Source organism: Passer domesticus, chromosome 4 (assembly GCF_036417665.1).
Source record: "Passer domesticus isolate bPasDom1 chromosome 4, bPasDom1.hap1, whole genome shotgun sequence".
In the NCBI taxonomy this organism is placed as follows: Eukaryota; Metazoa; Chordata; class Aves; order Passeriformes; family Passeridae; genus Passer; species Passer domesticus.
In genome coordinates, this window is record NC_087477.1 from 48,980,812 (window position 1) to 49,102,707 (window position 121,896).

Genomic DNA, 121,896 nt, shown 5'->3' on the forward strand with positions numbered 1-121,896 from the left:
GCTTTAACAGGGACATTCATTTGTTGAGGATAAATTTGTTTCCCCATGAAATTTGTTCTAAAATTAATATTTATCCTTACAAAGAAATACATGTGAGCAAAGCTATTTAATAAAATACAGGACTTACAGTCTCAGAGACCAAAATATTCTCTATTAACCACAGGAGAGTGATGCATGCTAAGTATCATTTTTCTGGGCAATTGAGAAGAAAAAGTATTTAGACCCTTTGAAAAACCTGGCTCTAATAATCCCTTTTCTGGCCTACATGGTATTTCTGTCTTGAGTAACTCAACATGCAGAACCATGGGATATTCATGCAAGTCTCTTGGGGTTTTTGTTTCGTTTTGTTTTTAAATAATTCCTAAAGTAGATGTACCCAAACCATCCCTTTCAAATATGGGAAGCTCAGCAGTGTCAAATCAAAGAGCGACAGAAATTATCTTCCCTGGGGCTAACATTTATCTGACCAAACTCCACTTTACACAGGGAAGGAAAGAGTCCACAGCAGCTTGTGGATAGAACCTTTTTTTGGGGATAAATTTCTCCCTGCAGAGTACCTGAAAATCTGGATGATGCTTAGACTTCTGCAGGGCAAAGATGTTCCAGTTTTCTACTAGTCACCATCCCTGTTGGTGTGCCAGCAGAAACACTTACCTGTCTCCATCACTGCCAATAACTGTTAAACACAGACGTAACTCTGTGATGTGTTGCGATCCTCTGCAGACACCTGAAAGAACAAGAAACTATAGCTGAAAATCACAAAATTCAGAAACTGCTGCAGTTCCTCCCTTGTAGAAAATACAAGTTAGAAGAATTCATGTGGGACAGAAAGAGCTGTTAAAGACTCTGTGTGCTTTGGATTTGTTCTTTCAAATTGATATCTACCCAAAAGGGAGGCAGTGCTGAACTGTGAGACATAAATTGGCTTGCTGCTTAACAATATATATGGGGTTTTTGTGCAACACAAATAAAATGTTGGTATATTTAAAGAGAAAGCCTGTATAAGCACCTCCTTTCTTGCTGAGATGAAATTTACTATAGTTTGATCCTTTTTGGTTTATAAACTAAGATGTGCTCTTCAGAAAATCAGCTACATAAATACTTCTGGTAACCCAGAAGTGAAAATTTTAAAAATGCACTGGATCTTGATGATGGAAAAGACTCTATAAACTGTTGCTCTTGACTATTATAGGACATACAGTACAGATATATTCTGCCCTAAGATATGCTACATCAACTGAAGGTGAGTTGCAATCATGGTAATGTTCAATAAGTACTTAAAATCAATGCATACATATTACAATTTAAGTAATTGCATTAATGTAGGATTACAAGTTGCATATATAATTTTAAATTTATTTTTATATATATTTCCAGTTGTAGTTGAAATCATCTTACTTTAGGTCCTGTGGGGGAAAAAAATAGTTAACTATTTAGAAATATTAAATAAGCATATAATTTCAGTGTCTCCTGTTTTTAACTACATCACTTAACTGTATGATGCATTGGGTTAAAAATTGCCATTCTCTCTTCCAAGGTGTGAACATTGAGCCCCACATCTCCCGTGCTGATTGAGTCATGTTGATTCAATGTTTTATCTGCTTGTGCTCAATGCAGAAACGCTGCTGCTGAGGGAAACAGTCCTGCTGAGGCATAAAATAATGCTGTGCAAAGGAAAAGGGGGTGATCTGAGGAGGAGAGAGGCACTGAGAAGGATGTCTACATCAAACAATTTTTTGAATCTGTTTTGTAACACATTAGTAGTATTTATACTATTAACAAATAGTAAGCTGTGATGAACATGCAAAATTGAGTATCTAGGGCTGAAATCCTCTTAAACTGAAAATTTTCATTTAACTGCAGCCCTTTCTCCTGCAAAAACCTGCACCAACCTATAATGTTTTTCTTGTTTCTTAAAAGCACAATAAGCACAAGTTTAGATTGAGCACAGAAGAGTTTATAGAGGTCAAGATCCATGCAGCCTACCTCAGGAAAAATCAGCTTAGGCTGCCAACAAACAGAGAAATCGCTGGAATAAACCAAATATGCTCAGACTTTGAAGTGAATCACTTATGACTGATATGCTGTGCTGTGGGAAGCTCCTCTACTCCCTTGGCTTGTGCTGCTTCTGCCATTATGACACAAGCTCTCATCAAGAGCACACAAAAAGCTCCATAAGAGCTAGTTAACTGAGAAGAAAACACATTGTGGAACTGTATTTTAAATAATTTTCCTTAGTGGTAACTTTTCTTCAGGTTAGTTGGCACAGCTAAAGATCTCTCTTAAGCATTTAAATTACTTTACATGCACATAAGTAATGTAGTATTGTTATTGATATTTCAAAGTATTAGCTACTGTATACAATCTAAAAATCAGTATCCTCTGCAATATTCAAATTGCTTTCAGATCAGTTGCTACTGAGCTGTTCCAAATGATACTGTAGTAATAGGAATCTTTCCCAATTTTTCTTTTGATTAATATGTTAAAAATATAGCAATTATGGCTCCTCCTACCTGGCACTTCCTGAATTATGAAATTCTGCTCTTAGAAAATATTTTACTCTCTTAGTCCTAAGATATATAATTTCTGACACTAAATGCTGATTAGCAGACATATTTAAAGCAATCTGTGCAATAGCAAGGTCTGTAGGAGAAACAAGTTTCTTCCATTTCTGGTTACAGTGACCTGTCCAGTATAGGCAAAGAAAAACTACACAAAGAATTAACAAGAACACAAAGTACACAAGTGTGTTTATTACATTTTGCAAGCACTTTGTTCTACATTTCAAAAACGCCACCATCAAGCTGTTGGCACATTTATGTACAAAACAGATTAATTGTAATGCCTGCTACAAAGCATTCTTTGTGAAAATACAAACTCTAATACCAGAGAAGAGCCAAAAGCATTAACATCATTACATGAGTTTAAAAGACATAGTTTTAAAAATCAGCACAAACATTTTAAGACACAAAACTGAAACACTACAATATAGAATCCAAAAAGAGGTTCCTAATACTTTTTGCAGAACTGTAATACCGGTACTGCACATTATCAGAAAACTGTTGACCCCGTAGGACAGCATAAGTGTAAAAAAAAATCAAAACCAAAACCAAAACCCCAAATCAAAAACACAACTAAAAAAAAAAAAAAAAGAAAAAAAAAAGAAAAACCCAAAACAAGCAAAAGAAAAGAAAAATAACCAACTAATACTACTTAATGCATTATCATGCCACAAGTAACTATAGTATTACCTTCTACTTACTACAAGAATTGTTAAAAATTACTGATGATGCATGACTAGTAATAGTACAAAGAAGAGTTTTACTCAAGAAGTTTTATTAGAAATGCACTTACACTGAGAGAGAATTCACAATGGTCCAATAAGTGCACAAAAACTACCTAAGATTTTTAACACTGACAAAAATGTCTTGTCAGGCTACATCACTTTAAAAGACACTTTACAGCATTCTTGTAGCATTAGAAATAGGCAAAATAAAAAAGAAAATCCACCAAATTTGGTCCAATAATACCAACTTTTCTTAAATAGGGTTTTTTGTTCTGTTTTTGATACAGGTAATTCTTTCAAATTAAGATGACCTATCATTCTGATAACATTTTCATATCAAAATAAAGGTTCAAATATATTACTACACTTTGAAATAATAAGCTCTGTAGTGGTCTTTCACCTTACTTCAACGTAATACAGGTAAACCATTATGTGTAGGAAAGCTAGAAGCCAAGCTATAACATTTATGGAAGTCTCCTTTAATATATCTTTTACAGTTCAGACAGGTGCAATCCATTTAAATTTTTAAAGCAGGTAAAAAGACATCTGACTTCTATTGTCACTGCATTTTTGATATATTACTTTCATAAATGTAGCTAAGCAGTAATTTCTTACATCATCACATGGACAGCTCCAATTTAGCATAACCATCATTGAATTAAAGAGAGATTATTCTGTAGAAAACTATGAATAACTATATCACTTAATTAACAGTTGTCTATATACCATAACTCGTTAACAGGTAGCCGTGGTATTGAATTCCTTCAAAAGGCAAGTGGCCATGCATTGTTAGCACCACGGACTGCATGCTCACAATACAAACAGGAATTATCACCCATGGAACTTGAAACAAGAGAATATTCTTTAAAAACATCAATAATACAATGTTAACAAAGATAAGAAGCACTTTTTTCTTTTTTTTATTTTTTTTTCATTTTTCGCTTTTTTTTTTTATTTTTTACCCACTATTACAAATTTAGAAATTGCACCTTTGATTGTTTAAAACGTTCTTAGGACCTTCATTCAAGTTGATCAGGGTCCCTCTGGCAGATTTTCCATATATAAAGGAAAGTCATCAGAATGTTTTCTTTATATATTGTACATCATGTACAATGGTCCCTTTGAAGTATACCTGTAGTTAAAGTAGTTACTGAACTCAAAACTAAAAAGTATAAAAAGCTACTTTTTTCCAAAAACATATAAGAAACAATGCAAAAGGTGTTATGCATAACACATACAAAGTGATTAAAAAAATCAAACACATAGTTGTATTTGACAATAGTTTAGTATCCTTGACCTATCAGAACTAATTAGCCTAAAGGGATTCAGGAAAGGCTATTTGGGAGCTTTGTGGTATAGAATGATCACACAAAGTAAGAACTAATTAAGAAACCAAGTGCTAGACAACCAAGAATTGTATGTAGGTGATATGTAAGTCACCCAAACTATCTTTTGTGAGAAGCACTTTCAATTGTTTTTAAAATGGTAGGATGGCCTTCAGTTAAACAACAAAGCATTCACATGTTAGGAAGTAAGACAAGGTTTCTTTTATGTATAAGCATTGAGCCGCTCTTTAGAGCGAGTAGAATGAATATCATGCAGCTCTTGTTCCTCCTTTGATTTAATATCCTCATATTTTTGCATTCTGCAAGCATCTTTCACATAGGCCCAGTTGGCAGACAAGACCATGAGATAATGAACCTGTAAGAGAGGTAACACAGCGTTAAGAAACAATAGAGGTAGTCAGAATAGAGAACGCGTAAAATGGGAGGCTGTAGGTTCTCATCAGCAGGAGCTAGGCATTCTTGTGTGAAGAAGTAGTGTAGAAACATGATGGCAAATTCAGGCTTCATTAACCTTCAGATTACTCATCTCACAGCCGTTACTGTCACTATAACTAGTAGTTGATAGCAACAGATATAAGGAAAAAAACCCCTAAAACCTGAAAAATCCAATTCCAAAAATTCCCTGCATTATTTTTCAGCTAGTTTGCAAGGGTGCATGTAAAAATACCTTCTGTTATGTATTTATTGCACAATTTTCACCACTGAAGAAGTTTTTGTTAAAGTAGCTCGTAAGACTGAAATATGCCATAGACACATCTTATGACTGCATATCTAATACAATTAAGGAAAATTTTGCTTCTTAATTTTTGTTAAAGTTAGCATTTTCTTTCCATTTAGCCATGACTTCTTTCAACTACAATTCTAGCTTTATATTTAACTTGCCAATCTGGAGGAAATTTGTCAATAACTGTCAATAAGTTCAGTTAGGCAAAATGTGACAAAATATAGTTGAAAAAAAATTGGATGTTCTGTTTCTTCTATATTCAGTCAGAAAATAAAAATGTTCCACAAGGATATTCAACCAGTTTATGCTGGGACTTTCTGGACATCTATTCCTTCCCTAGCAGGCTTTCAGACACTTTCTGATGAGAGCTTCTCTTTATGTTAATCCACTTCCTCAGAAGCAATGGACAATTTTGTGAGATTTAAAATATCTCATCCCTCTCTAAGAAATCAAGAAATTTTACTGGGATTCAGTTAATAGAAAATGGAATAATAATACAATAAATAATTAAAAAACCCTTGAGATTATGCAAATTCTCTTGTTCATGTTGTACTGTTGTAGACATTAGTATCTTAGATTCATACTAAATTAACAGATCCATTCTAATATGTTTAGGTTTTTTTTGGTTTTGGAATATTTGGACATTTTTTCACAAATGTTTGTTTGCAATTGTTGCTGGTTAGTACAGGCAGAAGTACATTTCTTTATCTGGATAAATAAGATCAAGGTAAGCATTCTGAAGCCCTTAAAAACCCCCAGATATTTTTGCTACTTTTTTTATCCTTATGTTTTATGTCAAGTTTTCAATTAACCCTTGTTTGAGGAAAACTATCTGACTTGAGGGGTCATAAAATAGAAAGAAGTTGTTCAGAGAATCTGTCCTCTAGGAAAAAAATCTAGAGAGTAGTACTTCTACATATCTTTAGGATTTTCATGATATCTAGAGAAAAACACTGGCAAAGCAATCTGTAAATATAGATATTGGAGATGGCAGCATGTTGTGTGTCTGTCTGGAACAGTCTCTAGTCATAATTTAGTACACAGGAAAAAGAAACACCTTCTATCCTAACTCAGCTCTTCCAAAAACTTTCACCTTGGGCAGTTTCTGGATCAGGCATTTCTAGATCAAATGAGAGCCCCTATTCCTTGAACCCCATAAAGAGGCTGGTAATCCTAACAATTTTTTCATCTCAATTGCAATTTGCACCCAATGAAAATAAGAATACTGGTTCATTGAGTCTGAAATTTTAGTTAAAAACACAGTCTGAACCTCAAACAGATTGCAGACGTGAGAATCCTGAAAGTGGGGACTATCTGAGCAGTGTACTCACATCTTCATGACCTTTTAAAACATATTTGCCACAAATCCTTGCAACTGAAGAATATGTGATGAAAATGGAGTGATGTAGGCACTTTTTCTTACCCTCACAAAATATTTGGTAATGACCCAGTAAAAGAAAAATTTAAACTTAATGTCTTGCAATTTCACTCAGCATTTTTCTTCATTAAAAAATAGATTACTTTGAAAGTGTATTGGTAACAGTCTGACCTTCACTACACCCATTCTATGCCCATCCCTTCCTTATGAAGTTAGTGAATCAATCTACTGTAATAACTGTTGAAAACTCTTGGAGTTCATATTCAATGTAAGTAGGAAGACTTGCCAGGAAACCCCTACTTTATCTAATATAATCCCAAATATATATCCATGTTTCTAATGACATCTACATTGAACAGTACCACCACCTTTGTTTTTTATTTTAACACCAAGTTCCTAGATAACATTGCCACACTAAGGAGGTCATTTCTAAGTGGCTGTCTAATTGCATTTCATAATTCCATGACCTGAATAGCCTGAAGCCAGTGGGGCCCTCGTCAAGGCTCATTTAAATTGAAGCCAGGCAGCTTCCACAGTCTGCCTCAGGAGGTTTTAATTACAGACATATGCAAGGCAGTGCAGGGTCTTTCCATACCTATTCCTGCTTAGATTTCTTAATAAGGTGAAAGTATGCTTCAGTGTTTAGAAATTGTGGAGTTTACTATTTAGTTTTGTTTTGTTTTGTTTTTCCATGCAGGACATGTCCCTAGTTCCCCAGGGCCCAAGTTTAAATAACTTCAATTCCTCCTTTTACATGCGTCTCACATCCAGCAGAAGACCATGTTCATACTGGGAACAAGAACAGAGCACTTTACACTTCCTTTGTTCCTATTTCAGGAGACCTGACTGCATCTCCACCTTACAGGACATAATTTCTGTGGAAGTTAAGGCAAAAGGGTTACCAGCTCACATGGTAACTTTTGAGAAAGGAAATTTTGCATCTCATAATTAATTTCTATGGAAGTTAAGGCAAAAGATTTATCAGCTCACATGATAACTTTTGAGAAAGGAAATTTTGCATCTCATAATTAAGTTTTTCTACAGTATTTTTGGGGAAACATCTCAGGTAAAATGTATACTGGCTTTACAATCAACTCTTGAATGCTAGAACTTACATTTAAAAACTTAATGTCTTCTGTTTCTATCTAACACAACACTGACAACAGTAAAATTAATATGTATTATTGTAATGATCTATTCCACATGCATTTGTTATCCATTCAGACCTAAGAAAGAACAGTACTGCTCAGAATAATATATGGTACAAATTAAATATGATTCAAAAGCCTAGCTACTTTTTTTCCATGATAAAGACTCTCAAAAAGCATTTACAACATAAATAATTCTATCAGGTTTTGCTTTTGGTTCTTTTTCCCCCATCTTGCATTGACATAAGAATGATAAATTTTCAAAATAAACTCTTTGACAGTGTTCTTTGTTGCAAAATGAAACTTTCCCTAACATATACTGTAAAATATATGAGGTTTTAGATATATTAGTCCTAATATGTAGGACAATTCTCCATTTGAAACCCAAACCCAACATTCTCCTTTGCAGACTAAAGAGGTATCTAGTGATTTGGGAAAAAATTCTAACATTCATAAGCAAATCTGAAACCAAGAGATATGGGGAAATTGTGATTTGTGATCACAAATGGTTTTGCAAGTTTTAACAAGTGTTTTTTACTGGTTTTGAAATAAATGACTACTTTTTAAAAATGTCTTTTTAATATACAGTTTTATGAAAAGTATCCTGGGGGCAGATGGACTTAGCATTTGTGAATAAGCTGATTCTTTTATGAATTTTGTAGAATCATATTGACATTAGAAAGTTTAAGAAATCTTCAGCAATTAAATAGTTTGGCACTTGCAAATGTTTACAAATTCAAAAGTGGGGATATAGTGGAGGATATTCATGTCATAACTTAAAATGCCATTTCGGAAAGCAGATTTTACCAATTCTGTAATTTAGCACTGATGTTGTACTACTGTTACTGGCTGCCCATAAATACAACATACTTACAACTTTACTCAGATGGACTATTCTGGCTTAAAGTAATTGTTTGCAAGAAATGTTTTAAGAGTTCATTATATTAATAAGCTTTTTCTTTTGTAAAAGACTGGTATTTTAATCTAATTTTCCTGTTGAATTTCAGAAACATGTTATGGATATGCACAAAGACAAATGTCATAATTTCATAATTGTGATTATTCTTGAAGCAGGACATGTAGTGAAGGGCACTGGTCTTCCAATGACTGAAATGATTTCTGCACACTGTTTCTCACTGCTGATGCATTACCTCTGTCTACCAATTTGAATGTAAGATCTGGAGAATAAAGATATCTTCTTCCTGGATGAGATAATTAAGACCCCAAATTAACTTTTCCTCCCTTAAATTACTTTTACCTTGGGAAAGTAAGCTTTTCTGAAAGGAGAACCTTTTAATGTCTGCGTGTCCAACCACAAAATTCTGAATTTTCCTTCATTTCCCTTGTGTTTGGGGTACTATGTCAAGTGTGAAGCACATGTCTTAGCCTACAGATGGGGTCTGGTATGCTGCTTTTAGAAATTACACTATCAAAGAGTGGAATGTGCTAGTCTTTGGGTACCTAACAGATTAGAGTGGTAGGTTAAAAACAGAGGGCATAGTTAGAAACTTAAAAAACTGTTGCAAACATTTAATGAAACATACATCTACCAGCACTGGGACCATATGCAATTTACTAGCACTTAGAACATTAATGTATATTTTTGTTGGAACAGTGTTATCATGTCTGCTCTCTGCATTATAGAATTCAACAGAGAGCATGCTTGGAAATGGGTAATCCTTCAAAAATATGTGAATAAATGTGCACCATCAAAGTGAATTCAAAGGGTATTTGTGCCTAGTGTAATGCATTTTATATCTTTTATATATTGAGCTTTGAAGGGTCTTTTTAAAAACTTCATTGGAAGTATTATGTATTTAAACTATGTGGCACAATATACTTACTTAATTTACTTTCACTGAAGATATGTCGTTTTTCATTAAATATCTTTTGGTGGCTATTTGGATTTAAAACTCTTATTTGAAATGCAGAATTCTCATCTGAACAAAATAGCATTTTATGACATCTACTTAATATACTTCAAAATAATCATACAGTGGAAAACTAATGATCTCTTAGATTTAGTTTCATAACACTAATGATATATTATCATAATTGCTATAGGGTCACCATTTTTGGAACTATAAGCAGAAAAATTTCTGTTCGAAAAAACAATTAAATTATTATTATGAATTGTATTATACTATTACATTTATTATTTGTGGCCTTGAAAGAAAAAACTATATTGAAAATATATATTTTTCATTTAGCTATCTTTGCTATTTGCAGGAGGTTACATAACAATGAAAAAAATGGCTGATAAAAAAATCATTGATGTAAGAGGAGTACTAACTTCATAGAATGTTTTCTGAATGTAATTTTTTATAAACACAACTATAAGGATAAAAAAAAAATCATGACCCTCTGATCCATAAAAATTACTAGTATAAGCAGTATATAGGAATCACCACCACTAACACTTATGAATGCATCAGAGCCAAGTAACAGTCACTTTTCATTTCCCATTTCAGCATGCATAATGCAAACCTACACCAGTAGAGAATTGTGAGTCTAAAAATATCTTTATGCTTAAGCAAATACAGCAGACAAAAGACAGGAGAGCGGGGCACTAGCTCACATACTTTTTTCTCAGTGGAACCTTCTCATTGACAAAATGTCAAAATTTAAAGTAATCTTCATTATAAAGGAGCAGAAAAATTAGTCCTGACAGAAAAATCAACACATTCATATATATTCACAGAACTGACAAAATGATTCTGCTCCTAAAATAGCAGTGTGGCAAGCCTATGAATACCCAGAAAGGCAGAGATCATAAAAGTATAATACTATGGTTACAACATAGACATGTGAATTCAGACACTTGTCTGAATACAGCAAGAGAACAGTAAAAAATTCTTAGCATGCACTTAATGGTGTTTTTTTCAATTCAAAAAAGTAATCATGGTATTCTACTTAAAAGGGAATCCATGGATATATTAAAAAAAAGAAAAAGAAAAAAAAGGGAGAATATTGAATTACAGAACTATATTTTAATAATAACTTTGAGTGACAGTATGGAAATTGAACAGCTGATTCTAAATCAGATCCAGAAGGTATCAGCAATTCAGATGAGGTGTAGAGTGTTGGGTATCTTACCATAGCAATGACTGCTGCTCCAGCTCCAGCAAGTGCCACAATGAACAAGTGGAATGTCATGTTTAGCTGCAAAGGGAGGCAAAAAAAAGGACTTTCATGGTTGTACAGCAAACAGAAGATGAACAAAAATTCAGACTAACATAGAACAAATAATTACCTTCCTGGTGCCACCCTTCCACATAAGTAATGAATAGGAATATTTTTTTCCAAGAGATTGATATCAATACATGTCATTGTGCTTGTGCTTGTTTTGTTACAATGTTCATGTCAGGGAAAAAGAATAACTCTCTTTAAATATACAGCATTTACATAATAAAATATTAAGAAAATTAAAATAAACACTCCAGCACATTTTGAGCATTTTGTTTGGGGTTTTTTAGGCTATTATACTACAATACTAGCTTGCAAGAGTTATGCTTGTGATGGCTTCTCCAGTGGCAGAGACAGCCTAAGAAACCCCATTTCCCCTTCACTAACTGTAGCTTTCCATCCTCATGTATTGATCCACTTTCCTCTCAAATTTGTTCATAATGATATAATATAAACCAGGTTACTTACATAATTCAAATTAACCACCATCCTCACCTCACCCTAAACCAAATGATTACATTTGCTTTTAATGTCAGTGACCTGGTTTCTGCAGCAGCCACAGAGAGTCAACTGCACCTCAAGACCTGCATTTTCTTAGATGGTTTTGGTATAAGGGAGGATTGTGTACCTTCCCTCTAAGATTGATTCAACAACATTAAGACCCAGTAAAGCACTTAGCAAATGTTGATCCTTCTGGCTTCAGAGGGATCAACATTTTAGCCTCTCTTTGTTTTAGGCAGATGTAATTTTGTTTGTCCAGTCTTCATCCTTTATCATTTGAAAACAAAACCAGAACCCTCAGCTGCACTGAAACAGGTGGCATTTGCCCAAGGGAAAAACTACAAAGAAAAATGTACTAAGAGCTACTATCCTAATGCTCAGAAAGGTTTGGCCAAATCTATTTGAAATCTTTACTCTCCTGTCACAACAGTAGTCATAGGGCCTTCAATCAGTGATTCATTATATGGACCTATTCATTGTGCAGCAGAGGCATTAGCTTATAAAAACATCCCAGTAACAAAGAACAAGATACTGGAATTATTAAAAAAAAAAAAAAAAAAAAACAAAACAAACAAACCACAAGCATATTTAGGAAACAAATGGTTGGAGAAATTATACTGACTAAATTTGGTAAAAGACTAGGAAAACTACTTGCTTGACTGTATTTTTCACTGTGATTTAATTCATCACCATGGCTAGAATTAGACCGTCAACAGTAAGAAAACATATATCAGCTACTTCCTACTACAACATAGTAGGAATTAGCTGATATTACCGATTTGCCAAAAATGTTATGATATTTATTTACCTCATTAGAGTCACACATCTTGATGAAACTTTCTGATGAGGTGCAAACCTTCTTTTCCTCTCCAATAGTTACAATACCTGGAGAAGAATAAATACTCACATTATTTGGAATTCCTGGTACAGATCAACTTCCTTTATATGAGAAAAGCTATTTAACAATGATATCTGGGGTTTGTTGACAACCAGGAGTCTGGAGCAACTCTCCTGTGAAGACAAGCTGAGGCAGTTGGAATTGCACAGCCTGGAGAAGAGAAGGTTTTGGGGAGACCTTATAGCAGCCTTCCACTAACTAAAAGTGTCCCTCAAGAGAGCTGGAGAAGGACTTTATACAAGGGCATGCTGCAGCAGAACAAGGGGTAATGGCTTGAACTGAAAGAGGATAAGTTTGGGTTAGATATAAGGAAGATATTCCTTGTTGTGAGGGTGTTGAGGCACTGGAACATGCTTCCCTGAGAAAAGGTGGACATTCCACCCCTGAAAGTGTTGAAGAACAGGTTGGATGGGGTCCTGAGCAATCTGATCTAGAAGAATGTCTCCCTGCCCCATGACAAGGGGTTGGAACTTGTCTTTAAGGTGCCTTTCAAGTAAAACCATTCTAGGACTCTATTCTATTTCAGCCAGCACAAAACACATTATCTATTTATTAAAAGCCCTAGTAAGAAACATGTAGGTAACAATTTTTCTGCCATTTTTGAAAATATCTTTATTCCCTATTTTGATCAGCACAACAATTAAAAAACCAGAAATTATTTGAAGTCAGTTTATACACTTAAAATGTTCACAAACCTTCTCTATCTTCATGTGGAAAACTGTACTGTATATTGGTTTAAAACATATTGATCTGGTATAAAGCTCTTCCACAAGTTATAAAAAAAGCATTACACAAACTTATACTTTATTGTTTCTCTTTTCAGCAATAATAAGTAGAATCTTCCATCCTGCTTCCTTTAGCTAGTGTGCAGATACTAAATCAAAGACTAGCTTGAAAAAAAAACTTCAATTAACTCAGTTACCATGAAAAATGGTTTTTTACTAACACCAACCAGTGTTTTTTGCACTGAATCTACAGGAAACAGGTACATTCACAGAATACACACTGTATATGTTAGTGTTCTATGAACATTCTAAATAGAATTAGTAAAAAAATTCATGAATATTAAGAGAATAAAAGGTCATAGAAAGAAAAATAATACACTTGATGGGACCTCTACAGATAACTGCTTTTTACACTCACCTGTCATGCTGTGTAGGGAAAAAACCAAACAATAAGAAACCCAACTTTTCTTCCCTCTCATGAAAAGAAAATGTCAAATATTTTATTTCAGGTTAATTGAAATGTTTACAATTATTGAAACCATTTCCTTGCCAAGAAATGCACCATTTTCAATATCTTTACATAACAATTGAAAAATAAACTGTGATTTTATTTTAGTCCAAAGAAACAAAAGAAATATAAGAATCTGTCAGTTGAGATTATGATTGCCCAAAGCTCTGTGGGTTGAGAAATCACTAAGACCATAACATGTAGAATCAAACCAGTCTTGTAGAAGGAAGGAATTGAATAACCATCACCAACATAAGAATTCTCAGACAGTTTAAGAGGACAAATTCCTTTCTACCCAAATTTCACATCCTCTCAAAACACACATAGGTGCCTATCCCCACATTATTCTAACCTCCAGCATTCCGGCTTTAGCCCCATTCCCTCTCTATCTCTCTTTCCACCACTTTCTTAGTGTTACTATCAGTATTGCTGGACCCCATCAAGGTTTTTGAAAGCAATGAATGCTGTGTCCCAATTCACCTCTGCAGAGACAGCTGATACCCTAGGATATCACATCTCCAAGTCAGTGTCCTACCCCAAGATTAAAAGTAATTTTCCAGATTGATGACTAATTAAGGATTTTAGACAAGTTCCAGCAATTTCTGAGAAGACTAAGGCAAAATCCCATGCCAGATTTTCATTACTCTGGGAAGATGGACAAGGTTGACTCAATTTTTGTTAGGACAGGCAATGCAGTTTGCATTATCTTTTATACACTGCCTAGACTGGTGGATAAACAGGCAGGGAGAGACACTTAACAAGTGCTTCAGAAACACTGGACAGTTCATTTTAGATACATGGAAGTAAAGCAATGGAATGCTTTCTTTTGTGAAATGTTACTTTTTATTTAGTGCTTTTGATTTACATACCATACTGGCGAAGATCCAAGCAGAGATTAGCTCCATCCACTACGGTGGCATTTCGGCAAATGGTCCACAGATTGAAGTACATGTAAACAGGCAGAGAAGTGAAAGCTGTAACTCCAAGCCAGGCCAACATAAAGATGTATGTCAGCATAATGAACTGCAGTAAAAGAAGAAAAACAAAACTAGTGGTAAGTCAGAACTGAACTGATTCACCATTGGAAAAAAGGAACGATAGAGAAGTAACAAATGTATCTATGATTGGCTTTGTCTGCTTCTATCCTTATTTAATTTATGGTTTGGAAGGATAATCCATTAATGATCAGGTCAAAATTATGCCAGAGCACTAATAAGATGTTTCTGAAGAGCAAGAATTATGCTTCCAGAAGTGCAAGCTAGCCTCCATGTTTCTCTCACTCTTGTGCTCATGATGGATGCAAAGCAGCGCACCTCAAGTCCAGACAGCTGTAGGCTCTGTGAAACACATCTGTCCCTCTCTCTCATCACCACTACTCCAGAGTTAGGACAAGAGACCCTATGGTTGTATCTTTCACTATCAATGATGAAATAAAAAATTAAATACTGTAGGCTTTGCTTCTCTTGTTTTCAAAATTGGGCTCTTAATAAAAATGAGCTTTTATCTATGACTGCCACAAAATCTCACTGACAAATCCACTTGGCATTGAACCAGTGAGACTATATTTTTGTCATTCTGTTATTGCATTCATACATATTTGGGTTGTACAAGCAAATTCATCTTTCAGAAAACAAGTAAGCAAATGTCCAATAAATATGTAAACATGCTACCTTGCTGCTCCTTTGCTAGCCTGACACCACTGGGAAACACATTTATTAATAACAAACCATCTTTTCATTTTATGCTGTGGAAAGGATATGAAGAGGTTACATGGTAAAATGGGGAAATTAGTTTCTAAATATAGAATCCAAATAGCCAGTGTTTGGTGGCTTCAGGAATGCTGATGAATCTAAACACATTACAGGAAACAAAAAAAATTCATCACACTAGCATCACACTAACATTTTTTTAGCTGCTTATCTCAGAAAAATATTGGCTCTGAGAGTAAGAAATAAGAAATATTTTTGAAAGCTAAATAAGTTGATCAAAAATCTGCTAAAAATTAAACCTTAAAGAGTAAATAAGGGGAAAAGGGATGATATTTTGTTTTTCAGTTTGTTTTGGTTTGTTTTGGTTTTTTTTAATGCAGGATCTCTCAATTCAGGTAATAGAGGAAAAAGCCTAATATATGTACAGATTTTAGTTATGGAAATCAATTAAGTCAGAATCTAAATGGTTGTAAATGGTACTACAAATTGTAGCAGGGTGGCTTATCCTCATTGATCTGATCAGGAAAAGCAATCCAAAACAACAAAAGGCTGAATTTTAAATAAGGTACCTTTATTGCTTTGAAGTTATAAGGATGGATGTTCTCAAGCGATATTAAAGAGACCTTAATTTGATTTACTTTAACTCACTTCCAAATATTATTAAATAAAAGTAATTTTAATTCTGAGAAAGTGTATTAACATAGGGATTTAATGCAGTTTAATTAATCTAGTTTAAAATTTATTTCAGATTAATTTTTCTGATTGTCTCTAGGTAAATGAGACTTGTAGTACTAGTTTGAAAAGCGGTTTAATACTCTTGATATCAGCTTTCTATCCTTTTCTTGAGTTAGTCCTCCATGCTTCAATACTCATACTTTACCTCCACGCTTACCAGTTTGAGGGTTGCAAACTGTTTTAACATTTTCTTCAACATCCAACTAGTTTAAAAGAAAAACTGATGTGCCTAATTTACACGTAATGGTTTCTAAAAATGCATTAATGCAGGTAACAGCTGTTTTCCTTACCAAACTTTCCCAATAACCCACTTACTAGAAACCCAGCTGGTAAATAGAGACAATGATAGCAAAGTCCAAAATAAATATGCACCCTTGAATATAGCTGTAGACATTTCCATGAGTCAGTTGCTTTGTATGTTGGAAATTCTATCCCATTTATTGCAGAGCAAATAGTTAAAATAAGCAAGTACTGCTTCTTTTTCTGTTGTTATTGTTGTTATTGTTCTTTTACTGTTTTCTTTTTTTTTCCTTTCCATATTGCAGTGTTAACATTAATGAAGAAATATCTGTCTGCACCCCAGTCACACACTTACAAATAATTACTTGGAAAATTACATAGAAATGTAGATTCAGGGACATGAATTCCCAACTAAATTTCTATGTCCATTCTTAATTTATTATCAAGCTAAAAAGTTGCACTCATTTTTTTTCTAAGGCAGGAATACTAAATAAGAAAGAAGACAGTCTTTGTATAGACTTTAAATTGTCATTTATTCTAGAAGTGTTTTAAAAGTAAACCAGGCTTCTAGAGTATATTTTTAGCTTGTCAAAAACAAGTAAGTCTCAAGTTTTCCTTGTGATCTTTCTGGAATTTGTGGAATAAACAATACTTCATGAATTTAGCACATGTCTCAGTGTAGCACATCCATATAATTTAATGAAGTACTAAATTTTTTATATTAGTTACATCACTGAAATGTAATAACTGTTTTTATGACCAGGCTTCATATCAGTTTGAGAATCTTCCTATTTTGTGATTAGCACCAAATGGAGAAAAAAGATAGGCCTTACCATAAGCATTACAAATTCTTTTTAATATATATCTATTTTCTGATCTGTAGATGATAAAGAAGCCTACTCAAAAATTTCGACTGAGATAATACAAAGCACTAGTATAGCAAAGAGGGGGGAAACAGAGCTTATTAGCTTCTAAAAATCAGCCTTGGGCATAAAATGGTAGTAGAAAACAGTCATATGATAGCTGTTGTGAGTCACAAGAGCTGCCTTCTCAGAGAGAATTGTCTGCTTGTTATGGAACAGATTCTCATTAAAAACGTTAATCTGATTGGTTGAGTATCTCAGAAAAATTGCTTAAATTATTATTTAATTTTAAAAACATATTTTAGAAAAGAAAACTTTAGTTTTCTTCTGTCAGTTGCTTTCAGCTGAAGAGCCAATGGCCAATGACATGCCTAATTTCATGTCATAACACCAAGAACACCAAGAAGACAGAAAAAATACAGAAGTTTCCTTTGTTTATGTAAGAATAACTAAAATACAAAACCTCAAGTTAAACCATGTGGTAATTATGGGTTATGCCTGGAAGATGCTATCACTGATATCAGTGAAGCAAACCACAGAAATGTGATCTGGGCAGTAATATACTTCCTGCTGTAAGGGCAGTAAAAAAAGTTTAACCTTGTACAACTAATTATTATTTTCTAGCAACAGCAGGTGATAGCTTCTTTTTTATAATTGAAGGGAATTATGAATTTAAAAAAGTATAGGGAATAATAAAGTCTTTTTTTAGATAACTTTCTCTCTTATTACAACCTTCCCTCTTTGCTCTTACAAGGAATATTTAAGGAGCCTGTTCACTCCAGGAATTAAATTCAGAACCCAATCTCCTGAGATTCAAAGGGATCTTTCTCCTTTGAAGTAGCATTCTGCTATGTGACAAGCTGAAGATTTCTGAAATAGCAGTATAGCATCTTAAAGAGGTATCACGGTTTGTCCTTTAGCAGCTTATCTATTGTGTTTATAGTGAGAATTGCTTTCTCTGATCAGTTCGATTTTCACTCTAAGAAGCCAAACACATAAACTCAAAACAAACTAGAAGTGGTAGTGAAATTCATCTACCAAATCATGAAGATGAAAGATCACTAATTTAAATTCAGCTCACATTTGCAAAGAATAGTTGAAATGAATAATTATTTGAACAAAGTAATCTTTAACCTTTTTAGTGTTTTGGGGTTTTTTATATCATCACTGTGGCTGGCAAAATTCTCTTTCCAGATTTTGTAAGATTTTCAGTGCCTTTAATGGCTTTTCTGAGTTATAAATTATCAAAGCAGGCAAATCATCAACCTTGTGGAATGATTTTGTAAATCAAAACAGACCAACATCAGGAAGCAGGTATTTCAAAATTGTTTTTGCGGAGCACAACTTCCCTGGTGGTCACAGCTGGATGAAATCCTTTTTCCACTGAAAACATTACTCAAATCCTATCTATTTTAATAAGATCAAGATTTCTGTTACTGGTTGGTTTGGAGGGTTTTTCCCCTCCGTCTTTCCTAATTTATGGGTACTTGTTCCATGAAAAGCACATTCATTAAATTTCAAACACTCTTCTTGTTTTAGTTTTGTTATAAATAATTTAGTACCCCTGAAGAAATATTGTATGATGGCTTCAATGACCCTTGGGACAGAGACAGTGAAATCTTATCTAGAAGGTACAGTTTCTACAAACAGAAATGGAATGAAAAGGAAACAAATTAAACCTAATTCATTTCATTTTATGAGGACACTGCTGCTTACAACATGAAAAATAATACAGAAACATAGCAACAAATTAAGTGCCCAAATAAAACTTAACTCCAGAAAACTCATGTTGCCATGTAATTTTATCTTTACTCCAAACCACTCAGTACTTACTTTTGCACTTTCTTTCAATCTCATAATATATTTATTTTATATGAACTCTGTTATGTGAGTTCACAGAGAGCTGCAAAAAGATGTGCACCTTGCTGTGTTTCCATCACATTTAGATTTATTATCCTGTGACACACACACAAAAAATGTTTACTTTCAGCTACATGAACTAAGAGGTTCTTTCCAAACCTCTTCACAGCTTCAGAAATTCTGCTAAACAGTTTTTGCCAGAGATCAAAACCATACCTACAGAGATCATGCACATCCATCCTGCTCAAAGCCTCAAAGCCATGCTTCGTTATGAAACCCTGGCAGTACTGGACAGCACCCAGAATAACCCAGGGTTAGCCTTGGCTGTCTCTTATGGGAATACTGGGAAGCAGCTGGCCTCTGCAGTGCACTGCAGTCCTGGTTTGGGTGCATTATTCAAACCAGAAATGCCAGAACAAGGTGCTGTGTTGGATTTTTTGGCCACAGAGAAGCATTAAGATTTCTTCCTGAATTGTCCTGTCTCTCAAACGTCTCATTCACTTTCATTTGTCCATATTCAATTTCAATACTAATAAAAACTTATTTAGTTTTAGCACTTTTCTCAGCTTCCAATTCATAACTGACCTTTGCCTTTCAGGCCTTTTGCTTCATCTTGTTCATTTTAACCAGAAAATAATTCCTCTGAGTTATTGCTACGGTCTCTTTACTCTGCACACATTCTGCATAAATGCATTTACATACTCTTTTTTAATTATTCATTGCAGCTGACACATATTTTCTCAAATGCTGAAATTTTTCTTGATGCAGTTGTGCTGGGAGAGTATTGATAGAGTGCAGAGTTCCCCTTCAGGTTACAAGAAGCCAGATTTAAAGTACTACATGTGTTCATTCCCACTTCAGGCCTGTTGTTTATTTGCATACAATTTACTATAATGAAGAGTTCAAACTACACCTTGCATCAACAGTCCAGACTCAATAAGAGCTCTTTATTAATAAACTTTTATGACAGCGTAGTTTAATGAGTAGATATTTGTTCCTGTGCATCACCTGTATTATTACCCCACAGGAGTTTATTTCTTCTTTTCAGAATTTCAGATTTAATCCAGCAGATTTTTGCAATTTTTTTTTTATTTTTAAAGAAGACTCTCTCCATAAACACCTCCACTCTTCCCAATGGATATTTTGTGAGAGCATTTTACATGTATAATTCCCCATATGCAAATATGAAAGAGAGCAAGTAGAAAACTTGCTGAGTTCTTGAAAACATTTTAACAATGCAGAAGCTCAAACAGCCTCAGCTGCTTATTTTAAAATGTTGTCTAGAACCAAAAATTCTATTATTTATTTAAATGTAAATAAATGACAAAATGAAAAACAAAAGAAATCCAGATGTCTTTAGACATAAACATGTTAAAGAAGGACTGTTGAGTAGATTCCAAGGAAATGGTCTCTAATATTTTCATTTCTGTACAAACTAGCATCTTCAAATTCATGCCTCATTCATGGAGAGAAATAAAAAATGAAGCAAAAATATTTCAACTTGTTCATTTTGTATACCATACTTCTGGAAGAGGCTGTTGTTCTGATATTATCACTAAATGCACTGTAAACCACAGAAAATATACACATGCAAAGTCTTTTCTATAACATCACTTCCATTGCTAACAATCACTTGTAGGACATTTATAATTGCCTCTACAAAACATGCTCATCCTATCTCTCTCTAACATATTATACTCCCAGGCACAGCTCCAAAAGTCTTGTTGAAACATGGATAGATTTTGTGGTATGCTATTACTGTCATGCGGTTGATATTCCTTGGCTTGCATTCAAGTCAACTGTTTTGAGAGGGGGAAAAAAAAACCAATATTGGTCCAAATTTCTCTCCTTAGAAGGACAGACTTCTCAGGTTTGCCTAATTGAAATTCATTCATAAACTGAATACTACCTACTGACCTAATGAGAATTTATTTGATTATTAAAATATATTAACATAAAAATATAAAAACCCAGAAAATTGAAATTATATTTTAGAACAATTTTTTTGGCTTTTTAAAATATTTTTCTTCTACAGAGAGTTTACATGGAAGAAAAAATGCTTTTGTCAAAATTAGGATCAATGCTCACTGTTGCTGTCTGCTTTCCATATGGACATATATTTTTCTAAATGTGTATTTCAAGGTTAAAATATTCCATGCACTATTTCTATTGCTTTGGAAACCATTTAAATGCATGTAAAAAACTGGCTTACTTTCTGATTTATGCTGTTGATTTGTTGGTAGCAGTGTAGGAGGAGATTTCCGCAGTCATGTCAGAATTCTTCTCTAACAAATGGATTCATTTTTTGAAATATTGCTTAGTTAACAAACTGATGAAATATCAGTTTGAAGAAGATGGCTTTGCATTGATGCAAGACAAAGTTTTATCCTAAGATTATATAATTTTTCTCTTTGGTACTTCCTTAGAAACCAAATATTATAACTTATTTTTTATTTCTGAATTTTCTTCAGAATGTTGATGGGTTTGTAGCATTGTGTTGCCTAAAGTTATCATTAGTTGTTTTATATCCTTCAGGAAAGACTATAATTTTTGTAGTCTGACAGGCTTCTGAAGCCCTGTAGCATTGGATCTTTACTGCTGCTTGGTAAAAGCAGAATTTCCTATGTAATTTTTTTTACAATCTTTCAAACAGGAATTATTTTTTTCTCAAAATGCATATGCTTATATTTTCACATTCACAAAGTTATACTTATCCTCTTGTTTTTCTTTCTGGTGGTATTTTTCTAATGCTAGGAAGAACTGTCTGGGAATATAGTTTAGATACTTGCTATGCATTTAAATGGGATTGAAGATAAATAATTTGGTTTTAAAAATGGCTTTTAAAATATGGATTAGTAGCTTTTAAAATATGGATATCTTCATTAAATAACCTTTTTCATGTGCTCTCCTTCCTATGTTCATGCCACATATCTATTCAGTTTGAAGACATTAAGTACAACAAACAATCAGTTCCATCATTACATTTTCCCTGACAATGTAGGCTGGTTCTAGTAGTAAATTTACTAGGTTATGCTACCAAACAGCTGATAAATTTTTTAGAAACCATACTCTAATGGTTTTCAGTGATAGCAAGTTTTCTATACACAGATGAAGACGTACCACTTAGCTGGGAAAGGACTGAACAATACAGATTTTTTATGTTTTTCACATTTCCAAAATTTGGAATGCAACATTTTTTTCAGGAAGTTTCCATGGGTAGGTGGATACAAGGCATTGAAGCTTAAACTAGAAAGCAGAAATAATAGTTGCAAGTCTAAACAAATGTGTCACTCAAGGTTAATCCTTGGCTGTCAAAAAAAAAAAAGTGTTTTCTTTCCTGATATATTCTTAATGGGCTTTGAGAAGCCTGTGCGAAAATGAAGGGGTAGGGACCTTCCTTGCTTGATTCCTGTCTTGCCAAGCATTCAAAGTCAATAACTTTGAAGCTTTTATTGTGACCTTAAATAAATTTAAAAGTTTTCTTCCTTCCTATGCAAGCAATGACCAAAAATATTTACAAAACTAATTATGAATTCATAAGACATCAACAGGAAGATGCAGTTCATAAGAAGAACAAAGGTATATGGTTTCTGTGGATTTTCTGTCACCATAAAAATAATGAATTTGTGATAATGGCACTGATATTCAAAGGATTAAATAACTATAAAAAAGATGTCCAGATACAGTTAATAAATTATCCAGGTGAGAACAAGGCTCAGGGAAAACTGTCATCATCTGATGAAACATTCAAGTTAAAACTGAGATGGATTATCTGAACATAGGGGAAATAAAGCTATCATCTTGAGCATTTTATGACGATCCATAAAAGAAAGTTAAAGCCCGTGGAGAAAGTGCAACCACTCCCAAAGTCAGGCATAGTTTGGAAATGTATGACAGAAGTTTAATTAAAAAAAATACTTACTGAGCTCACATGCCAAGAAAAAAAAATCTGTCATCAATGTGCAAGATACAAACCACAATGTGAAGCAAAAACATCCAGTTTATCACCACCAACAACAACGTTGCTGTCAGCGAGCAGCAAGACCAAGAGATGATGAGAAGGTACTGGCAAGGCACATTACAACGTCTGTTAAAGGAACTAATGAATACCACAGCCAAAAAAAGGGCTGCATATACAACACATGGGGATTTATGGGAGAAAAGGAATATCAAATGAAAGTATGATTTTATATGTGCAATATTTCTAAGTGAGAAAATCTGGAACTATATAATAAGAAAAACAAAAAGGTTTTGACAGATTACAGAAATAAGACACACAAAAAAATAGGCTCAGCACATAGGTATGCATAACAAAATTTCTGAGCTCATTGCAAAATATTTCTAAAAATATAACAAATAGTGAAAAAAAAGCTTGCTTTCTTCTTTCTTTTCAAGACCACATATGTATACGAACAATGCAGTTGGGAGAGAGTGACATAATGACTCAACATTTCAATTGAGCTTTGAACTGCTGCTAGGGCTTGTTCTTCCTATTTCAATATCAAGAGCAGAAAACTGCAAGGAACACAGTTCTCTAAAGAAATTCCAACACTGGTTTAATATCCAGGGATAAGATGAGTTCTAATAACCTATAAAATTGCTAATATGTTTTCTTTCATCTACTAAGTGCAGCAGTGTTTAGATAACAAATGTTATTCACCTAATTTCCAGCTAAAAGGGCCAGGCAGGATACATCCAACTAAATGTGTATAGTTGATTGAAGAGCTTAATATAAAACACATAACTTAAAAGACTTGAGGGTTATTCTCTTTGCAGGAAATAGGACAGTAAAAAAAAAATCAATTCACCTGATAAAGTTTGCCTAAGCTGCCCTTTCCTTTAACCACTGAAGGAGCATAGGCCTTTTTCTTGATAACCTTAATTAGGTGGGGTATATCTGTGCTATAATATAATCCCTCTGAAGTTAACTACTCCATTAGCTTCTAGGTAATTTGTGGAAAAAAATCATGTTTCTGGTTTTCAGTTGAGCAATCTGAAAGGTCAGAGCACTATGAATCTCACCTTCCCATATCATGTTGTGAAACTATATACAGCATACACAACTAAATATGTATAAGGAAAAGAGATTTTTAGATACTTTCCCTAGTTAAGATTGGTTTGAAGGATTCTGAACCCATAAGGATATCTGCTGTCTTGGAGAGAAGGTCCTTTATTTCTCACAAATATGGTATGAAGCATACTACATTCCTCAGATGGAGCAGAATTTAATAAGAAGCAAGGCCTCTGTTGTCTGTCAGATCAGCAGTTTTACCCCAGAATATCCAGACATGGTATCTAATTTTCAGAAATTAGAGCTTCATTTCCAACATTCAGAAATAATACATCTGTTCTGGATGGGAAAGCCAGCTGAGCCTGCACTGAACTCTCTTCCTCCTGTTACACAAAGAATCAAATGTCAATGTGATGCAGTTTCACTGCCTCTGAATAACTGGTCTGGTAAGGAAAAGATGAAGTGACAAGTTCACAGATGGTTTTTCAAAACATTTGTGCAGCTTACATGTTTTTTATATAAAATAAAATGTGATAATATTTTGGGAAGTTCATGTTTTAGTTTAGGCACTCAAGAAACATGTATGAAATAACCCATAGGTAATCAGGTATCCAGAATTATTTTCCAAGGCAGAAAAATCCTTATCAGTAATTAAATTAAATATTCTAAAGAACTAAAACTAAAGATACAAAAGGTATATGTAAGTGCAATTTAGAATATAAAACTTATTTCTCTAGAGCCTTAACATGGTTCTTTTGAAAAGCAAGGTACAAAGAAATAGAAATACAACTACCACAATGAAGTCTTCATATATTTTTTTCTGATGAAATAAAACAAAAATCAAACCTCTATTTATAGCATAACATGGGGGGGAAAGTGTCATTGCATTTCTATTGGCTCTGTGGGCAGATATTCTAAAACAAGGTGTAAATGAGGCTTTCCATGGCCAAGGGAACTAAATATAAATAGGAAGGGTAATAAATTGCAAACATGAAAACAGTATTACAGTTGGCTTCAGGCCTGTCTCCCATTCTCTACTAATCATGCTTCAGCACAGCTATATATGAATGTTTATTTAATACTCTAAAAGCATGTTCAGGCATGGAAAAATGAAACCTAGAATGACAGCCATCCCTCCTCGAATGTGACTGGCATTGTTTTACTGCTTTTGTTTTTCTTTCCACAGTAAATTAAGTCTGCAAACGTTGCCAGTGGGAGACTTCACTGTCACTTTCACAAGGCCTCTCTCAGATGTGAGAGGCTCTACCCCATGGCAGCACTGATATGACTTGGATGCTAAGCCTCTGAATGCTCATATCAACTGATAAGTCAACTATACATTCACTGGAAAGGTTAGGCTGAGCTATTTCTTTTGTATTACTTCAAGCAAAAAAAACAAAAAATTCCTTTTGCCCATTCAGAGTTAGAAAGGGAGCTATTTGCAGCTAAGGAGGGAGGTCAGGAAGAGCACATGAAAAGTTCCTTCAGATGGTGGCTATCAGTGTTCTCAAAAGTCTGCTTTTCAAAAATATTTCTTAAGAAAGAGAAAAAGGTGTTACTGTTCATATTTCCATATATAGAAATACAGCTGAACCATACAAAGTTAAAATAAATTTTTCTTTCTTGAAATTTTTTTTTGATTTTTTTCCCACATTTTCATCATAGGTTTAGTCACAGACATAACAAATTTGGTCCTGCAAAATATTAATGAAAAACAACTTGTGGCAACAGCAAAACTGAAGGACTTCATTTTCAGACTTGAACTGAAATGTTAAATGTTAAACTTCTATTTAGAAAGACATCAGCAAATTTGATGTGAAATCATAGTCACACCTGGAGTTTTTACAAAGGTGTTTTTGACGTGGAGCCATTTTTATAATTTTAAGTTTTCAAAATGATAAATATCTTGTGTGTACATTTCTGTTAGTATTAAGGCACTACTAAAAGAAACTGACTGCTTAATCTTTCACAGTTTTAAATTTTTAATATTTACAAAATTATAAGGTCAATACTGTATACAAGGAAGATTTCTTGCAGCTTGTAATATCTGCCAACCCTTTTCAATAGCATTATCTCATTTTGGCAACTGTACAGAACAAAATTTATTACAGCACTATTTTAGCAATTGAACTATCTGGCCTTGACACACAATACTGATTTGGTTTCATTTACCTCTCCACTATTCTTTTTGCTGTTATTAGGACTTATTTCTTTATATAACTGTATGTGTTAAGCAACTGAATGAATTCTAAACACATCTGTCTTGGATTGAAACATTTTGTCATTCCAAATATATACCTTTTTTAAACATAAGATGTTATTTTTCCCTTATGAATTTAAAGTATGAGACAATGAAAATCAACCTAGTCAAAAGGATATCAAGTTTTAATTGACATATACTCTCTAGATCATAGACACTAAAGCCAGAGTAATTATCCAAATTAACTCCAGACATTTGTATAGCAATCTTACTGACACATCATCAAAATGAGACAAGCAATCAAACAGCAGGTTTGTGGTTTTTTTCACCAAGAAAAAGAAAAAACTTCCACCGACTTAAAGAACAATGACAACAAGGTATTTAACTCAAACTTATTGATGGGTTATTGTAATTGTGGTCATAAAGAGTATACACCATTAACCTTAGCTGCACAGTGTGTCTCAACCCAATGCTTCTCAAAGTAAAACACAAGCATTGCAAATTACTGATGAGGAAAGTGAAGTATTGAAGGAAATAATGTCACAAATCACTAATAATAACAGTGATATTAACCATGGAATATCTGCTTAACTGTTCCTTTCTTCTAGAAACGTACTATAGAATTACAGTTATCAAAACTGTGGGAGAATGTAGCACTGCTCTGTTGCAATGCTGAGGACAGGCATTCATGGAAGCTGTGAAGAAAAATGTTCTGAAAATCTTGCTACTCTGTACAGAATTGGAACTTAGTATGTCCTCAGTGAATACAGATTAGAGACTTCTTTCCAGAAGATGAAAGCAGTGTTGGCATAAGCAATGACTGCTCTTAATTTAAAATGTTCCCAGTCTTTTTTTATATATTTATTTAAAGGTTTTAAAGCAATCTTAGTCAAAGTGCCAAAATCGTACAATGATGACAAGAATGAAAGAAGAGGCGGAAAAACACCAGATTACTGTAGAACAGGTTACATCTACATAGAGATGACACACAGACTGCATTCCCCAATTTGCAAGATGCAGATTATCTGTGTTAAGTTTAACCTTAAACCTCAGGATATCCAAAATACTAGTTTTGATAGTCTTTGTGTGATTGGAAGTATCTATTGCTTAGACTGTATTTCACTAAATTAAGTGCTGAGAGTTGTAGCAGAGTACAGTGAGAAACTCAACCCAGCATACTAATTTATATGTTATTTATCATTAATATAGCATAAAAATAAGTGTACTTTAACACCCAGATCTATTTGCTTGTATTTATTCATTTAATATTGATCACAAAATATGAGGTTTTCATGCAGACTGTATTTTCAGAAATATCCAACTCCAACAGCTACCAAGTACACAGGTCTCTTAGTTTAGATGCAGAACAGTCAAGTACCAAAAAAATTAGTTACTGACCTGACACTGTTCAGAAAGGTTAAAATAATCCCAGCTGAAACAGTCCGCAATTTTAGTATGATAAACTTCCATTTAAGTCCTAGCACAAATCAGAATTTTTGAATCCAAGTTTTCCAGGGTCATAAGTAAGTGGTCTCTCCAAACCAGAGATTAACACAGGAGTAAATAATGGCCTGTTTGCCATTTAGAAACAGAATAGAACCTGATGACAGGTCTCAGCTTGTTCCAAAGAGGAACAGGCAAGATTCCTAAAATAACTGAAAATATTAGTAAGGGAAATATTTCATTCCCAGTAGAGCTGGAGGCCTTACAGTTTCAGTCCTGCTCAGTACAGCTCATGTTGCTGAGGTAACAAGATTTCTCACTCAGCTAGTGGAATTCATTGCTCCTGAGTAGCAAGAATTACTTAGAATTTAACCAATACCGAGAATCTATACAACACTCTTTTCTCCTTTGCTGTAATTTTTAAACACTGAAGTATCACAGAATATTAAAGAAAAACAAAACCAAAAAATAAACATCACAGGACACAAAAAATATATAGAGAGCATATTGAATTTGTCATAAGTACAAAAGCTTTCTTAGCCACTTACCCAGGCACTCACACATCTGCCACAAGTGGTGATTTTGAAATCTCCATAGAGATCCTTGATGGCACCAGTTGTAAAGAATCCCTCCACCATCAGCAGAATGCCATATACAAAGAATGCAGCTGCTACACCATATATCACGTACTTGAAGATGTCAATCCTGTATAGGAACAGAAAAAATTGATTATCTGCATAAATATTTAAAGCTGACTTTGAAATTTCAGGGTGAGATAATCAGACCCCCTGAGTCTCAAACTTTATGACTGACTGGAAGTGTAAGTGCTGATATGCCACAATGACAGGTGAAGCTGAGGACAGGAATGAACTCTGAAATAAAATAGTGTTGATATAAGAAATTCTGGGTTATTGAATGTAATTAAATGTAAAAATTGATCTGTTTAGGTAAGACAGTAAAAATTTTCACGTCAATTTAAAAGTCAGTTACTTTTCAGGTTTTTTTTCCTCTAAATTAAGTGGAAAAGAAAAAAAAATAAATGGAAAAGGAAGAAAAACCTGACACATCTCCTAAGTCATACATTCTATCCAGCACTTAGGTTATAGAAGATAATTAGTTACAATCTTCAATAAAACACATACACATACAAGTCTGTAGTGTCAGTCTGTGCTACCTTCTCATTATTATTCTCCCACTTATTCTCCAGTGGACAAAGTGTTTAACACAGAATTATAAAGTCATCAAGAGAAATTCCTTACTTCAAACCAGAAACATATTATTCCAGAAGTAACGAGGTCAGATCACCCGGAATTCTTCTATAATGAGGATTTAAAATATAATTTCACAGGCACACAGCTGGAGCAATGGAGGGATGGCTTGCAGTGTGACATGCAGGGTCCTAGGAGGCTCAGTTCACTACAGAAAACATTACCTGGGTTGTGTGGCTGTTCTGCCCCGCACTGCCTGTAAGTTCAACCTTGGCTCAAGGAGACTGCGCCTCCTAAATGTTTTCTCATGACCAGCACTGGGGACAAGATTTTTGATAGCACCTCTCTGCTCTTTTGTCTATACTTGGAAATATTCCTACTGGCCATGGCTTAGATCAGCAGATTTCAAAGTTTTCTGCTTGAACTTCTCTAAAAAAACTAGCCACAGTAAACTGTCAGATTGTTGATGTGACGGGGAAGGAGCTGTACAACTATAAAATTGCTATATTCGGATTTAAAATGGTACTTAATTCCAATTGTATTCTCCAGGTCAAGATAGTGACACCTCCTAACAGAGAAAGAAAAAAAAAAATAAAGCTGAGAACCATTAGGATCTGCCAAATGAATTTTGACACGCCATTACCCACACTGGATGTTTTCTCAAGACAATGATTAATATTTTTATTGTTATGTAAGAAAATATTTAATTATAATAGTGTGTTCTTTAGGAGCACACTTTCCATCATCACTCAAAAGACAACTCATAATACACATTTTACATGTATAATACAATGAAAAAAAGCTCAAAATCCTGTTAAAATATCTTGAGCTTGAATGATTTTCAAAAGATTCAAAGTCAGGTTCAGGTCCGGATTAAAAATTGCCATCAAAATTCAGTTAAACTTCTGACATAACTGGGGATGGGAGAAGTAATAGAAATTAATGCTTCTGGAAATGAGACAGGTTATGTTTTGCCCTAACATTCTAATACCAAAGCATTTCCAGCCTTTTTTTTTTTTTTGTAACACAGCTTTTTGTTTCATACTCAAATGAAAACTAGAGTAAGCCAATTTCTGCATGGAATAGATACTTGAACGATTCAAAGGGGTGAAAATATTCTACACTCTAAATGGTATGAGATGATGCAGATTAAATTGATTTTAATATACATAATACATTGCAAAAAATCCCATTTCCCTGATTTGACAGTAATTCAGGCATTGTAACACTTCTTTTTAAATATCAAAACTGTGTTTTAAGCCTACCTTGCCTATAAGTGATTTTAAAAAAGGTTACAAAACAAATAGACAGCAACTTTGTGACTATTCCATAAAAAACTCTTCCAATTCTTAGATATATATACTTTAAACAATTGTGACCTTCACCAGTGGTTGAAGTCTGGGAGTTCTGCCAGCAGCAGCTCCCCTCAGACCTCAATGTGCTCAGTTACAAGCTCTCGTTGCCCTAAAGAGATTAGGACTTTGGAGAAGTCCAGAGACTATTTCAGTCCTTACAACAGCCCTTTAAACCATCTGTGCTGAGTCTCCCACTGAGCTGCTTGTGTCAAAAAGTGTGCTAAGAGATCTCTGCTTTTTCCTCAGCCTTATGTGCATCTACAGGAATAACTTTCACTTAAGCCTTCCTTTCACAAAAGGAAAAAATATATCTAGCCCAACAGTAGCCAAATATAGAAATCGATTTCCTCCTCATCCACTCATTAGAGAGGTCGTAAAATCTCTATTCGTCAGACTACATGGGATGAAACAGCCAGCCTTATTCCAAGGGAAAAGGATGTCCTATAAAGCAAAAAGTAAAAAGATAAATGAAAACTGTGAGATAATCACTCAGCTCCCTCTTTAAAAGCCAGAATTGTATTGAGTATAGCTACATTTAGCATCTGCTGTATTTAAAGAAAATGTATTACAACAATAACTTAATATATATTGTTTTATACACACACACATATATAGTTTTAAGGATAGCATTGCTAGTAAGTTGTTCTGCAGCATCTAAGACAAATCATATAAGCTTTTATTTTCTCATTAAGTTATAATAGATAAAAGATAGACCTTATAAAATGGAGATTGCCTTTCTTTAAAATAAAATGTGATTCTTTGTGGATGAACTCAAGGAGATTAATTGCCATCTGTGCTTCAGCAAATTCTCAGATGCTGCAGACAGAGCCTGAGAGCAACCAGGGAGGTAGAAGGGAATGGCAGAAGGAGTGGTGAACGTGAGCCAATGGGCAAGATGGGTAAAGACAAAGAAAATTAACAAGAAGGGCTTACATTTGTGTAAACTGGAGTAGAAGGAAAGAGGTGGGTAATGAGCAAAGGAAGGAGACAAAATAATAAAGATAAAATTGTGTTCTTCTGACAGGATTGGAAAAATATACACTACTTTACAAAACAAAAATTATTTTATATTGGAAAAATGTACATTATTTTTAAAACTACTCTGACCTAGGCTGCTGAGTAGAATAAGCTGAATGATTATCTAAACATAAAATAACTGCGAAAAGCATTTTGAAGTTAGTGAAAGCTTTTTTTAAAAAAATATAGAATAATCTAAACCATATATTTATCTTAAGCTGATAGATTCTCCATGAATTCTGGATCTGCCTTTCCTCACAACACTATGTTCAGAAATGTTAAAAACATTACTGTTTTTAAATTGTTATTTAAATCAAGTGATCCTTCAATTTTGTAGTTCTTTCCCTGCTGCTAGGTCATTAATTATTGTACATTAACTAGACTTCCCTTATTCATTAGTCTGAATCTGGATTCTATCCAACAAGAAGCATATTCAAAATATCTCTAGAGAAGACACTTTCTTCTTCTGGCAGAAGGTATTCAGGGAAGCCATCAATGCTAACTTCTCAATGAACAGGTTGAAACTGAAAACCGAGTAGACTATCCCAGCAGAAACAAGTCAGAGGTGAGTAAAAATATTCTTAGTGAGTCAGACCAGTGTTGCAGATTTCCTACTGTGTATTTTCATGGTGTTTTGGCAAATTTAAGCATTAAAAATTATAATAAATCAGCAAGAAATAAAATAATGTGTTAAACACATTTGTCTATGTTCAGCAGGTTTTTGTGAAAAGCGTCTTGATATAGTTTTGGAGCAATCTACATACTTGCTAGGGATATATTTTGTTAAATTTGGTTAATATAGGAATGCAGTACAGACATTTAGTTGTAATTAACAGCTAAAGTTCATGCTAATTTGCCCTGTGACACAATTCTTATTCTGCCCACAAAACCATTCTATTCTAAAAAATTATGTGTGCACTGCAGCCTAAAAAAGTGATAAAAGCCTAATATTCCAAAGGTTTTCATTGGTCAACCCACCAGAATACCAGATATTACTGTGGGACTGGTTTTTCTGAATTTATAATTCTGTCTTTTGTTTCTATTCCAGAATTTATAACATAACCCAATATATACAATGATATTAAGATATTACAGATGTTGAGTAGAATATGATTACCAGTGAATTGTACTTATACTTTCTGAATGAAAAAGGTTTCAGGCAATATCATCTATTTCCAAGATAAAAACCCCAAACATAATAAGAAAAATAAAATACCAAAGCAATCAAAGTACTGAAATGTTAATAAGATTACCATAGTATAATATCTAATGAAAAACTGACTTTTTTTTTTCAGCCTGCATAGAAAATTTAGAAGGATGAGGAATACCTGCAAATGTTACTATTGGGGTAGAAGGGTAGAAAATCCTGTTTTGGAGGATTTTTGTTTTGTTTTGTTTTGGTTTTTTTTTTCTCTTTCAATGACAAGGAATTTTGAATACTTGATGTTTACATCTAGAACACACAATAACCTCTGTTACTCTGTGAACCAGAAATGCTGGCCTCCATGCTGATCCTCTTTCCCCCCAAGGGACTGATGCTAGGAGGGTGTTAAGACACTGAGATAGCATCCTCCCCCCTCATACTGTCTCAACCTTGTAGAAATAGTTTTGCAACTGTGTTTTTAGAAGACAGACAAGATATAAGGGGATGTTTACAAGCAAAAAGGTCTGTTTAGGCTATGCAGAAACCAAGCCCCCTGGAACTTTTTGAAAAGATGTGCTCAGGCTCTCCTGCAAAAGAGCTGGGGACAATTTCTTGGTGTCAGTTCACGATGCTATTCACTTAGATTGAGCAAAGAAGATAGCTGCTACCATGAAACAGAGAGAAATTGTTAGGAAAACGAGGAGGCAAAGACAAACTTCAGGAGGAAAACAAATAGGGAGAAAGAAGATTTTATTTATAGTCATATACTACCTGCAAAGTAAGAGAAAACCTCTCAAGTAAAAGCCCAAATGAGATAAAAAAACCTGAAATATTCTCATTATGAAGGGGAAAAAATGAAAATAATAAAAAAAAATTCAGCATAAGTCCATGAGGATTTTTTTCTTGATTAGGTTAATAAGGAGTCTAACTTTTAAATTTCAGGTGGGAGGAAAAGAAAACTGGAGTACAGAATGCTTAACTAAAGTGCATCAAGAGAAGGCCAAAAAAGCTGAAAATGTAATTTTTATTAAAGTAGAAAAAAAATACAATAGAAAGAAAACAGATGTTGATTATGTTAATTATGTATTTCTGAAATAAATTTTGTTTGTAATCATACAAAACATTTGATCAAAATTAAGCCAGATTGTTAGTATTATATAAAGAAGACAGCATCCTACTACAATATGCAAGTTACATTCATATTCTGCAAGGGTCAGATTTTCGTGCTCTGATCTGAAACAAAGCTGATCTGACACAAGTACCCATTGGTTTTAATTTGTGATTTACAACTCTCTACAGCCATGCAGAATAGAAACCTAGATCATCATCCTCTACAAGGTTGTGGTTGCCTTCCTAGGAATGGAACAGTTGAATACAGATTTATTGCAGAAGATCTAAAAAGTGATACAGAATCCTCAAACTAGAAGAGGATTTGCTCTGCTTTGCAAGAAAAGCAAAAGCAGCACAAACCACATCTCTGTTCTGTGAATCTTGTAACTTTCTTGAAACAGGGAAAGATCCAGCATAATTTTAGTAATCATGAAAACTTGGAGTCCAAACCACTGAATTTTTACTACAACTGAGGGACAAGGCTTGTCCTCAACCTTGTTTGGGGGTTTTTTATAACCTAATTTTTTTTCTGTCTAAAACTACTTAGAAACTTTTTTAGAGATACTAATTACAGAAAAGATCAGAAGCATTCTGAAGAAGGCAAAAGCACCACTGGAACTAAGGCAGAGTATTGTGCTGACTTCTGGTGGAACTACATGATGGTTGTTGTACAATATGGATACTGAATTTCCAGGCATAAATTGTAAAAGAGGTTGCAAAAGCATATCACAGGATTTGTGTTTCATTAGTACAGCTATAAACTTGGAGACATACAAATACATACTGACAGTGTAAGACTGACAGCTTATTACTGTATGTCCACATTGGGATCATAATAGTGAATTTACCCTTTTCAGATATCCTGTGGAACATGGAGTTAGTTTTACATGGTACATAAAGCATATTTAGCAATGTGGATATTACATATAAAGATACACTTTCCACTTTATCTGTTTATAAAGTGAGTGAAATAAAGGCAGTTAAAAAGAAAAAGATATTTCTGTGGAGATGAACCACCTATTGAGAAAGGGAAAATCACAAGACATGAAGTGATTATAGCTAATCTAAGATTCCAGTCAACCAGGAAGGAGAGCTACTTAACACAGTACTAAATAATACAGATGTCTGCCCTAAAGTAGGAGGCTGTATTTGCACAGAAGAAGTCCAATAAATTCTTTATGTAAGATCACTCTGCTGGTATTCACATGCACTGCTATGAATTTTCCTGATTATTCCACTGGTATTCTCATGTGATGCTCTGAATTGCCTTACTCAATTTCATAAAATGGGGACCATGTCTTTGCAGGTAATTGCCAAATCCTAAATTTTACTTACATAAGTTCTCACTGGTATTTCCTTTAACAGAATACAGAAGACTGGACTACATAATACAGCTGAGTAGGTGATAAATGTGACTTTTCAGCACTGTATAATCTTGTAAAGGTCATGTTCTCAGGTGCTGTTATTTTTTGCCAGATTTGCTGCCTCTGCCAATGATACCAGATCTAAAATCCTATATTCTGCATCTAATATTTAATATGCTGTATTTGTCCAGTGCTGCTGTCTATATGCGACTCAATTATTCCAATGGCATAAAAACTGTTCTCCTTAAGTAACCTTACTCTTCAATGACACTGTGCTCTCTCTGGTGCTTCCTGCCAAATTATAATACCCAAAGAAGACACGTGGATCAAAGCTGGGTATTCCATGCAGAGAAAACTTTGTTCTTCTGCACAATCTCAGTTGCTGTTTCCAAACATGCTATGGGACAGGCTAGCCTAAGTCAGCAATTATTTGATACAGAGCATTATAAGTTTTGCTTTCCATAACACAAATAGTATTTTAAACATAATATATGTTCAAATTTAAAGAATGCTTTTGTAAGAGATCAAAAATATATAGGGAAAACCACATTACTACTATTATGTATTAAGTAGATGTCTTAAACAGAATAATCACACAGTCTAATGCAAATGTTTATAAATATCACATTTAATATCAGCTGTCCTTTATTATATGGGGCACAGTGTAATAACTTTCACAGCGTTTCACTAATATAAGTGTAGAAAGATTGATGATAACATAATATTTTAGTGCTACCAGCATTTAACTTGTGATAGCAGCAATGTCAACAACAAAAAAAGACAGCAAATCATAACATCCATTTATCTACCTCTCAAAACATTGGTTTTTTTCCCTAAGAGGGGAGATATGAAATGCTCTACACCTTTTTTTTTTGTTTCTTTTACTCAAAAGAAAACAGTTGTACGTATATAGTATTACAAAACTAAAAAACCATGACTACCGCTAACAGAAAAGTGATCAGCAAGCACCAACCCTGGCCACAGCAGTATGTGAAACAAGTTTCATATCCTGAAAGGAAGGAAATTTCTAGACCTAGGAAGGTGGCACCAAGACAGTGTCTATGCAACTTCCTGTGGAGAACACAGTGACAACAGAATTACAGATTGCAACTTCATTTAGTTTACTATTTGGTTTCGCACCTTTAAAGGAAGTGAATTTACAACAACCTGAATTAGCTTTGACTGTAGTAGGACAATGGGTTTAATGCTACTATCAGGGAGGTTTCTTCATTTTCCTCTCTAAGAGCATGATTCCCTTGTTCCATGGCCTATATATCACAAATATGTGACAGATGGCACTGACTGGCTTTGCATACTAAAGAGAAAGAACTGAAAAAGGATGCTGTTGGGAAATACACAAAACGTACCTTTTGCTGCTGATTTTCTAAAATCTTCTTTTGGAATTTGTTCCAAACACCAGAAAAATATAAAAATCCAGCTCATGCAATATGTGCTTGATAACCATATGTCTCTGCTGACTTTGTAATGTTCTCAAAATCAGTGATTAAGTAAGAAAATCTAGTTATACCTGGCACTTTGCAGATAGTGTTCACTGCATTTTATTAAGTTATTAGGAGAATGACTGAAAACTACATCCACCTCCAGCAGATGGCTCAGTTTTAGTGAAATCTACAGAGCTCTTAAACTGACAAAGTCAGCAACATAAGCCATTCACCTCTTGCAGTTAAATATTATAAAAGCAGTTTTCAGGATAATTTAAAGAATCATATGTATTTTCTTAAGCTTCCTTTGAATCACAAGGAAATAAAATAACTTCTCTACAGCCCCTGAAAGAATCCACATCCCAAAAAAAGGCCTATGACTTCTGCAAATTCCCAAACAAGCATTCCTTCAGTTGGTGGGGGAGTGGGTGGAGGGAAACAGCTACCATTAGAGCAGTGATATGGTTGATACTGAAAATCTGGAACTGTAGGGAATGAAGCTTCCCAAAAGTCCTTCAGAAGGCAATATAATTAGAGGTTAATACCAATGAAATAGTCACACATTGATAATTCCAAATGTCTTTGTAGCCATCCAATTTATTAAAGGTTTATGGATTTAAAAACTACTGTCTAAAGAAAGAAGAATCTACCATTCAGCTATCTGATTTTTGCAGATATGTTCTCTTCATAAGGAATACCTGTCTATACAGCATTTGTTCTCATGAATTTGAACACATTGGATTTATATTAGTTTTCAAGTGTTTAGAGTAACTTTTGCATTTATCCTCTGAAGAAATTAAATTCAAGCTATAATCCAGTGCATTGAGACAAAATCCCTTTAAAAAAATTATCTTTTTTTAGAAATTTTTGGGTTTTGCACTTTTTACAGGCTGAATTTTGGGTTGTATTTTCCCCCTACAAACAAGCAAGCAAAAAAGCACTCTCTCTACCCTACCCAGCACCTCTCTAGGTTGCCTCCATAACTTTAGAATTATTGATCATGATCATTCTGTATTGTAACTTTAAAAGAAAATCATAAATTTGATAAAATTTATATAACTGGCTGGCATTTATGGAATTTAAATGGCAGCTACAAACTTTTTTATAGTTTTTAAGTTGCAAATATTTACTGCTTGTCAATATTTCCACAGCAGATATGATGTGCAGCTGTTATAGACTCCTTGAGTTCAGACAGTAATTCTTCCAGGCGGATGGGATGAGGGACCACTCTGCAGGATCAGCACTCAGATCACCTCTTTTATTCCACAGGGCTGTTGCTCTTGGCTGAATTCCCAAGGGCTGAATGCTCAAAGAGAACTTTGCTGCCTATTGCAGGTTCTTCATTAATTAATCTCTCCCCAGGTGTCAAGGCATCGTGTGGAGTGTGGGCAGCCCAGAACAGCCCCCACCCTGTGGCCAGGAGAGTCTGAGGTGAGGGTCTTTACCCTCTGTCTTCACTGATATGTGGTCCTGGACCATGGGAAGGCTGGGGAGATGCCCTGGGAGAGGCCAGGCAGGGACAGTCAGGGATGTTGATGCCCTCAGGAATACTGATATGGACATTTCTGAATTGCATTGTTGGATCTAGGTATTTTGGCTTTTATTTTAGGCATTAAGAGAGTGTTTTAGGTTTTGTTTATGCCCTCATCATGCCCTACTTTCTCTACAGGGGTCTGCTGCTTCTTCTAAATTATAGCCAGTAGCTGCCCTGACAGAGATGAAAGATACAGGGTGGCTTGTGAGTTGTGTTATTTGCATTCAGAACACAATGCAAAAAGTTAAAACAGCCTTTTTCTCTTGCCAGACACATAAATAGCTCTCCGATTGGGATTGATTTTTATGCTGAATGACATTTAAAAATATAGACAGAAACCATAAGCATGATTAAACAGAATCTAACACACTTCACTGCAGCATCTGCCTGGCACATTTATCACAGAAAGATAGAGTACAGGCCAGCCTGAGACACTTCACAGCACTAGAAGAATTAAGAGCCCAAATGTGTTAAATAACCTTTAAAAAGTACACTTGACTAGGGCACACTGCTAGATTTTTTGAAGTTCTTATAATTTTTAATCAGAAAAAATAAAATACTAGGTTTTATTTCCATTTCAATATGTATTGTTTTAAGGATGTAGCACTACAGAGTTTCTTTCTACTTGCACATTATTCTTTCTGGATTTTGGTCTTTCAAAAGTATAATTACTACTTGCTTTTTTTACTGCCAAAAGTTAATCGATATTTGTGATAAAATATCAAGGATTTTTTCTCCCTAAAAAAATATTTTAAAAGCAGTGTAATATCTACTTAAAGAGGTAGAAAATTAGTGTGTTCAAATTTCTTTGAGAGTCACAGTTTAGTCAGTTCAAAGCAATTGCTTATCTGCTTTTAATCAATATATTTTCTCCTCCTGCCTTTAAGACATAAGTTTAGATACACCTTTCACAACTGAATAAAATCAAATTTCATTTTACAATAGGCCTGCTGAAGAAAGAACTGGGTCTAATATCTCTTTAAGTAAACAAAGAAAACAAACAGATCCAAAAACTGCTAGCTAAGTAAAACAAATGCCAGGGGAAAAAAATTACAAGTCCTTATCTTTTACAGTGAATTATAAGCATTTGGACTATATTCCCTGACTGATACTTTCACTTTAGGATGTGACAGAGAGAAGCTGAAAAACGTGCTATGAAGAGAAAGCATTGATTTGTGGCTGTTCTGCACTAATAGCTTCCTAGGGACTAATAAAATAAGTTAGAGCCTAATAAAATGACTGATCTTTCATTCAGGATAACAATGAACCTTAGCCACCAAGTCAAGCCAGACTCATCATTCTAAATGACAATCCCAAAAGGCAAAGCAGAAGATACATCTTCCCCTTAACCCAACTTATTATTATACAGGGATATAAAAATTCCTTGATCCAAAGTAGAAATTTTAATTTGGTGTAGCAGTGACATACTTATTTGGTTCACACTCCCTTCTGGCTACTAATCCCAGTTTTCTTGACAATCCAGGTCAATCCCACAGTGAGTACACCTGAAATTTGCAGAGAAGCTTTGGAAAGGATGTTGATAACATATCCCAGGAGAAGTTAAGAACTTCCAGATTCCATTTCTAGCTCTCATCCAAACGGTGGCACCCAGTCAGATCAAATATACATATATCTTGTTCATTTTTGTATGCCAAACAATGAATAAAAGGAAAAAGTAAGAGCAGGCAAGTCAACAGGATAACCTGTAACACTAGCCTAGCCTTTGTGGCATCCTGAGCTGCATAAATTTGTCATTACAAACCATCGATGGATTTGTTTTTCATGACTGTCCAGTCTTCCCTTGAAGCCATAAAATCTTCTGGCAACCATAATACACAAATAGGTTTACAGTTTTGCTATGAAAAAATTTAAGAATCTGCTCTTGCTGAATCTGATGCCTAATACTTTTCTCTGGTACCTCAAACTTTTTGTACTGGAATAGAAAGACAATCCAATCTTGCATGTCTTATTCATAATACTATGAATTTACAGACCACTCATGCAACAGTTCTTAATTACCCTGAAGAATTCTTCTATACTCAGTTTTTAATCATGTATCTCCTGTTCTGTAATTATTCTTTCTTTGGGTTCTTTGAGGAACCAACGTTGTATGCAGTATTTATGATACGAATTAAAGACAGACTCATATAATGGCATAAATATGTCCTCTGTTTCACTTTGATTTTTCCACTTTGGTACTTGGTTTGTTTTTTGGCCACTGCTAAGCCCTGAGATGTTTGTTGTGGAACTATCTATCAGAAGAGGTCAATGGTTTTGATGATCAAATCACTTCACTTTTATGAAAAATATTAATGAAAGAAAATAATTACAAATTTAAGAATAGGCTTCTTCAGCTTTAGTTACAACCATTAGCAGCTAGGAAAGAATTTGAATTTCAAATATCTAAGAAAATCATGTTTTAAAGAGATAATTTTAAAAATACAAGAAAACATTTTATTTAATTCCAGCAAACAATCAACTATTTTTAAATGTAATAAATTTAACAAAGGGAAGTTGATGCTCAGCAAAATAAAGGTCTTCCATAAATAGATTTTCAGGAATAACAAAGCATGAAACCTTCAAAACAGCTTAATTCAAGAAAAAACAGAGGCAACAGAATCTTGACATTTCAAGTCTCAGTGTTCTGCACAATTCCTTGGTTACCTCTTTACTGTGCTTATTCTCAGAACTGATACTTGTTGCACAAGTCTGCTTCATCTATTTATAGTTTTGTGGCCACAGGATTTGTTTGTTTGTTTGCTTGCTTGTTTTTTAAATGCAAGGATGCATGGAACAGATTTATCAATATTATATGAAATAAATTTTAGTAATAAATTAATTAAAGCTTTGGGATATTTAATAGTATTACAAATTGCTTATAAATACAAAAAATATCAGCTTGGTCAAAACTTCATCTGCTAAGCTTATCCAAACCATTTTATGATTTGGACTAAAAAACACCATTTTCTTGAGTCAAATTTATATCTCTTGTGGAATTTTTCAACAGTTTTAAAAGAAAACAAGTAAAAAGAACTTACAGGGTGAAGGCATCAATAACATCTCCTGCAGATCTTGTCATCTCAAAGTAGGTTTGCAGAATGTTGACGGTTCCTGAAAGTGCTTCATGTCCACAGCCACAGAACAGTGCAACTCCAGCGTAGAGCAGGATGGTAGCAATCAAAGATGCATAGGGAATCCCTCCCAGGCATTTGATGCAACACTCGAAGCATCCTACAAGAAAGAAAAAAAAAATGTTATATGCTACTAAATTATGTTAAAAAAGCAAAAAGGGTGTTTTATTCATGAGAAACACTTCTGAAATTTAAAGACTGTAGGCCAAAGAGAGTTTAGGTCAAGTATAACAACTCAGACTGTCAGAAAACCTGTGAAAGGTTAATCCAGCTTCTGAATTTTCTCAGTTGCTACTTGACCTATTAAATGTAGACATGCCATCTGATTAACATGAAAGGTTAAACAGTTAGTTCCTTGCAGAACTTCATGTTTTTATATTTTTATAGAGCAGGTTACAATGCCAGTCCTAGGTTATATCCATATTCACAATTTCTGCTGGTCACCTATCAGATTACTGAGAAGGACTCTCAATAACAGGAAAATCACTAAAAAAAATAAAAAAGCTTTTCAGTCCAACACCTTCCATCATCATAGGTTTATTCAAAATTTTTGGACATACACCTGACAACAGAATTGCTCCTGCCCGTAACACCAATTCCTTCTGCATCTCTCAAATACCTCACATGAATAAATAAATACATCCACCAAAGAGCACAGAATTAGAAAAAAAATATAGTTAAATTTTCTCTCAATGTATTTTACTCTGTGAGATATTTCTAAAATCAAGGTAATTGCTCTTGAGTTCTAAAAGACCATCTTCTTGTCCTGCCATCACAGTGTCTAAAACAATGCCCAGTTCCACAAAAAAACCCATTTCTTCAGTAAGTGTGGTCAAGTTTCTGGCACTACCCTGCCTAGTTGAATGAATGCAGCATCTCTGACTCTTCCAAATCACATCAATCCCATAACACCTCTTACACCCCAGGGAACTCTTCCTATTGCCTTCTGAAGGGACACAGAAGATAGGAACCACTGGCTGAGAGAAGACAAACAGGCACTGACTCAGTAATCAGAAGTTATGTTTTCTCCTAAACACTACCAGTTTATAGCAAAATGGACGTGGATAGAAAACAAAGTGAGGCATATAGTTTTTAAGAAAAAGACCAATTAAAAATTAAGTATAAGATGTTCAACAGGTATGATTCAATATATTTTAACTTGTTTCAAAGGTTTTATGCTATGCTGAATCATAGTGCCAAAGATGTATCAAAAGAAAAAAGTCATTCTTTAAAGACAGTATGTCTACTTTCATTATGTCTAATTCGCAAATGTAGCTTCTCTATGTAATTTTATGTTTTGTCCTTTAATTTGGTATATTTCTATTTCCTTTAGCCTAGATAAGCCAAGTAATAATTTCCTCTGTCTGTTAAAACCTTCATTTTCTGCATTTAATGAACAAATATTAAATATTCATACATATATATTTGTTTAGCACTTATATACATTTATATGGAAGATTCCCTGCAGAGAAGAGTTAAGGCCATTTTCAAATATGTACACGTTTTACCCATATAGAAACCCCTTGCTATTTTTTAAAATATATGTAATATTATGGGAAGGCAGCATTCAAATGGCTGGATAGCTCCTTGTAAAAAATATAGTGTACTAAACATTGAATATATTAAAAACATAAAAGACAAAATAATACCCAAGTATGTATGCTAGTTGTACAAAAAGAGAAAGTTATAGTTTGAGACTGCTTTTGTTTAATGCCAACTTACTGTATCAGAGTCAGGTGTGAAATACCAGAGGTAAAATGTGCAAATCCATACATTGAAACTGCTGCCAATGTCTTGCTGAGTAACCTGTAGCACAAGTCACCACCTGGAGCATTCACCACACACTGCCAGGGGTGTAACACCTTCCAGGCTTTTAGGTGAGAGCCTTCCATCTCCCCTGCTCCCCCCAACTCTGAGCCCGTCCATTACTGGGTGAAGAGCAGATTGTCCTTACAATTCCTGCCGTTCCACTGCACTGGCACCAGGCAGCTCTCCTCTCCAGCAGCACAAGGCTTTGGATGTCCAGGGATGGATGAGCCTTTCTTTAGTGACAAACTGTAGGTTTTATACCCAGGGACTCTGGGATTTTCATCAGTGCAAGATCTTAGGAACAGGCTAGACAAAGGTACAAATGCTTTTGGAGTAACTAATTCTGCATGCAGATAACTGCAGGAATCTCTTAAAATTTCTTAGGTTCTGTTTTTTAAGACTACCCTTAATAATAACAACTGTGATTAATTCAGCAATGTTTAAAAGACTTTACAAATACTAGAAAAGAATCATTCACTGGAAAATCTTTGTCTTAAAGGCAAAAATCCTAAGAAATATATATTTGAAATAAATTCATTGAACAAGAACTACAAGACAATACATAGTTACCTGACATCAGAGTTTGTCAGAGTTGTCAGCATAGCATAACAACAGAAAAAGCCTCAGAAAACTAGTACCACTGTACATCTATTGACATTATATGAGAAAGCAAAAAAGAAGGGGAAAGATGGCAATAGCAGGAATGATGTATGAGGGCTTATAGGCCCAGCTGAAAAAATAAGGTAGACCTAAATATTTTCAGGGACACATGGACTTTAGGTAGTGTTGATATTGCAATAGTTTAGGGCAGAGAAAAAGAAGAGATTTTGTAAAGATTTATTTTTCCCCTTCTGAGAAAGATGAAGTGGAAGAAAGTTGTGTGCACTGTTGTCTGGGAACAGCTGGCTGTGCATTACCTCCTGAAGCTGCTGCACCTTGCTCTCTAGGTCCTGTGAGGGTTGAGCACACACTCAGCTGTCACAAATTCAGATGTCACCCACAGCCAGAGATATTACTTGGGCTTTATTATAGTGAAACAGTGTAAAAGGGTAGTGAAATAGCATAACAAAGTAAAAACAGTATAAATTATAGATATAATAATGTACAATCCAAGGAAAAATTTAATCCAAAAAGAAATAATTTTTTTTCCTCCATCACTTCAAAATTTGTAAAATAACTGAAACAAATATATAGTTTGTGAAGAAGGGCTTCTATTCATCTCTCACATTTAAACTGTTCATCTTTATAGGCCTTTGAGGGAAGATTTTATTGGTATATTTCACCGACTCAATATATTTTCATTCATAAAAATACTACGAAAAAATTAATTCAACCACATGAAATTTTCAAATAATCATATATTGCCAAAGCATTGCTCATTTACTTCATTCTTCTATAGCCCTAACACCTTTCTCACTGCTTACTTCATGAGTAACTCCAGAGTTTTCAATGCTGTCAAAGCAACTCAAAACTAAAGCAAACCAGTGAATCAGCACTAAGATTTTTAAATAGATTTTACACATCATTCATACACTACACATGGTAATGTGCTATAGGTAATATCTGCTCCAATTCTTTTCTTTCAGCTGTTCAGAATGTGCAGGGTTTTTTTTTAATACCAGAACAATAGAAATGCTATTTTAACCTGCACAGTGATATTGAATCACCAGCACAGAGTGTGACTCAGCTGTGAGATATGTGTGTATGTCTGTGCGAGACAGGGAGTCATTCACCTCTCCCAACACCCTCTTCACAAGGCACTTAGCACATACAGTCACAGAAATAATTACTAGGAAAGATGAAAAAGATTCTATGCTCCTTTGATGTTTGTTCTCATCTTCAAATACAGTTTTCAGTACTTTTCAAACTGTTCACTCTGCACAATAAGCTTATGCTATATAATTCAGCATCTACTGTTCTTATTTTGCTTATGTGTACCAATATTTTTCCTTCAGGTAAAAATTCAAATCTTCTGGGGCCACATGTCTTTACCAAAACTGCAGGAAGTAATTGAAAATACTATCATTTTTTGTAGTTTTGAACATGAAAGTCTGTTCTTTTTTCTCTATTTTATTAAAATCATTCCATAGAGAAAATTTAATCATGAAATACACAGAAGATGACAAGAAATTTTATTTTATGCAGATAAATAAAACTCCAAATACTGGCTATAATCAGCTGTCAATACACAGCACATTAATGTTGCACTATATTCATCTTTTTCCATTCAACAAACATCTCATTGACAACTACCTCTTTGTTCCTCTTAGTACAATTATTACTGTCTACACCAGAAATATTCTTGATATAGATCTCTAAACTTCCTTATACAGGAAAATCTGTGCAAATCTCTTCTAGTTTCAGGGGTTTGGGTATAAATATTCTATTATGTCTTCAATTGCATCAGCTAAAAATAAGTTGACTTTCTGTTTATACAATCTCTACATTAAAAAGGCAAAAAAATTAGATATTGAGCAAAAGAAAAAATTTTCCCTGTGATTTAAATGCAATTATGCACACAAATTGCATCTCCACAATAATTTCTTTGTTCTTGTGTTAATGATATGTGACCTCTTTCTCCTCATTGTAGATCAGAACATATAACTAACAAATAAAATACTCAATCCATTTCTGATCAGTATATTTAAAAGAAAAAAAAAAGATTCAGGAGTTACATCTCGTGCCACTTCTGTCTGTGAAAGGTAAATCAATGATATCAGAACCAGTTTCAGAAGGCTGTTATGCTACTGCCTTTGACATAAACAGTCAAAAAACCCCATTCACCCATGATATTAACATGAAGAAAATCAATATTAAAAATATAAAAAGGAAACATAGAAAATACAGAAGGATATTCTCTTTTTATTTTTTATCCTTTCCAACTCATTTGCAGCTGGAACACCTAAATGATTAATCAGAGAGAACTACATGTCCAAAGAATTACTGATTAATCACAGATAATTACTTCTCCAATGGGAACAAGTATCTCTGAAGAACATACAACATTTTAATAACACTTTTTCTTAAATTACTTTTCTTAAAGAGTTTTCTATCTAATATTAGAAGACAGGACAACAGAATCCAAGTAAAATGCCAGAGAACTACATAAACTTGAAACGGAAAACAAAATAACCAAATCTTCTGTGTCTTCCATGCCTGGATAGGCAGGCATTTTCTTCATATCTAAATTTGTACCACTTGTCACACAGCTTTCATGGCAAATCAACTCAAATACAGTTTCACAGCCCCATCATGAAACATGCAGATTTACTTCTGAATTCTCTTAAGCTAGACTTAACCTAAAGTCAAGCTACTGTTATGTAATATTTTAATTGATAAACACAGCCATCAAAACAAAATGTATTGAACAAAAAACAACACTTTTTTATTCTATCTCATTCTCTCAAATTACTCAACATGCAGCATGATTTCCTGATCTAAAACTGGATGCCAGGACTGCACAGTACAGGAGAAGGTAGAAGCAATCCACCTCACTCAATACTATCCCAAGGACAGAGAAAGGACAAGACCTTCACAATGTGGTTTTATAAAGCTTCAAATGAGGTGAAGCAATATTTGGGAATGAATCATCACAGATCATCCCTGTACTTTGACTTGGAAAACCTGCTCAAGTGCTGCATGCACATTCCCCGTGTGATTTTGTCCCAGGCTCATCAATGGAATACATCCCCACTCTGCTCCACCCTCTCCCATTATACAAGATCTACTGGAAACTAGACCAGTAATGCTAACAACTAAAGTTGTTTCTTAGTCTTGTTCAGGAGATGATTTCTCAATTAGTTCAACCTTCAATAAGAATGTTTACAATTGCAGAATTACCTATCAAGCAACAAAAAGTAATTTTACTACAAAACTAATTCTGATATCCTGAGTGCTATGATTACAGTGGAAAACTTAGTTAGATATGGAACACCTGTAAGAAACATGATATGTAGAAAAGCAAGAATAATGCCCCAAAAAACACAAAGGGATTTCAGGAAATAGGCAACAAATTGCATGAAAATAAAAAAAAAACAAATATGAAGGTATCATTTTACACATTAAATTGTGTATTATTACTGGATCTACTTTGACTTATCTCCACAGTGTGACTGGATATTAGCTAATCAGATATCAGCTAATACTGAAAATGAAAATGTTAGTCCTGAGGCTTTTACAGTCATTCTGCAGTTAATAGTTGCTTCTGTTACTGTACCCAGCATGGGACCAAGGCTAAGAGAAATCATAAAGACCTTTTCTTATTTAGATGCAAAATGCCTCAAACTAAATTGACATACTTAACACTGTGCATTGTCAAAAACACTATGTGTCTTCATGAGAATCCCACTGGCCAAGATGACTGCTTTGAGCAGTGGAGATATAGTCTGGTTATGCTGGATTTTGGATGCAGCTCCCACAAACCAAGCCCTTCTCCAGATCACTGTCCTCATATTGCCTTACATTAAAAAAAAAAAAAATCCTAGAAACCACCTTTGTGGACTGGTTAGGATAACACTGCTGCCCAGGGGAATATATGGAGGATAAACATGTGCAACTTGAAGCCAGAAACTGCTCTATAATATCTCACACAATTCCTCCTTTAACTAAAAAGCAACAAAACATTAATTTTGCAACATCCATCTCACCTACGCTCTGATTCTCTAACTTATAGAAATGTTCAGTCATAAAAAGAATATGACTTCAGGTATTTGAATGATAATGGGATTATGTCACCATGGACATGTCAAGCACACATATATCCCCAGTGGCCCAAGGCCAACAACAAAAATGATCACTTTTGCAGCATAAAACCCCACAATTTTCCATCTTATTCACTACTACAATTTGTCTATAAGTTGATACAACGACTTTCACTAACATAAAAAACCCCAATGAAATCCTTCAAAGAGGTTTCAAAACAAAAATTAAAAGAAAAATTTCATACTTACAATGAAGTTGTCTGAAAATGCAGCTTTAAGAGCTGAATGTACATGTCAGGAATTCTCCAGTGGAAAAAAAAAATTTACATCTTTATTGACAGCTTTTAGAGGTAATGGTTTCTTATGTGGCTAAATGCTCAAATACTTAAAATTGAAGCAATAAAGGTAAAATATTTGATCCTTCAGCATATTTTGAAATGCAGAAAATATTCAAAATCTTCTCTGAATCATTAAAACAAAAGGAATAGAATGGTCACAGTCTAAGGAACATAACTAAGCTCAGCTCAGTTTTATGTACCATTTTTGAAAAAAAATTTAAATAGTCAACTGCTCGTGTATCCTATGACAACACAAGATTGCTCAGTACTTGCACTAGGAAAAGACATTGTTGTAAAAAATTTTCTAAACTGAACTTTATTATTTGAGAAGTTTTATTTAGAGATTTTAGAATTCCAATACCGGCCTAGGTCAGCAATCAAATGTAAATTCAAGTGTTTAATGGGATGTAAGCAGTTTTTTATTTTTAAGTTTGTAAAACCTCCTTGTAGCAGCACCAATATTTTGAGAAGAGAAAACTGTGCAGCAAAATATTTATTTAAAAAAGGAAATTACTAAGACTTTCAAAGATTTAATTTATTAATTAATTTATTAATAGCTTTTTTTATCCTTATAAAAAAAGTGTATTAATAGCTTTTTTTATCCTTATAAAAAAAGTGCATATGCAAATTTTAAAGTTCTTTCTTTTATGGTTGTTTTCAATTGAAACATGGGGAGCTGGAGATTACATGGTTTTTTAATATAATACAGTACATTATGCAAAATCCCTGCCTCCCTTTCTCATATGGATGATGTCTTGATCTGAGTAACAGATAACAATTAAACCTGAATAAGGGTAATAGAATTAGTACATTTTTTGTACTCTGTTGAATATTAGGTATGATTTCATCCAGAACTGTCCCTTGTTCTTGTCCCTTGTTCCTTGTTAAGCACTTCATACTCCAGTTCAATTTGTAGTGTTTAACAAATTGCTCTCACTACAGGAAAAAAAGTAATTCAACAAGCTCACTAATAATCATGGTACCTCTTACATCAGAAATATAACTTAGATTTGCATTTTCGTCATATGCATTGCATGCATTACTTCCCTTATATTCACAGGAATTAAATCTCAAATGTATTGCTTATATAGATACCTAATAATTCACTGTCCTAATGTAGAGTAAAATTAAACATGCTACTTTGCCAATGAGAAGAAATATGTTTTCAAGAAGCCTTCATCTATAACACTTAGCTATTCAAATAACTACATTTTGGAAATACACCTTTCCAAGTGACCTATAATATCTGTTTTACCATCAAACTGATATAACAAACTTACAAAGCCAAATCAAAGATGTATTTTGTATTTGAGCTAAATGATGTTAAAAATAAGTGTTCAGCTAAGTTTGAAGATACAGGTAATATAAAGAAACATGATTTTTATTCTCATTGAAGTCCAAAGCAAACAGCTTTGACTCTTTGCCAAAACAACAAAAACAACAGCAAGAAAGAAGAGATCCTCTCTTTCTCCTAGTTTGGGAGTCACACAGTGTGTACTAATCCCAACATAACAAACAAGCTTCCCTTGTTCCATCCATCTTAACTGCTCTGAAACCTGGAGGGAAAAAAACCCAAACAGGCTGCCTACAGCCTCTTTTTCTGAATAACTGAAACACAGCTTAGGATAGCTGAATATGGATAAATAGACATATATATTTATATACACACGTACAAAAATCCATTTTCCATAACAGCGGACTGTACTTTTTTTATCCATAACCAAATAGCTTGTAGACTTCCCCTGTTGCACCAAAGTATTCTGCCAAAGTATTTGTTGAACTTGGATAACTCTCTAATGAATGATGAGAATCACTGGATATCACACATTAATAAAAGAGCACTGTGAAACAATACACCTGATTAATAGCTTTTGGCAAAATACAGATCTAAGTTGTAGTGACACCAGAGGAACAGTGGCTTGGCAGTAAAGTCTCATAATGAGTCATGATCAAAGGTTTAGATTTCATGTAGTGAAGGTACATTCCAAGCTTTAGCAGAGACTGCACAACATCCTGAAAAGCTACTCTGTATTTCTTTCCAACTCCATAACTCTCAACAACAAAGGGAAGCTACCTAGGATTGACTGGAAATACTTTTTTAAAGCAAAATGCCTCGTTTGCTTTGCCAGTCAGGCAGGAAACGAACCTTTTCATCACTCTAGGGTTGTTTTTCTTTTCTTCTTTGATGGACAGGTAAATGATCATCCTGCATGCTGCATGCTTCCTTTAAGGTACCAGTGCCACTTTCCCAGCCCTGTCAATTGTAATTCTAACAAAGAACTAACTTAAGCAAAAGCTCCTGGCTGCACAACCCACAGCTTGTCAAAGAAATTGGCTCAGCTACTATTTACTTACACAAGGATCCATTTAGTAAGGTATTGAGAATGTGCTTGGCTGAAAACCTGTGGCTTGTCCAATTGACTTAAAATCAAACTAACACCTTAACTAATAAAATATACAGAATATGACATAAGTATCCACAACTAGATGATACTACACCAGTTGATTTGACTCTTTAATTGTTCCACATTCATAAAAAATATTGCGTATGAAATATTTCTGAATGTCCATGGTTTTCTTTATCTGTGCCCAACGGGGTAATGCTTCTGGTGAGAAAGAAACACATTATTAAGAAAAAATATTGGAAAAGGCACCTTTATATGCTTGGGAAGACTGATTTTATCAGTATTGGAATTGCTTGCAATGTAAACCAATGCAAATATTTTCAGAAAATGTATTAATTAAAATAATTTAATTATATGCATGCAAAAATGTATACCGTCATACCTTGGACAGAAACAAATACTCATATTTTGGACATTGATGATTACAATAATATACAGAAAACTGTGTTGTGATTAGCTGTTATAGAGTCTTCAGTACATTAGGTTCATTGCTGTTTAATGAGACAGATCTCAATCTAGCAGTTAATAAGTATTAAACTTACTGACACAGAGCAGTCACTGCCTAAAATACAAATCATTCAGGCATAACACAGTCAATCTTCATAATCTTAAAAAAACTTTCTGGCTGATTTAACACAGACAACATTTGTCAGCTTCAAAATTGCTCTAAAGCTAAAGAGACAGAAATAAAACAAACTAGCTTCACAAACATGATAAAAATATTGAAGATGTGGGTCAGTTAATTCAAAGACTTTATCCATTACATGTACTCCAAAGATCATGTATCCAAGATATGTATATTAAATAAATTAACAATTTATTATTATTAATAAATGGGTTATAAGCATATTATATATATCAATAATGCATAGATTATTATTGAAACAATTATAAGTTTTTATTGTTTGATTCAATTGAAAATAATAATTTGTAGCACTAATTCCATGCAACACTTACTACTCTAATTATAAGTGAATGACAATGCCATGGATCGTAAAACCAGAAAATAGGAACCCTTTTCATCTCTCTCATCTAGAGTTCATGGAATCCATGAAAAGTCTCAATTCTTTTCCTCAGCCTTGAACAGAACTATTTCTCCCAAAGGAAAAACTACTATGAAGTATGTACTGAAATATAATTCTGCACTATTTTTTTCTCATTCACAAATAGGTTGAGTTATACTAGGCTTTAAGCTATATATTTTTCTTTTTTTTTTAAGTGCATTATTCAAATCTTGAAAACTCCAAAAACATTGCTTCATGATTTTTCCATGCACTTATTTGTTTAAACAGAATGTTCTACAAACCTCTCAACAGGTATTTGTGGGTTTTGCACGCCTTCATTTTAGAGAAGGTAGCATCCTCCTTTTTTTCAGGTGTCGGAACAGACAAACAAACAGGTCATTTGGCAAGGGATTTTCAGTTTGGTAGCCAGAATAATATTAATATGATTTCTCAGAATAGTTACATTGATACAATCAAAGCACATATTCCTGTTGTCATTTCCAGTTCTTGGTGTTTAAAACTCAGAAATAACAAAAATGCAAGTAGAGGTGAGATGCAAATACTTTGATCTCATTAAATTTTCCAGCAGCTGCCCAGGCCATAGTGGTCAAAAGCATATGAATAAAATATGAAATATTCAGCATCTTTAAATGATCTTTTTTACCTCACAAGTCTTTTCACTGCTGAAAAGGATAGGGTGTGCATTTTGTACAGCTGTTAGCTGAGTGGATTTCTAGAACTTAAAAAGCCCAGACTTTTGGAAATTATACCAATTAAACCTTTAACTTAATAGGAAATATATAGCTCTTTATTTTACATCATGTGCAAGTTTTGATTCTAATGTCCTCATGTTTTTACATCACTTTTATCTCAAAAGCCTCTTTTTGCTTCATCTGCTCCCTTTACCCTCAGGCTGTCTTCATCTTGGCTACTCCTCTTCCCTTGAACACCTATTTGCCTGAGAAACAATCAGAGCTGATAATCTTGCTAGCTCTCTTCAAAGCTGGGAGGCAGAAAACTCATCTGCTCTGGGGAATGAGCAGCAGGAACTTCCATTGCTTCCCTCTCCTCTCCCCATCCTTGTCCACCACCCCCCTCCAAGGCACTGAGATATTCCTCAATGAAACAGACATGCACAGGTTGTCATGTTTACTATCCAAAAGGGGAGAATATCTCCAACTAAAGTAGTAGAAAAAGGAATTATAAAAAGCTTCAGTATGAAAGTTTGAATATTCTGAATATTTCTGTCTGGAAAGAAACCCATAATCCTTTAATGGAAGTATTTTATGACTGTCATTTTAACACCTCAGAAAGGAAAAAAAATGTAGGAAATAAATCATGATAGGGAAGATAACTGCTATCCTTCAAGACATGACTACTTACGAAGACTGCTCCATGAAACAAACTAATGCCATTGTACATATTTTAAAATATTTAAATACCATATTTAAAAATATATGTATGTATAACACTTTGAAATATGCTACTTGAACCCTTCTATATGGTAATTAACAGCTTAATCTGATTTAAAAATACAAACTAATGAATCTATCAATAAGCAGGTTTACAAACATAAATAAAACACAAACATAGTTATTTGTTAATTAACTAGGAATATGCAATGTAGGAATCATTTAGTCAATACAAATTTACACATCCATTTATTTTGTAGATAATAACTTGAAAGATACAGGTCATAAGCAAAGTCTCTGTGGACCAGTATGTTAGAAGATTTCTCAAGTCTACTACTAAAAATCTTAGTGATATAAAACTTAAGGGTTTTTTTTGGAACAGAATCATTAAGTTTCCCTCTGCCAAGACCTCAGATTAAGTTATGTATTTCTTCTGAACAGAAACATCTGCAACTGACTTCTACTGGCTTCCAAAAGCCAGTAGAATAAAAATAAAAAAATAAATAAAAAAATAAATAAAACCTAAGCTATCTCCCACTGGAGTTAGACAACCCTTATTAGTGACTACCACAGGAACAGAACTCAACAAGCATTAAATGTAAAAAGAAGTTTTAAAGTAAAGGAATGAATAACTGTATTGAGGAAAATGGCTCTAAACCAAACAAAATAGAATCTAGTGCAAGATCAATCTGCAGCAAGCATGCATTTCATTTTCACTCTCAATGTAGAGTGGAAAAGGCATTTATACTTGTACATTAAAATACTAGAAGACATTTAAAAATAGTATATGGGACATAGACAGGAAAACTGAAATCATGTTTCATATTAATTTATCTCACCTGCTGCTTTGCCATGAAAGAATACCTTCTTGTTTCACAAAAGTTCATTTGTAAGATACTTAGATAGAATTATTTTTTTCTCATAGAAATCTAGAATGAGGGCACCATTTTTAGATGTTCATATGAAAGCAAGGAAAGATCTGTAAAAGACCAATGTGGCCACATTTCTCTTCACAGAGAAATGCAGAAAAGCAAGGCACAGGCCAAAGGCAATACAAGGTGGGAAACATGCTGAAAACAAGAAGTAGAGTTGCCACATAACATTTTTATCCTGATAATGGCAGACATCTACTAACAGTTTTTTTAACCATTGGTTCCATTGATTATGAAACCAAGCCAGAGCAACTTAATCCTTACACAAAATTGCATTAAGACCATAACAGAGTTTTCTTTTTAAAATTTCTTTAAAAAGAAATAAATTTCAAATAATGCAGAATGAAACTTATCTAAGTGCAACTTGCACAAAATTTAAACTACAAGACTGCATGAAATTCAGCACTACCCTAGCAGCTCCAATAGATAGTTTCACCTATATAGATATATATGTTTGATATCTTTATACCAGTTCACACTTCCTATGCCTTAAATTTAAAATAGGCAATGCCTGCAGCCATTGAGTACAGTTTATGTTGGCTTTAGACTGTTTTGTTATTATAAATTTTGTTCTTCCTAAATTCCAAATAAGAAGGAAAGGAAAGCTTTTACATGAAAGAGAAAAAGCCAGGCCAATCCTGAATTAAGGAAGCGCTGTTCAGCAGCCAGGATCCATGATGACTGGCTCTTTTCTTATGCCTCTCCTTTTTCGTTAGCTTGCTCTACAGCTGGAGATCCCTGTAGTTCTTCACAGCTACACCACTGTGATGGAGTGCTTGCTAATCTCACATATCACAGCCAGAAATATCTACTTTCCAGTAAATTATTTCACTGAAGTAGTTCCAGAGAGAGAAATCAAACAAAGCAAAAATCAAGATGATGTATCACATTTGCATAGAAAGAATAGATGCAATAAAACAAATTCAAAAAAATATTTTACAGAAGTATTAGTACTTTGGCAGTGAAACAAAGTCTTTCCAAAATTACTTGTAGTATATAAGATCTATGTTGGATTTTCCTTATTTAAAAGATATATAGTTATTTTATTATAAAATAATAGAAAATTGAAAATTTTCAAGTAGTGTGTTTGTCTTTGAGATGCAAATTCTTTCTCTCATAATATCAAAAGGTTTGAACTTGAAATCTTCCTAATATAATATATTGTAATATAATGTAATATGACATAATATATAAAGTATCTTATGAAATTTGCTGGTCATTTAAAGCAAGATCACTGTAGAAAGATAGCAACAGATATTTCAGGAACACATAGTTATTACTATACAAATAAAAGTATTTGTCTCCTTTACACAAGTGATTTTTTCCCCAAAGATTACTGATATAAGTCCTGTGTCTACTGTGGTCACATTTAGTGAATAAATTTATTTTAATTTTATTATCTTCAATTTAAAAGTCTTCCTATTCATTCAATAAATATAAACAAAATAACTTTAAGACGTCTTTGAAAAAGCAGTTTAACATTATAGCTAACTTTTTTGAAAAACCTTTTAGAGAAAATGAAAATATGCATTTTTTGCACCAAAATTAAAGACACAATCATTGTAAAACACTAAATTTTTAAACTTTCAACTGTCAAAATTAATCCATTGCAGCTTTTCTGCACTAATTAAATTAGCTTAGCACATCTATCTCCAGAGGTAAGTCATTTAGTGTTAAAAAAGGTCATAGTCTCAGGAAGTCTTGCTGAGCTCCTATACAGTCTCTTCATTGTAACACTATGCTAAGAGCAATATATTTTACTCCTGGGAAATAAAAGAGTGCAGAAGTGAAAAGGTCAACAGACAGAGAGGTTTAAGGCAAAAAAAAAAAAAAAAGGAATAAAACAAATGCATTTGAGGAAAAATAATTTGCTAATGTAAAAGATATGCATATATGTGTGACCATACACTTATGTGTAAGTATTTATACAACATAAATTAAGTTAAACTCTAGGTTTTCTTTGGAAAACAATTGGAGAATATGTCTTTTTTACTGTATCAATTTTTATGTCCATGGCAATTAAGTGTAGACTATTCTGCCTGGGAATTCTAGTAAGCTTTACAATGCCATTATTCCAGGCACACACCTTCACCTACATTTACATGGGGAAAATCATCACTCCCATGAGAGAACAAAGCTCTGTTCTACTCAACAGCTGCTGCAGTGTGATAACAGGCCACAGTCACAGTACTCACTATGGGAACATAGAGAAATTTTTTAAAAAGGAAGTAGATTCCTTGTGATCTGATATCATCCATACAAGCAGCAAGTAGATAATTAATTTATTTTGACTGTCACTTCTTTTTGCAGTAGTGAAGAGGCTGCACAGAGCTCTACAGCCAGGAAAGGGTTTTGACTACTTTAACAGGTATTCTGAAAAATGTTTTCCACCCAAACATTCCAAAAAATGTTCTTTTAAACCAATGTGTTAGAAGGGACATTACAATTTTCACAGATATTTTAAAATTGGGGGGGGGGTCTATTTGTTTTTAAATTATTTTAGCATTTTCAATCAGATGTATAAATTTAAGCTACCTTTCTTTCTTTGCCTGTTTTTATATAAAGGATTATAATAAAGCCAGGATTAAAACACATGTTTTTTCATAAAACCAAGTGATTTCTCTGAATTAACAACTAATAAAATAACAGATCTTACAATTTTAGCTGTTTCAGAATAGAGACATAGTTTACAGAGTGGACAAGTGATGCTCCTTCTATTTTTAGACTCTGAAGAAACAAGACAGGGCAGGCTTTGTTTCATCATATAATTTTCATTTCTTTTTTTTTTCTTAATGAATTCTAAATAAAGATTAGACAGCTTTCTTACTTTGCTTCTTGCATTACCTGTTCTACCTGGGGGTATTTGAAGAGTAATGAACTTTTCATTTGCAATTATTCATATTATCTGCACTCTAGGCAAGCTTATTCTGATTCACTCTCCAGGTACCTGGACTATGCCTTCTCTTTACATGCAACACATGAAATGAAACTGAGAGCAGTAAACATCATATAGGGATATCCAAGGATTTGGAAGAAAGCTGTTTTGCAGACCAAACCCTCAATGCACATGGAATGAAGGAGAACGAAATACTGAATTTTAAGTGAACTCCACTGATTCTGATTAGTTGTCAACAGCATGAAGAGCCTACCAAGAAGATGAAGATTAACTGATTAACTATGCATAAGAGAAATGTGCAAGTTATTGGCATTTACATTTTGATGAGTGTTTACAATTAGATGTCATACATGACAGCAGAAACCAGGACACTGGTTTACTATTTAATTTACTGAACAACCTTGATTTGGAATTTCCATTCTATGAACAGGATATAATCTAACATGGAAAGCTGCAATATTCTCTGTTTGCTAAGGCGCAAAAAACATGAGCAAACTGCAAACAACTCATGCATATAATGTTATAAAAGTATTGAGATTATACATACTTTGCTGTTAACATTGCAACTCTCTTGTTATGGATTTACAACATGGTTTTCTTAGTTTACTGAAAACAATTCCTTTAGTCTTTTTCATCACAAATCTAACAGTGCCTGAGAGCAGACGAATGCATGAAAATTCTTGCCATAATGAATGATCATGTCCCCACGTGAAGATTTCAGAGCTCTGTATGGTGCGGGCAAACATCACTAGGGAGCACTATGAAAAGCATCCTAACTTCTATTGTAACAACTATAATTGACTCTAATTCCACACGCAGCAGATAAATATCATGGGAAATTTCCAAAATTATGCTCAGATCACTGTTAATCAATCCACTGCATTCTTAGAAAAAAATAGAATCTGACATTCTTTTCCATTTTAATGCAAGGAGCATATCAGTGTGTTACATGGGCTTTGACAATCAGCTTTTGAAAATGGGATAACAGTAACCAGGCTAGGTTACAGACACCAGCACAGGGAAAAAGAATTCAGTTGCCTCCAGGGATTTCATCTGCATCCTGGCCTAGTAGAAATCTTCAAAAGAGATGATGGAAAAAAAATCAATTTACCGTAAATTATTCCCTTGCGTAGCTAACAAAATTCACTGGGTACTATGAGTACAGTAGCTTTTTGAATAGCTAAATTCCTGGTGAGCAAATCTCAGCATGGATGAAGGATGCATAGTCAGGGTGGCAGATGTGTACTTACTGAGTATATTGAAGGGTAAATATTTAGAGCTCCAGCAATGCTACAAAATTACCTTACATATAACCTTCAAAGACTCCAAACAGACATTATTGACTAGGTTCTGTATAGTAGCACGTGCAGGCACTATATACAGGCACAGGCAACATCTTTCTTTTCCAGTTACCTACTTGCTTATGTGCCTTTCCCTATCCCTATTCAGCTTTACATAGTAATGAGGTTTTACATAGCAAAATATAGACATTGGGAAAAAGAAATTGTTTGCTTTTCTGTATTGGAAACACTACAAAACTATTTATCCAACTTGGTAGACTGAAAATTCAGGCCACTTCCAGTGGTCTCAGCTTTACAGACTATTGAAGAGTCTGAGTGAAGTAAAATTCTCACACTGTTTACACAGACCTTTGAATAGAGTTTCAATAACCAAATCAGAAATTGAAGGAGTCCTTGAGTGAGCCAAGAGACCAGTTAATACAAGATACAAGGTAATGGAGAAGAAATGGACACTACTTTTTTCTTTTTTATCATTTGTTAGTAATATTTGAGAGCACAAATGCTTCTCCTACAACACAATAAACTCTATAAACCAATGGCTTTCTGGATAAACTATAGTAAACATTACCTGCAATCACATACAGTGGCCTACAGAAACCCATCTTTAGAATCAGAAAACTCACAACTAGATTTTTTTTTAAGTTTTCTTGGGCTCTGAGCCATGAAAGAATGACACATATACAGACAAAGCAATTTGCTTGATATGAGTAAATGTACAGTTTTATGCAAATAAATTTACATTGAAGGGCAGTTCTTCTTGGAGAGAAAAACAAAGAAAAAAGCTACAATTTCCATAAATTGCCAAATATAACAACTGGAAACTTGTATTTGCTGCCAGTATAGAAGATGCATGCTTTTCTGTAAACATTTGGTTACAAAGGTAGCAGACAGTTTGATCTTGTATTTGCAAATAAACCTGACTTTCATACATATTAAATTTTGACAAGAGAGGGCCAGCAAAACAGGGCCAAACCAGCATGATTGTTTTTAATGAGTGAGACCCTCACCCAAACTCATCTTTCCTATAGGTTAGGATAGCACAAATACATAAAGGTTGCATTTTGCCAATTAATTCTTGTAAGCTCAGTAAAAAAAATCCTAATGAATCTTCAAGTATATGTCCTCTAATGACAGAAAACTGCTCATTTCCACAAAGCACAAATGGCAATATGTTTATGTGAGCTCATCTAAATGACCTTAAAAGACTTTCTTCTGTTTTCTCAAACAGTACCTTCTGAGGAAAATCACTGTAAAGAGACACGAAAAGGTCAACAAAATGCTTAAGAGGATGATGATAAAGAACCTAAGAAGCCTTTTAAAACTTGGCCATGCCTTCAGACAGAAAGTGTACATTTCATATCCACTCACCTAATATTTAATAAAGAAGTCAAATACTTCAGAAAGTATCTAATATGGTGGGGCAAATACAACAGAGGAAAACTGCAAAACACACAGCAGGGTGCACCTTCATCCAAACACACTGCATTCTAGTAAAAATCCTTTCTTTTGGAGAGCAGATGGTATTTCAGCATGGAACAATTTGCAGCTCTGCTGATGAAAGGTTTTTTGTAGGTTTTTTTTTTTTCCTTTGGCCTTTTTTATTTTAAATCTTACTACAGCTTGAAAGACTCCTACCAACAAGCTTTTGAAGAGCTATGCTGGCTGAATGGGCTCCAAAATTGCACTAAAAAAAGAAGACACTTCATTTTCTAGATGATTCCTACTCCCACACACCTAAAGTTAGGATGGTTAAGTATCACCAAAGTGTTTGTTCATGTTCTGCTCCATGAGCAGCTCTATATCAGAGTAAACACCCAGTACAATGCCTGGGAGTCTGGTGCAATGTGTATTTCTCGTGCAGTGTTAAGATACACTGTCACACATCCAGTTTCCCAGCCTTCCTGGGAAAGCTATTCCTGGCCATTATACTGGTGTCCAATGCCAGATGGGCCTCAAGAATCACTGACTATGTTCCAGTTAATTTTTTTAGATAAAAAAATCTGCTCACATACTTTCTTGAAAATAAGAGGTTCATAATTACTGGTTAGAAACATACCTTTTTGTGAAGACAAAAAAGAATTCTAATTTCTCATTAGAAACACATACAAAAGTTTTATTTCCTTGGTCACATACATGCACAAAATTGACTAATAAATGTTACTGGTTTCTGTTCTCAAGACCTCTAGGAATGTCTTCTCTGAGGGATAAAAAAATCTCCACTTGACTACTATCCAGAAAAGCCTGGACCTTTTAAAGGTCAGCAGCAGCACATTACAGGTCCTCCTGAGACGAATATTTCTGCAGACATCAGTGCAGTAGTATTACAAAGACAAGACAAATACAAATGCAGAAGTTTGTAAAAATAGGATCAGTACAAAATAACAACTGAGCAAATAGAAAGCTAACCTGCATTAAGTGCAACTAGAATATTGTTGATATTTCAGAACCATTATTAATACTGTTATTTAAAATAAGATTTCAAAGTAAATTATTTCAAAATAATATCTTTCAAAGGTTCCAGGGGAACCAGGGGAAAGTTCCCCGAGGTTTCAGAGCTACAAGGGGAAATTAATGTGCTGTGAGTTCGTTACATAGGAAACTTACAACAATTTTAAGAATCTTCTAGCAAAAAACATACATTTTTTTCTCAGTAAATGAGAAACAAACTTACAATAACATTAGCAACAATATATGAACTTACTGCTTGTCAAAATCTGTTGAAATGTTAGAACCTACTTCTATTGTGCATTGTTTGCATTTCCAAACCTATAGTCTTTTCACTACACTGCGTTTTAGCTGTAGGCATTTGTGTGACAGCTGTAGGTAAGACAGAGACGTACTGTATCAAAAGTCTCTAAGAACTACATAATCTAGAAGACTAGTTTTTAAATCTCCAGGAACAGTTTTATTCTACTACTTTTTACACCCATAGGAACACAGTTTCTGATAAGATTCCCTTAAAAAAGATCCTAAAAGCAAAACACAGGCTCAATGACTAATCACAATTTTCTCTATTAAAATGCAAATATATGCATGTTGTATTGATTTATGCTATGAAAAATATATTTCACCCAACCCAGGATTATATGTCACTATTTCCCCTGCCTGCAGAACAAGAAAGAGAGCAAAACTGCTTTTTTTGACCAATCATGGGCAGCTGTCAGAGTATAGGTACTCTGCATTTTACCTTCTCCTAACCCCAGATGTTTTTCACCTGGGATCCTTTCTTTCCTCTCTGGAGTCCTCATAAGTAGATTTACAATGTCCAGTTTCTCCAATAGGCATGGCTGCCTTCCCTAGAGTCAGAAGCATTTTCTATGGATTATGTATGTCCAGAACAAATGTACTACAGAATGAAAGTAAACAGGATGTGAAGGCAGCCAGAGACAGGGCAAAAAACAACTGCACTTGCAAGAGAGGGTTATTCAGTGGACAAAGCCAAGACAATGTAAGTTAAATTTTATAAAACTTAGGCCAGTTTTTTCATTAAAATCTGTGCTTAAGACCTCATGATGTTGTTTATGTTGCTTTAGACTCCCTTTTAGGAAAGAAAAAAGTCTTAACAAGAAGACAGAACACAGGGGAAAAAAAGGAAAGGAAGGAAAAACTTGTAACTGATATTCCCAATACCAAAGAATGCATATATGTTTTATTTGCACTGTACAAATTTTTTTTTAGAAAATTTCAAAATCAATTTCATGTTATTTGAAAACTTTTTGTTCCAAGGCCACTACTGAAATTCAATTAGGTTGAGAGGTCAAATAGAGATCCTTTTGTTCTTTATTATTTCAAAATATAATTTTTAATATTATGAGTACTTAATATGAATTATTTTTTTCTGAATATTCCTTCCCCTTCATCACCCCATATACACCTTCACACTGTGATATCAAAGTGTTTTGGCAGGTCTTTTTTTCAATTATGTAAAATTAACCTACAGCATTCTATATCAAATTAAGTCTGCCCAAAACACATAATAACATAATGCCTTTTTCCACTGCTTTGCAGATCAAGAGAAAGGATTCCAGAATGTAGAAGAAAAAGTATGCCACTATGAAGTCAATGTTAGCATGATGTTGAGACCTGACACATTTCTGTCTCAAACCACTAAAGAAAATCTTACAATCTTGCTGATAATCTGAAAAAAGTGGATTTTTTTTTCTTATAAAGAGTTGGGCTGCTCAGGAATTTTTTGCTTAAAAAATCATTGGAAAGAGGTAAGTTCAATGGGAAAAAAAAATATTTCACAGGAGCATATTGTTTGGATGAATTTTGTCATTCCTAGACTGGAATGTCTGTTTAAAAACACAGCAGAACACAAAGAATTGACTAGTGGTTACATTCAAAGGAGAGATGCAAATTTATTTTAGAAAGTCGATATTATTTCTCATAAAACTATGGCTAATTTTTCATGATTTGATGAATTTAACTTTTATTTTGAGACAGTAAATTTCTGTGATTCTAAATCATACAGACATGCACAGCAGTAGGCTCAGGTATCTCCATCAGAGCAGTTGTGCCGTGACAGAGCAACATGAGCTCCATAATCCACCTGAGAAACCCACTTGGTTGTTGGACTATATCCTCTCCAGTGTACACTGATGAGAATATCTAAGCTGGTTTTTTATGCATGAAGCAATATCAGAAATGTCCCCAAGAGCTGCAGTCATATTTTAGCTTGTTTCTTCCTCCCTTTAAATGCACTATCATTTTACAATAGGTCCTCTGAAAGCACACAGCTCATTCTTGTATCATTGTGATAAAATTCTGACTCATCACGGAAAGTCTTCAGTCCACAGAGTGGATCAGCTAGGTTGCTGTAATTGAATTTTTTATATGCATACTCTATAGCTTTTATAGTAACCTTATTTTCTCTCAGCAGACTTAATAACCCACAATTGTTCATTTTTCTGATGTAAGTCTGTTGAACATCTTTCAAACATTTACACTGACCATGGGACAAATAAAGACATGCATAAGATAAAAGTTTTCTGTAGCTAGTTTACTTGAGATTATTTATGCAAGGGTGAAGAAATAATTTAAAGATAAAATTCATTTACTATTTTCTAAACAAAGGAGCAGAGGTGGTGGCAATGAAACTAAATTAAAATAGAATTTACTACAGTGTGGAACTCATCAAATATTTACCTCCCTCAAATGTAAAATATCCATAGAATTACACAAGCTGACAATATTTTCCTTATTATTTTGGGGGCTTCTAGCACATATTCAGTTCTCAAGCACAGTTTTGTTATCAGATCCCATGCATGTGTTTTACACTAAGGATGGATTTTGATTGTTTACATTATGTGTCATTAAAGCAACATTGATAAATTCAAGATATTAAAAGTGAAAGAAAATAAGAGAGGTAATGAGGCTTATTTTAACTAAGAATAAAACTGTTGCTATTAGACACAACTATTTCGCAAATAAATTTTTGTTATTACTGTAAGATTACTGTCCAGACAAACCATCATCGTATTCTATTGAAAAGTACATAATCCAGACATTTTATATGGTAGTATGTCCAAGTATAGGTCACCATTTTTTTTTAAACCAAACCAGCTTCTTCACCACTTCACACTCTGCCTCTTTCTGGATTTTCTACTTCAAGCTCCAAGTGTTAAGATTTATTTCTATAGAGCTGGATCAATGAGCTCTTTTGCACTAGTTCTGAATTTTATCTCATCTGCCAAGGTTGCAGAATGATGTGGAATAAATGAACACCTGCTCTTGAAAAGGAAGCTATCTGAAACACCAGGCTTTGGCAAGATTATTACAAAATATGCATGTCACCCAGAAAATCTGTTACAATGGCCAGCTGCCAAGGCATTTGCTCCCAGGGAAGCACAGGTTAAAACTGCTGTCAATAATTTGTCTTAAGAAGACAAAGAACCCAGTCAAAGTGGGAAAAAACACTGATGTACATAAAAAATACATTTGAATACATTTTTCAAATAAAAATATTTGATTTCATTTTTTTTCCACTACTTCTAAAGAGCTAGAAGTATGTTCCTGATACATTGAGCAATGTTTCAGTCAGAATTGAGTCATAAGTTCATTGTTCTCCTCAGGGACAAAAAAATTGCTGAACATTCTTTGTAGCAAACTGAATTTGATGACATAAATCTGGTACAAAACCTCCCTTAAGCCTCTGTTTTTTTCATCAGGTTAAAAATATTGAAATATATATCCAAAGCAGTTTTGACTATTTAATTTTTTTCTTTTGTGTTCTGATAATAAGACGTACAGGAAAAAAAAAAAGTGAAAGAAGAAAAGTGAACTTCAATATCAGAAGGAAATAGAGATGAAGTTCAGAGACAGTAGACTATAATTATATTTCCTGTCTTAAAATGTTTAAATACAAAATAAGCCTGATACTTTTTTAAATATTGAGTCTTCTCTGTCAGCATCTTTCAGAAATGCAATTGTCTTGGGATTTTGCAAAGAATATAAACTTCTGGGACCTACTTGACATTCATAAATGTGATAGAGTCTTAAATTTTGTTTTGCACACATCAAAAACATAGACATTGTTCTTTTCTGTTTACAAAGGGCAGTATTAACAGTAGCTTTCTTCTAAAGACAGTATCAAATTTTGTTCTTCCTTAGTTGAACATGGAAGACTCTTAAGGGCTGTCTTCTTTCCTCATGACAGCATTTCGCACATTCAAGACTAAAGCATGAGCTTTCTTATCTGAGCAATATTTTGTCTTCAACCAGTGGTCAGATACTAAAGTTTTAGCAAAATTTCATCACGTATTCTCTTTGTCTTTACATTATCTCTGTGTATTGGTTGGAGTATGACACAGATTCTTACAAGATTTCCTTTGATTTCTTCAACAAAACATCTGTGTTCTCAATGACCCCAAAGTCAGGTCATTGCAGAGTTCAATTCAGTGTAAGATGCAACACTGGCATGTAAATCTGGAACAAGACTTTTAAAGAGAACACAAAGTCTTGTACAAATAATTAAGAAAGTAATATGGATGTTTACTTCCATAGGTTTAGGGTAGGGTTTTTTCTCCTACAAATAAAGAGGTTAACAAGAATTTTAGTTCTTGATAAGACTTGTTTGCCTTATTGATTATTGAGATATTTGCCTTATTTGAATGTCAAAAGTCAAAGCCCTGAGGTGAAGTTAAAAGTGGGACTGATTCCCCAGCCAAGGAGAAAGCTCTCAGGGACACTGGGATGCTTCACAGAATATCCTGCTGTGATCTCAGTATTTGATGGTTCTGAAAAACAGCAAAGGGTTTGACAGAGATTTATTTGTATTCTTGACAAATTTGCCAAGGAAATGCCAGAGGGTTTATTGACCTTAAGTAAAGGCTTCCTCTAGTCTGGTTAAACCATTATTTGCTTTTGGGCAATTAACTACACATGTTCTTCACTACAGAAGTAGAACACTAAATTTCTCAGTAACCATGTAGGGCAGATGTCGATTTTAAAGATAATGGCCTAAAGATATTTCAGGGTTTACAACTGAGCAATTAGCTCAAATTTCAACTTGTATGGATTTCTAGTTGCAGCAACTTTGTCCCTGCCTCATAAAGCTGATTTCATATTAGTACCATTTTATGAAACTGAAGATTTGAATACTTTTTTCCTTTGATTTTCTGCTTTCCCCAAAGGATTTAACACCTTACTGCTCAGAGCAGTTCTGTTGGTCATAACATGGCCAGCTACACAGCTGTAGCTCCCAAAACTTCATAACCTGTTACAAGTAGATTTTATGCTAACCTTTTTCTTCTTTTCATGAAATTAAAAAATCACAACATAGTGACCCAAGCTGGCATACTCTATGGGTTATGTCCAGTCCTAGCTCCCTGATGACACTGAGTTGTAGTGTTCTGCTAGATGACATGAAGCGGTATGGGAGTAAATATATGCTGAATTCTCCCTTCTCCCCCTTTATTCTTTTGTTTGCTTGTTTTAACCCAGAATGGAACAGTAGATTTGTCTAGAACTTCTATATAAATAACGGTATACAGTATTTAAGATGTGCAGATTTTAATTTCTATCCTATGATATAAAATGAGAAAGAAGAGGCCTCCAAAATCTATTTAGGCCATTTGCTACTATCAGAGAGAAACCAGTCATGCCCAATACACTTATATCAGCTTTCTGGTTTCCTGATAAGGAAATCCCTTGCCAAAAGATATTCTATACCTTCGCTTTAAACAGATTTAAGTGGACTAGCTTTTCCATACATCTAACACCCATAATTTGCATCTACTTATGAAAGAGTTAACAAAGGTATGTCCTCTTCTTATTTCCAATTCAAGAAGATAAAAGAAAAAAGAAAAGAATCTTTCAAGGTTTTAAGAATTAACAAGGAATAGTTGTGGCCAAAAGATCTTCAAGTTAAAAAAAAAAAGTTGAGAGAACTGGAGACCCAAGCATTACATTTGTTCCTAAGTATACTATAGGTAAATCACCATATTACAAATAATGTGTTATTTATTATAATTCCTAATTTCTGTTAAAATACAAAAATTACTGAAATATATTGATATTTATGTAATTTCATGAGTTGTATGAAATTTAAGACATATCTGACATACTAGGTAGTAAGAAATTGAAATATGAAATTCATATAGTGTTAAAACACAAAGGAAGACAAAAGCAAAGTTAGGGAGAAAACACATAACTTGTTCACACATTTCATATGGCATCATTTCAACACTAGGCATTTAGGAAGTATAAATGAGTCACTAAACAAGTTTTCAGATTTAAGATATTACTTTAGGCAGGCAAATATTTTCAGTTCCCAGTATTTCTACACCCACTAATTGAGGACTTTACCAGGGTATAAAAAAATGGTTATCCAAGATATTGTATTTGATTAACTAAATACAATATTTAGGGTAACTACCTTAATAAAAAACATACTCCTTGAAATTTGATGAGATATTTTTGATTTTAATAATCTATATGTATATGGATACTTATAGTCACACAGCCTAAGCGGTTAAACAGCTAATTCTACAACACAGATGAACATAACAGCAATACATCCTCCTTGATTTAAAAATGATGAAGAATGTTCTGGAAAAAAGTTATTTTCAGTTAAGCAAGAAATAGGGTATTGTTTGAGAGATCATTGCTCTTCTGTTATTCTTTGCTCATAAGTCATTGCTACAATAAAACAAAACAAAATATAGTTTGCTCAAATTTTTCCCTACAATTACTGCAGAATGGTATTTGTGGTGCCAAAATATTCTTTCACATGGCTGGTGCAAAATCTATTAAAACCTTGAAATTATTTTGAAAAGAACCAAAGAGTGGAAAGCTCTTTTCCACAGCTTAAGTTTCCTAAATAAACAGCTTCCTGACACCTGTTTCTTGATGTGTCAAATCTCCCTTTCTACCTTAACCTAAAAGAATATGAGAAGTATAGACTAAAAGAGACAAGAAATTATCCATCTTTGCTTCCAAATGGTGTACTGCTAGTTTCTGTAAGCATTTACACCAGCATTCATCTACTGTATTAAGTGAGGTAATACAAATAAAAAACATGTTGTTTTTCTTTTTTGTCTTATTGGTAAATTTAGTTTATTCTAATCTACAAATATTATTAATAGCTTGGCCTATCAAAATAATATCTTGGCCTAAAAGAGATCCTCATAATAACCTTCAAAGGGGATAGATCTAGTGTAAAGAAAATGAAAAAATGTTACCATTATTTTATTGTCCCAAGGCAGGCATTTTCTAATAGAGGATATCAAAGGTGGTATAGCTTCTACTGCCTCCTGAAAGATCTAGGAAGTGACAACTGAAACTTTAGTAGTTGCTTTTTTATTGGAAAATCACACTAAATTCAAGGTGAGATCTGGAACAAACAATCAGTTCCAAAGGAATTTCTAGAAGGTATTAGAGTGCAGACAGTTTCACTTGTACAGTCCAAGGTGATGCTCTCATGGAAGAGCTACTTTATTAAACTCTATCTATAGCTGCAACCTAGAAAAAGGCTTCCCTACAAAGGATAGTTTTTTTCAGCTGTAGTCCCATTGTTATTAATCTACTGGCAGTGTAATGGCAAATTGTGATGAAAAATGATGAATGAAGAGAAAGCCTTATGATCTATTGTTTGAAAAGAAGACAAAGAACTAGAATCCTTCAAGAGAAAGGAAAAGCATGAGCTGGGTTTTTGAAGTGGGTAGTACACACAAGTGAGGAATCTACTGAAATCCCTAGTATGACCAGAACTGTCAACAACCACAACAGAACATAAACAGTATGGATTTGTACAGGCTGATTTGCACTTCGGGATATGAAAAACCCATTCTTTAGCAGGAGGAATACATGACAGAAGTAAGTTATCACATGTAAATTTCTTGAGGCTGAAGATTTCAGGCTTCACTCTGTAAAATTTAATAGACCACAATGCTACCTGCTCTACAAAAAATACGCAGCAGCACTTAAGATAACAGCTCCTGAAAAATTAGAAAAACTTCTACATAATTCCTCAGCTGTAGCAATACTAATATTTTGGACTATTTTTGTCTGGAGATTTTCAGGTAATTTTTTGCTCCAAAACTCATCCAGTTAGTGTCAAACTCCTTCATTTCTTGCCACGTTCATTTCTTTATGAACTCACATCATACAGAGAGGCGCTGCAACAGCCAATTTTGCCTGAATCTTTTCATACTCATTAAATGTCTGATGAAGGCCAAAATATCCCTTCCATTATTCAAAATCATAACTATGGGAAAGAACCCCTTATTTAACACTTATGATGCAAGGCCATTTTCTTCTAGGAATTTTCAGGCTGAAAAGAAACCTCAGGGAAACCATAGAATTAAACTGTCTCCAAATATTGAGGAAGAGAGAATAGGGTCCAATGAAAACAATATGCTACTTGATGTCAGTTGCTTCAGCTTCATTCACTCCATCAAATCTTCATATATTTGTCATAATTGTACTTCTGCAACAAGCCTTTTTTAATGAAAATGCCACTTTAAAATAAGCTTCAGAGAATATCAGGTTACAATCCCAGACACTGCCAACACTACAAGTTTCCCTGATTTTGCTTCTTGCCTGCTTGAGCCTTTATAACATGTGGCATTACCATGCAACAAAATATGTAATTCAAAACAAGAGAAAATATCTCACAACAAAATAAACCTACCTGAGTTTAGAGGCATTTGTTTTAGGACCAATATAAATTGCATTTGGGGATATGGTTTAGGTGAGGTCATAGTTGATGGACTGTGAAGGCCTTTTTCAACATTAATGATTTTGTGAATCTGAGATAATGGTGGCAATGAAGAGGAACAAAATTGTAATCAGCAAACATGGGGATTAGTTTGGGCTTTATTTTGCATTCAGGAATTTGTCCAGTAATGTAGCTGCTTTATTGTCCCACGTAAACAGGTGTGAATGATCATAATGTTCATAGAAATTACTCATGGTCATATTCATTTAATTTCAATAGTCAAATGGCAAGTTATGATGTAAATCACAAACATATAAAATTTGTTTTATGTTTAGCGTTAGTGAAAAGAAAGAAACATCAGAATCATATTTATTACTATAGTGATTTAGCAATTAGTGTATTAAATAGAAATTCCATGTAAAAATATTTAATATTTTTAGTCATATCAATAAAGGTGGAACACTATATAAATTAAACATCAATATTTCAGTCAGTGAACACCAGCATAGGTATAATGGACAAATTCTGGATCATTTTTAACAGAAATAAACTTTAACTCATTTTTTAGTGCTTATTTATTCAAATAGATTTTCCTCCAATGCTTGATATATAAAAATTCAGAAGTAGCAGTTACTACCATTTTTCTACAATTTTTTAATGACTAAATCTGTAGACAAGCTGCAACTAGCACAGTTCTAAAATAATTTGACTGAGTTCATTTCAGCTGTCACTGGGGATACGGCCAGAATGCAAATTCCCTTTAACACAAACTACTTGTATGAGCTTTTCCTATAAAACATTCCTTCATTTACTTTATTGAAATTTAGAATTCAGGATGTGTGGTAATACAGGGGTTTAAAGAAAAAAACCAAACCCCACTTATGAATAAATAAGAGATTTCCAATGAAATACTGACTGCCAAAAATACTGGCAAAGAAATTATACACTCGATGTCACTGGGCTCTTCTGTATATTTCTTTAGACATCAGAGATCTCTCAAATCCACTAAAGTATCTATAGAGGCTCTTTATAAATGCACATTGTAAAGCATAAAAGCACGTGCAGTTATAAAAGTCACAAAGGATGGCTGTACCATATAAAGACTGTGTCTGAGATAAATGAAGATTTCTAAATCTAAGACAATGAAAACCATTGAAATGTAAACAGTGTTTCATTAATTTTTCTATTTACCATATAATATGAAAAGCAAAATCCTGACCTTTTAACTAAGCACTTTTTATATTTATAAGAAACGAGAAAAAATAAGTTTCAGGCATTTTGATTATTCTTGCAAAATATGAAATTTTTTTCTTGTTTCATCAGCTTTGGCTTAACACAGCAAAAAAGAAAAAAAAAATCAAATTATAGCTTGATAATAATATGAATTATCTTCACTGTACTTTCCAGACCAGAGGTGTGTGAATGCTTGTATTTCCTCCTTAAAATTCTTCAAGAACATCAAGACCGTAAAACAACTTATTATCACTGAGTATTGATGAGAGTTAATTTCTGCCTAATCCCATAATGAAGGCAAAAATGTTCATAATCATTCATATGCAGTTGTTAAAAGTCTGATATCATCACCTACCTTTAAAACACTACTACACCTTTAGGGTGGAGCTCAAAGGTACTTTGGAAAGTCTTGTCCCTTCTACTGACCCCACTCACAACCCCATTCTAGGGAAGAACAGAGGTGCAGCAAACAGTATGAGACTGGGTCAGTCTTCAGGATATCCAACTGCAGATATTTTAGGGGTATCAGCATCTGCTATAAAAAAATTCTTCCACCTTAAACTGAGAACAGTAACAGGTGGCAGATAATTGGGTGCATGCGTGTAGGAGGACTGCATTTCAAAAACTCAGGGTTTGAACTTTCCAGTAGAAGTTTTCTATTTGCCAGCTGCATGTGCATTCTGACTGTAAATCTTTCTAACATCTGGTATAAAAATGGTGTCTCCCAAATATTCCAATTTTTAAACAGATAAGACAAAACGACAAATTAGAATGCTGGCCACATACTGTGCTTAAATTGGGGAGACTGGGGCCTTGGGGTTGCAGAAAGAAAAGGACAGACATAAAAGGACCTGAAGAAAAGGTGGAAAAGGTCTTGGCTGGAGGAAATGTCCTGGAAGTGATCCTTCTGGATTCAGGAGATCAGGTAGATGGATGGAGATAATTGTTATGGTCACCCAAGGTCCTTGGCTAACAGTGCCCAACATGACTAAGAACAAACAGCAAAGGAACAGTAGAGCCTTCTGCCCAACCCTCCTGGAAGAGCAGTAATCTCTGTGCAAGGGAAGTGTGAAAATATCCCTGAAAATATCCCTGTTGGGGATCTCTGTTGAGGACACAGAGATGAATGGGGCAATGTGAGTGAGATAAACAAGTCAGGGAAAATCTGGTCTAGTTGGTTCTTAAGCAAATCAGCTATGGGTTATTTATAGAATCTCACAGGTGCAAGCACTTAAAAACTTAGGCATCATATATATTTTATAATTACGGTATCAGTACCATATCAGCATATCACTTTCAAGTAAAATTCATCTGTCTTTTTTAAATGCAAGTAATTTCAACCACGCAAAGCATATAGTCTGATGTGAAATACAAATGGACATAGCCAGAATTTTTAAATTATGGATAAAAAATAAACCACTGAGACTTTTCTGCCTTACAAACCAGAGAATTCTACTAAAATATATATTGAATAACATTTTAGTCTCATACTGCAGTAGCCATTTTCTACTTACCTAATTTTTCCTCTATGTACACATTTCAACATGAAACAAGGCAGCAACAACAGAACTTTAGGGGAAAAATCAGTTCTGAGAATTATCATGATTCTGCTCAAGTACAATGATTGTTGGTATGTCCTCCTGCTCATGATTTGCAGATTTTCACAGCTGTAGGATCTTAAAAGTGCATAGGAATCTGCAGTGTATTACCAGAATATATTGAGAGCCTTCTGGAAAGAACTGGCACAGGTTTCCTGAGATCATGGTTTAAAAAGATATTTTTATTTCCAGTGTTTCTGGTTACTTGGAGAGGAGGACTGTCCACTTTCTTCTATAACAATTAAGTCATTACTTCCAAGCCTGTCAATTATGGGAATTCAAAAAATCTCTGCCTAAATGACTCATGCTCCTGCACAATCTTCAGGCAGTGACACCTGCACCTCAGATCTGCACTTTCTCTTGCTGCTGCATCCCTGCAGACACTCCAGAAACTCTCCAAAGAGAAGTAACAGAGAAACTCATACTAATTTATTTCCTTTGGGGAATATTTTAACTGGATGAGCCTGGGGAGGAATGATGCACCAGGTAAGAGTCCTGGTAGATATCAGTCTGCTCATTTCACCTTTATTCTAATGAGTTACCATGCCCTCACTCCACTCAACCATTAGCAAATTTAAAAGGGAGGCGTGACCACAGACCCATCAGGTGTTGTGAAGGATGCTGCTCAACTCCATGTGCAAAGGCTATCTGCCCACCTGTAGATGCTTGTGTAATTAGGTGTTGTATTCCTTCAAAATAAAGAGTTCTTTGAAAAACAGAACAAATATTACATCCAAAACCATCAAGAGAAACAAATCTTGCTCAAATACAAAAATTAAACAATGACAAAAGATTTAAATACAGTTCCAAAGTTGCAACATGAATAATACTGTATAAGCTTTCAGTCATAAGAACCTAATTTAAGTCCTAAAAGAGGTTTTCACTTTCATCGCATATCACAATTTGTGAAATCCAGGTTATAATGAATTTGTAATATAATTTGAGTGATCCGTTCACTGCAATTAAAGGAATTTTTCATAGCTTTTAGAGATAAGATTAATTATCTTTTCAAAGTCAGATATTCCAGAAAGGCAGCTACTTTGTCCTTAAGGCTTCCCTGATGGTGTCTCTGCATGACAGGTGTATGCCAGCTAAGGGAGAGTGTTGATGCATCCAGAAGAAATCACACTGTGCTGCAACTCCATGAGCTTGACAGATGACCACCACATAATTCAGAGAGCCAACAGTGATGCATCATGTGGTTAGGATAAACTGGAAATTCATTCTGACATCCATAAACTTTTAAAAATGTAAATTACCTTTCAGGTGTTGTTTTGTTTTGTTTTCTGGACAATCCATTAGCAGTCTTCAGTAGCATTTCAGTATTTCAAGAAAATTTTAAGGTATTAGGTGTAGCCCACCTAAGTCAAATCCACCTCAGGTTTCCTGCAGGATGCATATACAGATAACTTGAACCTCTGTTTGTACCTATCAAGTTACTTCATGACAACTCCTTGAAATCAGATGGAAATTCAGTTGATCTCTAAGGCCAGCAGTATGTCACACACAGAACATTAGTGGAGTGTCAGGAATATGCAAGCATCTTGACTCCAACATTCGGTAATTATCCTCTCTCAAACACAAATTGTTTTCTATAAACTACCAAGAAAATTTACAACAGAAGGAGCAAATAAAAAGGACAAACATTCATGAAGTATCCCATAAGCTTTGTAGAGCTACAAGATAAGCAAGAAAGTAAGGCAGACCCATTGCTGAGTATCAATTATAAATATTTGTTTAGTCTTCATTTCCCTGACTATTCTGTAACCCAGAAAACAACAATAGAGATTTGTGGCATTTTTATTTCTAGTACCTAAGTTTCTTCTGCTGACACTTTTAATCAATACAATTAGCAATCTATCATGCACACAAAATGAATACTCCTTTACATATCTGGGGGGGCAATAATTAGCTTTGTGAAAGGGATGCAATTACTGATGCTTTTATTAAACTGAGCACCACTACAAAGACTCATGCCAAAAATTCTTCTAGAAGCTGAAATACATACCAGAAAGGAAGTTAACAAAGCTACAAAAGCTACCTTCTATATCCCTAGCTGACCAGAAAGATAAGGTTCTCTGACACAGGAAAATTTGGTCCATTAAGGGGAGGAAAGGGATAACATGTACATGAGGTAGTGGTGTAAAGACCATAAGCAGGATGTCTCGCTGAGTACTAAAGATCTTTCCAAATGAATATTAATATGTTTAATCCACCATGTGTCATCTTGTATTACATATTCCACATTTTACAATTATTGTTTTATTAATACTAGCATTAAAAATGTATGTGTTCATATTATCCATCTGTGCCTAAAGCCAAAATCTTACCTACCACACAGTGTAAGGTACAGCCATGTGCTCAGGCACCAGGACTTTTTCCTATTCAGCAGGTCCATGGACCAATGATTTTGGGCTCTCAGCCAGCCATGCCCAACATGCACACATGGCTTGTTTGCCCACAGCCATCTAAAGACTGCTGGTGCTTTGTGGGGACATACCAAAACAGGGAAGGTGAACAACACAATAAAATACATATGAGGGACTTTGAATGTTCCCTACTATGATGATGCTACTGGCAGTAAGAATTTCACCAAATGTGGGTGGTTTTCACCAAAGGAAGAATTTGGGGAAAGTCACCCAAGCTTGTTGGCATGCTGATTGACAATGACAATTTTCTCCCACTGTATGAAACAAATGAAGGAATTTCAGGAAAAAAGATTAAACCTGAGAAGACCTGAAAGAACAGATACACAATCAAATCTAAACACAAATGAAAGGGCATGAAAAAATGCTGAAATTATCATTATCATTTGGTCAAGAATGAAACAAAGTCGGATGAAGAAAAAAAGAGGAAGAGCTTTATCATGATACTACTACATTCATATCTAAGAGCATTTTTTGTTACCATTCATGACCTAAGCATCTTATAATAATTTGGAACCCTACTGCCTAATTTAACTGTATAATAATTGTGTATACCTACATTTTTCATCAATTTAGTTCAAATAAAATATTATTTCAGAGAATCGATAATGGCACAGAATTAATCACAAAAAGAGCATGGAAAGTTTATAGTTTTTAAAGCTATGGGAGCCTTTAATTATATCCCCAACATTGTATCAAGCAGGTAACAAAGTGGGACTTCACGAAGCTGCACAGGTCAGATAAAAGCTGATACAGCAGGGGTCAGGAGAAGCAAAAGTGGCTTGAGGAAGGTTTGGGACCCTGGAGCCCCATAAATACTGGAAATCTTCACCAAAAGCACTATGGAGACAAAATGCAGGAAGTGAAATGAAACAGTAAAGAGTCCACAAACCACCGGCCAGAGTTAAACCACACAGAGTGACTACAGCTATTAGAGAACATGTGTTTATTCTTTTGGAAGTCTGCACGTCATATTCAGATTGAGAGACACAATACCATGAATTAATTGTAAAACCATCATCAATGAGAAGACTAACTTCATGCAAATTGTATATCTAGAGCACCTTCCCCTTTTCAGTTTCTACTGGTTTCCAGTGATTTAGAAATGAAGAGTGAATGCTTGCATATAAAGAGAAATCATGACGATTTCTCAAATTCGTGACAAACAAAAAACAAATAAATAAAATCCACCATAGGAAGGTAAGGCAAGGTATCACACACGACCTAAGAAAATCTGATCCTGAACTCTTGCATGGCATCAAACTTTTACATCCATTTGCCCAAACAGCATCTCAGGAAACAAGCAGTAGAAGATTCAATCTATCCTCTGTCACAATAAAACCAAGAAAGCAAATCTTTTCCCTCACAGGTGAAAGCATTTTTTTTCTTTCTTTTTTAAAAATTCTTATGAACTGTGGAGTTCCTGTGGGAGTTGGCGGAGAAAAGAGAGAAAGAGGAAAATCAAGCCTTACTTCTGTAAAAATTTCTAAAAGAAAAATATAATAAAAAAATTTAAGTGATGTAAACCTTACAATTTGGGACTCAGTTCTTAAAAAGAACCCCAAAAAACAACAAATCAAACAAAAAACCAAACTCATTCCTTTTACTTACCTTTCCTAATATTGGTTCTATTTTCTCTTTATCTCATTATACTGTTCCCCAAACTTTTAATAAATCCTCTAGCCCTTTTATGAAAATGAATTAATTTTCCATTTATGCTTTTCTTATTTTCTTCCTTTCCAGATTAACTAATGCTGACACATTGCTTCATTGCTTTCCTTTTCTTTTGGGAGCTATGTTTTTTTCTCAGCCTTACATCTTTAACTGTATCATGAAGGCACAGGGCTTTTTTCCTGTTTCTTTCTTTCTGTTCACTTGGAGATGTGATCAGTCATGCCTTAACCAGTGTGTTTTTAAAGACTGTTCAGCTGTGTTCCATTTTGACAGAATTTTCTTACTCATTTTTCACATACTAACTAAATTTCTCAGTGCATTTCAAATTTGCTCTCCCGAATTTGAAAACTCCTGTGTGGTTATATGCAGTCTGAGCTATTCCTTCTAGGCTGAATACAAGAAATCTACTAACTCTGACATTAAATGACCTAATGTCATACAATTTCAGTTAACTAATAATAGATTATTTTCTGACAATTTTCAACAACCTTTCTGTCATTTACATGTTTTTGTAATCAAACTTTCCTATGGCATTTAGACCTCACAAAGTACTGTACCTCATGAAAACAAATGCTCAGTCGTACTACAGACTCAACCATACCACAAAAGTTGAAAACATGATATTAAAAAATAAATTTGTGCAAATGTATTATGACAAAAATATCCATTAAGTAAGTATGCAAATAAAGGAGAACATTATATACACACACACACACACGCATACATATATATATATACACACATATATACGTAAAAACTGCACAAATGGTAATTTACTTTCTAGCTTATAAATTATTTTTTGCAACGTTTTTGTGTTATTATACAGATAGCACCATTATTATGCTTGGCACTTTACAGATGTCTCCAAAAATGAGGTCACTGCCTTGAAGAGCTTATAATTAACCCTCCTGTGAATTATATACTGAGTAATTGAGGATATTTATCTGCCTGTGAGCTATACAAACAACCTTATTCAGGGTTATATATTACATATTTGTATTACTTTGGGTTCCAGTTTGTATGTTAACTAACACAAAAATAAAAACAAGCGAGTGGTGGAAGATTTAAGAAAAAAATTCAAGCCAGATAACTGTTTTCCCATTTGCTTTTTCATAGATTGAAGCAAAGTGAATGGGTTACCAAGACAACCATTTCATAAAATCAGATTGTCAAAATCTGTTAGGAAACAAGTAGTCTATAATATGAGCCTTTGGCTAAATGAAATCATCTGATATGATGGAACTCTAAAATTACCTTATAATTTTAATTAAAACAAGTTGCACACATTCAGTCTTGAATGTTGACCATTATCATAGTCTGTAATTGTCATTCTTCAAATAAATAGTCAAAGTTTAGGGAGCAGATCTACTAATCCTTTTCCATCCCTGTTCTTCAATAATAATTTTCTTTGTGCTGACCACCATAGCTGAAAGAACACTCTTGCAAAGCTAGCAGAAAAAGGTTTACATCTTGCCAGCCAAAAAGCTGTACTGAAGAGATTGTTTAGTATTCACAGTATCACTTGTATCCTTCTTTGCCCTGTCTAGGCAACTAGGGAGTTAGATCCTGTGTATATAAACCAAAGAGAAGGGTGTGAGAAGAATAAAGGCTTTGAAATTTACATTTCTTTTTGTCAGTCTATTTTTGCTTCTCTTTTTCAAGTTCTCTGGTGTAAAAGCAGCATAGATTATCCACTTGCCAGTACTGCAAACTTGCAGTCAGTATTAATATGAAATTAATGATGTAGTGAGAACATCACAATCTCCCAGGGAATGAATGCCATTTTTGTGACACTACTACTGTATATTAACCTCTCTACAAATGGAAGGAAAAAAAAAGCTACAGTTTATTTCTATCTGTTTATATATGGAATATATGCATTTTGCATGCATGTGAAGAGCATTTTTTTATATTAAAACATAGAAATATACACATGGGTCTTTAAAATTATGTGCTGCTTGTTCCACAATCCCTTCCCAAAAAAAGATATACAAGCTTAACTATAGCTTGTGAAATGTTCTGATTTTTCTCTTGGTAGGTTTCTAGAATCTCTGGAAAACACTAAGAGCTCCAGATGGAAGAATTTTTTGAAAAGCTTGATTCAAGAGACTTCTGAATTTTGGCAGATAAATGCTGCATATGTTGTGTGGAGGTGATCTCCTGTGGGGGACAGGAAGATGATCTCTTAATGCACATTCACCAACTGTCACAAGGCTGAAAAGAGTATGCACGTATTGTGCAAAGATACTTATCAAAATTTCAAATCCCTGTTTTTTCAGTGCAAAAGCTAAAATAAATCTTAAAAGTGAACTGTCATGTTCTTCAGGGGATGAATTAAACATGCTGTTAAGTGTATACTCCATTGGAAAAAAAAGTGGTCCTTTTTAACCCATATTTATATAACTCTTTTTAAAAAAACAGATTTCCAACATGCATGTTTTATTGAGGGGAAAAAAACCTCCCAACTCTGAACATGCCAGCATCACATCCAGCAATCCAGCTGTTATTTTCAGACTAAGTGAAGGTACAATTCTAAACTAAAATAACCAGAATAAAGTAAATAATTAACTAGGACAAAAAGTTAATTCTGTTTAAACAGTGGCAGTACAGTAACCTTTCCACTTAAAATGTTTACTGATTTAGGTGCTTTAAGAAGATTTTCAGATCTGTGGCCTAAATATGTGGGGAAAAAAATAAATAAACTGAAAGAAAATGAATTCATCATTTCCCACGGGAGTTTTCTACTGCAAAAAACCACAGAGTTTCCACTGGGATAAAAATAGGTTTAGAACAATTCAGTTGTGCCACTTGTTGTTGACCATATAAATAAAGTTCCCTCTTTATCCAACAGGTAAAATCTTTATACCAGGCAGCAGGGGTATAGCCCATAGGACTGTTTTGGATAATATTAATAAATGTGGCTTTCCTTAGAAACTAATGAAGTCAGTTTGAGGATGTGGGACAAGTAGAGTCCCTATTGCAAATGGTGATCTCAGCACTCCAGAGATCTAACTCTCACTACTCTCTTGTAAACTCTTTTATTGCATATTAGATAAAATCTAATCTGCTAAATTCTGGCAAAAGTTTATTTTTTAATAATGATCACATTTTAGTTCAGAAAGAAATTGTTCTACATGAGTTAAAAATGCAGCCTTCATTAGGCAATTCTCTCAGCCTTAGGCGCCTGGTGTGTTATCTAGCAATGATATTTTCTTTCTTTCTTTTTTTTTTAACTTAGAAGATTATGGTTTAGTGATATAAGACTATAGAATGGCCTGGGTTGGAAGATCACCTTAAATATAATTGAGTTCCAGATCCTCTGCCATTGGCAGTGACATCTTCCACCAGACCTGATTGCTCAAAGCCCCACCCAACTTGGCATTCAACACTTCTAGGGATGGGGCATCCACAACTGCTCTTGGCAGACCTGTTCCAGTGTCTCACCACTATCACAGTAAAGAATTTCTTATGAACATCCAATATAAACCTACTTCCAGTTTGAATCCATTCCCTCTTCTCCTGTCACTATGTGCGGGTATAACAAGTCCCTCTCTGGCTCTCCTGTAGGTTCCTTTCAGGATCTGAAAGGCCACATTTAGGTCACCTCAAAGTCTTCTATTCTACAGCTCAAACAATATCAGCTCTCTCAGCCTTTCCTCACAGAAGAGGTGCTCCATGTCTCTAATTATCTTGGTGGCCTCCTCTAAGCTTGCTCCAACAGGTCCATGTCCTTCCTGGGGCTCCAGGGATGGATACAGCACTACAGGTGGGATCTCACCAGTGCAGAGCAGAGGGGCAGAATCCTCTCCTCTCCGTCTCCCTGTTGGCCACACTGCTTTTGGTGCAGCCCAGGACCAGACTGGCTTTCTGGGCTGGGAGTGCACTTGTCAGCTCATGTCCAGCCTCTCATCCATCACCATCCCCAAGTCCTTCTCAGCAGGGCTGCTCTCTGATCCCCCAGTCTGTGTTGATACCAGGGCTTGTCCCATCCCAGGTGCAGCACATTCCCTGTACTCCATGTGCCTTGGCATAACTTCTAGAGGATCTGTTCCAGCATCTTCCCAGGCACAGAGGTGGGGCTGACAGTTTAATAATTCCCGGGGTGTCCCTTTCTACGCTTTTTAGAGATAAGTAAATTTTCCTTTTTCCAGTCACCTGGGACTTCACTTGACTGATGTGACTATTCAAATGACATGAAGAGTGACTTGGCAACTGTATCAGCCAATTCTCTCAGGACTCTGGGATGCATCTTATCAGATCCTATAGACAGATACACTAAAGTTCCTCAGGTGGTCATAAACCCGATCTTACAGTGGGAAACTCTTTGCCCCCATAGTCCTCAGAGAGACAGCGATGTCTTCTGATATCCCAAAGAGCACTAAAAGTCTGAACCACCTACCATTGTCCATTTAAGTAACAATTTACAAACTTATAAAAACAAAGGTTCTCATTCAAGAGGGCATATTTAAGTTTCAATAAAGCACTGAAGAGTTTCCCTCGCAAAATTCAAACTTAAAATAATTAAAAAACTACCCTAAAAGCAGCAAGAAGTCCACTTAGGTCTTTGTTTCAAAAGATTAAAATAATTAAAGGTTATATGACAGTCTTGGAACAGAATTGTAAATCTGGGCATCATTGTGTATAACTTCTGTATGTACCTAAAGTACACAATCTATTGTCTAAAGACTTTTTACTTTCCATGGCCAAATATTTAGTTGTCTTAAGTAATACCACAAGATTTTTAATTTTTTTTTTTAATTATCCATATCCTATTGTGCAAGCTGACATATAAAAGAAGTGAGAAAATTGTGTCACAACTTTTCAATGTAGCTCATACAAGCTAGGTATTTAACATTTGGCATGAAAAACAGTGACTCGTCTGGTTAGGAATACCAAGGAGGTGAATCCAGATGGGGAAAAAATTGAATGATTTGGTAATTAGCACAGTTCACAAAACTTAACCAATTTGGATGGGCTCCAAAAAAAGACAGATGTGAAAAATGTCTCTGCAATGCCTTCGTTTAGTTTGTTTATTGGTTACTCAGGTACACATGCTGGAAATATTACAAGAACAAAGTTTAAAAAAATAATAAAAACTGTCTTTTAATGAATTATCTTCTCTGTTATAGTAGAGCCAGACTTTCCTTCAAGGCTAAAGAATTAAGTTACCTTTTCTTCCTCATGCATTTCACTCTGAAAAGCTTTAAAATGGACATCTTACTTCTAGAAGAGTATGATTAGATGAGGAGCACTACCATCCAGTTGCAATTTGCTATTTTCACATTTAGATAAGAATTACACCCACTGTAACACCTAGAGTCCTAGTATGGTACAGACACCACAGCTGAATTACCTACTGCAATGCACAGATGTTATTTGGAAAGTCAAATGTAGACTTTTATTCTCCTTACAATATATTTATACTTGTGTATTCCACATAGAGGTAATTAATGTCAGGGGCAGAGACTTTATCACACACTTCATTCTAGTCACTCAGTTACCACTGCCACACCACTCAACAAGGATACAAGTGCTCTTTTTTAGTAAATTATTTTTAAAATTATAGAACCATATAAAAAAAAGTTGATTCTAGCAAAAAACTGCTGATGAGTACTGTAGTTTTAAGAAGTAACACCCAGAGTAGCAAAAACGCGACTTTAGAAAAATGTTTTCTAATATGTCTAAAAGAGCTGTCCAAGCATAGAACAGAAAAATAGCCAAGATGGATTTGTATAGCACCAGTAGTAGTTCTATGGTAGTACTTGCAGAGACAAGTAATCTTGCTGGGTTTCAGAACAATTACTGTAAGGATTATTGGCACGGAGAGAATGTGAAGAGGTAGTTCTTAAAGTATAAGCCATAAATGCAAATTGGTTTTGTCTTGAATGTGCTGCTGCCCATATGAAGCTGAAATATATGCAAAATAGTAGCTTTATCACATGCTAATGCAGACAGAATACCAGACATCCTAATGCACGAGACCTGCCAGTATTTGACTTTACAGTTCAAATAAAATAGACGGGATTTAAGTGGATTATATCCCAAGTACCTTGTGCACACGGAATAACTTCAAAACCTTCCTAGCATGAAGCCACTTTTAGGCAAAAAAATATTCCATTTTACTAGTAAGCCCTGAAAAGTCAATCCATATAAATATCTTCAATAATTTATCATGCCAGACATTTCAAATGCCAACAAATTTAGCATGCACACACTGAGAAGCTTTCTGTTAGTTCTGAATGTTTTAATAAGGGCAAAGTCACATACCTACAGATGCAATATAAAGCATTTGACATTGTTAAGTAAATCACTGTGTATTATAAATAACTACTACATGTACTTAACCAAAACTAATATAAAAACCAAAACATCAGTGCTCAACCAATATGTTGATAACCAACTGCCTCCCAGTCAGAAGATGAAATACATATCTAACAATAGTATGCATACATTCACTGATTGTGTGATAATTGTGATTTAAAAGGCATCCTGATAGGCTCACTATCAAATGTTTCACAATGTTGTTTTGCCTAGAATATTTCCATGGGGAAGGCAGTGAATAAACAGAAGTTAATAGGGAAAGAAGAAGGTTAGGTACCTGTAACAGCAACATTTTCATAAACATTATTTTGCACCTTTGAATCTCCTCTGCCTCACATCCAGCATATATGTGTTCTTCTTCTTCATTATCAAATTATTTCCTCCAACTTATTTGTAGGACAAACTCTTATATTTTTCTGTGACCATAACACTTGATACACCTGCTGTGCACAGGAGGGATGCCTGGCTACATACAACACAGCATGGTACAGTCAAGGCTATCATGGTCTCTGTGTTTGAGAGCTCAAGGCTCAGAGGTCTATATTCTACTTCAGAATATACAAATTGCCAAATGAAAATAAGATTGACAGATTTTTCAAATCTTGCTTACTTAGCTTTTACTTTAACTTTCACATTTAAAATTATGGCAAAATATGACTCTCCAGGAAGGAGGAATGCATAGAAAGGTGTACAAGAGTCTCAGATGACAGTATTCTTTACCTGAGTACACTGAAGACTTCAGAAGTTCTCCCTAATCTACCCAGTCATGGGGAGTCGCTAACCACATCACACCATTTCAGCAGATATACATCCCTAGAAAACAAAGTACCTCCTTTTGTTGGCCAGTTTGAATCAGCACAACTTTGTTTCCAAGAGAAACAAATTCAACAATTATATTAATAGAATTAAATACACAAGTGAAACTTTGAAAATTCATCAAAAATCCAAGGATTAAAATTTTAATGGGTTTCATATTCTATGCCATGATTGAATAGGATTTTCATGTTAACAATGTTTTTAGGTGTCCCAAAAAAGGTGGGTATAGAAAGCTGAAAAATAGTTCAATACAATACAGACTTCAAGTAAAAACATAATATTATGAAAGCAAGTCTTAATCCTCCACAAATATGTTTCTGCCACAGAACAAAAGGAGCATGCTCACTCTAAATGTGGCTTAAGAAACTTAAGTAAAATGTAAATAGTCATGTGTTTTACTGAAAAAAGGCCATGACTTTAAAACAATAGCAGTTTGGAATCTAGAAGGAGCCACTAGTAGTTTAAATTATTGTTCAGCCATGATGCAAAAGTATGGTATAGAATACTCTTAGTGGAGAAAACTGTATGAAGAGACAAAGCAGCTTAAACAACTGCAGTTGATTCTTTCTCTGTGTAAGTACAAATCACCAGAGTCACCATCTCATGAAGCAATTTTATATTAGTACAGACAAGAAAGCTTATCAGTTTAAAAAAAAATAAAAACAACAAAAAACAACCTCATTAGGAAAAAATTAAAACCTGGAAGTTAGTATAGCATCTCTCTATCAATCACCATGCAACTGTGCCCACTTAGGTGTCAATACATCTATCAAAATTCTGTGCTGTACATGCATTTACATAAATTTAAATTTGATCATATTCAATGAGAAGAACAGAAAAACAAATATTAAAATAAATATAAATCATTACCGATAAAGAATAAATCAGGGAACAACAAGTTTGAGCAAAGTATTTTTGAGTAGAAAACCAGCTTTTACTATATCCTGCTATACAGGCCAAATAAGAAGTTGATGGACTTGTCTTGGACCTTGCATAGCTTTTGTGTAGCCAAAAATGAATGGAAACAAAATGCTTTTTTGCTCATTTTTGTTACACAATTAAAAAAAAAGGGCAAAATACTTAAACCACAGATTTTTTTTTATTTTGTCTCTTCCAAAAAATAAATTACCAATATCTCTATTAGCCTGCTGCAGAGTGATTTAAGCCTATGTCTGCAGCTTTGTAATGTAGCAAAGATTAAGGTTTTTTGGCTGCTGGCTTTTTAAATCAATAAAGACAGACAAATCAAGGCCCCCTCATGGCACGATTCTCATCAGACTAATAGACTGGGTTAAGGAACAGGTTTGAGGCTTCGATGCTCTGATGGAGCAGAGATTAAATCAATTAGGAAAGTGCTAGGATGGGCACGGCAGGAAGTGTTTTTCTGCATTAGCTTCTCCTATCAGTTAACACAGGCAAGCAAGCACACTGAACTGAGTATAAAAGCAGTGCTATGCTGCAATAACCAAGGGCAAGAAAATAAAACTGAAATTCATTTCAAATTAACAAAAGAAACCTCCACCAGAAAACTCCAAGTTTTCCTCACTGTTCTAAGCACTAAGTTCCCAGGAAACCTCTTTCTCTCAGTTCTGCTCAATAAAAAGAGAGTAAGCAAAACATCATTGTGATGCTAAAGCTATAATGCTAAAGCCATAATACTAAAGCTGCAGAAAAAATCTATTAGTACAAAAGTTAAAATTGAAAATTGCTTATCAGTTTCTGAAAAACAATGATATATTACCATAATTTCTTGTTATCATTAGTAGTTTTTTGCTTGCTTAAAAGGATGATTTTTCACCAGACTTTATTGAACCCTTTTGTATGTACATAGAGGAACTCCTAATAGCAGCATCATATACACAAAAGAAAAACAAGGAAATACATATATAGTAAATTCATACCGTTCTTTTTGAATGGGTAAAAAGAATTTAGTCTTTTTTATTACCACAAAATTTCTATCTTTTATTTTTCTACATCAAAACCATACTATAAATATTATAAAGATGATGTAATAATGTAAACCCAAACCAGTTTGAAAATGTGTGAAGATTCCAAAGATGTAAATAAGAAATATTAGAGGACAACCAGTTTTTATTTCCAACAACTGGAGGAAGTCTACAACACACAAACCATTCTTGTGGCATGCTTGCATCAGAAAATTCAGATAATGTAAGAACAAAGACAATAGTATAGCCCAATGAAGAATTGCATAAAATAGCAATGCAATTACCAAAACTAACAAAAGTTATCCAAAAATACAGGTAAGTCTCAACTATTGTTATTATGCAGCTTCATATGAAACACTGTCTTTGCACATCTGACTTGGAAATTCCCAATTTTTTGCCATACAGCCCAGCAGCCAAAAAGGAGGCACAATCCCATTCAAGCATATGCTACATAGTTATGATTCAACATAGACAATTAAATGTTAGGTAGACTGAGAATTAATAACCAGTTTGATTTAATATTGTTCTTGCTGGGTTAGGCCAAAAAAAAAATAATTAAATAATCCTAGAGTGGCTTGGGTTGGAAAGGACCATCTAAAGATCATCTAGGTCCAAGCCTACTACCATGGGCAGGGTCGTCTTTCACTAGATCAGGTCACTCAAAGCCCCATCCAGCCTGGCCTTTAACACTCCCAGAGATGAGGCATCCTCAGCCTCTCTGGGCAACCTGTTCCTGTGCCTCACCACCGTCATAGTAAAGAATTTTTTGCCTAATATTTAATCTAAACTTACTCTTTTCCAGCTTAAAGCCATTCCTCCTAGTACAGACACTACATGCCCTTGTAAAACCTATCTCCAGCTTTCTTGTAGGCTCCCTGCAGGTTCTGGAAGGCTGCTATATGATCTCCCCAAAGCCTTCTCTTCTTCAGGTTGAACTATCCCAGACTTGCCTCATAGGAAAGTAGCTCCAGCCCTTTGATCAACTTTGTAGCCATCATCTGGAGTTGTTCCAACAGGTCAACATTTTTCTTGTGTTGCGGGTCCCAGAGCTGGACAGTTTTTCAGGTGGGCTCTCATGACAGCAGAGTGGAGGGCCAGACTCAACTCCCTTGACTTGCTGGCCAAACTCCTTTTGATGCATACCAGGATGTAGTTTGCTTTCTGGGCTATAGGTGCACATTGCTGAGACATATTGAAATTCTCACCCATGAGACATCTGTCTTCAACACATTAAATAAGTCATTCTACTCTGGGAAAAACTTCTGCACCATTTTAATAATGTATTTTTTTAACTAGAAAACTAAAAACATAAGCAACTTCAGTTCAATTAACTTAAGGTGCTTTTTTTTTGACACAGAGTAAAATGAAGGTATATTTTAAATATTAGTAGATTAAATAATATTTAACTTGATCCTTGCATGTCAACTACTCTAGACAGGCAGAGAATTGGTTCTGACCACCTGGGACAGGGCAACCCTAGATGTAGCTACGGACTGGGGAACAAGAGACTGGAGAACAGAACTGTGGAAAGGGTCCTGGGTGTTCTAGCTGAGAGAAAGTTGGATATGAGTCAGCAGTGCCCTGGCAGCCAGGAGGGCCAACTGTGTCCTGGGCTGAATTAAGCAAAATATCACCAGTCAGTCAAAGGAAGGGATTGTCCTGTTTTGCTCTGCATTGGGGCACCTCATCTTGAATAGTGCAATTTTGAGGGCAGACCTCAACACAATCTACAGCTTCCAAACGAGCGGAAATGGAGGGGCAGGTACTGATCTCTTCCCTCTGGTGTCTACAGATAGGACCTGCATGAAGCTGTGTCAGGGAAGGTTTAGGCTGGTATTAGAAAAAGGTTCTTCACCCAGAGGGTGGTTGGGCACTGGAACAGGCTCCCCAGGGAAGTGGTCACAGCACCAAGCCTGAGAGAGATCAATAAGTGTTTGTGCAATGCTCTCAGACACATGGTGTGACCCTTGGGGCTGTCCTGTGCAGGCCAGGAGCTGGACTTCAATGATCCTTGTGGGTCACTTCCACCTCAGGATATTCTATGATCTCATGAAAAATCAGCCACAGTGGTATGAACTTGTGTGACAAGAATTATACTAGAATAATATATGTAAACAAGTAAACATCTCTTCCATCAGAAAACTATTAAATGTAGTTGCAGTTATACAGATTAGACATTTAAGATATTCCTCTTTTTTCATGTTGGTTTACTTCTTTTGTAGGCTCAGTATGAGTTATGATGGTTGTAACATGAGCCATTTTCATTCAGGATTTTTTTCCTGTCCTTTTTAATACTGGTTAGCAGAAATGTATTACAAAGTGATCTGGAATGTACTCATAAAGAAAACAAACTAGCTAGACATTGAGACAACAGACAAGAAAAATTTAAAAATCGGTATAACTTTGTTACTTTATCATATTTCATAGGCCAATTCAAGCATTTTTATGAATACATCATTTACTGATGACATATAAATACGAAAACTTCAAACATGGAAGATATCAGAACAAAGAATTTCACTGCTTCCATGGCGATGTCTCACTCATTATATAAGCTTCATTTTCCCCTCAGCAGATTCTTCCTAAACTGTCTTCCATCAACTGCTATGAGTTAGCACTTTTTCTTTCAAATAGCTCAATGGAAAAAAAAAAAAAATAAAATTCTAAAATACCTTATATTTGCAAAAAAATTCGTCAGCTATATGCTTTATCTACATCTTTCACACTTCATTTTCAACAATATTTAATATTTAAGCTGCTTAGGGAAAACGCTCCTTTTATTCATAGATTCTAAGTGCTTTGTTTATATATACAAAATGTATACCATTAAGATCTTGAATTTGATGTCCCATGTATCCTAACGTTATACAAATGGCAGAAAACAAGTGTGTGTGCTAAATTGAAGCACTCGTTGAAGACTCCATAGGACCATTGACCCAAGAATCTCAGCAACTGGGAGTATCAGCTGAACTTTTAGAAATATTTTTATATTTCTATATTGCATTTCCAGCTCTGGGGCTCCCAGAATCAGAACAGGTACTTGTTGGAGCAAGTCCAGAGGAGAGCCTGAAGATGAGGTAGTTGTCTCCTGTGGAATCAGGCTGAGATAGTTTTTCAGCCTGGAGAAGGCTCTGGGGAGGCTTTTAGCAGCCTTCCAGTACCTAAAAAGGGCTTTACAAGACAGCTGGAGAGGGGCTTTTTACAGGGACAAGTAGTGGTGAACAAGGGAGAACAATTTAAAGGGCTTTAAATTGTCAGAGGGTAGGTTCATACTAGATGTAAGAAAGAAATTTTTTACTTTGGGAGTGCTGAGTCACATACAATCTGTTCCAAAGAGATTTCCCAGAAAAGTCATGGATGTCCTGTCCCTGGAGATGTTGAAAGCCAGTCTGGATGAAGTTTTAAGCAATCTGATCTAAAGGGAAGTGTCCCTGCCCATGCTGGGTGTGGCATGGTTGGAACTACATCATCTTTAAAGGTTGCTTCCAAATCAAACAATTATATGATTAAAAAAAAAAAAAAAAAAAAAAAAAAAAGAAAAATAAGGACACCCTTATTATGATACAAAGTGGCTGCTACTCCTATATTAAGACTGGAGGGGTTTTTTTTTCATTCAGGTGTCTAGAATTACACATATTAAGTGAGAAGTCCAACATTACCTTGGCTTCATATCTCTTTTGCAGAACATGAAATTTTCTTGTAAGATGCACAATTTTCCTAGCTGAGGCAAGGGCAAGAATTTCAAGTGGAAGGACAAGAATTACAAGAAAGGCAACTGTGATAGTACCACACAATAATCAAACCTTCAAATTCTTATTTCAATAATTTATTTAGTGACAGCCTATTTAAAATATGCATGTAAGCATTAGACTTCCTCATCATGTTCTCTTTTTTCCCCTTTCCTCTCTCTTTTCTACGCAATCTATAATTATTTTCAGTTATATTCAACAGTTTCAGCAGAGACAGAATGGCCCCATTTTAACCCGACATACAGATCAATTGTCAGAATATACTCAGGGATATAGTAAATGTAGGTGAGAAGGGACTTGATCCCAAGCATATGCTGGAACCATTAACATAGCACTCTTCCTCTCTCATGCATTTTCAGATCACACTTCTCAAGATGAAACCTGGAAGTCAGCACAGGCAAAACAACACTCTACAGACACATAGATGAACTGCACCAAGATGTGAAACTCACTAAGCCAGTTACTGGCAGCTCCACTTCCAGCATGTCTCTAATGCAATTTAAGATGTTTTGGTACATACACATTTTAGAAGCCACCAGGATTAGGCAAAACGTCATGAGGTTTAGGGAGGATCAGATTAAAAAGCACATACCTAAACTCTAACTCCCTTTTTGGATGAGTCCTAAGTCTTCCACTCCTTTTATACAGACAACTGCAAGAGATTCAGGCTGGGAACTTGAAAATATAGCTACTGTCCATCACAGCCTACATGAAACTACTGCCACAGGAAACCTCCCTGCCAATCCAATCCAATCCAATCCAATCCAATCCAATCCAATCCAATCCAATCCAATCCAATCCAATCCAAAACTGAGTTGTAGGAGGTTCTCTGGGGACAAGCACCTAAGAAACTTTGAAGGAGGGGGATGGGAAAGAATGAAAGCCCACAAAAAAATAAACCACAAACCCAAACACCATGATGAGAAGATTTTAGACCTTCCTGTTGGTATTAGAGAGTTTTTATTCCCACAATTTCTTTTGCAAGAAGTAGAGCATTTTTCTTTATTTTAAAGCACAGATATGCTTTAAGACAAGCTTCCTTAGAAGTTCATAATGTAGTCACTTGATGCAAACCCTTGATGCAAACCCTGGATGCAAACCCTAGTTTGCTCAGTTGAATGATTGCTGAATATTTTGTGGCAGTAAATGTCAAAATGTACAGCTTATGCATCTGTGCACATATGTTGCATACATGTTGAAATAAAGGCATTCATATTTTGTTCTGCATATGAACTGTGATAAAGTTATGATCAGGTCCCAGCATTTCTACTGCAGAAATATATCACAATAAGAATTTTGCTCCATTCCATTCCATTCCATTCCATTCCATTCCATTCCATTCCATTCCATTCCATTCCATTCCATTCCATTCCATTCCTATGTTTATTGACTTCAGCTTTTCTTCCATCCCATTACTGAAGAGAAATGAAGGGGAGGAAGAGACCTTGAAGTCCCCAAATATTTTTTAAAATAAGAGCGCAGTGAGATACGTTACAATAACTTTGTATACTATGCAAATAGGAAACATGGAGAGAGATGCTTTAGTGGCATTCTATTAACTCTGCAAGACCTTAAAGTGCAGAAAATTGTAAATATTCTCTGTGATGTTTCAATCCATTTGGTTATGTTTTATGTCCCTAAGAATGAAGTAAAAGTCATATCTATCACTTTCAAAGCCACCAATCAAACAAATATTTTTGTTTGATTGGACAATATACTAATAGAAGACCCACCTAGTTGGATCCCAGCAAAAGGATCTTCTCCACATCTCTGTACACTAAATTACATATATGTTTTACCTTTCACTTCTAATAGGCTACTCAAAAGACATGACAGCTGGGCCAGGAAAGAGGCGCACCTTCATTTTGAGTTACAAGTAAGATATCTAATCAAAATAATTTCAAAATGAAAATGTATTTCTTCTCTTTCTGGAAAATTATATGTCATTTCAATTATGCAGTAAATCACTTTTCAAGAATCCAAGTGATAGGATTTTTAGGCTTATTTCATTGGGGGATTTGGGGATTTTTGATGCAGGGGGAAGTTATTTTTCCTTAACATCTTAAAGATATTCTCAACCCTGACACGCTTTGCTGTCTGAAAGTTGGCACCAGCTTCCTGTATTCTCACTGCAGTCCATCTGTTGAAAGAGATCCAGTAAGTGTTTAAGATATACTTTGCTGCAGGTACTAGCTGTCTCCATATACACAGTCTAGAGGAGAAAAGGGCATCACTAAAGATGAACAAACTTAATTCTCATGTTTTTGACATGAAAGTTCATTTTGGAAAATACAGAACACATTGAAAATAATAGTGCTACCAATGGGAAATAAAAGCAGAGAAAGCCGTGAGATTTAAGACTGCACCATATGTCCTCTACTGTCTTGTGCACCCACTTGAAAACAAACTCCTTAAGCACAACCTCTAGAAATCTGAGTCCCCAGTGCCAGTGACTGGCGTTATGGCCATTTTATTTACTGTCTCCGGCTTTTTTTGCAGCTCTGTCTCTCACATCCTTTAACACTTTCCAATGAAATATGAAGTATTTATTCGTGAACTTGAAGAGATTTAAAGCCCTGCAGAGGGAGATAATTTAAGATCTGGTTATACATCAGTGGGGTTTCTACAGTTTTATCAATTTCTGTAAAAGCAGCACAGAGAGTTATAATCACAGGACTACTTGGGTCAAACTGAACAGCAATACATCCAGCTATTTTGCTCAGAAGATAAACAAACAGCAGGAAAGTATTAAAGAAAGAGACTACAAGAAACTGGAAACTTCCTAAAGGAAAGAAGAAGAGACAATTCTTTTATAAAAGTAGTCCTAAAAGGCTGAAAAAATTTTTGCACACTATTTCCCATTTATCAAGGAACAAACAATGTTTTCAAAAGCCATGGAGTTTTTCCAAACTTGAACTGAAATGAATGAAAAGGAAAATTTTCTCAGCTCTTTTCAGCAAGAACAAAATATAGAATTTCTACTAGATTGTCAGCCTTTAAAATTGATTTTGTACTGTTGCTTTTACTTAATTTTCTTATTTAAAACACGCATTCAATTGCCCACATAATAATTTGGCAATAAAGTCGAAAGGTTAAAATGGTCAACTACTTCAGAAACTGTAAGACAATTTTTAAAAAAAAAATATTTTTATTTTAAAACCTTCTGTCTTTCTCCCTTTTTTAAAAATTAGTAGTAGTATGATAATCAATTTTTTTTTTATTCTTCTATTCAAAGTTTGGTTTAGTTAAACTACGCAGGGAAATAATTTAGTCACACAAGGATGGTTTGAAAGAAAAGGATAAAAGAGAAAGATGAGCTACAAGGGACATTGGGAGAACTAAGACCTGTTAGCTCCACATTTTTTTCCTTTTTGCTTAAAATCTATAGAGAGCATTAGAAGGCATTGCACATGACTAACTCAGTGTTCATCTAGCCTCAGTTTTAACCTTGAATAACTTCTATAACTAATTTGCCCACCTTTTACTTTCAGCTGTTTTGAGTTGGAGCTTGCCTACTTCCTATCTGTCCAGGGTGTCATTTTTTATTACACCATTTACTTAGAAATACTTTCAAAACCCATTCTGAGGTTCCCAAGCAGTTTGAATTTTTGTTTGTGTATAATATGGTTTCAAAACTGTATTTTTTCTGGTACCTGCAGGCCCAAAACATGAAATATGAAATATTTACCATGTAAGTATACTCTCCAGAAGCAGTAATTGCTGTTGATCGGCCAAGGATGGGAAGCATACAAGTTGTGAAGGTGACAAAACCTACTTGCTATTTCAAGTCCACACGTGCAGCAGTATAACACTGGCATTCTTAGGGATGTTTTTCAGCTAAAAACCTCTGTGAAAGATACAGTGAAGCCTCGCTCCCTACATTAGCTTAGCATGAATGGCAAAACAGAACTGGCTGTTGGTACTGTTCCCACTTCGATAGCTGCTTTCAGGAGAAAACTACTTGTAGGAATTCCTACCTGAATATAGAATATATTTTTTAGAAAAAGAAGCTTTGTAGCTACAGAACCTTACATGCTCTCAGCTCTGTACAACACTTTTATTTTACAGAAATAAATGGTTTTGCCAAAGTCCATACCTCTTCTAGTCATCAGCTGCTCGACTGAAGCAAATGAACACATAGCCCATGGCATTGTCAGTAATAAATCTGTTTCCTCCAGATGCAGGACTTTCATTGATGCTGTGATGTGGTCAGTGGGAAAGATTTGAATCTCTCTGCAATTACAAAATTCCTGCCTTTTCCCTTCATATGCCTTCTCTTCCAATTTTAGTGGTAACATACTGGTGGTCAGTGTCAACTGTAAGAATCCGTTCATTAGATCAACAATTACTATGAACTTTGGATGTTCAGATTCAAGTTTTCTCTGTGATCAGACTACTTTTCAAAAAACTGTTATAAATTTAATTTTGCAGATTTTTTTTTTAATGTTAGCATGCGTGAGGATTACAACACATGAAATTTTGCTTCTTTATAGATTCATGGAGAAAAACACTTTGTCAGGTTTTTTTCTTGTTTTTGGGATCTGTGGAAGCACAGAGGAGAGAATGGCAAACCACAGCAAGATCTAAAGCAGTTATGAAATATTTATCTTTCTTGTGTTGTACATTAGAACAACTAGGTCTGACTGATGTATAATGTATTCAATCCCACCAAACTAAAATAATATCCAAAGACTTTAGAACAAAGCAACATAGAACACAGAACATAAAGTGAAGTGCTGTGCATTGCTTCATTTCGTTTGTAAGTTTGCATTTCTGACCCTCCCACTACCAAAGACAATAGACACATTAAAAAAGGGGGGAAGAATCCACTGCCAGTTTCAGCATCCAAGGGCTTTTTCCTCCCTGCCCTCCAGCAAGACCCCGTGAGAGCAGCAGGCTGGGAGCCTGCTCTGCGCATGATTCCTGGACCACTGCCGTTGCCTTGCCAACGCAAGGAGAGAACTCAGGGCTTACATCGGGCATTTCAATGCAGTGACCCACTTACTGTCTGTCAACAAATTCACTGGGACAATAGTGAGTGTAACACATTACAGAGATTAAATCCCAGGGACTGAACTACAAAGATGTCTGGAAAACAATCTTTGTCCGTTTGAAAAGCCAGAACACTATAAACAGAGTTAACAGTAATATGTTTATTCCTCCCATGTATTTGTTGCTTTACAGGAGAAATTTCTACCGTGATAATCTGTATTCATTATTTGTGTATTTATTTTTTTAACTAGGTTCACAAAACTCAGTAAATATTGCCATAAAAGTAATGAGAATGAAATAGCTTTTGTGTACTGCATTCTTGGCTAGAGCTGAGCAGTATTAAGACCTGAAAACCTTCTTTCAAGCTATAAGAATGCAATGGTTAATTTAGGATATATTTGTACAGATGGCTATCGTAGGAGCAAATCGTTACAAAAACCCCCACAAGTGATTTCTGCAAGACAGTTAGATCATGGATTTATATTTAAAAATTAACTATATGCAGGCTAGTTACAGGTTTCCCTTTCAGTTCTTCCCTTTACAAATATATTATTGCAGGCATGTTCAAATTCTTCTCCCTTTCTTCAATTCCCAGTTTCCTTCTGTTCTTTTCATTCTCTGCAAATAGATTATTCAAACATAAATAATTTGCTTTAAAAAGGCTGGCAACTACCATGAGAACTAAATATACATAATGGCACAATACCAAATGCAAAAAATGTATGTTTAATACATGTTTACCTACATTCTTCCGCTTCTTAGCAATATTACCCTGTCACTTTAAATGAAAGTCAGCAATTTTTTTTAAATGCATGTGTCACCAGTTACCAAATGGAATTATCTGAGGAACCATGCAGTGAGCAAAAAATAGCTGCAACCTTCTGCAGTATCTGTAGAAAAGGCTATTTTTTAATCCAATGAAGGTTTATTTATATGTTTACTCTTAATATTTTGTATATTTCTAATAGTTGCCTGGCTATATGAACTCATACTGCTGCAATTAGATATTACCAAAATTCTTGGTTTGGATTGTTTCTCCATCACTTACCCCCAACAGAAATCCCTTTCTAATTAACACCTAAGAGTGGGTCTTGCTTCACATCCTGAAACTGATATTTCCAAACCTTTGTGGCTTGCAGACTCCCATAGTTTCTGTATGACATTTTTAAAATATTATTTTCAGGAGGTGTGGGGGAAGGCAAATGTTCCTTATGCCTGCATGAGATTACTGATACCAGACAAACTTTAAGGTGAAAACTTTATTCTAAAAAAAGTCAGCATCAGTGAGCAGTGAAAATTGCAATTCTAGATTATATATAATATCCCTGCAGTATTTTCTAATTGTTTAGCTAGTTTGGAGATATGGGGAACCACACACCACCCTTTTTCTTTCAGTCACCTTTCCCATGCTCATTCTTTATATTCCACACTACTGATCACTCAGACCTTCCTCTGGGCTCTTCCAGATTTGTCTCTTTCCACAAAATTAAATCCCAAATTTCTCATCTCTTTAAAAGGCTCCCTAGGCCCATGCCCCTATGCCATGCAAAAGGAACACAGAGGCTCTCCTTTCTATCTCCTGGGAGGTTTCTCTTTGCTCATAATCTTGTCTTATTCTATACACAGCCTAATTAATGTCTGCATTTGCTGTTTAAAATATCAGAATATTATAAAACCACATAAGTTAAATTCTTTAAACAATACATATTTCATCAAATCTATAAACTGTCATTCTTCATAGATACTACATACCAGTGATAGAGATACACAGCGGTGTTGATTTTCTCGTTCCACTCCTTTCCCCCTTCCTTACACTTGACTTCTCTCATATGTAGTAACTTGCATTATTATGCCAATATTTTCCAAAGCAAAACACTGTTTGTATTTAGTAATTTTCCAAAATCAATTATTAAGGATGCATTTGGCTATGCATGGTGTCCCTCCAGGCTGCAATCTCTAAAGTTAAAGCCAAAATATCTCACACTGTTCCAAAGAGTGAAGTTAAAGGAAAATACATTAATTTTCCCTTGGGGGTGGGAAATCCAGCAAGCTTTTATTTGAACAACTTTAAGATTTCTTGTAGGATTTACAGGAGGGACTTGAAAATGGCAATGGGACAGTCATACTCTCAGATATCTGCTCTTTGAAGCATTCCTAAAAATTCCTTCAGACTTGCTCCATGAAATTTGTGATACACACACATACACTCAGAGATTTGCTGTGTCTGTAGAACAAATGCTGTCAGGGATACAGTCCAGGTCTGCTGGGCCATAGCACAGCTTCTCCTGTATCTCTGCAAACCAGGACATAGAAAGAGTCATCCTGAACTGACTGCATCTTATGGAAACCCATGGTGCCCTTGTGAAGAGAGAATATCTGCTGGTTTACTAAATGCTCTCCATAATTTCCAGTTACTGGAAACTCTGTTAGAATTCTTACAGCCCTGTCTGCTGTTCTTGATTGCAGGACAATTTAACCTTCCAGTTCCCCTCTGCTCCCCACACCAAGTAATCTGCTTTGCATCTGTCAATGACTAAAAGTACCTCGTTTTCTCCTTAACACATCCTTAAATGAGAGTCATTGCGAGAGAATGATTTCAACATTCTTGCCTCTCTGTAAGTCAAGTCTTCCAAATGCTGTCAATTCAAATTGGGAGAAAGTACTACTTCAGCTTTCTCCCCACTTTTCAACCCACATCTGCAAGGGAAAAATCAGACTCTACTGTGTGCTCTTAGGTAGTCCTCCCTCCCACAAGTTTGGCCTTTCCTCCTAGTTATCAGCTTAGGGAAATGTCCCAGCAGATCTCAGTCCAGTGCCCCTCATCTCCATGAGAAACAACTGCAAAATGCATTTCCCAAAGCCAAAGACTTAGAGCAGCAAAAAAGAGAGAATTCAATCTTTGTACTGGAGGATCATTCTATGATTCATTGCGCATGTTGCACTGAGCTTTTGGCAAGTATCACCAAAGAGAAGCCTTAGCAGTGGACTATGCTAAAGCTGCTGCTCAAAGTGATGTTTTTATACATTTTTTAAAATCAAAATTAATGTGCACATCCTATGCAGCATTGCAATCTAGATGGTGATACTAGATAGCCAGAGAACCATGACTGTGAAAATTATCAACTCCCAGGTGGCCCTGAAATGCTGCAGGATTTGCTTCTCCATCTGGATCCCTGCAAATCTAAGGAGTCTGATGGGATTCATTCCAGAATCCCAGAAGAGCTAGCTGATGTCTTCACAAAACCTCTCTGACTGATTTTGAGTAGTCTTGGGAATCCAGAAAGGTCCCAGCTGATTGGAAACTGGCAAACATTGTCCCAGTTTTCAAGAAAGAAAGAAGGAGAGAAAGGAAACCCCACTACTGTCAGTCTCACTTCAGTAACTGGTAAAGTTATGGAGAGGATTATTCTGAGAGATATTGAAAAACACCTGAAAACAACACAGTCCTCAGTCACCGCCAGCATGGCTTCATGAGAGGAAAGTCCTGTTTATCAAACCTTATTTCTTTTTATGACAAGGTAACCCACCAGTTGATGAAGGGAAGCCAGCAGATGTGATCTTTTTGGATTTCAGTAAGGCTTTAGATACTGTCTTTCACAGGACCCTTCTGGACCAAAATGTCCAGCACACAGCTGGATAAACACATCCTGTGATTGGTGAGCAGCTGGCTCACAGGTTGGGCACAAAGGTTTAGAGTGAGTGGTGTGACGTCAGACTGGGGACCTGTCACTAGTGGAGCTCTGCAGGGCTCCATCCTCAGCCCTGTGCTCTTCAACATCTTCATAAATGACTTGGGTGCAGAAGGGATACTAAGCAAGTTCACAGATTATAGAAAACTGGGAGATGCTGTTGGTTCCCTTGAAGGCAGGGAGGTCCTGCAAAGAGGCCTTGGTAAAGTAGAAGACTGGGCAATCACCAGCCACAAGAAGTTCAACAAGGGAAAGTGACAGACTATGCACCTGGGATGAGGCAGCCCTGTATGCACAATACAGACTGCGGAATGAGACACTGGAAAGCAGCAATGTAGAAAGAAAACAAGAGGTCTTGGTTGACAACAAGCTGAATCTGACTTATTGTGCCCTGGCAGCCAGGAGGGCCAACCATGTCCTGGGGTCCATCAGGCACAGCATCGCCCATTGGGAAATGGAGCAAGCTCCCCAGGTCACAGCACCAAACCTGACAGAGTTCAAGAAACATTTGGTCAATGCTCTCAAGCACATGGTATGACTCTTGGAGCTGTCCTCTGCAGGGTGATGAGTTGGACTTGATGATCCTTGAGGATCCCTTCCAACTCTGCTCATGCTATGATTCTGTGATAGAGGGATAAGAGTTTATGGGAATTCTGCAGCCAGGAGCAAGCACAGCATTTTCTGTCTGTTTTCTTCTGTTGCCTGGGGGAATTGTTACAGTTCTTGAAGCTTCCTCTCTGGCTAAAGTCTCCGTGACAATGCCGCCTCCGACAGCTTTGCACAGATCCAACGTAACTGCTACAGAAATTCCTTCTAGCTGAAAAGTGATTTTGGTTTTCTTCCCTCAACTTCTTGCTTCAAGTAGGAGGAGTAAAATATTATGTAGGTATGATATCATATTCCCTAAACACAAAATAAAAGATGGAGACCCTCCTGTCCTAACTACTCCTTCTGTACATTAAACCCTTGCAACCTGTACAGTTAGCTAACTTGCCAGCCATTGGCAACTCCAGCAGCTATCCACCCTCTCACTCCAAGACCATATAGTCCTGTCTGTTGCCCATCAGATGTACTCCACTACCCAGCTCCTACCAGTGCAGATCTTCACCTCACACTACATACTAAGTCTCTACCCACCTACTGCATTCTACTACACCCTTAGATACAGAAACTGTAATTACACATCCTTAGTAGCCATGTTATTATCTGCTTTAGGAGCAAGGAAATTCCTTATTAAAATGAAAGGGACTGCTAAAGGACAGCTAGCCTTACTGTCATAAAACAGTTAATGGCATAGGACTACATTAATTGTCATCAACTGTAAACAAGGCCTGACTTGAAAATCAGGCCTTCACATGACACTTAAAACAAGTTTGGAGGCTTTTTTTGCCTTGTGTGTAGGTGTTTGTGTTTTGTTTGTTTTCTTTTTCTTTTTTTTTCTATTGTCTCACTTTTTTATTTCCATTTCAGAGCTTTCAGAAGGCATCCACTTCACATTTTCAAGATGTCTCTTTTTTAATGGCATTAAGACTAATCTTTTTAACTTAATATCACTTAGTCCTTGGAGATTTTGAAAATCTAAGCAGATGTGGCACACAACTTCAGGCAACAGGGCAACAGACACCTTATGTGCTGCATAGCTGTTCAAAATTCCTTCATGCTGAAAGTCCTCTTCTTTCTCTTGTTGTTCTTTCATTCTCCAGTGGTAATGAATATTGGTAATCATTCATTTCTTCCAGACTAGTTCACCCTCAGATCTACCTGGCTTTGCTGAACAGTGGAGCATGAAAAAGCTGCAATCACTTTCCGTTTTCCTCTTTCCTAATTTTTCATAGTGAGGAATAAAAACACACAACTGTGCTCTACCCTGCTGCTAGCACAGGAAACTTTATGGGCAGACCCCTGTTTTAGCTTCATGATGTGAATGATGGCCCAATGCTTGCTGCACAGCTCTAAAAAAATGCTTCTTTTTTTTTTACTCAAAATATATTCTTGAAGGTCTGTTCCTCATAGTTTACAGGTATTTGTTTCATAGAACTGGGAAAACCAAACCATTTTTCAAAACATTACATACTCTGCTCTTCTAACAACTACAGTGTAGTTATATTAAAAAAAAATAAAATAGTTATTGAACACTAGTACAACCTACTATAAGCCCCAGATTGCAGACCCAAATTACATTCATTTCCTAATCTTTTGGTACCACTTCACCTGTCTCTAAGGGGGACTCAGAAAAGCACTGTTTCATGATAAACCAAACCACTACAAACGTACTGCCTTTTCCACCAGTTTATCTGGAATAAACCTCACAAACAGCAGTGTTTACCTATGGGCAATAAGTTTTCTATATATTTATTCTGGTCAGAGCTAATTTTCTTCAGCTGGCATAGGCTGTGTTTTGGGTTTGTGCTGAAGACAGGGTAGATAGTGTGGAGATGTTTTTGTTTTTGCTGAGCAGGGGTTGCACAGAGCCAAGGTCTTTTCTGCTTTCTATACTGCCATGGTGGGAAGGAAAGGGGGGATGAATGGGAGGATGGGAGGGGAGAGAGCCAGGACAAATGACCCAAACTGACCAAAGGGATATTCCAGACTATATATAAAGTAGGGAAAATAAAGGAAGGGAGGGATGTTTGGACTTATGGTGCTTGTCTTTCCAAGTCACTGCTATGCAGCTCCAGTTCTCCAGGAGATGGCTAAACACCTGCCTGCCTATGGGGAGTAGTGAGTTAATTTCTTGTTTTGTTTTCCTTGTGTATATGCCTTTTGCTTTCCCTATTAAACTGTCTTCATATCAACCCACAAGTTCTCTGGTTTTTATTTTCCCTGATCCCGGTGGGGAAGTGAGTGAAGAGCAGTGTGGTGCTTGGCTGCTGGATGGGTTAAAACAAAACAGCATGTCACAATATAAAGAAAGCACTGCACTTATTAACAGAAATTTTAAAAATACAAACTTCAAACTCCTTAAGAAACTGACATAAAATTAGATGGAATTATGAAGAGAAAAATATTTTTTCTAAAATGTTTAAATTCATAAATGTATTTTCATAGGTTAGTATCAAATTTGTAAAAACTTAATGCAAGTCTTTCTTTTGAATACTTCATGTTTGAAAAAAAAAAGACTGGAAGCAATTGGAAATATGCTTCCATGGACTGAGCTAGTATTATCATTAATCCTCTCCAGCAAGCTAACAGTACTACTACAATTTCTGACTGAATGTTGACGATAAAGTTCCATCCCCTTTTCCCCAACCTACAAACTAGACAGTCTATACTTCAAAAAACTTTATATTCTACACTTCATCTGCTTTAATTGCAATAAGTCCTTTCTGCCTACTTTTATATATCTAGAGAAGCCTGTAATAGTTTGACATTGCTTTCAGTCATTCTAAATGCAACATTTGTTGTCTGAGGGCAGAACTGCTCTTCAATGTTATTCAACGATTCAACGCATTAGTGGCAAACGCTAGGTCCATCATGTGCTTTGACATTAAAACTAAAATACCAAAGGCTGAGAAATACTTGTATTTATCACAGAAAAAAAAAAGAAAAAAGAAAAGAAAACCAATCAACCTTTCAAATTCTTTGCAAGCAAGTAAATTAAAACAAGGATAGGGCCCATGCATGCCAAAAGTGTCACCAGCATTGTCAGAGCCTCCACATAATCCATATGTTATTGATGAAATATATAAGAAATGTAATTTTGAAGATAATTTTTTTTTATTGAAGACAGTAAGACCAGAAATTTGCTTTTGTAATGAAGCTGCTGAGATTTTGTTCATATCACAAGATTTTTTGGAGCTACTTTTAAAGAGGACTTCAAACTTGCAACAAAACAAGGGATGCAGAAGACTGGTTATTTCTACAACTTATTTAATTGTACAACTTTTTAACAGACAGCAGTCTTAAAGAAGGGGTTATACAGAAAATTTAAACAAGATAGCTTGAATAGCAGACATAAATTTTGTTGTAACAGTGTAGAGTTCCCCACAGTGCATTCTTCCCACTAAGACAATTTAGATGGTGCTGCTTACAGTTTTGAGGAGAGACTGGATGTGATGCAATGGGACCACATCACATGCATGTGCAGGAAGATGCTCAGAGGCTCTCTTTGCATGGGCCATATACCAAATATATTCAAAGAAAGCAGACACATTTAAAAATAGTATTTTGAGTATATTTCTGTTAAGAGTTAGGCCTTTTAATTTGCAGCCTGAAATTTTCTTCATATTTGGGTTTATACTCCATCATATGCTGATTAAACAAAGTCTGTATTTTTTGCTGCCAAAGACAGAACAAATTTTGTCATCATTTCAGTAACTGAAAATGTTGCAATCACCTTCCTAAAGAAAAATAGCCATTCATCAGAAGAAAATGCATATTTTTTTAAACAAACAAGCAAGCACAGGCCAATTTGTCTCTGTTGGGTACCACTTCTGTAAAATGAGTAAAAAAAGGCACTAATGACTAGTAGAGACATATCCATTCTGAACTTTCCATATCACATATTATAATTACTAAGAAATTCAGGTTTTTTTGAAGGGAATGAAGTTAACAACTTTCTGAACTGTTCCTTCCTTTGGCATACTGTACCGACATCCACCATATGTATGTTACAGCACTCTGACTTAGATTATGTCTCAGTTAAAAATCAAAGGTCTGTCACTCTTCATTTTAACAACACATATGCCATATGTATAATGAATGCAACTCCTTCAGTTTTGTTCATTTAAATAAAATGTTTGATTAGGAATTAAGGAGGGACAGAAAAGAATCTTCAATTACACTCATTTCACCCTTACTAGCAAAGAACATCAAATGCCTACAATTTATTTATTTATTTAAAAATTAGTAAGTATTCCTTAGCATACTTCATCTTGCTTTAATATCTAGATGACTCAACTGAAATTGCATTGTAGAATTGTAAATACTACCACCGATTAAAGTGATAAACAAGTCAGAATGAGTGGAAAAAATCAAAGTTTATGTATGTCCCTATATTGCTTTGCATAAATGAGAAATCAAGACACAGTGAATTACAGTGTGATTTTTCAGGGTTGCAAATTATTTTGTCTTTGCAAATTATTTGTAATTTCTGCAAATCAAACTGGAAAATGTAAATTATACAAATAATCTGTTTCAGATATTTCATATTTCAGTCCAGAATCTTACATGATGTCCCAGTAATTTCACAAAACATTATCTCTAAAGGAGTAACTTATGAATTACAGGCTGAAATGAGAGCTTACTTTTTAATCCAATAATATAACTTTTAACACCTTCACTATTTCACAACAATTTCATTCCTCAGAATTACCAAGCATGATGGAAATTATTGCTATGACATATTTTCTTGTAATTGTGTACTCTTACTGAGAATCATAAAATCATAGAATATCCAGAGCAGGAAAGGACCACAAGGATCATTAAAGTCCAACTTCTGTCCTCAAGATTCACACCATGTACCAGAGAGCATTGTCCAAATGCTTTTTGAAGAGTGTCAAGCTTTGTGCTGTGACCACTTCCCTGGGGAGCCTGTTCCAGCACCCAACCACCCTCGGGGTAAAGAACCTTTACTCAACATCTCCATACAAAGAGAATTCATGTTTGTATCAATGGATGAGGCACACTGCTGAAACTACCTGGAGATCTTTGATTTGATTTTTGGAGGTTTTTCCTATTATCCCATTTGTTGAAAGGCAGTTGTTGGTGTTTTGTAAAGTTAGTGCACTAAAGAGATTTCTTTGGCAACCAGTTTATCCAAGTAAGTGTTCTGCCTTGTGGAGCCAGGGACACGGAGTATATTCATTAAGAAATTTATTTCATTTTCCCTAGAGGTTTGCTTTCACTCACATTAACATTTTCATGCTTCTGTTGCAGGAGTTTCGTAACCCAGTTCCATAAACAGAATACTATCATCTCAGTACTGCTTTCTTTAAATGTTAAAATAGATTGAGTTGGGAGAGTTCACTGACATAAATATAATCTTATTCATTTTAGCTGCATGCTCCACCTCTCATTTATAAAAACGGAGACAGTCTCACAAGTATGTATTGAATAGAAACCAGCCAACTTTTGTTTTCAGTGTCCATTACCATTACAGTTGCAAGTATTCTGGCTAACCACCCATCTTACTACTCAAATATAACAAAAAAATGAACAAACCCGCTTTTTTTTCTGTGAGGAATACAGTTCAGTGATCTAATTTTTTTTCCTCCTATGTCCTGTCAAAAAAACCCCCTTAAAATACTTTCAATTGTATGATTTTTTAAATTTGTTTTCTCTCAAATCCAATTAGAAAGCTCAAAAATAGCATGGTATTATTGCTTACTTTACCACCATTAGGTGGTAATTAAAGCAACTGCGAGATTTTTCTAGAATTTTTTGTTTTAATAGGTACTGAAAGACTGTGTATTAAATACAAAACCATTAAAATATACAGCATTCCCAGTCTTGATAAAATATTATGTGTTCATGAACTGGACTTAGAATTTAGTGTTTTGATGGCCACAAACTATGTAGATAAACCAAATCAGTTGTGGTCTTCAGCACAATAACTGTACAAAAAGGTGGGTACTGTCAGGAATACAAATGTAAGATAAACTAAAGAGAAGGAAAATAAATAACAAATAAGCATGCAGAATGATGTTCTGGGCTAAAGAAGTTGAACCAATAAACTTTGAACCAATGTCAGAAGGCCAGAGAATACTAGGGTACACCTTTGGCTGTCAGGCACACAGAATCCTTTATTCTTCTACAGAAGAGGGTGGGTTCCATTCATTTTTAAGCTGTGCAGGCCCCAACATGGAGGCATAAGAGGGAAATGGAGATAACAAGCTAAAAGACAGTAAGTATTTCAGCAGATGATAGCTCAGAATAAATGAAAGCATAGCTCATAGCAACAAAATGAAAGAGGCCTGCACTTCTGCACTACTCTGATACAGAGGAACCTAAGACGCTTCATTTAAAATCCTTTTTCCTACATATTTGTCCTTAAATAGGAATAGTATCCAAATAACAGAAAAAAATATTCTAAAGTTTAAAGAAACTGTCTCCAGGCATTTTGGTTTTCAGTATGAAAAATCTCCAGAACAACCGACTGCTGAGGAGTTTTCTCTAATAATATGGCTATTATTACTTTGAATATTCATACCTATTTTTGAACTTCCATGTACTGCTAATAAGCAGTATCTGCTGAATACATCTGTGGGCTGAGTAACTGAGATACAGACCACTTATTAATTACACCACTGATATTGAGGATGTAAAAACACTTAACTGGAACCATCTTCATAAGAAACCTTAAAAAATTTCCAAAATTTCCAAAATTTCCCTTAGGGCTGGTGTTTGCCCTCTACATATATGTAAAATCCCAATTCTCCCTCCTTTGAATACTTTATATTTACAATAGCTTTGTTGGATTATGCAAGAAATACAGGACTGGATAACAGAAATATTAATATTTGTTTCACTAAAGTAATGAAATTGTATATTGACAGGAGTATTTGTCAAACATTATGTCATAGAGAAACCTAGTTTCAGTTTTAATGCAAACGATTGCCTATTATGAAATGAGAGCACACTGAATTAGTCATTTCCATTAAATCTATGAAGTAGAATTGCCTAGCAACCAAGAAAATTAATTCAGAGATTAAAATAAACACTGTGACACTGACAGAACAAATGCTATTCTACCTCAATAACCAAAAAGACACTAAGAAAAGAGGTGTTTTCTTAATTCTTCTTAACAAAGGTAAAACAAACAATTTCATAAAATGAGTCATAATGGACAAAGAATAGAAACAAAGAGTCAAAGCAACTGCACACTGCAAATGCAAATAATTACCCTATTTTTACATAACATCATGGAAATTTAAAAAATTGAAAGTTATTCCTATTCTGACAATGCTGAATAAATTGTTGTGGAAGTTTTAACATGTTTTCCTAGTTACAAAGGAGAAATTTGTTTCATTATATTCATTCTATGCAAATGTTCTATATTTTAGTACTTACTAGTTTAATTACAGAATTATTACAGAATTATTTTTATTACAGAATTTATGACTATGCTTACCTGAAAAAATTCTGCATTACTACCTACTTCTACCCCCAATCAAATTATTCCTAATCACACTTCGGTAGGAAAGCTTTTAAATTATACATTTTTTCACACTGAGATGGTTATGAAAAAAAATAAATTCAAAACGTTAACAGATTAAGGACAGTGGGGATGAGTGCAATAATTTAGTTTAATGACTGCTACATATTGCTTGTTACATCTGGGCCATTGTGTAATTCATTGTCCCTGAAGGACCACAAAAAGCCTAGTAAAATTATCCCTTTAGAAATAAAACAACCACATCCTGTAACAATATTGAAGTCTATCACCTTGTCAGGGTATTAGATTAGAGGAATGATTACAGATCAGGGATTCTGGAGTGGCAGTACTTTCATACCTCCAGTAGGAGATAGTCCATCTTTCCAGCTTGAGGTACAGAGTTCGTATAGAGCCAAAAAAAAATCACAAGTGATTAAGGCAAGAATAACACAAAGGAGAAAAAATATACCCCAGAGGATATGACAAGACAGCAACTGCAGCAGCTACATCAAGTCTAGTTGAGTCTACATTAAAAGATAATAATAAAAATAAAACAGTAAAAGGAATAAATCAAGACAGACAAGCAGGAATAACTGTGTATTAGAAGGTAATTCCCCAGGCATAGCTAGTCTGCTCTCAGGAAAGTGTATTTCAGCTATTTGGTTGTGTATCATGTTCAAAAAACACACGCACCACCAGCTACAGATTCTTTAGAGTCTTGAAATCCACATATTACAACCACTAGATGTACAAACTGGATTTTAAAAGTTCCTACTCCGAATAATTATGTAATAAAGTAAATGTATTCTACTAGAAGGAGATATAACATGTGAAAAAGGAAGGATATCTGCTGGAAGTACAGACAATACAGATGGCATAGACATGTAACAGATCAAAATGAAAAAAATATTAACAGCAAAAGTTCCCATTAGATAAACACAATCATAAAGCAGACAAAAGAGTCCAAATGTCCTTAACAGGTTCCCCCGTATCTTAAATATTTGATGAATGTACCAGATGGGGAGAGGGGAGAAAAATATCTTGTCTGAACCACAAGCATAAACACAGGTGACCTAAAAGACCTACCCACCACTAGGTTATAATTACTCCAGTGTATTCACTAGTGAACAGTGTTCATAAATCTAGAATAATTTGGAGAAATTGAAAGACAACATCTTTGAGAAATGGTAGCCTCCATATGCTGCGGAACAGCTGAAACTAATTTTCATTTTCTGGCCTTTGTGCCACATGTCATGGGTGTGGTTGAAGTATACATATTCTACTGAATTCTTAAGATAGTCACAGTGATGAACATCCTTTTTCATTAATTTTATCTATATTAATAAAGTGGTATCATAAAAATAGAAGATACACAAATTCTACACATAGCTAAAAATAATATCTGTCTTCCCCTATAAATTTTTTAACAACACAGTTCATATGGTGAAAATCTCAGAAAAAATGCATGGTGCTCAGTCTAGATATTGTCAGGGTCCAGAACCTTTTAATAAAAGAAAACCTTGCCAGTTCAGAAGAATTTATTAAATCTTCTTCAGTCTACCCAAAAATACAGGCAAATAACCAACATGCTGGTCCAGACCTACACTCAAAGATCATCTATAGCTTGTTACAAGAGGACAGCAAGAACAAAACCACCAGTGTTAGTTTTTCACTAGAAGCAAGAATTTAATGAAAATAAACTCCCGGATAATCTTAGAAAGCAGACCATGACCATGTTGCAGGGAAAAAAAAAAAAAAAAAAAAGGTAAAAAAGGTCACTAGTAGCCTGCCTTGGGAAAAATTCCATCTGCACAGTAAATTTCAATTTCATCTTGGCTTAAGTATGTGAACAGGACACACAGCAAAACTGTTAAATACCACTAGAAGGGGCAGTATAGCCTGCCCACAAGTAAATTCAATTCTACTAATTCAAAAGAAAACTACAAACAAAAATCTTAAAAAAAAGCATCTAAGAAGAATATTATTTTTTTCAGAAACTGCAGACAGCCACAGGAGTCCCAAAGCATATTAATCACTGTAATACCATGTCATACCAAAAAAAAACAACCCTCAGCTGATGAACAAACTCCACTCAACCTTCCAGTTTCCTCTCAAACCCTTTTAAATTGCTTCATCATGTCTTCTCACAGATATCCTGCCAAAAACCTGACAGCAACATGCAAATTACTCCATGGCATTGTTAAGTCTTAATCTTAGATGTCCATGTGCTTCCTCTTTGCTTTTATTGTTATAAAACCAATGTGATTACCCACAGTGCATGACATCAAAGATGTATACTTAGATTCACAGAATTTCTTAGTTGGAAGCGACCCACAAGGATCTTCAAGTTCAATTCTTAAGTAAATGGTCCATACAGGGACTGAATCCAACCTCAGTGATTGTCTTTGCTAAATCAGAGCTTTGATCATCAATTTTTCAGATTTACTGATGTCTGTAATTCTTTGAAGTAATCAAGGGCCATATATGCACTTACAAGCAAATCTTAGTCTTTTCTACAACATTGGTAGGCAGAGTGGATAAAAGGGGTCCTTAAAGCTCTATCAGAACTATGAATTTTCCAGAAAAATGAATGCATTAGGAGCAAATATAAGTCAAAACTAAATAATAGACATGTTTTGTGACTCAGTGGAGTAGATGTCAAACTGATTATGAACGTGGAAAAGAAGACACTCTTTTAATGTAGTTCAGCCATCTAGTTAAGTAACACGGCAATAGGGTGCCTGACTACCATGAGAACTGCAAAGAGAACCTGCACGTCTTTCCAAGGAACTGCATCTGCTAGTAAGAGGAAAGGTGGGGGAAATCATGGTCATGTTTATTTGTAATGTCAAAAGTGTATGTTGGTCAGAAGCAGTGGTTAGTGTGTCAGTAAAAAATTAGAAGGTTCTGTGCTGCTGTATTGAAATACCACAACAAATAGGAAAAGCGTTTTATATATCTAATGTACTCAGAGTAATTCACAATAAAGTAAATCACTGTATTTGTGTCAATCAGCTAGAAATGTAAATTCCTTTTCTATACGGGACTGGTTTATCAACAAATAATGAACAAAAGCAAACCATTTTAAGCAGGAAGCATTTCACACTAAAGCTACTCAGTTTAAAAATCAATAATACAATGTTCAATAATATAATTGAATACCTTCATGACCATCGCAGTGGCTAGTAGTCAATGGTCCCTTTCTCAAGGCAATTTCAGACATTTACTTTCATCCTCAGTTATGCATATTGAGTTACTATTTACAATGACTTATCAACCCATTACCCCGTAAGTTCAAGTACATGTTCTTAGTTGGTTATAATGTTTTTGAAAAACACTATATTTTTAGAGTTTATAAGTTCTTTCATACCCTATGCAGATTTCAAAATACTATTTTTTTTTTTGCTATCATCATCATTATCAGTAAAAATTTGGGCTCACTGCACCCAGTAGCAGCTACTGCATCCTCTCCTACTGCAGTTGCCGGGACTGTTTAACACTGTATTCAGGTAGAGCACAGAAGCATTTGTCTGATCCAAGTGACAGCAGCACATTCATCTCAGCCATTCCCCACCTCCTCCATTGGAAAGGGAACAAATCAAACATAAGAATCATGGAGAACAGATTCCAACTCCAAGTTGTGTCATGAAGATGGTAAATAAATTATGCAGAAAAAATAGCTGGAAGTAATTTTTCATCACAGAGGTTGCAGAACAAGCAGACCAGTAAAGAGCGAGGAGTTGCTGAATATATATCACTTAGTACATATAAACTGAGACACATTATGGTTTTTATGTGACAAAAGACAAAGATTTATTTACTGGACAGATTTCGGTAATTTTACCTTGTCTATTACCATTCACTAACAAGGAAAGCAAACCTCAGATGAATGACTTCACTTTTACTTAGATAACTCACAAATGCTCCCAAAGTAATCATGTTACTGACAGGAGCTTTCCCTGTCTCAGAGCTGAAAATCTTTTGAAGGTTGTATGTATGGTGTGAGATGAGTCATAAAATGGTAAAAGAGACTGGGAACAAACAATGTGGCAGATGGAAGTAGAACACAACAGGGTGTATGTAATAGCTTTCTCCAGGAGAGATGAGAGTCAGAGCTTTGTGCCATCCAAGCATAGGGATAAGTACTCAGTTTGGATGGGTTTCCTCATCTCACCCTGCAGTACCAATCAAAACCATGACATCAGAACCTCAGGATCCACTCCTGCATAAAAATACGCAAACCTGAATTCTTATCTATGGTCAAACCTCCTCACTTGAGAACTGCAATGATACACTCCAAGCTCTTCCCATGGTCGTTTTCTTTTAAATAGATTCAAAGTTATGCCAGGTGCTTACAATTGCGTGTATCTTAATAGAGTAAGAGATGATTCGGTAGGAAAGCAGGGGGTGGGAGGCTTTGACAAACCACATAAAGAAAGCTAAACTGATTCACCAGTAGCAGAGGGTGCCACTACACTGTGGAGCCTCCTACACTGGCTACATCACCTTGCTAAGCAAGGGGGTGCAATACCAGCTTCCTTCACCAGAGAAACTAGGCCAACAGGTCAATTGTGATAACTCTTTTCCACAAATGTGAAGTGATATACTTTCATTTTCCAGCTAACAGAATCTTTCCTGTCTCTCATCACTTTAAGATGAAACCAGAGTAACTCACCCTTTGCCCTCACCTATAACCTCAAATAGCTAGAAACTGCCCACAGTTACAATATTACCACAGTAATTTTACAGTATTATTAGTAGCCATGAACATAGTTGCTGTTTTACTTGGGGGGAAAATGTGTTTAAATTAAATGTTCACTATTTGAAAAAGATAATTCAAATGTATGCTTCTATAAACTTATGTAAAACTTAAATGTTCTTTCAATTTTAACATTGTCTTCCACCATAGTTTAGTGGTGGACTTGGCAGTGCTAGGTTTATGGTTGGTCCTGATAACCTCAGAGGTCTGTCTTGACATAAATGATCATATGATTCCGCTATTACCATATCAATTTCAGACTTCTGAAGCCTTCCAAAGGTATTTCAAATTCTACTGCTTATTCCTTTCTTCTTCCATTCATTTTGCCTCTCTTGAACCTCTATCAGCACAATCATCAATCATCTCTACTTTTTTCTCACTGTGCCTTAGTGCAGAGCAAACCCTGCCTAATCACTTAGCTATGCTACTACTCTCTTCCTTCAAATTCCGCCTTAATGTCCAATTTTGCCTGTATAAAATCATTCTTCTGCAACCTGAGAAGCAGGATGTGACCAGCTATGACTTAATTAATAAACATCCAGCACTTGTCATCTTCTATTACATGTTCCCAGGAGAGATTTTAAAATTGCAGAATTTTATTTCTATGTCTTCCAGGCATGGAAAAGTAAAAGCAAAAGAAAGAAAAGAAAGTGCTTCTACAGAAAAATGAAAAGCAGGACAACAATCAAAAAGAGCTACTTCTTTTTTTTTCCTTTTTCTTTTTTTAAGAGGAATTTTTAAAAAAACCCTGCACTTCTGGGGTAGAAATAGGAAGATACTGACAAGCAAGGGGAAAATATTTTTGCCTTAAGTTTTTTTAAAAATATGGCAGTAGTACCTTTCTGCAAATCTCATACACCAAAAGTGCAGAAAATGCATTTTTGTTGGTCTAGTTTTGTACCAGAACCTCGTCAAATGTGTTGCTCAATTTAAAAATTGATACTAAATTTATTGTGATATTCTTTGCTGAATAATTGTATTGTTATCACTATTGTGGAAAAAAGAAATGAAACTTTCTCTATGTGAACCAAATAAAAAAAGTCCTCAGGAACTGTCCAAGTGCAAATGTCAGGTGCCTTATAAGTGTAAAACGAAGAGTAATGCTTACATTTAGTAGTTGTATTTCAGAAACTGTTATTTGGAAAAATGTTGTTCCAGATGGCCGAAGTATAAATTTTGGAAGGAGTACTGAACTCCTACATGATAACTAGTAAGAAGGAGATGAAAATTTTAGAGGGGGAATAAAAGATAAAAATTAGTCTTCTTGAGACTAATGCATTGAAGCATAAGAGTTACCATGGACAAGCTAAGAGAATACATAAGCCATTTTTTTGTGTCATTGGTGTTCCTTCATAAGACCCTAAAGCACACATACACAATAGTTCCTAGTTTTGATAATTCCCACTTGGTGTATATCTTTGACCCTCTCAATTTTGATGCTCTGAGTTTGATCCTTCTGCATCTGAGAAAATGACAAGACTTATTCCTCATTCCTTGCACAGTGGAACTGAAGCCTCTCTAACTCCCCACTCCCACATGAGAAAGATTTGTGCCAACACATCAATGTGGGACTTGCTGCCTGTCTCAGAAATAGGCCATGTGATAAGATATTAGCAGGAATTTTGCATTTTAGTCACTTGAATTGGCTGAAAATTCTCCTGAAATAGAATTGCCAAACAGAATATTAACTGACAAAGTATTTCATATAAGATCAATATTCACCTTTGCCTTTTTTGCATTCTGTTTTTAAATGGCTATCAGCTACCTATATTCTTTATGGGTTTTATAAAATCATTTGCGGTGTTTAAAATATGAGGCAAAACAACCCAAAAACGTGGTTGTTTTTTTAAATAATTTTCTACTCCGTCCTCCATATAAAACTACCAGGAGTAAATAGCATACTCTCGCCTATATATTATATATATGGAGAGAATTTATAGGTAAAAACTATTTTATCAAGAAAGCAAACATCACGGTTATGTGAGGCCAATAGCATTTCCTCCATTCTTCCATATTGAATTTTAGAGCAGGGCAGGCTACTTAAAACAGGTTACAAAATCACATTGCCAAATTGTTTAAGGTACTTTTCAGAAATAAGTTCAGTCACAATCTAAAATGAAAATAATTTGCATATTACGTATAGCAATCTCTCAATCCTTCTCCATAAGGAACCTAAGCACTCAGCTGAATCAAATTTAATCTTGCTGCCTCTACAGTATTGTTCTTCCTATTTCCTATTTTTTAGAGTAACTGGAACCCCAGAATAGCCCTTTTTCCCCAAAGGTGAGCCATTACTTTCACAAAGTGTCAAAAAAGCTTTTTTTTAAATTCATATTGCTATTTTGATACAGTATTTTTTCACTAATTAGTGTGAATCAATTATACATTGGTTCACACTAATTGTAAAAAGTGTTGAATGTAAAAATACATTCAACACTTATTTCCTAAGCATTTACATCTCCTATGAAAAATCTTTTTAATATAGCTTATTTATGAAATTGACATCCAAGTGTCAAAATAAGCATGAAGACTTAAATTTTCACACATTGAATTGAGGATTCAATCTGCCTTGGGGCAGTTGGAATGTTTTTTGCCCTGAAAGAGTGTATATAAAATTATAATTAAGTCCTATTAATGCTGGATTTTCATGCCTAGGACTAGTATAATGTTAAGCTTGTAAAAAATACAAAGTTTTCTACTATTAACAGAGACATTCAATGTTAAAGATTAAATAAGCAAGAAAGACTAAATTTATTTACATCATTATCTTAGAATAAAAGCCTAATGTATTGAATAATAACATATTCAAATTACAACTCTACGAGTCAGTGCTCCTTATGTAAGAATATTAAGTAAGGTAGCCTGTAGTTACTACATAAAGGAGAATAACTCTTACAGGATTAGAACAATTAACTTCAAATTCATATTGACTGTTATTGCATTTTTCTTTGATAAACCATATTGATTAACTACTAAGGAGTATTAAACAGGAAATACAGTGAGAGAGTTTGCCAGATGCTAAAATTTATTTCCATATTTAGCATTGATTATGAAGGAAATTTATTTACTCTGTTAGTGACTTTGTAACTATTGAGTGAGTATTTTATCTGATACTCTTATTTTAACACACATACCTTTAAGGACAGGAAACAATAAACATGATGAAAGTTAAGACCATTCTACTCTGAAGCAACTTGCAAAAATCCAAACTGAACACAAGCTTGGGAACTAAGCCTACAAAATTGAAAAGATGTTCCCAAAGTAAATAGAGATTGACTTCTGCCCACCTTGTTTTCTTTAAGAATCAAGCACTACAAATCCAGATTTGGTATGAAGAATATCAACCAGCAAATTGATACAAGTCTGCTACTTGTTACTCATAAGGCCAAATTAAACAATATTTCCAAGTTCATTTTGAATACTAACAATACAAAAAAAGGATCTAACTGAAGATACAAGCATGGCTGTCACTCAGCGTGGCATTTACACTAAAGAACAAAAAATAACTCCTCTGCTTTATTTACAAGTATTGTCACCAAGAAAAATCAACATGCAAAATACAGGGATTTCCTCACTCTTATTTTAACCAACTTTGCAACAACAGTCAAAAGAGAAGGAAAATTCTTCTCTCCCAGAGGTAAACAAGAAGATTTGGAAGACACACTTAGAAAGGATGCCAACAGTGTTTGGACTGTTTGGCTGTTGGTATTTCTTAATATGAAATAAAACACCTAATTTTCATTCATAATTTTCATTTCATTTCACTACTCTGTACTATCCTACTAAGTCAAGCTGCCATTTCCCAAAAAGAACTGTATGAGGACACAATTTACCCTCTCATGGCTGAAGAAGCAGAGGCTGTGTGTACATTTTACTGATAGGCTCCTAGTCTCCTTATGATTTTCTTCCACAACTCTGCTTAAAGCTCTCCATTACTAGTATACTGTGGCAACAAATGAAAAAAACTCTGATAATATGCTGTAGATCCACTTATGTTGCTAATGCAGGCCAAACATTCTTTTCTGGCATTCAATCATTTCTAGACAGAATAAAACTACATTTTTTTTTCTATCCTACTGGTGAAACCTTACCTGCATTAGGTATACTACAGCCAAGAGAGCTTAAGTAAAATTAGATTCTTCTTCACGTGTGCTGCTCTATAAACACATGATGCTCCATTCATTCCCAAGAGCTTATTTTATATAGGAATTCAAACTGCAAAACGCAGTTATGGATGAATAATTAAAAAAGTCAAATTCATCTTCAATTTAGTGCAAATGGTATGATTTACTGTGCTCCAGAACATTTCTCTTTTTTTCTGAAACACAGTGTAGTGAGAATTATCTATCACTTCCTTGTACCAAGTTCCTTACAGTGCAAAAGATTATCGTGCCTGCCCTCTGAGAAGTTCTTTATTGGGATGAATAACTGGGCCTGGGGACACCACTGCAATCTTAGTGCTGTCCCAGAGGGAAGACCTGAAATGCAGGAACTAGACATACACTTTTTCCACATCACAAAGCTATCAGTCTGACATCATTGTCTTTCAAACACTGGCAGCTGAGACCTACCACTGCCACATGCAATTTATGCATGAGGTTTTCAAAATTAGCATGCATCCCTAAAGACATCAGTGAAATTTCTGCCTTTTAATGGACCTGATATTTTTTGAAAAATAAACCCTGTTTAGTTATCCAGGGTTTTCCAGACAGCAAATCTGCAGTCAAATGTCTTAGTATGTTAGAAGGCATAATGTCAGTGTTACAGAAATTGTGAACAAGTTGATGTTTCTGAGATGTTATGACTGTTTTACCTTTCTAGAATATATTTTAGTGTTAATTTACTTTGTACTTGAGACAGACTTCCTACACACTTTCAGTTCTTGGACAGCTAGCGATAATTGCGGAGCAAATACCTTTGAAACCTCCTCCCCAACCTTTACTGAGTTCCTAGCAAAGGAAATGGGATAGCAAGGGGAAAAAATAGGGTGGAGGAGGCAAAACAAGTCTTCCAGTACTTTAAAACAGGAAATGTATGAATAGAAATTATTCTTGGTTTCAATTTTTGCAGCCTTATACTTGAAAACTGATGGACAACAACCTTATCTCATTTAACCATATTAAGGGTAGTGAGGCAGTATGAAAACACACTTCTTGCAGCCAATAGAAAGAAAATGGAGAGAGGAGAAAATGAACTTTCCTTTGAAGTGAGTTTCTAATAATTCTCTACTTTCAGAGAAAAAAAAAATGGAATGTATTTCCCTGTTGTAATTTTCCAGGATATAAAGAAATCATGAGTATTAAACATTAGCATGCTGAGAGATTGTGGCAAAAGCTTGTTATTTGGAGTCACTGTGTTAAGAATTATGTTTGCATTTAATTACGTCTTATTTGATAAAACTCTCAGAAATAAAGACTTCCAAATCTGCAAGAGCTATCTTGATCGTATTTATGAAACGCATCAATATGAAGTTATTCACTTCCATCATGGCTGCTAGCAAGACGTAATGCTGTTCAGTGGGAGGTTCAAATCATCTGCTGTGAAAAGCACAGGAGCTGACAAGCACCGACAATTTATACTCCCATTGATTTTGTATAAATCAGAAAGGAGAAAGAAAGAAACATTTTCATTCGAGATGGCAGGAGGATGAAAAATAGAGTATGTGAATTACCATTACTGATTCTGAAATAGTACAATTAGCAAAATTGGTCCAGATGACCTGGAACTATCCTGTGGATATCAATTAAACACACAGTAGATAGATTTCACTAAAATGAAAGCAAAAAATCCCAGAAACTATGAAAGAGAACCAACATGTCATACTAGTACCAGTCAATATTTTTCAAGTGCAAAAATGTAAAACTTAAGGAGATGCAGGATTTCATAATCATCCCTATACTTCCCTATCATACAGTCAAGCACCTCCAAAAATTCGAAACTGAAAATATTTTTTAATTTTCCTCCTGAATTGCAAATTTTCTTGAAACTAAATATATTCTAAAAATTGTTATAACCCAGCAAGGGAACATGACATCTTGAAATGAAAAGTTCACAGGTATGGTGACAGAAACTAAGCAGCATCCCCTTTCACACCAATAAGGAAAAATACATATGATTTGTGAGCTCTTAACATTCTTGTGGCACTGTCTGTGATGACAGCTGGGTGCCACTAAAGGGGAAAAAGGCTGAACACATGGCATTTTAAATGGGGGTGTGGGGTAACTAGTGTTAGCTGTTGTAATCACACTATTAATCACACCATTTTTAGTGGCTATTGGTCATTCAACTGCGTATCAATGAACAATGAGGACACAGTTTATCAATAACAAATTCTTTCAATATACAGAAAATATTCACTTTTTTTCTCTGTGTTTTTTGTTTGTTTGTTTGTTTTGTTTTTTGGTTTTGGGTTTGTTTTTTTTTTACCTCTCCCTAGCAAGAATTTAGGGATTTTGAATTTCACATTGTTTCTTCAGGCAACATCATTTGGTAGCAATGACGTATTTTGATTTCTTGGTCACACAGTTAATTTTACAAGTTTTAAGAAGCAAAAGAATGAATTTCAAAATTTTTAAAAAAGCATGTGCTCAATTTCTAAATGCAAAGCACCCTAAACAATTTGATTCATAGAGTAAAAGTATTGATTTTACCTTCAGGAAAAAAAACAAACCACACCAAACCAAAACAAAACAAAAAAACAGACCTGTTCTGTACTTTTCTATTCTATATTTCATTTACAAATAATGAAATTCAACTGAAGAAACTGCTGTAATCAGATACTAATCTATTTATAAAAATAAATCTGTATACTCATGAAGCACATATAGCCTCTTTTAATGTTGTCATGACTATATACTGTGCATCTAGATCAAGTCAAGACCATAAACAATTCAAAGCTGCATTCTGTCTAAATGGGTCACTTATAATGAGAAAGCATGACATTTACATGTAGGAAGCAGATTGATCAGGGAGCAGAAAAACAGAATATGGCATCAGTAGAGAAAAATATTTTTTTACAGGCAATTTATGCTAAATTATTTGGCAACTTTCTAGATCATCCTCAAAAATGGAAGTGAATTCAAAAAATGTAAAATGAAAGTAATAAAAATTTAACATAGCAAATATTCACTAGGATTACCCTTTGTGCTCACAGTAAAGAAAAATAAAAAAAGCCTTGGTTCCTTTCAGTACTGCTATGTCAATTGTACAGAATAACACTTAAGTGAAAAGACTGAAAACAGTGTCTCCCAAAGATCCACACATTAATTAATTGTCCACAATCACTTTAAATTGGACTTTTAAGTGCTAACATATCCCATAACCTTCAGTTGTTTTCAGTCAGAAGCCGTGGAACAGAAATGCTTTGAACATGCTGTGTACATCTTGCTAAAGCAATTTCAGCTGCAGCCTGCAAAATTAATTTCTGCAAATCTATGCCATGCAAATATTGGAATGATAGCAAGTCTGCTGCAACACATTACAAAACCAAAGTGGCAAAAAGGCAGAGGGAAATTTCAATACTGCCTAATGCATACAAAATATACCCCAGGTCTTTGTTCAGTCTGGATTCTCATTCAAGGTGTAAATGCTGGTTACATTGTTAGATATCCAACTGCAACCAGCTCCAAATATTGTGTGTGTAGCTCTCTCATAGTTCACACTAGACTCCCTTGACCCAGCTAGACAAGCGTGAAAACGTGAAATAAATGAACATTAACAAAGACTAGTCTGGAAAACAGGCTGCATTAAAAGCTTGCAACAGTGTTTGTATAGATGCAAAATTTGCTACCAAATTCTTTTTATACTAGATATCAGCTGGCAGTCACTGTTTTAATGCTATGTGCTACTGCAGAGAGAAAAATGAAGTAAATCATATGAAAAGAATATGTCTTTCCCCATCTGCCACATACAGATATCCCCCAACCTTACAGCACGCTGCTAAGGCAATAAACAACAGCAAAATAATAATCTCCATGCAAAGAAAAAGCAATATTAACACAATACCTTTCTGTGTTTGTCCCTCTTCCATATTCTCTTCCATGGCTACCTTTCTTCACTAGAAACAGCTACAGAGAATTAATCAAAAGCTTCAGTCAGATGTAGGAAAAAGTGTGGATTTTTTTTTCCCTGGGAAGCTCCAACAGCAGAGGCTTAGGCAAGTCCTCAGAGCTTAGCTAAGTCTCCCTCACTCTCCTTGTTTGCTTGGAGACAGGCTGTCAAGTGTAATTTCATTCAAATTACTCTTCCGTGAAGATTATCAATTTTTCTTCTCAAAGCTGCCCATTGTGTATCACTGTAAGCAGGTATTCAAATGAACAGCCTGTGAATTTTGGGGGGAAATTTGGTCTGAGCCCTTATAGCAATGACACCGATTCATAAGCCTCACTTTGCATATAAAATGGAGTAAAGAAATTGAGGTTTGTATTGAAATCTGTGTTTAAATTGGAAACAGGCTGTACTGAAAACAGATGGAGGAGTGTCCTCCTAAGGGGAAGCAGACCACCAACCCATAATTCCCCCTATTTGCTACTGAAGTGGGAAAGCCCAAATGCCTGTGGGTTCTTTATGCTGTATTACTTGTCTTTCTCTCTCTCTCTCTCTCTCTCTCTCCCTCTCCCTCTCCCCCCGCCTCTCCCCCTCCTCCTGTATCAGCACATTTAAGAATAATATGACTCTTCATTTCTCTTCTCATATATCTGTATCATCAGGAACCAACAACATATATACACTATTGCCCTTACAGCATTCTAAAAAATGTCTTTATAGCAATACAATTTTGTGTGTATGTATATGTGTTTACACACATAAGCACAATTCAACACATTAATCACTGCAAATTTTATGCACTGTACACATCCTCATTGTCACAGTAAACAGGAATTTATAGGCAGATCAGAGGTTTAAAACAGTTCTTGCATCAATTATTTTTCTGATTCCTCATATCTCAAATTAGCTTTCTTCAAAGCTCTTTTAAAATAACTGGATCTTGAAATGGTGAAGCACCACATGTGGGTATGTACATGAGGAAGCACATATAGACACATAGACTGCTAGGAGTTTGCTCTGGAAAAACATAGGTTAAATACACTGTGAGGGCACCTACTAATTTGGGGAGCTCTGCAATCTGATTTGGAATGCAAATTGGACGCTGCAGTCTAGCAATAAATTAGCATTTTTGTACCTTTGTCTACAGAGTAATATCTCATCATTTTAAAGCTTCCATTATTTCACCAAAAGTACAAACTGAACACAATTCCAATTTTTCTTTGCAGGTTTAACTTCTCATCCTTCCAGGGGAAGTGACTAAAACAAAAATAAAAATTACTATGGCTGAAATTTCCTATTAACATATGATAAATAGCTCATCCATTTACTTTATCCTATCTAAATACATTGGCTTAGTTTTGCCTTCTGAGCCACCAAAAAAAAAAAAAAAAAAAAAAAAAAAAAAAAAAAAAAAAGTTGTTTACTTTGCCTTGTTGGGTTTTGTTTGGGGTTTTGTTTAGTGGGGGATGGGGCTTTTGAGGGAGGTTATTGTTGGGGTTTTTGTCATTTTTTACCATGTTTGCATATAAATCTGTTCAAATCTGGTTCACATCAAAATAATTATCATGCATGAAGTTAAATGTATATATATAATTAAATAACTGAATCATTATTTATAAGTCAAAACATTTCCTACCTTTTTTTTTCTTTTTAATTCATGTTTCTAGGGCTCAATTTTCTGGAATAACTGAAAAAAATTTATCAGCTGTTTTAGTTCTCAGATCTAATTGATCATTTAAAAATCAACACATTTAAAAGGTTTATACATATAGAAGTGCTGTAAACACCATAGGATCTAAGCAGCTTCCATCTTTCTAGGAATTATTATTTGAGACAGTTTTTTTAGGAGAGGCATATTTCCTTTAAAACAGATCTTCTGTGAAAGTCTCCTCTGCTATTCTTCCTCTTGAAAATCATGTATTAGATAAGCATTTACAAATCTTTATATTTCAAAGATAGTCTGACAAATATTTTCCCTAGGCTGGAAAATTGCTTCTAAATTGCATTTCTCAATAGCACCAAATATTTGAGATGACCAACATCCTCAACAGGGATGTTTGCAACAATGGAATATGTAGGTCACTGATGAAACCAAATTACCTTTTTCCTTGAAACAAACATACAATCTTTTTTCAAATATAACAGGAAACAAAAAGAAAAAAGGTTGGAAAGAGATAACTGGGAGAAGATACAATAAAGGTGGCACAATCTTGAGTGACATAAAAATGTCAGGAGGACACAGCTTGCTCAATAAAGGGACAGAACTGCAAAGGAAGTAGGCCCAGAAGTAAACAAAGGCATATTACACAACATGTATTTAAGTTGTGAAAACTTGTTGTAGCAGGCTGTTGTAGAGGGGGGAAAGAACCCAACAAAATAACAAGGAGAATCTTAATTACAAGGATTCATAGATATGAAATCACTGAGCTGAAATTTACTGGGGAGTAGAGGAATATTTTATGAAAAAATTTTAGCTGTTTCTTATACTACTTCCAAGGCAGAATGTTTTTGGCATAAATATATGAGATGTTGAGCTGAATGAATCCTTGATGTACTTCCCAATATCGTCATTTTCACATCAGCTTCACATACACCTTAATTTTAATGACAGGATTTTTAACTTCCTGAAAAGCCTACTACACTCACCTGCCAAAGGTTAAGATGAAATCACTGTAATCAATACAACAAAATGTAATATTGACAAAAAATGGCTTCAAGTTTTACCCCCACCCTATAATAATCTATTTTCCATTGTAAATATTATTGTTATGAAGATGCTGACAGCTCCTCCTGTTAAACAGCAACTCCTCCAAACTATGTAAGTGCCAAAGCTCCTTCTTCAGAGAACTCTGCTTAGTTCCGGGTGCTGTTAACTGGTCATCCACACAGCTTGTGTGACAGTGAGCAACAGAGAATGTGAAAGAGATTTCATGTAAGCTTCTTTCATATTTAACTGCACTTTATTAACAAGGTTGAAACATAAGTCTGCCTCCTGAATGTTTCTTTAGAAGTGCTCCAAGGACCTTTCAAGATTAAATTATGAATAGATGTTAATCCTAAAGCCAAAGAAGAGAAAAGCTCTGCAAGTCTTACATAGAATAACAAACCAAAGCAGAAAATGCCAACTGTATGTGACTTTCTAAGCAGCAACCACAGAGGCTTTCTTTCTTCAGCATACTGGGAAACATATTTACCAGCAGTGAGAGATAAGCTACTTTAAAACTGTATGGAGAAACTACACAAGCTTCTGTTTCTGGAAACACTTCTAGCACAGAAAAGAGCTATGTTAGTGGGAACTACATTCGACTGCCTAAAATTCCCTTTTAATGTGAAATGAGATTATTGGTGCAAGTGATCATTGGACAACCATGCCAATTGTAAATGGCAAGGCAAGACAGAACATCCAACTGTATAATGAGACTAAATAAACAGTTAATCAAGAGAATAATTGGAAGCTGATGACATTAAGGGATCCCCTGGTGTCCATTATGATATTATGAAATGTAGCTGAGCACTTACAGCTTTAAA

The 121,896-nt window shown here is 34.9% G+C and overlaps 1 protein-coding gene across 1 annotated transcript; it reads right to left on the reverse strand.

Moving 5' to 3' along the window:
• Nucleotides 1–2,733: 2,733 nt before the first annotated feature.
• Nucleotides 2,734–118,900, reverse strand: GPM6A (glycoprotein M6A). Its single transcript, XM_064417737.1, has 7 exons — nucleotides 118,327–118,900; nucleotides 40,974–41,166; nucleotides 28,310–28,466; nucleotides 14,570–14,723; nucleotides 12,378–12,454; nucleotides 10,979–11,044; nucleotides 2,734–4,987 (listed from the first exon to the last, which is right to left on the reverse strand). The coding sequence occupies exons 1-7, from the start codon at nucleotides 118,361–118,363 to the stop codon at nucleotides 4,835–4,837; spliced, it is 837 nt and encodes a 278-aa protein (XP_064273807.1). The 5' UTR covers nucleotides 118,364–118,900; the 3' UTR covers nucleotides 2,734–4,834.
• Nucleotides 118,901–121,896: the final 2,996 nt, after the last annotated feature.

Bases quoted from the DNA above. Each gene is read 5' to 3' on its own strand.
- GPM6A (XM_064417737.1), bottom strand. From the start codon at position 118,363: ATGGAAGAGAATATGGAAGAGGGACAAACACAGAAAG. The intron at 28,467-40,973 runs GTAAGTTCTTTT...GTTCCTATACAG, and splicing joins GTTATTGATGCCTTCACCCT to GATTGACATCTTCAAGTACG. The intron at 4,988-10,978 runs GTAAGATACCCA...CCTCTCTTACAG, and splicing joins GAGCAGCAGTCATTGCTATG to GTTCATTATCTCATGGTCTT.